The sequence below is a fragment of the Ambystoma mexicanum genome, chromosome 3p (genome assembly GCF_040938575.1).
Source record: "Ambystoma mexicanum isolate Mex_15411 chromosome 3p, UKY_AmexF1_1, whole genome shotgun sequence".
Classification (NCBI taxonomy): domain Eukaryota; kingdom Metazoa; phylum Chordata; class Amphibia; order Caudata; family Ambystomatidae; genus Ambystoma; species Ambystoma mexicanum.
Genome location: NC_090925.1, coordinates 1,240,140,666 through 1,240,284,844, shown reverse-complemented (window position 1 = coordinate 1,240,284,844; position 144,179 = coordinate 1,240,140,666).

Below are 144,179 nucleotides of genomic sequence, written 5' to 3'. Positions count from 1 at the left end.
AGGGCCAGGGCAGAAACAAGCAATTCAGGTGAGTGTGAGGACCATGGAAAGAGGAGGGGCACGTTTGTTGAGTGCCTTTGAGGACAGGGAAGAGTTCGGAATTTTCGAGCATTATAAAAGGGAATACTGGGGAAATCCTGCAGGCATGGGTAATTCAATGCTGTTGTATGTGTAGTTCATTGCCATTATCAGGGGAAAATCAGGGAAATCCTGTGGGAACGGGGATAGAGTGAAAAAAAAATATTTTACACCTGCAGTGATCACATCTCCTAGGCAGGGGATAATGGATCTCTGTGCCCACAGCCATGGCTAGTGGGCTACAAAGAAACCTAATGGTGCAAGATGTAGAGTTCCACAGCCTCCAGTCCATGTACATAGTAATACAACCTTTGAAATTTAGTGAAAAATACCTTGGTTAAGAGAGAGGTAAGAGAGAGTTAAGGTGGTCAGATTTAACACAACAAAACCTCTGAAATTCAGCAATCGCAATTCGAACAAATACACCTAAACTATGCATCCCCTGTTGCACAATGTATGACCACAATGATGACATCACAGAGGACATTACTGATGACATCACTGGTGACATCCCTAATTACGTCATACATGACATCAGTGATGAGATCAAAAATCACATCAAATGTGACATTACTGATTAAATAAGTTAGAATATTTTTCTTGACCTCTTTTGATACATATTTTATGTTAATACTATTGGGATGCACATATTGCGCCCCAACCAGGCAAAAAGGTTTATGCTGAGAAAGACCCTTTAGAAAGTGCCACAGTGTGAGCAGTTTGAGCTTTGCGCAGCAGAATCACTTATACTCAGTGTTGACACACATTAGATGCATTATATAGCAACAGAGAAAGAGCAACAAATATATTAATGTTGTGGTAGCTGAGGTTATTATAGGCCCAATGTTTAGAAGTAGTATATAATGTTATGTCTTGCTTAAAGTGCGAGAAGGGAGTTGAAGTAGGTGGAGAGAGAGAACCTCGAGTCAGAAAGGTGATGCCGAATATGCAATGTCAGCGGGTCGACATGGCAAGAGTGCCGTCATATTGGATGTCTAGTCCTAGTACATAATGAGCGGAGTGAAGGCCCTGATGTGGAGCTGCGGCTCTGTTTAGCTCAGTCCCAAGAAAAATCCCCTTTCCATCCCCCAAGAGAGAAGCCAACGTCAGATGCCCCCATGCTGCGCAGATAAACGCTAATTGTATCCAGCTGCAGAGTTCGAAGGCACTGGGAAAGGATGTTAGATGTGGGGAGGGAGGTAAGGATGCACCCTTTGAAGGACAAATGCATGAGAATAGGGCACAAGAGTTTATGATACCAACAGGACAAATTAAGATTTAGAGCACTAACGTCCTCATACAAAGTGTGGTTATCCTATTTGAATTACAAGTAGACACATACCCAAAGCAAATAAATCGCATAATTTCAGACTCAAGAGTGTTCCCTTGGTCACATCATTACTGGGAACCTGGGGTTTAAGGGCAATGAGGGAGAGCTGTGTTTGGAACGCACTGTGATATGGGATAGGAGGAGCTGAGGTAATGCCAATAATTTAGTACAAGGTTGAGGGTGCAGCTTGTGTCTGCCGCGGCATCTTGTATAAAAATGGCCATTGTCTTATCAAAGCAGAGTTGGTCTTGCCATTCTTATTATGAGCATGCCTTGGTCGGAGGGTTGCACATCATGTGACAGTTAAGACATATTATTATGGCGGTGTACCTGCACACCAATCATGTATTAGTATTCAAAATGGACGATGTAGTGGACCACTTGTATAGGGGATTGGGCTTAGATAAGGTGTGGCCAATCAGTCCAGGGACTATAGGGGGGGTATAAGCATGTCATACAGGTGGTATCCAATGAGGTTAGTGGGATGATCTTGTAACCTATTATGGAAATGTGTGGTTTTCTGCTATATAACCTGTATCTTCTTGGGGCCTGATGAGCTCTGTGTCAGGTTTGTTCTAAGGGACCATCAGAGACCTTTCTGCATGCAATAAACCTTGTTTTCCCTGGAAAAGCAGTGCAGTGGTTATTTGTCCTTTGGATTATTTTGTTCGTACAGGTTTTGAGTCACATCTTTCTTTATAAATTTGGTGACCCCAACGTGATCCCACACTCTCTTTGAGTTTGGGGGTGTCCCAACCATGCCTCTTTGCAGTGACAGTCCCCCGTGCATGACTTGAAGAGATTCACAGGTGCTGTGTTGCCAAAATGCCTGCCTGTTCTTTGGAAGGGGAGCTGTGCCCAGTTGTGAAGGCAATTGGTGGGGACCCCATACCGGAAGCGGTCCGGAGAACACATTAGATGTAAGTGCACCTTTGTAGGAGAAAACAATCTGCGGAGGATGTATGTGGAATGAGTTGATTGTTAGTGTGTGGAGTGTAAAAGACCATGTGGCAATATATATTGTTTTTTTATATTGAGGTGTCCAGAGGGATCTCCTCTGTTGAAAGGAAATGTGTTGTCATGGTAGTATAGCATGAGAAAAAGAGAAGAGAGAGAAAACAGAATCTCCTCCATAGCTGGAAGAGAGTAGAGGTCCAGTATATGCAGGACCTGGGATCCCTCCTCTTAGCAAAAGGGAATGTGAGGAGGGGACATTCCCTCATTCCGTGAAAAAGGGACAGAAGCAAGGTCTACACCATAGTGTAAATAAGTGTGATTTTGTTGTGTACGTTCATTATATGGAGGACCTGGGATCCTTTCACCCTCAACAGTGAATGTAATATGTGACCCATTAGTTATGGAGACAGGCACAGAGAGACTTAGAAACATTGCTTCAAAGTGTGGTGGTCAGTAACCCCTTCCTATTTCTAGGGTGGAATACCTATCCAGATTAGAACAGCCCACAGAGAGCACTGAAATGTCCAGTCTTATCAGTCACTGCCAACCTGGAAGAGGAACCACTGGTAGATATGAAGATAGGTAGCAAATCATTTGTTTTTATGGTTGATGCTGGTGCAACAAAATAACACATAAAAGAAGGGAGTTTCCTCTTATCGGGAAAGTTAATGGACACGCAGTGGATCTCTGGGTTAATAAAATCGGTTTAATTCACAGAAAAGCAGTAGCATGTTCCATGCCAGGAATTTTATATTCTAGGGAACTGGCAGTAACACAAACATTGTATAGCGACAGAGCTACTGAAAATACCCTGAACACACATATTTATTTATGTATGGAGCATGACATCATAGACAAACCATGGAGAGTGTCATCTGAATTTTTGTTCAGGCCAGCAGTTCCCAAGACCATGCTCCGGGTACCATTGTTAATCTAGACTTGGAAGCAATGATGATTGCAAACTTTAAGGTAGTGTTAATAGGAACCGATGAGCAGGGCAATGAGTGGCATACAATTTTGCCTATTGAGCCAGCTCTGCCACTGATGGGGTGTCAGATGGACAGCTGTTGAAAGATGTTAACACCGATGACGAGATGATATTTGAGATTTGCATTCTCTATCAAAAATAATTCAGCATGCAAATGTACCTTATCCTATATTTTTTTTAAACTTTTATTTTTATTGGCAGAGGTTCACAGGGTACAAACATCGGGACAACAAGCATATGAATCGAGTGGCTCGTAGAGCTGCTAGCGGGCCACTTTAACATCTTTACAACAATGATTACAATATTTTACAAACAAAGGAGGAGACAAGAGAAGATCACAATGCATGGGTGGATGCCGGGGATGGACAAGACCCCGATGCGTCATCGGACTGATTGTTGAGGTATGTGGTGAATTCACTCCAAATGTTCTTGGGACGAGAACGGGCAGGCAGCGTAGCCAAATAGTCCTCCTCGCAGTTCCGTGACCATGTGAGCAGGCCCAACCATCTCTGAGGGGTCGGGGGAGAGCAACATCTCCAGTTCTGGAGTATACACTTCTTGGCAATCATGCAACTTATATCTAAAAACTTTTTCAGGCGTTTAGTTTCCTCGGTGCTCCAAACACCAAACAAAACTGCCAGAGGATCGGGATCAATAGTGGTCTCAGTTACTGCACTAAGTGTGTTCATGACCCCTTCCCAGAAATCGGACAGCTTATGACAGGACCAGAACATATGAAGATGATCAGCATCTGTGGCCCTGCAGCGCGGGCAGAGGCGCACCTCGGAGCGAGCAAACCCAGAAGTCCTGTGAGGTGTGTAGTATAGCCTGTTGAGGAGTTTATACTGCATGGCCCGAAAGCGGAAGTTGAAGGAGACTCTTTTGGTGTGGAGACACATGCTTTCCCACAACCCATCAGGCATCTCTAGACCCAACTCATCAGCCCATTTGTTGCGCGCCCCAAGAACCGGAGCAGGGGAGGCATCCTGCAGGATGTGATACAGGGATGAGACAACGCCCCGTGCCCCGCCCGAGTTGGCAATGTACGCTAAAGCCGGGTCGTCTGGGGGTTCATCTGGGAAGGAGGGCCACATAGTGCGGAACGCAGCGCGAAGCCTGTAGTATTGAAGGGTCTCTAAGGGAGATCTAGTGTGACCCGGCCTCCAAGTCTGGGGATCTATAAATTTGCCCTCTGGATAGAAGTCAGACAATGCTCTATAACCCAAGGCCTCCCAGTGGCGGGTCAAGGCCACGTCGAGCGTGGGTTCCAGCCCCGGGAAGGCCCACACGGGCAACCACTTGTAATACGGGGAAGTCCCAGCTGATGGGCTAAGTATGTGTGACCAAGCGAACAAGGTCGCGGCTATGGGGTCAATGGGGGAGTCCGGTGCATAGTGTCGGTGCAGCACTAGGGTCATCAGATTAATACCCGAGTATGCCAGCCGTTCCAGCTTGACGTGAGGGCGCCCTGGGGCGCCAGGGTACCAGTGGGTGGCGTACTGGGCTTGGGACGCGATCCAATATGTAGCAAGGTCAGGAGCAGCCATACCCCCCCGTCTGTACGAGAGTGCCATGTCAGTCCACTTCTTGCGCACCGCACCAGAGTGCCAGAGGAACTGTGCGCAGAGCGTGTGAAGCTTAGTGAAGTATGCCTTCCCAGGCCATAGGGGCACGTTACTAAAGGTGTACAAGAGCTTGGGGAGGAGGATCATTTTGATCAGGGACAGTCGACCCGCGATGGACAACGGGAGGGTGCGCCATCGTGAAATTTTAGTCTCAACTGTCCGCGCTACCGCAGAGTAATTATCGGTGAGTAGGGTGGGTTTAGTGAGGGATACATGTACTCCCAGGTATTTAATACCGTTAGGGCCCCAGCGCAGAGGATATTCAGAAGTGGGGTGTGTGGTAGTTTTAGTGAGCGGGAAGATCTCCGACTTGGAGTAATTGATCGTAAAGCCGGAATGTGTACCAATGCGAGTGATGTCTCTCAATATGGGATTGAGGTGAGTTGTGGGATCTCTGATGTAAAGTAGGACATCGTCTGCATATAGGGATATGATTTCAGGCTCCTCTATCAATCTTATTCCCTTGCGAGAATGTCTTGAACGTACATAGTCCGCCATCGGTTCAATCGCCAGTGCGAAGAGAATCGGAGAGAAGGGGCAGCCCTGCCGGGTGCCTCTGAATAGCGTGAAGATCTCAGATGTAAGAGAGTTAACACGAACATGCGCCACAGGGGATGTGTACAAAAGTCTAATGAACCCTATCATGTTGGGGCCAACACCCATTGTCTCAAGGACCAACCACATGTATTTCCAAGAGACCATGTCAAAGGCTTTCTGGGCGTCCAACGTAACCGCTACAGCCTGGGCGTCTTGATCTATGCGGGACATGAATGTCTCTAGTATTTTCGGGTCCGCCCACTGAGCGTCACCATTTCGATCTTTGATGGAGGAGATCTGTGTACGGCCCAATTCCCCCCTAACCAGGGTCGCGAGCGTTTTCCCAGGTCTGTCACCCTCCCCATATCTCCTGGCGGCCTGGGGGCGGCTGAAATAACGGACTTCGGAGGTGGCCAGTGTATTTCCTTATCCTATATTTATCGCTAAGGTTATGCCCGCATATTTGTCAGGGAGATATGGCACGGGTACCCAGTACTTTATGGACTGACAAATCCCATGATGTAGGGCTCTTGAAGAGCATAGGAGCAGTCCATATTAAGTTAAAGGAGGGTGCAGTATTAACCCGAGTATGACAGTATCCATTATCTAGAGAAACAGACGAGACATTTGTGGTATTATGGCAGCAGGGCATCATAGTACCTTAAGAGTTCAATTATAAAACTGTAATTTATCCTGTCAAAAGAACAAAAGGGTCAAGTTGGGGGATGATACAGGACTTATGCCCATTGAATAATTTTGTAGAAGCTGAGTTTCCAGTAGTACTGAATCCTGCCCTGATCCTTTGCAATGTACCCACTGAGGCCACACAATTCACTGTCATTGACTTGAAAAATGTGTTCGTCTACATTTCATTGGACCCTGATTCCTAATACCTCCCTGCATTCATGTACTGCAAGAAAAGATTCCAACATACCAGACTACCACAGAGGTACTGTGAGTCCCCCCAGCATTTTCAACAGAGTACTCAATATGGATTTGGGTAACATACATGTACAGAGCATTGTCATTCAGTATGTAGATGACTACCTAGTTTGGAGCACAACAGAACACCTGTGTAGAGTAGATTCAGTGACACTGCTAACTCTACTTGTGGACAAAGGATACACAGTGGACAGGAAAAAAATGCAATATTGTCAGAAGGAGGTTGTATATTTGAGATAGATTTTATCATCTGCAGGAAAATGAAATGCAACAATTTGTTGGGTTTGTGTAACTATTGCAGGGCATGGATTTTTGACTGTTCTAGCTACACAAAGCCTCTGCTTGAAGAAAGCACAGAAAACAAAAAAACACTTACGTGGACAGGAGAAATTATTACGTTTTCAGGAACTTAAGAATGCCATAAGCAATGCACCAGTACTAGCAACCCCCTATTATGTGAAATAATTTTATTGGTTCTCACATTCCAATGGTCAGGTCGTGACTGCAGTGTTGACTCAGCAAACATCCATGGGTGGGACACAAGCCGTTGGCATACTACAGTGGCATATTAGACTCAGTTATGCAGGTTGTAAGGGGTGCAGAAGTACGAGTCGGACACAGTATTGGTAAATTGGTTGGCATAGAGTTTTATTTATAACGGCAAAAGAAAAGAAAAGCCTATCTTGCCCTTTAATTATGAGGGGTTACCCTACCTCAACAAATATACTAAGGAACCAGTCAGGATGTCCATAAGGTAAAAATATCCACTGTCGTGTGTCTAAACCTATTTCCGTAACCTTACACTTATTATGTTATGTTAGTACATTTATCACGTGCCAAAGCCCAAGGGCATCCAGGCGCCATAACAGAAGGAGGAGGTGGTGGCAGTATACACTTGTTACACGAACAAGGCGGTCTTCAGCTGTTTTCTGAAGGCCAGGTGGTTCTCTACTTTATGAAGATGTTATGATAGAGCATTCTATGCCCGTGCTGCCTCCACATGAAAGGCACAACCATATCCGCGGGCTCTCTTAACGCAATCTACTTCTAGTGGGTATGCCTCTGCAGATCGGAGATTTCTTATTGGCTGGTAAGCGTTCAGCCTGTCTTTAAGGTAGACTGGTGCATTACCAAAGACACATTTGTGGCAGATGGTCAGCAGCTTAAACTGGATCCGTACCGAGACAGGCAGCCAGTGGAGCTTCATCCGTGCTGCCAATGTCAGTTCGGTAAGTTTCATCGGATGTATGATGCAAACTGCTGAATTTTTTGCAGTTTTTGAATATCTGCCTTATTTGCTCTCCCTAAAAGGGCATTACAATAATCTACTGGTGGGAGTGTCACAGCTCTAACTAGTTTTGCATGGTTTTCTTGAGAAACTAGTAGGGCAACTTGCCGTAGCACCTTAACATGATAGTTGGTGCTTTTTGTGATTGCTTCCACATGAGCACCGCTATCCAAACTAGCTTCCAAATAGGTGCCTAAGGTTTTCACCCTATGCACCACGCACCACCGCAATCTGGCTGCCATCAGTTTTGAAACTAGCGTAGGGATGGCCCAACTTGTCTCTGGCTTGCCAGGGGCCATACAGCATGAGCATGGTCTTAGTTGCGTCCAAGCATAACCAGTTTGTGGTTATCCAGTTCTTGTTTGTCTGATAAACCGAGTCCAGCTCAGTTAATCTTTTTCATAGTCCCCACAGATTTCTAGTGTTAACTGGAAATCATCTGCATAGTTGCAGAAAAATAAGTCCAGGTTCTCCAGATCCATGCACAATGGGATAATATAAATGCCCCCTGGGGGACACCACAGTTGGTAATTTCAGCGTTGGATGCACTTTCCCCCTAATGAACTCGTGAACAGCGTCCCTCAAGGAAGGACTTGAGCCAATTTATTGCCTCCACTGAAAGACCCCCAATGGTGGCCATCCGGTCCAGCAGGATCCCATGATCTAGCAGGTTAAAGGCTGCTGATAAATCCAACAATATCAGCAGCCCAGACCTGCTTTGTTTCAGCTTAGAGAGCATATGAGTCTGCAAGTCCAGCAGTGCACTCTCAGTGCCATGGAAGCTCCGAAACCCAGATTGCTTCTTATGTAGAATGACAGCTCCTAAGGCATAGGTCTTAAGTTGTAGTGTAGCAACCTTGTCAGTACGTTTCAGAAAAAAAAAGAGTATGTTTGTGATAGGCTTGAGACTGGCTGCATCATTGGGTTCAAGACCCACATTTTTCAGTAGTGGGGTAACCGCTACGTCTTTTATAGACTGTGGGATAAGTCCTGTTCGAAACAAAGAGTTTACGAACCTGCGAAGAAACGGGACAAAAATGTCCTTATGTTCTAATATAATGGAAGATGAAAGGAGTTGTCCCGGGCAGCTGGTAGGGTACATGGTTTTGAGGACATTATGAATCTCTGCCGTAGTCAGCTGCGTAAACCTGAAACCAGTGTGAGATATCTGCTGGGATTGGTTTCCATGTTCCGAATTTTGGGAGCTCATTTTAACATTGGCAATGCCCTCCTCCTTCCCCACCTTACCTTATTGCAATTCTCAGTAGTAACTAGAGGGTGGGAAGCCTTCCTAGTTAGTTCTTCCATAATCCTTTTTTGGGCACTTTTCAGTTTGTCAGAAAAGCCTTCTGGACACTTTACAATCTTCATTAGTTGGTTTAATAGTGGAGCTAGTGGCTGTGGGTTTCTCCCAAGACCTGGGAAGCCGAAAAAGTACCTTTGTTTGATTACCAGCATGGTTGATTTGATCGGTGTATAAGCTACATTTGGCTTCTAAAATCTTGGCCTTGTATTGTTTTTCCTTGTACTTCCAAACTGCCCGATTTTCCGGGGAGTTTTCTCTCAACCAGGCATGTTCTGCCTGTCTTTTATTGTCCTTGAGTTCCACTAGGGCAGGAGAGAACCATTCCTGATGGTTTGGGGTATCTCTGACGGTCCTAGTTTTTAGGGGTGAAGTCCGTTCTAGCATGCTTAAGATTTCCTCATTGTAGGTGCTGATTCGGGTCTCAGGACATCTGATTCATTTATGTTTGTCATTAAGCCCATTAGGCATTCAGAAAGAATAGGACTGGTGAGTAGCAGTAATAATATTGTCAAGAATAATATTTCCACTACCTACCCAATTAAGGGAATGCCCTTTTATATGTGTTGGTTCATTGCTATACATTTTTATTTGTTTTTTTTTAGGGCTTTCTCGAGCTCCAGATTAACTAAAGAAAACTGGGTGTCTCATTAATCCAGAAGGAGGCCCCTTGGATCTTCTGCGCAGATGGCCAGGGAAAGGCCATCACTTTTGGTTCCCCACCTTAGAGGTGGAGAAGTGAGGGAGGATCACTTGGATGAATTGATGACCAACCCACCCACTCCAAGGCTCAGTTCCTGTGAAAGAATATTCAGTTTCAATGTCCACTTCTTAAATGTTCAATGCAACTTAACAACTTAACAAAAACACAATTCTACAGTCCTCTGGAGAGTACATCTTCCTTGGGTCTTGATTCAACTCATAGACAAAACACAGTTCCCCCAGCATTTTAGAGGAATCCTCGTTATCTGTCTGTATAACAAACATGTAGTTCCCCAATCTTCTGGCGAGAACCTTTTTCTTAAACCATCTCTGTCCATTAAACACAAACCACCGTTCCCCAATCTTTTATCAGGCCTGGTTCACTAACCTGCCAGACCTGACTGTAAACTTTACCAAATGTCTCAATACTGTAGACACCAATGGGGTATCAAGTTTGGTTTACTAAACTGCCAGATTTGATTGCATAAGTTTACGTTCCACAATGTTTGCTCGGTCGTTGGTTTCTCTTTGAATCCTTTTAGAGTTTCTCAGGTTCTCCCTGACTTCTTCTGGCCCGTAGCTCACTGGTTATAGGCATCTTTGTAATGATGTGGGTCCCAGAACCTTATGTACATTGGCAAGGATTCCCTGCTATCATATGGGTCCAGGACCTTGTTCTTCTGCTTTAGTGGGATCACTGTCCCTGCTTCACCTATTGTCCCCTTGGACCAACCTCGAGAACTCTCCTGCTAGGAATAAATGTGTACAATTCCTCTGTTGTTTTCTTTTGCTTATCATGCTGTCTTTGTGTACTTTAAAAAGTTTGTATCAACTTCTATGCTTTCTCAGTTATCCCCTTTTGCTTTTCGGTATGCATTAATCTGATTTGCAAGTTATTATTAACTTGTATTATTCCTCTGGTATCCCTGTTGCTTCACAGGATATTCTTATGGGATTTACAAAGTTTGTATCAAATTGTATAATTCCTCTTTTATCCCCTTTTTCTCTTTGGGATGTATTTACATGTCCTTTTAACTCAATCAGCTCCCTCAGTGCCCCAAGAACCAGTCCGATCCTTTCCCCACCTTTGGAAAGTCTCCGGGCATTCTCCTGTCTCTTCTGCAGGTAGAGTGGACCTTCTCTGTTGCTGCCATGCTCAGCTTGCTTTCTCTCGAGCCTCCACAGCTGCAGTCTCTCCTTCATTTCACCAAATGTTTGCGTCCTCGTTCTCGGTCTGCTTTCACCAGTCGGGCTTCTCTTCACTCCACCCCGGCCAGGTCCATCTTGCTTGGACTGCTAGGAAAATCACGTCTCTCTGCTGCCGCGGCTCCAGCCTTTGGGTCCCCTGCCACGCAGTAGGCTTCTCGTTCCTTGCTCCTGCCGGGCTGGCTTGACACTTCATTCAGTCCTTCTTTCATTTTTTTTACTGAGGCTGCTTCCTGAACTATAACACACGTGTTAGGTCTGCGGTGTACTTTTGCCTCCTTCTTCCATCTACTTTGTCTCAGTGGTATTTTGTAGTAAGCCGGGGTAGGTCTCCCTCTTCCTCATCCCAGTATGGTTAATGAGACCCTCTACTCTATTATAACGCATAGAGACCTGATTGGGGAATAAGGAGAGTGGGTGCACCAAATGAGTAGGTGAATACTGTGTTCTCCCAGGGTGATCGTCACTTGTCCCATGAAGGGTTTCTATCCCCATGAGATCCACCCATGGAGTACTACCCTCAGGGGCACGATCGGCTAGCTGCCTCACCACCCTAAACCCATGAAATCAGTGACGATACCCTGGTATTTGTCACAATGGTCAATTTCCCTTGTGAACAGGCATAAATTGTTGTGGCCTTTGCAATTGAAAAGTCCTCCAAAATCACTATGGTTTTCTCAGTGACGTTATATGTAGAGTATGCAGTCTTTGCAATTCTGAGCGATCCAAATCCACTCTGACCACAAAAAGGGATTCTGGATATGAAGTTATATTGTCAAGCCCATCCATTTACATTGTAAGATGTTGTGCAGTAAACTCTGCCACATTCATTGCAATCCTTGTTGAGCAAGGAGAAGAAGTGCATGATAGTGTTACATATGAAGGTCCCGAGGATGATTTACTACATGCAAGGGAGGATGCACTTGAACAAGGGGAAGTCCTCTTTGTTGATGGGTCATTGACGATTGATCAGGAGACAGGACAGAGACATACGGGTGCAGCAGTGGTGTGCCTTGTAGATGGGTAGTATGAGGTTGTAGTTAAAAAAGAGGTTATCAACACCCTACTCAACACAGGCAGCAGAACCAATTGCATTAATTGAAGCATTAGATGCGTCCCAAGGATGTTTAGTGACCATATACTCTGACTCCGCGTATGTGACCACCACCATACATTCAGGGTTGCCCAGAGGAAAAAGGAAAGGATTTAGGAGGTCTGATGGCATGCCTGTTCAGCATGCAGCCTTGTTAATGAGATTGAATATTGCCTTGTCCCGCCCCAACACTAGTAGCAGTGCCACACACACCCAAGACACAGACACTGTTTCACTCAGCAATGACGCAGCAGATAAGGGCGCCAAAGATGCAGCATACGTGTGGGAACCAGATGTCACTGCATATCCAGAAGTGGCAATTCAACAGATGCAGTTAGCAATACCATATACAGCAGTACCACTTACACATATATTTGAACTACACAGCCAGGCATCCCAGGATGAGAAGTACATATGGGTTAAAAGGGGATGCTCGCTTTCACGGGCTGAGTTGGTATGGGGACAAAACATTACAGGTAAAGTAGTAATGCCGCAGGAACTACTTATGGTTGCTCTTGAGCAACTGCATTACCCAGCACACACTTCTAAGTAGCATATTGCAGCAGATGTTCAGGAGGACTGGTTTGTCCCCAACTTGCATGAATATGTCAATGAGTTTGAGGGAAATTGTAATACTGGTTACCTTTACAGTAGAGGGCACATCCTCAGGACATTGTGTAGCACTTTGCCCCGTCCAACTGGACCCTTCCGGGAACTCCACATTGATTACGTGGAAATGTTAAACAGGTGCAGTAATTTCCATTATATTATTGTTGTGGTTTGCCCGTTTTCCCATTGGATTGAAGCTGGACCTTGCGCACAACCATATGCTAAATCAGCAGCCACATTTCTAATACGCAGGGTCTTTCCTGCTGGGGGATATATGATGTTCTGAAGTCTGATCATGGGACTCACTTTTTTACCGATTTGTTTACAAAAGTTGCATTCCTATTAGCGATATGTGAAGGCATCATAAAGCAAGACACAGACAACAGATTCAGAATTCAAAACAAAACACTTTATTAACTTAAATGTCAGGATGGAAAAAGGCCCAACTTGCCCTATACTAAGGTGGGATTTCCCTACCTAAATGAAGCTAAGGAAAGTCAAAAAGTTCAACTGAAGAAACTGTCTCTGTCCAAAACCTATACTTGCCCTCACAATTTTATACAATGTGAAGGGATATTAGCAACCAAAAGGAACAGTGTCTAACATAAAGTTCTGAGCTTCTTCCAGCTCGTAGCTTTCTTTCAGCTCCATTCCCCAAGTATAAAACTGTTGCAACAAACAGTCTCAAAATTACCTTTCTTAAGTTCAGGATGATACAGTTCCAAGCACACAGTTCCAAACACAAAAGCACCTTAAGAATCTGTTCTCAAATCAGTAAATGTTTCAAGTCTCAGGGTTCCCTTCCCCAAGAATTAGTTTCAGTATCACAAAAAATATCCTTTGTCATCTTAGGGTTCTTGGCCACACTTGTGCCCTCTTTTTATTGTTCGTTTTCCAGTAAATATCTTGGATGTGTTAGAATAAACTTCAGGGTTCCAGTTAATTCTGCTTTCAATGTGTATTTCTGTCATATGTAGTTTTCACACAATTTGGTTTTCAAAATGCCTCTCTTCGGTTGAACGTTAAAGTTCCATTCACTTTATTTAGAGTTCAGCATACAATAGTTTTACTTGGATTTAAAGTTTCAATTTGGTTCAATGGTAAAGTTGTTTTTACTTTAGGATTCCACATACTGTGGGGTTTAATGGTTCATTCAATTTAAAATTCAGCATTCAGTAGTTTTATTGCATTTAAAGTTCTGTTCACTTTTGAACTCAGGATGTAACAGTTCTGCTCATTTGTAAAGTTTATATACAGTTCGATATTCAATAATGATGGGTTGTATTAATTAAACACTTTCAATTTACCATGCTGTGTAATAATCATTTTAGTTTGCTTGAAATGTAATGCTGGCACTCAGAGACTTTCGAAAAATGTGTTTCCTTAATCACGTGACGACTCTCATACAAACTGTTCCTGGTAATTCATTAGATGACAACAGTTTGACTGGATACCTTTGAAAACGTGTTTCCTTAAACACACAACCACTCTGATACAAAGTTTTCCTTTTAGAATGTGAAAAGTTCAAACGCTCAGGCACCAGGTTTCTTACTTGTTGGAAACTCACCGGTCACGTTCACAGCTTTCCCAGTAGCGTGGATCAAACAGCCTTCTGCTTTTGAGGTCGGGGTTCCAACTCCTGCCCTGCAGGCACTCCTGTGGTGACCTCCTAACGCAAGGGAACAAGCATCTTGACCACAAGGGAAAGGGACAGCCTCGCCACATGGCTCCCTTCACAATCTTCAGTCTGCTGCACGTACCCCAAGCTCCAACGCCACGCTTCCAGAATCCGCCACTCTCTGCAGACCTCAGCGCCTCAGCTTGTCTCTTGAATAAAGTCCCCTGCTGCTTGCACTGGACTCTCTGCTGTTTCTTCTGTCGCTCTCCTTGCTGGTGGGCTGGTATTCTTTTATACACCTGCAACCTCTTGACAGGCTGCAGGTGTGGATGTCCAATCAGCCCTGCTTGACCATAATTAAAGGGACATGCCTTACCTTCACTGCTCTTAGCAGGCATCTTCCTCGTCCCCATACAAAAGTGGCAAAAGAGTCTAGTCTTCATTGTTCTTAGTTGCCTCTTCCTTGTCCCAGTACTGTCAGGTGTTAAATGTGGGAAAACAAGGAGAGCTGACTTACAATAACCCATAAAGGTTGGGGAAGGGGTGGGTTGGCCATCAATAGGGAAAGCGGGATACCATGGCTCACCCAAGGGCACCTCGCTCTCAGTCCCCAAGGACCCTCCACCCAGGTGATCCTCCCTCGCTTCTCCACCCACAGGGTTAGGATCCAAAAGCGATGGCCTTTCCCTGACCACCTACACAGAATATCCAAGGGGTTTAGCAGTGAGAATACCCTCAGGTTTCTCACAGATACAACAGAAACTATGCTCGATTTGCCACCCTAAGGCCAACAGGATTGTGGAAAAATTGAACAGGCTGCTAAAAGGAAGACTGTCTAAATTGTATACTACGTTAGGGAGGAATTGGCTGCATTGTCTCTCTCTGGCTTTTTTTAACTTGAGAATGCAGCCAAGCAAGGACCACCACTTGTGCCCGCATGAAATAGTGATGGGGAGAAGAATGCACACACCTCTCACACCTGCACGCACAACATCAGATGCTCACATGGCAGCAGACGTGTTGAGGAAGGGGTTTCCAGGATATTTGAGGGACCTAACACAAAATATAAAGTTCTTGTCTCAAATTATTGCGTGTAGATGAGAAGAGACTGCTGCAACACCATCAAGACATCCAGTGAGTATACCAGCACCACAATTGAACCTCAGAGATAAAGTTTATGTGCAGAACCTTGTGAGGCGGTGGAACAGCAGGTGGTTTCAGGGCACTAATACCAAAATACTGGAGTAACAGGGGATGCCAGGAATATCCAATTACTGTGACCTGGCCTGGGAAGGATCAGCACAAAAATAACGTAAAAGGTCAGAGTAATAAAGTGTTACGGTGGCTACTGTTGGTGTAGTTCCAAAAACCTACAAACTAATACTAAATTATGAGTACATATAACAATCATCAGGTACAAGCGTCTGTCATATAACAATTCTTGTGAGGTGAAACAATTCAATTCAACACACTAGACGCTCAATCACTTAAGTATTTGTTCTTTATTAATCATTTATTAAAGGAATCACTAGAAAAAGACACAATTTAATAAAAACAAACTCCTACATAAGTATCAACAATATTTCATGTGGAACAGTCCCTACAATTCATTACGGGACTGATCTGATACATAATTCTCATCCATAAATCACATCCAACCACACTACAACCATACCGCATACATACACTAAGCATCCAAAACAACCAATCACTAACCATACTATGATAAAACAATTTATCCTCAGTAAAATCTCAAATATAAAACATCATTATACCACATCTAATCGCATATTAGTATGAACCATTAGTATAACAAAAAAGAGAGAAAGAGCCTGTTTCCATGTTATTATGGACTTTCTTGGCTCAGGTGAATTTGATTTATTGGTTTTGCTAACAAATAACAAAACATCCCCGCCCCGACATGTTTCTTTCTGTATATCATCCAGTAGACAGAAATTCTTCAGGGGTACTATGGTCCAGCGGAGTCAGATGGATTGTACATAGAAAAGGAGGGTTTTTGTAGAATACACCAACAGAGTACACCTAAATGTGAACAAAAGAACACTAAGTCAATCAAGCTAAAAATGCTCAAAGTGAATGATTGACCATTACTGCCATCATAATTTCAATAAACATGGCGTAGATAAGGTAATTAATACCTCTTCAACTCTCTTCAACAATGGAAACAGAAAACGGACGAAAGTCCACAGATCGATAGAAGACACCATACTAAATTGGGACCTCTAAAATCTGTCCACCATCACCAACACCTCGTGGCACCTCTCGGACATTCAGACTCAACCAAGCAATACCTCACTGAAAAATAACACCTCGAGTTACAGAAAGAATCTGAAGAGCCCAAACAACCAGGGATAAAAGAGATGAAAAAGATCCCACAGTGAAAGTCATCGTTATAAAAACACTTACATTTCGTGTTCTGTAGTTTTGTGATGGGAGTGCCCGACGTGGGTGATTCACAACATCACTCCGATGGGAACACCACGTCACAACGGGATAACTCAGCGTCCAGTAACTAATTTCTTAGAAGGAAAAGCCTCAACCTGTACTCATAACATGAGTGACGGCAACTTGATACCTGTCTATAAAACGAGAAGCGAAAGATACAAACCACGACAGAATGAGAAGCCGTGCACCATGTAAATCCGTAAAAGTTAACAAATACAATCGCATGTGTTGGCGTAATGTCTGACGGGCAGCTAAGTTAAACTGTACCACATCAGGGATGCCAGAACATACAATACATTTCTTTTATACATACGTATCTCAGCGGAAAACTAGCTCACCTCTGTAAGGTGGTCAGCCTCTTTTCAGCCTCTGTATGAATCTTGACCGTGTCATGAAAAAATTCTTATAATTCAATAGTGTAAATCACGGTAGCAAGGTTAGTCGTAACTATAAAGATATAGAATTCTGGAACAAAGAAGAGAAACAAAGAAAAAGGAGAAAATCACAAAGAGAAATGGACCAGAGAATCAAGGTTGATCTGTCACGTGTCCCTAAAGTTACGGATGCCAAAGACACATATCTACTTGAAACGCCCAATACATACAAAGTAACAAGAATATGCACACGTACAGAAGCACCCTCTGTCCCGTATATACGCTCATCATTAAAAGGTCTAGAACGAGGGATAGATCACACAAGAGTAAACTATGAACATATGTTGAGAGTCCAGTATTTACAAATCTGTACGGCTGACAAAGTAGGAAACAAGATATAACATGATATCCGCTCGTGAGCGGAAACAACTAATACATGGAGAGGGGAAACCAAGGGAACTGTCCCTGAAACTCCTCTGTCCTCGATAGCTGTTAGATGGCAACAAATCAAATGAGACCATAACTTCCGCATTCGAGCCAGAGTCTCATACTCGTACAGCGGATTTATAAAAGGGAATAATCCCTACGATCACTCGTACCTCTATGACTAACTTCCAACGGAAAATCAGGGTGGCCGCATCGGTCCAATCGGCTGGTGTAAACACCAATACAGCCCAAAGGATCCGATTTAAAAAGGCCTCTCCGTTTAGTCATGTGACGCACGCGTGACTAGCACGCAACGTGAGTCTTACCGGCTAGAAAACCCCCGGCACGTTCAAAAAGAGGCGTGACCTAGGGAATCGGCCAATAAGTTGCTGATGGTCAAAAAATGACCAGGAACCTTAATTGTAAAAAACAGACCCGTGAGTGTCAACAAGAGGAAACAAGAGAAAGCAGAGGCAGATTAGTACATGGATGACCGAGAGGAATAGCATCAACCCGTATTAGGTACCATTGTGTGCATGAAAAAAGCTCCTGTAATACATTGTAGGATGTAGTCATGACCCGTCCTGTCAAACCCGGAAGACTATAACCGGTGTCACAAAGTCATAACTGTCAATGGGGGCAGCCGGGCAACCATCATGACTACCGGGCTGTAACGCGATCGGAGTTAGTGTTCTGGATTAAAAATTCCAGTCTATCGCGTCGTTCAAGCCCACCATATGGCTTAGTCTCAGGGCACTTACACAGTTGTGTTTTCGATGCTGTTCGAAGTTCGTGTGAAGGAGCTGCAGTACTGCGTTCACTTATCTGATGTCAGGAGGGCACCCGGTACCGCTCCAACTTCTCAGAAAAATGCAGATACGAGTTGATAAAGTAACATTATATTTAGCTTCCTTTCTGATTACAATACTGCAAATGATCAATCCCTATGATTTGATGAAAGGTGTTGATTTGTCTACGTGTTCTCTTTATATTTCTCTCCCACTGCATGGTCAAGACTGCAAGCATTGTGTAATATATATGTTATTTGGATTATGTTGTCTTATTTGTCTTTTTTGTATATATTATCTCTTTGGTTATTTTATATGGTTGGTTCATATAAAGGGGAATGGTACAGATGCAAAAGATTTGGTGAGAACACGTACTAGAAGAGAAACTGCAGTATAGGGGAGTGATTTTAGAAACTGTGGCATATGTGCATCACGTCGAGTTGGACAACATATGGTATAATCACATGCGCAAGATGGACAAGTGGAGGTCAAACAAGAGCTGCTATGATGCCTCATGCGACGAGTACACCCAAGCTGTACCTTTCTCAAGAAATGCCACCTCTCATAGCTCAATGTTTAGTACACCTGGCCCTGTGCAGAGTATGATGTCTTTTCCAAGGGCACATAGTCCAAGCAGGAGAGTGAACTGGAAATTTGCCATTACCTTGTTTAGAATATGAAGCATTTTGAATACCAAACCAAATGAAAGTGATAATGAGTGAATGTCACCTCCATGAAAAGCTGAGGAAAACGTTCCTTGATACAATGGAACTGTTAATCAGAAAGAAAGCATTTCTTAGGAATATAATGAACTGTGAAGTGTTGAAGTTGAGAAAAAGCAAGCATTGGCTAGAACCACAAGTAAAGAAAGAATTGTACACGTTGTGGCAACACTATGAAAAGGTTGTGATACTTCAACAAGTGAATAGTGGCAAAGACAAGTGTTGGAAAAGACTGCCATTATATAAGTCTGATATCACTGTTGAGCTGAAGCAGTGGTGACCCTCTGTGAAAAATAAGCGAATTAGGTGTGTCGGTTGCGTGACCTATAATAGGTGGACCGTGTGGACCAACAACTGAGCCTAGAATGAAAACACCCCACTCAGGAAAAGTGATTTGAAGCATTTATAAGTTTATGGTTGAAAATACAGAAAAGCCTGTGCTCTGTGAACTTAAAGAGTTAAACTTTATGATTTTGATGAAAGAGACAAGAGCCTGAAAGCTGGGAAGAATGGTGGTGTTGTGAAAACAGTGAGAGACTTGAAGGCTTGGGGAAGGGAACCTCTTTGGGTTGACATTTAACTATTTGGAATCCTGGGGAAGGGAGAATCCCTTTGCAACCAAGAGCTGGAAGAAGCTCTGAACTTTTGTTTGGACATGTATTCATTTGAAGCTGTCATCCAAACACAGTTTAAACAAATATGTGTGAGGGCAATATGAGTTTTGGACGCAGACAGATACTTACTTTGGGCTTCCTGACAGAGACTATCCTTAGTTTTATTTAGGTAGGGAAATCCCACCTTAGCATAAAGCAAGGTAGGCCTTATCACCTTAGCAAAAGGCAAGGTAGGCCTTATCCCTACCTCATCGTGATTTTAATAAAGGTTTATAGCCCACACTTTACCCTGTTGTCTGTATCTACTTCCTGATGCCTTCACAACACATGCTCAGAATCAAAGTACAACTTCTATACAAAATGTTCATGTACATGTAGAATTTGTACCATTTGTACCTTGCTCATGCTTAGAATCATTGTATTGCTTCTTTACCAAATGCACATGTAAATGATTTACACATGCTCAGAACAAATGTACAGCTTCTATAAAATAAATGTACATTTACATGCTGATAAGCCTTAGACCACAGTCTTATGACACACACTCTTTGGACAAATGCTCTTACAATGCACCTACAACACTCACACACACTTATGGCACATGCTCTTACAACACACGTCCCTATGGCACATGCTTCTGTGACATGCTCCTTCAATACATGCTTTATGACACACACACATACACAACATTTATGATTACCTTGTGTGCTGTTATGGTATCACGGCACACTCTCAGAATCAGTCTACATCTGTTATACAAAATGTACATGTGCATGAAGAAAATGTACTGCCCCATGTCATTGTACAGCTTCTATACAAAATGCATGTGTACACGTAATATATGGACATCACGCACATGTACACTACTATACGTATGAAAACTCACATCAAAGTCATGACTGACTTTGATAGCAGTTTCAGGAGATGTAAATTATGTATAGGTACAAACTGTAAAACTCATACTCCTCTTGTACGCATTGAAAACTCACATCAAAGTTAGAGTTCACTTTAATGTGAGCTTTCATACATATAGGAGGCGTGCAATATGTGACAAGAATGAATGGACATTTAATCTCTACACGTACCTGTCAGAGATGTACATTTTGTACATGTAGGCTAATACACGCCTGAAAACTCACATGAAACTCAGAACTGACTTTGATGTCAGTTTCCAGAAGATACAACTGTGGGGCTCATCACGAGTCGGGCGGTATCCTGCTATAATACCGGCTCACTGTAATAGCGTTAGCGCACGCCACATCGCAGGTTGGGCGTTAACGGTAAATTTTCCATTTCCCATTGGTTCATTGGATCCAAAGGGCCTTTTTCAGTGCTAATACCGTGCGCTAATACAGCCGGCGGTAATACCGCAGAAAACAGGGCGCTAAATGGGATTTTCACCTCCAGAAAAAAGCTGGAGGTAAAACAGCCCATTTAGTGTCCAACTTGTGATAGGGCCAGCCCTTAAATGCAGCAGTAATACCATTACCGCCGCATTTAAGTGCTGCAGCCCAATTTGTGATGAAGCCCTGTGTATTTATACAAACTGTAAAACCTTATATATGCTTCTTATACATATTGAAACCTCACATCAAAGTCAAACATTATCCCAATATGAGTTCTCAAATGCATAGGAATGGTTTGGGAGATGTGCATTTTATGACTTCATACCAAATTAAACGTATGAGGTCAGGCATTTTAGTAGGCATCCACAGAGTTCTAAAAACCAATGTGCAAGAATAATACATGACTCCCAATATATGGAGAAATCATTCATGAAAGTTGAATATATGAAAATAATGTAGATTTTAATCAATACATATTAAAATCAATCCATAATTGACACAGTTGACACACAAAAATATTTATACACAATCATAAAGACAATATACATTCAATAATGGTGGTAGAGAATGTCAGTTCTTTCGTGACTCCTGTCTAGCTAATTCTAGACTAACTAATGAGATAGAGAGGGCCTGTAAACAAATTTCAGAATGCTTGGAGATTACTCCAATTCTAATGCCCAAAGGTCTATACATACGCCGTTGTAGTGATACAATGGCTGGTACTCGAAATGTTTCAGTACTTGAGTAATATTAAATGGAGAACCTTCCTCAGGAGCTGGTGAAATAGGGTCACATTTATGTTCCACTGGGTCTCAAATGACCACCTCCTTCTTTGTTCATAAAATCGAAACTTATGTCTTTTCAAACCTTTAATTTTATTGCGCTATGGGATACTAACCAAAAAACAAACTAAAAAGTAGACATTAGTGCCACTGGTCTTAAAGACGGAGGGTTAACCTAGCCCTCTATGATTTCGCCAAAGGTAGTAACTATAAATGGTCAGATGACCTATGGGTAAACACAGTGGAGTTCTTCTCAACTGGACACAATTCATTATCCTGATCCAGTTAATGGATGTACATCTGTGAAACCACCAACAAAGGTTGTATTTAAGAACTCTGAAGAAAAATCCTAGATAGTTAATGCACTAGAAACCAAGTGCGAACCCCGATTGTATCGACTACTGCTTGTAGTTAGCATAACAGAAATGCTTCTTTGCATGGTGTCCTCTGGATGGAGACACCGGAGGCCCCTGGGACCTATATCTGGTTCTGATTGAAATGGCTGCGAATGGAAACTTCGCTGGGACCTAAATTGAATAAAATTAAACTAAGGAATCATTGTTTTATATAGGCCCTCTGTGCCCTTACAGATTAGAATGGTGGCCAAACTCAAATTGCCATTGTTCACAATGGATGAAATGTCCAAATTCTCAACGTAACTGTCGGTCAGCGGGCGGATCACCAAAGTTTTAAAGTATCTGATAATAAATACACAAATATAATGAAGCTTGTGTGATAACTCCTATCAAAAAAATATAAATCAAGCACTCAGAGTAGATAGAACCATAAGTGAGCGGCACCACAAAATAAAAAAAGAATGTGAAGCTTGTCCACGTTAGTAATGCCAAGCGTTAGTGTGGCTTGGTGTGCTACTAGTTAAGAATCTATCACGCAGAGCAATATGGAGAATGGCCGATCTAGTCAGGATTAAAAAACAACAATGACCCTCATCTAAGTTGGATATTTAGAAATGTGGCAACAACTTTGCAATCTTAATACCAAAGGACAACCAGCAGAGTCCAATGACACACACTCTTTGGACACATGCTCTTACAATGCAATTACAACACTCAGGCACACTTATGGCACATGCTCTTACGACAAACGCCCCTATGGCACATGCTCCTGGGACATGCTCCTTCAACACATTCTTTATGACACACACACACATACACAACATTTACGCTTACCTCATGTGCTGTTATGCTATTATGGCACACTCTCAGAATCAGTCCACATCCGCTATACAAAATGTACATGTGCATGAAAAATATGTACTGCTCCGTGTCATTGTAGAGTTTCTATACAAAATGCTTGTATACATGTAGAATATGTACATCATGCACATGTACACTACTATACGTATGAAAACTCTCATCAAAGTCATGACTGATTTTGATGGTAGTTTCAGGAGAAGCAAAAAATGTATAGGTACAAACTCTAAAACTCATACTCCTCTTGTAGGGATTGAAAACTCACATCAAAGGTAGAGGTCACTTTAATGTGAGCTTTCATACGTATAGGAGGCATGTAATATGTGACAAGAATGAATGGACATTTAATCTCTACGCGTACCTGTGGGAGATGTATAGTTTGTACATGTAGGTTTATACACATCTGAAAACTCACATGAAACTCAGGACTGACTTTGATGTCAGTTTCCAGGAGATACAAACTTTGGGCCTCATCACAGGTTGGGCAGTATCTCAGGTGTAAAACCGCCTGTCTGTAGTAGCTTTAGTGCCCGCTGGATCACGGGTTGAGCATTAACGGTAAATCCCCATCCCCCATTGGGTCCATTGGATCCAATGGGGAATTTTCTGTGCTAATTCCAAGCGCTAATACAGCTGGTGGTAATACCGCCAAAAACAAGGCGCTAAGGGCCTCATCACGAGTTGGGCAGTATCCCGGCTGGGATGTTGCCCAACTTTATTTGTGTTAGTGCCTACCCGTCTGGCGGTATTACCCCTGGGTCATGGGTTGAGCACTAACTGTTACTCCCCATTCCCCATTGTGGGGGGATTTTCAGGGCAATTACCAGGCGATAATACGGCCGTTGGTAATTGCACCAAAAATTGGCATTTTTCTTGCGTGTTTACCCAGGCTCTGAGCTGCAAATGCAGCAGTTATGTTATGTTAATACGGTTTCTAAAGTGCAAACGTTCGCCCATGGTCATCTTGGCGCTGAGGGGGAGGCAGCAGAATGAGACAGCGAGATAAAGAGAACTAAAGGGGGTCCTATCAGAAGAGGTAGGTTTTCATCGCCTTCCTGAAGGCAAGGTGATTAGGTAGTTGTTTTATATAAGATGGAAGTTCATTCCATGCAATTGCTGCGGCTACAGAAAAAGCTCTGCCTCCTATGCCTACTCAACGGTAGAATGGTACAACGAGTAGGTCAGCAGTGGCAAAACGCAGCTGGCGGGTCGGGACATAACGTGTAAACTTTGCTTGCAGAAACTCTACTCCCAAATTAGGCACAGCCCAGTGAACAATACACATGGCCTTAAACCTTATCCGTTGCATCACCGGCAACCAGTGAAGGGAGCGTAGAACAGGAAAAATATGGGCTCCACACAGGGTACCTGTAGTCATCCTAGCAGCCAGATTTTCTAGTCGCTGTAGTCTCTGAATTTGCCCTTTTGGTTGAGCCAAGTAGAGAGTTACAGTGATCCAAATGTGATAATGTAAGAGCTACAACCACTGGAGGGCGGAGAGGCTCAGGAATCAGAGGGAGTACTTATTTCAGGACTCTGAGCTGAAAGTGGCCCGCTTGACATACAGAAGTGATCTGGCTCTCCATAGAGAGAGATGCCGACAGAGTTACACCTAGGTTTTTCACCTTCCCAGTAGGGATGGGAAGATTACCAAAAGAGACAGGCCAGAAGGAAGACAACCAAAGTGAAGGATCAGGGGGACACACTACCACCAACACCTCTGTCTTGTCACCATCAGGGCCGTCACGAGAGGGATATAGGGGGGGCAAACTGCCCAAGGCCTGGAGCTCAGGGGGTGTCTCACAGCCACCTGGGGCTGGGTGAGATTTGAAGTGCGAGGTCAGATGCTATTTGAACAGTTGCTTTTGCAGCAACAGCCGAACAAATAGAAGTTTAAATATGTTTACATGCAAGTGCAACACACACAGCATGGGGTGGGGGCAGGGGTGGGGTCATGGCACACAGGGATAGAGTGGGCACTGGGCAGGTGTCGCCGGCATCACTGTACAATGTAACAGTCTCCCGGTGGCCCGCTATGATTTCATGTGATGTTACCAACCAATGGCCCACGGCGCCATAAGAAAGGCGAAAGCCAACCAAGCCAGTTACTTCTCACTCTCATTGGACCTTGCTGCTAGCAGCCCAGCAGACACGCAGGCGGTGGAGACTGACAGAGTTAAGTGACTTCGGAGCGGTGAGGACCAGGACTCTGGTACGGACACCCTCTGGAGTGGACTAGCGCCATGTTGTATCTGTGTGCCGGAGTTGTGGCCTGGTCCTCGTGGACGAGCACAGCAGCACCTACAGACAGTGCTGAGGACGTCAAGTACATCAGCAGGTAAGGTGCCCCTACCTATTCGTCTCAGAAGAACTCAGCTACTTAGTACTAGGGCACATCAAACATATTTGCAATCTTGCAGCTTTAATGAACCCATTTGGGAGGTCGGCAGGGTCAGCCAATGCAATAGAAATATTCTTCCCTTTTCAATTCACCTCAATTAATAATGCAAGCAGTCTTTAGAGAAAATGCTAAATTAACATTATCCAGAGCTGCAGACGTGACCGAAGGGAGACAGTGCAAGGAGGATATGGGATTGTGTTCAGGAGGAGCGTAGAATTGAGCCTGAAAGGCAAGCAGCTCTTTCAGTGCATGCAGTAGCCTCTTCTGTCTTCTAGAGTGAAACGGTGGGACCAGAGGTGGTGGTACAGTGCGTTGTGCGCCTGCTGCCCAGATATGCACGCAACTTCCAGCTAACTGGTTGGAATTTTGATGTTGTCGGGTGAAGGACGGCTGGTGTGCACGCTCTTTAATTAATTGAAGTCTAGAATTATTGTAGAGTTTTAACTTGTGGTTGAATTGGCTTTGTATAAGGGGAATTTGTTATTTGGGCACAATATTCTTGCTTTCATGTTGGCATTTTCAGTTTTCGTAGACTTCACCTTTTATAGGTAGTAAACTTAATTCCCTGTTTAAAAAAAGGGGTTGTTTTTAGTGTGAGGTCTCTATGCCCGTTTGTGTCTCAGGATTTAAACTTGTTAGGGGGTATATGTTTCCTGAATAGGGTGTGAAAGGTCAGTTTCTACATGCATGTTTCATTTTCGCATGTATTCGGCTGTTTCCAGCTACTTTACGCCTCTGCCTCAGGGGACACGAGACATGGCCAGTGGGTGTGAAGATTGGCCTGGACACCAACTAGAGGTTGGGGGAAAGATAAGTAGAAGTGTGGCGCTGGCAAAGGTCACATAGTTGCGTTTAGCCACTGTTTTATAAATGTCAGCCCCACCCGAAGTGGCCCGCAAGTGGGCTGTTTGGCTGTGGGAGACTTTGCCACTGCCTCGGACTGTGTTTGTGGAACGCTGACCTGCCTGCCTGTGTGCCGACCAGCGCTAAATTGTACGTCTGGAGCACTGTTTTCTGAAAGTTGTCTGTCCTTTGTTACTATCATATGGACTCCGCCCCCCAGCCCAGTGCTCACACGCGTATTTAGCTTCACGTGTACACGCACCTGTGCACGCACCCGAAGTGGCCCACAAGTGGGCTGTTTGGTTGTGGGAGACTTTGCCACTGCCTCGGACTGTGTTTGTGGAACGCTGACCTGCCTGCCTGTGTGCCGACCAGCGCAGGATTGTACGTCTGGAACACTGTTTTCTGAAGTGAGTCGGCAAGAGGAAGTTCTATGGGTCCACTCGCTGCGTAACACGCAGCTATTTAAATAACTTTAAGTAGCACCTCTTTTTAGTGCTGGGACTTGGAACTCGGATTTGGACTTGGAACTAACTTTGGGACTCGTGGGGGTGATTGTGATATGTTTCCTGGATAGGGTCCACTATTGAATTCCTTTATTTCTGTTCTCTAGCAGAGTTGTCTGTCCTTTGTTACTATCATATGGACTCTGCCCCCCAGCCCGGTGCTCACACGCATATTTAGCTTCACGTGTACGTGCACCCGCGCGCTACCCCAAAGTGACCCGCAAGTGGGCTGTTTGGCTGTTCGGGTGGTGGAGAGGTGGGGAGGCATGGTGCGTATGCTGTCCTGTACGTAGGTACTGGTTCCACCTCAGTTAGGTATCTGAGAGCTACTGGTGGTGGAGCACTAACCCTAAGGGAGTGGTTTTAAAGGAGTGTTTGCTAACTGGTATTACCCGGAAGTGCACCGAAGGTGCGGTTGGGCTGTTTGGCTTGGTGGCGGGGTGCGGGTTGGCAGAGTGAAAGGTGTGGCGGTAAGATTGTTGTGGTTATTTTTTGTTTTTATTTTGTTGGATTTGACTTACTCATGCAGAAGGCACGAGGAAAAACAAAAGAGACATGTACACCTACAAGAGGACTGTCCCACTTACCAGGAGAGAATCCAAGGGAGTGGCAGGTCCTTTTGACGATATTCTAACTGCACCTTTAGTATTTACCCCTGTCAAAGGCACAATGAGTATGGCCTGTAAACTCCCTCTGCCTCCGTCGCCACCATCCCCCATGGGAAATGCTGTTATGAATGTGGAGGAGGGTGGGGGGGTGACGGAAGAATCTATTCTAATGAGTAAAAGCCTAGAGGGTCTTACTGAGCAGGAAGACTCTATGCATCAGAAGGATAGCGAACAAATCCCAGAAATGATCGACAGTTCACTCATGGCACTGTTTCAGTATCCATTGGGGAGGGAGGCAGACTGGGAGCTTTCATCAGCACACCCGATGAACAGGGAGCCCGAGTTGGGGCCAGCACAAGGGGACACCCTAAATGGCTTGATATTCAATGAACTCTCATTACATACCATACTATTAATGCAGCTAATAGCTGCAGTAGAGAGACAAAATTGTTTCGCAGTTAGTAGTGGTATGGCTAATCTGAATTTATTGGAGTCTAGGGTGCCTGCATTGACATATAATGAATCCCGGTGGGGGGCGAGGTCATCACACCAAGTGCATCATCACTAGGTGGGTCGCCCACCACCGCTGGACCATGTGAAGAACCTGATTTGTTAATGAATGAGGACCACAAAAGTGTTGGCTCGAGTAATGAGCTTAATAAAAAAAATAATAACAACAAAAATGAAGATTGGTCGCAGAAGCAGAAGCAAATGACTCATAACACTAACAAAAATAAAAGCATTACAAAGAAGATCAACATAACACGCAAAAAGAACACATTAGGTTATAGACGGAAGAATGATAAAGTTGCCAAAAAATAACTGGAGATGGCTGTTAAGAGGGGAGGCAGATGACCTTGAATCTGATATTATTGAAGTAGAGGAAGGCCCAGATGTGTTACTATGCTAAGGAACGAGGGGCATGGCTGCACCCGATCAGCTATCTGAAAATCTAAAAAATAAGGGCGTTAAGCGCCCGTTGAGGACTACTAACACTGAGAGCCTTAGGCCGTTAGATCAAAACATCCAGGGAAGCCCATTTAATTTTTTCCCCAAACAAATAAAGCAGCTAGAACCCATCATACCTTCCTGAGCTTCAATTCCGGTTTTACCCCCAGATAAAGGTGCCTTACCTCCAAGGTCAACAATGACCCCTATTGGTCTGATGAGGTCAACATTGGGAGAGAACTGGGACCAAAAGGAGTGGGGTACTGATCTGGATGTGGCAAAGGTGTTAGAGTCTGGTAATTAAGGAGCAAATGAAGTAAAAATGCATTTTATGATTGTCACCAACAATCCTGAGACATCGGCATTATGTTTCCAATCCAATGGCCCCGGGCGTAATAGATGTCTGCAACCCAACAATAAAGAGGGAAATAACGACTGTTCAATGGGATCTAAATCCCTTAGGGGCACAGAAACCACAGATGATATGGCAGAAGTTAATTCATTTGAAGGGATCCCCATGATGGAACGAGTGATCAGAAGGGTCATAAAACTGATGTTGGAAGGTCATGATGACAGTATACTAGGCGAACCTGCTGTTAAAGTAACTTTGTGTCTGACACAGGTATCTAGTATCCAAAATGATACTGTCAATAACATTTTTGTGCCGCCGATAGCGGCAAATGTTCCGGTCAATGAGGAGGACTGCCAAAATGTGAATCTTAAGGCCTCAAATACACCTCGGGGCCTATTGAATGAAGGTATACAAAGGGAAGGGGAAGGGCTCAGGAAAACACCATATACGTCCAGGGATGGCAGAAGTGATCAGGAATGTCATGAGAACATCCGGTCTACCGTCCCTCCTTGGGGCCATACGGATATACCACCAATGGGAGCACAACCAGTGGCCATTAATTTTCGTCCCTTTAAATGCGCGGAATCTCCGAGCATTTTCCTATACTACCTATTTGATAAGGGGGGTCCATGATCCCTGAACAGATCTACGGATTTGGCCCTGTTTAAGGAAATACCAAATCTCTCTCTTATTACATCAGGAGACATCAGGTTGGTGGATTTTGTCCACCCAGTAAGATATGATTATGTAAGGGTTGTGTTCCATTCCAATCTTACTGTCGAGACAGTCTTGAAAGAATGCAGTATGTTACACAAAATGGGATACGATCTAGAGGGTGAATCCGGAGAGAGGACCTGATGTCCAGGTGGAGAGGGAGCAGCTCAGGGAGGAAATTCGGCCTACCAAGGTAATCGAAAGCACTTATGATGAGCCTAACCTTAGATGGTTAGCCCTTACATTAAGAGACTCCATATCACAACTCAAGGGCCTGAAACCCAACAGTTAGCAGTCATGCAATTTTCCTCCTGATTAGCTGGAATTCGAGAGGGAACTGGTCACTGAGGAACTCCTTGGAAATATGTGATCTACTCAAAGAATGTTTTATTTCCTGTATACAGGAAACCTGGTTTACTTCTGAATATGTATTAGATGGTTTTATTATTAAATCCTCCTTGGCCAAACAAGGCACAGTAGGTAGACCTGCGGGTGGTCTACTAATTGGAGTAGCTATTTCCTTGTTGCCTAAAGTCATAAAATTGGACAGGATTACAGATTGGTGCTTATTATTGTTATTACGCTTTGAACACAGCACACCCATTGGGGACAGTGATCTCTTGGTTATCAATGTCCACTGGAATACGAAACTAGATATTGAGATCGAACTAAAAAAATTAGGGACTTTGATGATTAAATGTCATGAAATCTCGCAAAATTTTATAACAATAATTGCAGGGGATTTTAATGTTGGAATTGAAAATGAATCTTCCTTAAATAAAATTGAGGCTTTGGGAAAACTAAACTGGCCACAGGGCAATAAAAACATGCAGGGGTGTCCCTGGAGGTTTTTTCTGAAGTCTTGGGGTCTGTCAAATACATTTGGCCTCTGGAAAGATAAAAACCCATATACTACTTTGTATAGAGGCACGCAAATCAGTGCTATAGACTATATTTTTCTTTCGGACACAATCATAGACAAGGTAGAGGAGTTTAAGTTGTTGAAGATGAACTGCAGTGACCATAAGATTCTGTATGTAAATGTTGAGGGGAAAAGGGTCCAGAGTTGTGTACATCCGAATCTGGTGAATTTGGAAATAAACCAAGCAAAAAACAGAATACTGTGGCACAAGACCAATGTAGAAAAAATAAATGCAGTATTTCTTGGAGACTTCAACTCCTCTACCTTGGATAGAAAGTACATAATGTATTCGAAGGGCTATTTTTCTAGCTACGTGGGTAATGTAATAGCACATACGGCAGTCCCAATAAATGTAGAACGGGTCCGGATCAACCATACACATGTCTATCTTTCAGTGATAAGAGACTATAAAAGTCGGCGACAAAAGGCCTTGAGGCAGGTGGCCAAACTAACTCTTCCGCCTGAAAAAAAAGTGGCACTAAAACAACAAGTTGCTAATTGTTGGAAACAGAAGATTGAGGAGCGTAGAGCAATGTTATATCAATTAGATGGGGAAAGAATGTTGAGTGCACTAAAGGATAATTCTTCTAGATCATTTTGGGCACTGGTCAACGACAAGGCATCTCAGAATTGCCTGGCACTAGCGAATGCAATCACCGATCATCAGTGGGGTGGCCATTTCGGTAGCCTTTACCAAATAAAACATAGTACCCTGAAAAATCCTATTGAAATATTGAATGTGGAATTGAATATTGATATCACCCAGAGCCTCAGCATCGAGGGCATCGGGCCCCAATGGCCTCGCTAATGTCGTTTTTAAGCAAAACAAGCAGCTTTGGACAAAAATACTACTTGTATTGTTTCATGATATTCTCCGGACTCGCATTATTCCGGCTTCTTGGCATATTTCCTTTGTGATTCCAGTATACAAAAAGGGTGACCGCTCCAATCCCCTTAACTATTGGCCAATAGCCCTACTGGATGCAGACTCAAAGATCTTCTCTGGTATCATATTAAATCGTATACCTACATGGATTAACAAAAACAATATACTACACAAATTACAATTCGGTTTCAGAACAAATGTGGGGACGGACGCGGGAGGACTCATGTTAACTGTTATGCAAGATAAGGCATGGAAAAAAGACGCTGCGCCTATTTTCATCGCGTCCATTGATTTTTCTATGGTATTTGACAAAATAGATTGAACGGTGTTGTGGGCCAAGTTAAAACATCTGGGAATGCCTCTAATCTTGCTTTCCATCCTAATCAAGTGACATGAGGGTTCCCAACTGCAGGTTTGACTGAATAATGAGGGTAGTCTATCTAGCTTAATCGATGCACCAAGTGGATTACGACAGGGGTGCGTTTTCGCCCCCACGATTTTCAATCTTTATGTCTCAGACGTAGGGGAAGGGATGGAAGATGTGGCGTTTGTATCCCCGCGGGTTGAGGGGATAAAAATCTGGTGGTCAGCATATGCAGATGACTTCATGCTTTTCGACCACACCCCCATAGGGCAGCAGCGATTACTATGTAGATTCAGAGATTACACTGTAGCAAATCATCTACAGATTAATGAGAACAAGACAGTGGTTATTCGACTACATGCGCGTCCCTACTTAAAACAACATTCTTGGTTTCTGAACCACATAAAATTGGTGGTAAAGCCTAACATACGATATCTGGGGTACCCAATTTTTGGTAACAAACAGAAATCACATTATAGACAACATATGGATGCAAAAATCATACCTCTATTGATACAATTAAAAAAAATTGACATCACATATGGAAAATTCTCGGCTCTACATGCGGTGTGCTTTTATAAGCAAAAGATATTACCACAGTTTTGCTATGGGGTGGAATTTTTCCCATGCTGGTTTACGGCAGAACTGAAAAAATATGAAGGAAGATTCTTGAGAACAATCTTGTCATGTTTACTGAAGTGTACGCCGGTGGCAGTTCTACGGTACGAATTAGGTCTAAATTTATGTACATCTATGATAATGTGGAAAAAACTCTGTTTAATCAGGAAAATGGTGACAACAATGAGGGGCACATTATATGATCTCCTGGGCTCGGGCATACGCAGCAATAACATCATTTCTGCTTACATACTCGACCTCAGGGATGAATGTACAGCATATCTCGAGCACTGGGGCCTATCCCTAGAACTTCTAATGTTTAATCCAAATAAGGTAAAAAAAAGTATAGAATGGGGGGACTGGGATACTACAATGTGCTCTGTAGGAGCCACTAGGTACCAAAAACACATTGTCTGCCACTACAAAAAACTGGGGACGATGGAAACACTGCACTGTTCCCCGATAAATCAGCTAGGCATATATTTACGCGCTTCAGCTGCAATGCCCTACCGACTAGAGAAATTGAAACTCCCCGCAGCAAATACCCTGTAAGGGAATTTAGCTGCCGGTTTTTGTGAGGTATTGGGAGTGGAAGAGACTCTGGAGCACTTGATGATATACTGTATTGCATTAAGACCTTATCGGATTAAATATTTTAGTAAATTTGTGGCTACCTCAGGTCCAATCAACCTGCAATTATTATGGATAAAAATGTTACATGGAGCAGATAAATCGTTACAAATATCCATTGTGAAGTTTTTGAGACATGTATGTAAATTGGAAAGACAAATTGATTTGCATGTGGGTAATGCTGACTAAATAATTGTACGAGCAGAATGCTAGAAGTCTTCTATTGTAGGTCCCTGTTCGCTTTGACCTGAATATGAAGACATTAAGTATTTAGTGCATTTTTACTTGTTTCCTTAAGTAATTATTGTAGATTGCTCATATCTTCTGAGTTATTTTCTTTTAAGTGTGATTGTTCTGGTTTTGCTTATTTTCTGTAATTATTTACTATTTATTATCTAATATCTTTTATGTACAAGCTTTTCAAATTGTATGTCTTCATCTGGAAATTTTGTAAAGGTTATCTTTAACCATGTACAAATAATAAAATTAAAAAACATGTCAGCCCTTTCAGTTAAAGAAAGACCACGGCCTTACCAACCTGACAACTGTGGCCCCAAAAGGACAGGTTTTAGTCCCTGCTTGCTGGTGTAAATAAAATGCCATGCATATGCATATTGCTTGGATGTTGTCGACCTTTGTCTTCACAGTTTAGGCCATTCTGTGTTGGTATGTGTGACTTTTGGTAGGACGGTGCCGGCTGTTGTAAGGCTTGCAGGGTCCTTAATGTCTTTTGCTGCGGCGAACTTCAAAGAGTATGGTGGTTGGCTCTCTCTGATGCAATTGGCGGGGGGCTAGGGTAGGGGGGTTGATCTCCATTGGTGGGGGGTTAGGGTAGGGGGGTTGATCTCCATGAGAGATGTCCTGGTGCAGTGTGGTGCTGGCAAACGTGAGTGAAGCTGACTTGGGTACTTGATGACAAGTAAGTTTATCTGAAAAGCAATAGCCCTTTGTCTCTGCTCTTGGCAAAATGTGGTTTTGGGAGCCTTTACAAAAAATACTTGGGGCTTTGCTCACTTGCAACATTGGCTCGCAAAGTTTAATTGTATTGTATTGCTGCACATTTAAAAGACTATAGTGTCTGCTCTATAAAAAATGGTTGCTATATGTTGCGCTTCCTCCCATGCCCATCACCCAATGCCACACCTTTTCTTTCAACTTCTGTGTAAATGTTTGCACGGGAAAATCAGTACCACAAAGCCCTAGTTTTGGTGAGCATTTTTAAGAGATCCTCCAGGTACAGAGGTCCCCATTCTAAGTTTTAGCACTCTCCCTCCACATCCGGACACATATGTAATTGTGCTAATCACAATGTGTGATGTCAGAGGTCTTCAACAATCGACTGTGGCCTGTGGAGGGATTTTCAGTCACAACCCTCTATGACTTGTTGCTGAGAGGTGTGGAAAATTAACTCTCATCAGTTAATGATATATGACAGGAGGCGCCTTCCAGTTTAGTTGTCATTTAACGTTGGCATGGCATTATAAGGCTGTGCAATGTCATGTGGAAAAGGGGCTAGCCAAGGGGCCAGGGGCTGGTACCACCTGCAGTTTAAATCTGGACCCAGAGTTGGTATGGGGAGAGTCCCTTTGTGCCCCGCCTTCCCCTATGGGCAGGAGTCTGGGGAACACAATGTGATTCCGAATCTCAAAACAGTCAGTAGGTTCCAGCGCCTTGTGAAGATCTACCTCAGAACAACATACAGGAAGAACGGCTCTTCATTGTCAAGAACATGCAGGCACAAAGGCCCCCAGTGATTTCCCTTACCGGGGAAGACTCGGCAAGACAGGAGAAAAGGAGAACCAATTTAATGCTACAGAACCTATCAATTTGGAAGTGTTGACAAGCTTAACTCGGAAGCCCCCTTGATGTCATACATTATGTCAGCTATGATGTCATTGCTGATGCCATCTTTGTGCTCATGGGCTGATCAACCCGACAGTCACTGCCTTTAATTAGCAAGGAGAGCGCAAAGCCTGATAGCCAGCATAACACTTGCCACTGGCCAAGTGCAAAAAATGAAGAAGCCTCACCAAATTTTTTGCCCCGGGCCTCACCTCACCCTGTGACAGCCCTGGCCTCCGTTCAGTTTCAGCCAATTGTCGTTCATCCACTTACCAATAGCTGACAGGCATTTTCGTAGGCACGACGGCACCTCAGCCTGTTCCAGATCTAAACATATCAGGATCTGAGTGTCGTAGGCATACGAATAACACCTGACGCTGAAGCAGCAGATGAAACAGACAAGTGCCCAAATATAAATGTTAAAAAGGATCGGGGACAAGGTTAAGCCATGTGGAACTCTGCAATTAGGAGGCCAGGGGGTGGAAAAGAACGGTGGCATAGAGAGGGTCTGAGTATGATTCGACATGAACAATGTGAACCATGCTAGAACATGGCCAGAAATACCCATCTGGGCAAGATGGGACAACTGGATGGGGTGGTCGACAGTGTCAAAAGCTGCAGATAGATCTAACAATATCAGGGCACCTACCCCACCTGAGTCCACCAGCCTGGCCATATCGTCCTGAATGTAGACCAGTACACTCTCAGTGCCTCTGCCAGGTCTAAAGTCAGACTGAGCAGGGTCAAGGAGGGATGAGGATTTCAGAAAGGAGGAGACTAGAAGTTTAGCAAGAAAAGGGAGAAGAGAGATACACCAGAAATTGGCAAGGATAGTAGGGTCAAGTGATGGCTTCTTTAGGAGATGGATCACTCTGGCCGCATTCAGCTCAGATGGAATAAGTCCAGATTGGCAGGAATGATTAATGGCCGCTGTGATTGCCCCCACAAGATTTTTTTCATTATAGGCTATAGGAATGGCATCCGATGGAGAGCAGGATTTGATCTTGTGAATGGCTGCTAACACATTATCTTCAGAGAAGATAGGGAAGACCGACCATTTGGGGAGCTAACTATGTTCTACCATGGGATTGGGAAGGTTAGAGATATCATCATTACTATTAGCCATAATGGAAGCAGCATTTGCAATAATTTGTCGGATGCTGCTAATACCGTTAGCGTAATACCGTTAGCACCACATTTAAGGGCTACAGCCCAACTCGTAATGAGGCCCTGTATATTTATACAAACTGTAAAACCTACATACGCTTCTTATACATATTGAAAACTCACATCAAAGCCAAACATGACTCCAATATGAGTTTTCACATGTATGGTAAGGGTTTAGGAGTTGTGCATTTTTTTACTTTATACCAAATAAACATATGAGGGCAGGAGTTTTAGTAGGCATCCAGAGAGTTCTAAAAACCAATGTGCAAGAATAATGTATGACATGCGATATATGGAGAAATCATTAATGAAAGTCGAACATATGAAAAAATTGCAGATTTTAATCAATACATATTTTTTTAAATCCATGATTGACACAGTTGACACACACACATATGTATACACAACCATGTATACACAACCATAAAGACAACAGGCTGAGATGGCGTCATGACTACGAAGATACCTGTCAGCTACATTCAATAATGGTGGTAGGGAATCTCAAATATCAAAGGCAAATGTAAATAAAGTGCTTTCGTGACTCCTGTTTAGCTAATTCTGGACTAACTAATATGGGATGCGTTCTGTAAACAAATTTCAGATCACTTGGAGATTACTCCAATTGTAATGCCCAAAGGTCTATACATATGCCGGGGAGGGGGATGAAAGGGAGGGAATGGTCAAATACTTGATTACATATTTTATGTGTTGACTGAAACTGCTTTAATGCATTTTGAACATTTTCAAGAAAAATCTGATTGTCAACATCAGTCAGATGCACTCCATTTCTTTGAAAAATGATGACCCTTTCAAATTTGAAATTTGCATTATCAAAAAAGATGTCATGCCATCATCCCGCAAAAAAGCACATGCAGCTTTGTTAACATTGTGCCTTGCTTTCTCAATTTGTGGGCAATGTACATTCAAACGCTTACATATTTGTCTTTGCGCGATCAGTGAAAAAACTATTTTAGAATGTCGAATCAGTTCCATCAACTTCTCAAGTGTATTCTTTATTTCAAACTGAAATGAAATTCCAGTGACATAGCCCAAACTATGGCCACCACACTCAACAACAATAATGTCCAGATGCTTCAAATCAACCATGCTATCACAAAATGGGAGCAATTCCGCCTACTTCATTTCATGAACGCCATACCATGAAGCTTCTAATTGTTCGAATCCAAGATACTCAGAAAAACCACAGTGCTCAGAATACACCTTCAGCCAATGGATCAAAGAGTCTCCCAGAATCCATACACTCTGCTTCCTCAAAGACATAGCCATAGCCATCATCGGTGCACTCAACAAACAAAACTCCTGTTACCCTGTCTTCCTGTACACCACAGCCAAGAAACCTGATTGGCTAAACCCCTGATGTTCGCGTACATCACAACTGTCTGTGGTTCCCGCAGCCCCCTTTCCATGCCATGCATCCTCAAAGGACCCGGATGGCACGTGCAGTGTCCGTGGAATACTGACCTGTCCACAGACAGCATGTCCAATTAAAAGGGGTGGGGAGGTTTATACTCAGATTAAAAAATGTATTCTACAATGATAGCTCTTAAAAGATGTATTTTTTATTTTCTCATTTTTATATCATACACATACTAACAAATGCTTTACTATACACTCCACATTTTCCCATTTAAGTTGTTCATAGGAAATTTGTGAAAGCATTTTTTTTTAAATTCGTCTTTTTATTAGTTTTTGAAATAAAAGTTTGACAATCATATACAGGCATTTGCAACTGAACAGTCAGGTACAAAAAAAATAATATCACATCGATAGCAAAACAGTGTATAAAACGTTTGGGATCTGATGCACATCGCATAAACTTTGAGTAAGTACATCAAACCCAACTACCCCTACCCTCCCCCCTCACACCCTTGCACATAGTACCGTCTGAAGGGCTGGAAGAAACCAGTATCTATCTCCAAACCAATATTAACTACCTGGCATCGGGTTCATAGACATATTAGAACTTGCAAGTTTAGCCTAGCAGCGAGACTCAGCCATCAACCAAAATGCCTCCAAACATTATAACGCTTTGCACACATTTTTTATATCACATATTTAGCCCGAAATTCCGACCATGCATTCTCCACTGAGGTGCGATCTCCATGTAGGACCGCCGTGAGGTTGTCCATTCTATATATATTCAAGGCAACACTCAGCCATTCGGTCTTGTTAGGGAGCCTTGCTCTTTTCCACACCATGGTGAGGCACGCTCGAGCGGCCAGCAATAAACCCATAATCATTTTAGGTGCTTTCTTAATTGTGTCTTCTGTTTCAACCAAGCCAAACAAGATCAGAAGTGGGTGTACCTCTCTGTCCTCATCATCCAGCTCCTTGATCCAACTGAGGACCTCCGTCCAGTAGGCTTGGACCGCCTCACACCCCCACCACAAATGCCAGTTATCGGCCCGTTTTCCACAGCTCCTCCAGCAATGTGGGCTTATTCCTTGGTACATTTTGGCCAACCGGACCGGGTCATATTGCGTTCTGTATAGCAACTTAATGGCATGCAATTTATATTGGCATGATATGGAAGATTTTGCTGTCCTTCTGCAAATTTGGAGCCATAGCTTTTGCGAAATCTGCCTTCCCATGTCTGATTCCCACCTGTTCCTCAGTGTGTGTGATGGTGTGATATCAACCTCAATCAGCGCTGGGTACATTGCACTTATCAAGCCCTTTGAACTCGTACATGTGTTGAGAATGTTTTCCAATGGGGTGAGATCCCTTTGTAGTTGTTCCTTCCATACCGCCCTTGTCATCACCCCCTTGAGTCTGAGATATAGGAAAACCGAGAGTGGGCCTATGTTGAGTGCCTCCTGTAAGTCCTGAATTGTAATAAAGGCACCATCTCTCCAGAGATGACCAGCCCTCTCTACTCCCGCATCATACCATGTCTCGAAGCTCCCTGGTTCTGGGATAGCGTCCAGAATCCCCAGTGACCATAGGTGTCCAAGGGGAGATGGCCAAGTTGTTAGTCCCACCATTTTCCTGCCTGGTGTCCAGATTGCCCATATTGTTCCAATAATAAGGTGGTTTTTAACACTATTTTGCAATTGGGGCCCCGGAACCCATAGCCATTCACTTAGAATGAATGGCCGGAAATGGTAGTTGTCTAGTGCTATCCACTGTGGCTCTGACTTTTGCCTGATGTGCGGGACAAGAACTCGTAGTTGGGCTGCCCTGTAATACGCTTCTATAGCCGGGAGGCCCACTTCCGCGTTGTCCTTCCGGAGCTGTAGCAAGGATCTGGGGACTCTCGGCTTCTGGCCCTGCCACAGGAAGGCTGAGAGGGTTTTCCTCATGCTCGTAAAGTATTCTTTGGGCATTTTAATGGGGAGCATTTGGAACAGATACAGTATTTTAGGGAGAATCACCATTTTTATTGCATTTAATCGGCCCAGCCAGGAGATGGTGAGTCTGGACCACCTTTGGATGCCCTTTTGGAGGGAGAGCGATAGTGGGGGGAAGTTAGCCTCATAAAGGGAGTCAAGGTCTCGGGTCACATAAATACCCAGATATCGAAGAGTGGTGAGGCTGACCTTTACTCCTAAGGGAGCGAATCGATCTGCCTCAGAGTCTCCACTTTTGTCAAGTGAAAGAGGATCGACTTTCCGGTGTTGATTTTAAGGCCAGCCAGTTCCCCATATTCTTCGATGATGCTGATCGCGGCCGGGACAGAACTTAGGGGGTCTGTTAGGTGCAGTAGTATATCATCCGGATAGAGGCCTAGTTTGTATTCGCAATCTCCTACCATAATGCCTTTTACTTTAGCATCCTGCCTCAATCTCTGCGCCAACGGCTCAAGAGAGAGCACGAATAGTATTGCTGACAGTGGACAACCATGCCTCGTTCCCCTTTCCAAAGGGAACCATCGCGAATAGCCCCCGTTTACTGTCACTGACATTGTGGGAGATGTGTACAGGGCCGTAATGGCATGGCGTAACTTCGGCCCCAACCCGTTCCAGACTAGTACTCTTTCTAAGAAGTCCCAGGCAACCCTGTCGAAGGCCTTCTCAGCATGTAGTGAAAGAAGAGATGGGTCCCCTCCCATTCCCTGCGCCTCGTAAATAAGATGTAAGGTTTTCCTCATGATGTCTGCACCCTGTCTCCCGATGACAAAGCCAACCTGATCGGAGTGAATTAATCGTGGTAAGTATGTTTCGAGTCGGGCTGCATTGACTCTCGCGTATATTTTAGCATTTATATTCAGAAGAGAGATGGGGCGGTAGGAACTACAACGCGTGGGATCTCTCCCTTCCTTTGGAATGACAGCGAGAAGGGCTTGTGAGAAGGACGGGGCGCCTGGCCTGTTTCGAAAATGTGATTAAATAAGGATGCAAGGAAGGGGGCGATAAGTGTAGAGAAAGCCTTGTAGAATCCGGGTGTGAAACCATCGTCTCCCAGGGCCTTTCCAGTCTTTAGACGTTTTGTGGCCTCTGTGACTTCTTCTTCAGTAACTGGCGTGTCTAAGGATTTGGCTTCTGTGGGTGTGAGTGTGGGGATCCTAACTTCTCTAAGGTAAGTGTCAATGCTTCCTAGGGGAGGGGGGGGTCGCATGTGTATAAATCCTCATAAAAGTAGGCGAATGCCTCCTGTATCCCCTCAGGAGACGTGGCAATCGTGTCTGTGAGGGTGCCATCAGCCCTTTCAATACGATCTACCCATCTTTAAGCTTTCTGTGCCCGAAGACGAGCCGCCAGAAGAGCATCTGCTTCATCGCCCTTTTTGTAGTATTTTTGTTTTAAATATTGTAGGGTTCGGGCTGTCTTACCAACAATGAGTAGTCGGAGCTCTTCCCTGAGCCGTCTGGCTTCGGCCATGTGTTTGGGTCTGTCACACGGGGAGGATTATACTCATTTCTGGGCTATGTGGAGCTTTTCCCTGATGTTTTTTTCTAACAATGCACGTTCTCTCTTTTTTTGGGCTCCTTCCCTAATGAGTACCCCCCTCCAGGTGGCCTTAGCAGCTTCCCATACTTGTACCTTCCCGATCTCCCTGTGTCATTGGTAAGAAAAAATTGCTCAATCTCAGTTTCAAGGGTTTCCTTTAAGACCGAGTCAGTCCATAGGGAACCGTTGCACCTCCATTTGGAGTTTCAAGGGGCCAAGTCGTCCCAGCACATATCGACCACGACCATGTCATGATCTGACCACGCGGTGGGATGAATACTTGCCGCACGAAATATTCGCAGGAGGCCGTCATTAAGGAAGATATAATCAATACGCAAGTGATGCCAACTGTCAGTGAGACCATATAGGTCAAGGGTAAGTTTAATTTCGGCTACATCTTTAGAGGTGGGTGGGTCATGCGCATCTGCCTTGGTTTGTCTATCCATCAAATTGTCCATCCAGGTGTTAAAGTCACCCCCAAGAGCTATGTGTCCCTGTGCCATGGTGAAGACTTTCTCTGTAATCTTATGGAGGAACCTATTCTGCCCCTGGTTGGGTGCATAAAGTGTAGCCAGTGTGAAAATTGTGCCGCGAATGATCCCCACCACCACGAGAGCCCTTCCCTCGTTATCCGTCCACGTGTCAAGAGTCGCCATCCGGAGACTTTTGCGAATAAGAATCCCCACTCCCCCTTTTTTTGTGATATTGGAGCACCAGAAAGAAGGGCCCACCTCACGAGATGGAATAAGTATCTCCTCCCCTCTGCGGTATCTTGTCTCTTGGAGAAACAGGATGTCTATGTTTGACCGCCTAAATTCCCTGGCCACCATGGAGCGTTTTGTGGGGGAGTTCAGTCCCTTTACATTCAGTGTGCATATGCGTAGCGTGTTGTTAATGGATGCGAATGAGGGAGACATCACAGAGTTTATGTGAATATTTCAATGGTTGAATCGTCTGCTTCATGGCCCTTGAGTTGATTGATAGGACGGGGCGTGAACCGTCTTTCTCGGATTGGGACCCAACATGTCCTAAGGAGGCCAGTGAGTGACCCGCCCAGTACGCCTTCGGTTCCTTCATCAACTTTCATCGTGTTCTTCCGCCCCCCGGGTTTGCCTTCCAGTGTACTACGTGTCGAATCATAACATCCACCCACCCCTTCCATCCTCCCCGTGCAGTCGGCGTCCGGTCCTTCCAGGTTAACATCACCCAGTCGGCCTCGGACCACCAATGGGAACCGCAAAACAAGCGGTCCTATCAACGTATAAACCAATATAACAGTGAGCCCCCAACTTTGCACTCATAACATTCATCAAAACCAACTTGTAAATACGACTTCCAGCCTCGATCTTGGGCATCTGTCCAGTGGCTGACAGTAAGACAAGTGTTCGACCTTTATGCTGGGCATATCAGTGGCGCGCACCGGGAGTCAGATCGACATCAAGTGAGCTGAGTTACTCCACCCATTGTTAGGCGACGCTCATGCTCCCGGGCCTCACCTTGTTATCACCTCAGTGTTTCTTTTGCGTTATGCGGCATGATGTGAGAATCCATGCCTCCGATTAATGTTCCATATCCTGGGAATTGTTAATCCTACGGAATTTTCTGGATCCTTGGATTCTTCTCCGCCTTGGGCCCTTGGTGTGCCACTCACCCTCCTCCTTTTTGGACTCCGCAAGGGAGGAACTCTCCCCCTGGGGACCTAATAGGTCCACTATACAGTCAGTGATGTCCCTCTCCGAGCCGAGTCTCATCGCCAAGCCTTCCCATTCAAAGGTGAGGGAGAGCGGGTAACCCCATCTGTATCTAACGCCTTTGTCCTTTAGCATCTTCGTGATCGGGGAACACTTCTTCCTCAGTGCCAACGTGAGTGATGATAAATCCTGGTAGAGTGAAATATTGGAGTCTTCAAGTGAAAGTTGTGTGGTATTCCTGGCATTCTCCAGGATTCTTACTCTGTCAGCATAATTGTGAAATCGGGCCAGTACCGACCTCGGGCCTCCCGGCCTACCCCCAGCTCTGTGAATACGGTCTATTCGGTCTATTCGGTTCTCCACCGAATCATCCTTGAAGAGGAGCTTTATAATCTTGTTTAGGGTCTGCTTTAGATCGAGTTCAGTTTCACCTTCTCTCTCGGGAACACCAAAGACCCTTATGTTGTTGCGGCATTCCCTATTTTCAAGATCATCAACCTTGAGGCGTATTTCTTCCTCTTTATGTTCTGTTCGGCGATGCAGTGATCCATTTGCGCCTCCAATTTGCTCAGAGAGGTTTGATTATGCTCAACCTGTTCCAGCCTGTCATCCATTTTGTCCATCCTTTGTGTAATTTTGTCTATTTTGCTGCCAATGTCCGCTCTCATGCCTCTCATCTCGGTGAGCAGATCAGTGACATCCGCTTTGGTAGCCACTGCGTCAGACCCCGCTGTCGACATCTTGGACTCAGTAGAAGATTTCGAAGGTTCGATGTCTGCGTGAATCTGTATTTTGCGAGTTTACCGTTAGGGTTCATGGAGGACGGGTCTCAGATGGATTTCTGAGGGCTACGCAGCCGGTGAAGTCATTCGAATGTAATACGCTTGTACTTGTGGGCTGTTATACCACGTTGGCCAGGGGAGGCATCGAGGCAAAGAGCTTTTGTAAAGTTCGCCACCGACGAGTAGCGTTCCTCATAAGATTAGGCACCACTTGACTCCTTCTTGCATCTTGTTTCGTTATATTCTGGTGGGGTTTGTCCTTGGCGTAGCGTAACAGAAAGCTCCGAAGATATGTCCCCAGGAAGAGGGGCAGCTAGGCACGGGCAGGGTACAGCCCTCCTGGATTCGCCACGTGCGCTAAGACCACTCCAGGTGGAAGGCCGGGAACGTGTTCCCAAGCCCGGTGAGCTTGGAAGCGTGTATGTGTGGTCAGAGGAGGGCACATGCCCTGACAAGCAGGGGCCCAACCCTCAATCCTTCGTCGCCCGAGGAGGTTCCGTAAGCGTCCCTTACTGCAAGGCGACCGTAGTTTGTTCTTCCGAATATTCAGGCCGGAATTCCCATCCTCCAGAACCCCACCCCAGCTGTGAGCGGCCAGTGCGCCTTGCCGATTTCTCCTTCTCAGCGGGGGGAGTGGAAGGTGGCCCCTCAATATCGGATCACTTTATGTTCAAGGCTACTCGAGGAGGCACACGCCCCAGGTATGGGGGCCCAACCCTCATTCCTGGTGACCTTCCGATATGCCAGTGAATTTGGTGCAAGATCTGTTAGTGTGGCAGAGTTGAGGCACTTACTGTGCGGTGCCCCACTAATGTTGATCCGAATGCGCGGTGGGGGGGTATCCTCAGGTGCCTTTAGACTCCTACTTCTCGTTCTGAACGGGGAGAGGGAGAGGAGGAAGTTCCGTTGCATCGGCAGACCGGCCGCCGAGGTGCGTGCCGCAGCGCGGGACAGTCCCTTGCCTTCAGACAGGGGGTGAGGGGCGACCGCCTACCTTATCTCTTTGGGTGGGGCCCTTCTGGGTTCCGCACGGGGACAGGGCTCAGTACGCAGCACCCAACCCACACAGACGGGCCACAACATGAGCGGGGCCGAGCGAGGCTCCCTCAGCCGTGTAGGGGCCGTCGCGCAGGTCTGCTCTCCCCTCAAGCGTGTGTTCAGGCGCGGGGGTGTGCTTTCCGTTTGTTGCTGTGCACGTCGTGGCCAGGGCCTCAGAACGTATATCTCGTTTTCTCAGGGAAGACTCCTCCGATTTTCTTCGGGTTTTTCCCCAGATGGGGGGGTCGCCTTCAGATGTGTCCTGCTCCGTAACCAGCTCTGGGTGGGTCGTAAAAGTGGGGGCTCAGAGCCACTTTTGGGACCTCAGGTGCAGAGCTCACACGAAGAGCAGGCTCATCCGTGCGCCCCCTGGTGGCCGATGTGAAAGCATTTTTAACATTGAAAAGAAAAATGTGATTTCCAACATCATTTAAATGCGCTCCATCATTCCGAAAAGTATTCACACCATCCAAAATGGTTTTCTCCTTCTCAAAAGAGGCCATCCTTGAAGCATATAAAAAACACATGCATCTTTAATAACAAGCTTCCTACCTTTTACCTTGTCTGGACCTAATCCATTCGGACATCTCCATATTTGCCTTGGATTAATTGCAGAAAAAATAATCCGCACAGTTGGAAACAGTTCCATTAGGCTTTTCATGAATACTGTAATGGCAAACTGCAATGATACTGCAGTCACACAGCTCAAACTGGTCCCTCCACAATGCACAATAATAATGTTTGGATGTTTAAAGTAAACCATACTCTCACATGATAATAAAGTTGCCTAATTTACCCCACAAACGGCATACCAGGAAATGTCCACTTCTTGCAATCCAATACTAACAGAGATGTCATAATATTCCCTATAAACCTTCAATGAATGCATCCAACAATCTCCCACCATCCACACACTCTGCTTCTTAATAGCAATAGACATACCCAGAACAAACAAAACACCTGCTACCCTGTCTTCCTATAAACCACAACCACAAAATGTGATTGGATAATCCCCACAGTCATCTTTCCATGACAGGCATCCTTAAAGAACCCGGATGGCATATCCAAAGTTTGAGGACTACCGTGGTGTCCGCAGACTCCGTAGCACAAGGCAGCCCTTTCACCCTGCCTACTTCCATGTTGTAACACTCCCTCATTGGCTGCTTTCAAACAACATACAACTCAACATACAGTGACATTTTCCTTTCCAATCTCTACATCGTGCTGCCCTTTTCTCACTCTACTATAACTTCCACTACTCTATTTTCAAAACAAATAGTGCAGAAACCTCTCACACACTTCAGAAATTCAGCCCCATAGGCCACAGTTATCACTGCAGCACTGGCCCCCATACCAACAATGCTAATACTCCCAAGTCCCCACACAATAAAGTGTACTACTACTGCTATTAGTGCACGATTAACATACATACTCACTAACTTTCTTCTTTTGCAATTCCAGTGAATACCCACCTGCTGAAATCCAATGACATCTCTGCTAGAAGATAAAATCCAGAAAAACCTACTCTTCACATCCAAATAAGTAAGTGCAGTACTGTTTTAGTGTTCTGCCTGTCACTCAGACAGTGCAGTTTGTAGTATTGCAGCGTAGACAATGTTATGTAAGGCCACAACAGTCATTACACCCTTACTCATTACACCTTGCCAGGTGCACAGTTTCTATTGTCATCTGTCATGACCGCTACCCCTCACCCTGGCAGTTATGCCCCCGGGCCGCGCCACAGTATCTCATCATGGCCCCCAGGGCCTACTCATGTCCCCCAAGACTCTCTTGGAGTCAGTGCTGGCGCCTTTGGCGCCAGCCTCATATGGCAGAAGGGGGAACTGGAGCTCACAATGGCAGTGTCACAACATGGATGCCCCCACAAGGTTCAGTTCCAGAACTGAACCATGCTGTCTAGCATTTAGGGTGTGGTCTAGCCTGAAGGCACCTGTGATACCTGCAGGCTATATAAGCCACGCCCAAACTGGAGAAAACGCTTCACGTTGCTCTGCTCTCGCAGTGTGACGTTCACCACGATCTGTCGGATCTTCTTCAGCATTCAAGGCCGTCACCTGCAAGAAGAAGCAGAAGAACACCATTAGCACTCTTACCGTTAACGAGTCCAGCTCCTGTCATCCGCTCCAGTGTCCAGAACATCCAGCATCTTGGCGAACGCTTGCTCTCTCTCTTGGAAGCCGCAACCTGGGGGAGGAAAATAGAAAGACAGCATTAGTAAGCTTTTATTCTCCACATTCAAACAACGATTGGCTGTCTCACGCTTACCTGAGTTGAACTTGCTTCTGGTTCAAGGCCATTCCGGTCTTCCGACAACCTACAAGAGAAAAAGCAAGACTGATTAACTTGCATAATTACTCGGAGGCAATTCAAACAACACCTACTCACCGCTCTGCATCCTCTCAGCAACTTATCATCTGGAACATCATGGCGGCATGCAAGAGAGGGACAACACAGGTTAGAACACCACAAGAAAAGCACATAGCGCTGCGCTCACGCTTTCACTTACCATCTCGAGCGCAGCCCCAGCCAGCACAGCATCTTCAGAACTCCTTCCGCACCTAAGAGAGAAGGAAAGACATTAAGAGGGGCAATTGCAATTAAGGACAAGCTGTCAAAACAGCAGACTTACCTGAGGAAATGAGTCGCAGCAGGACTGGACTCAAGGGCCCGCACCAGTGAAGCAACTCGGCTGCGACGCGCCCATCCACGACGCACCACTGCACAGAACAGCAGGACGGAGAGCGCACCATATCGAAAACCAAGGTGAGGAAAACACTAAAGGGTTGTTTGGTCCACAAGGGAGGTGGGCTCAGGGAAAAAGAGACTATAAGCTAAAATCAGAACTCTTGTATTCCAGACTGGGTCATCAGCAGAACAAGAACCAAAGGGAGAGGGTCCAGGTCGGAAGCAGTCCAGCCAGATTGGGTGGCGTCCCTGTGGATACCAGGTGAGCGTTACATCATCAAAACACCATTCACACTAAAGCAGACCTTTCCTGCAAGCAGACACACACATAGCACTACAACCTTCCGAGCCAAAATGAACAACCTTATGCACAATTACACTCCTCTATATATACCTATACTCATATTCAAACACTCATCCACAGTATACACAAACACATAGCACAATTTCCATACCCACACTTTCCTTTTTTCTCCAACAGACACAAGACAATGTCTACCAAAAAGTAACTCCGTAGAGAACAACTCAGAAACAGACTAGAGAAAACTCAAGCCAAGCAAAATGCCCATCCACCTCTAGCAGACTTTGTACAAAACGTTCAAACAAAACAGCTAATACAGTCACTAAACAAAGCAGAAGCAGGTGGCAAGAAAAAAGTGTGACTTCTCTTTCAAAATTCATCTACCAACAGTAATCTAGCCACAAGTAAACAGTGCAAAAAATTTATTTTACAAAAAATGTTCCATCAGAACCTTTTACAAACAGGGGAGAAATCACGCTCCACCCTTAAAACTTACCACAGAAAACTGATCCTGGAAGCTCTCATAGACAGTGTAATGCTCCTCAAAAGGAAATTATTTATATTCGTTTTCTACAGAATGAAACAACTAACAACATTAATTAGTAAACTACAAAAAGTACTTCCCAACCGACGCATATCAGTATAGATACCTTTGCAAACATCTGTTCAGGTGAGTGGATTCACACCACCAGCACTGAGCCATATTTCAATGAAGAGGCATACAAACAAGAGCAAACAAACCCAATTGCTATACATAGAGGTGAGCGAGGGCATGAAAAGGTAGACAATACCATTATTGAAGAAGGAACACTGATTGCAAGAATATCCCCAACAAACTTTGAATCAACTCTCCATTCGACCAAACCAATACGTCCCATCTACAAATGACTGTGCACATCAATGCGCAAGCAATCTTTCACATCTTTGCAGCAGTTCCTCAAACAGTATGTAAAAGCCAAAAACAAATTAAAAATGAAAATATTACAAACTATCGACTCCTGTCCAGTGTGCAAATATACAGGGCTACGAGGACATTCGTTAGCCTGCATTTCTGGAACTGCTTGCAAAAGCACCTTCCACCACATCAAAATGTTAGCAACACACCATTCTACTGCATGAATCCTCGCTGTGAGACTATACTATGCAAAAAGTCCTGCTTTAGCACTGGAGCATTTAAATAACAAACTCCTATATGGTCCAGCCAAAGGAAATATTTTGGAACTGAAGAGCAATTACAAAATGCAGTAACTTTAGAAAAGAGTACCATCAACCTTGCAGATGTCAACCTTCTAGTACACACGTACAAAAAAGAAATAGCAAAATTTAAAAGCACATCTGCAGAAGTACCACACCAAGTATGTGTATGTTGCCGCAGAACTTTTTATACAAAGATCACCAAAACTATAGATATAACATACAAAATAGAATACAATGAGGAATCCCAGTGGTTCCAATTAGCTCTCTTTCTTATAGCAGAAAACAAATATGAAATGACTAACCCCTCAATACTTTGCACATACTGCACTGCAAAACTTGACAATAACCAAATGCCTTCACGTGCTATCACTAATAACTTGGAAATATTCCCACTGCCAAAACCACTCCAACAACTTAACTTGTATGAGAGCATTATAATCCAAATAGTGCACCCATTTCGTGTGATAATACACCTTCAACCGAAAAGAGCAAAACTGCCTCCCTCTGAATTACTGAAAGGCATTGGTGGCAAAGTAGTTTATTTGCCATTAGATCTCAAAGAAAATGTAGATGCTCTAGGAGTGCAATGGGCAATAGATCCATCTTAGATTATCCTAGTGAATGGTGTACCTAGAAAAGACAAAAACATTTGGCAGTAACTAGTGAACTTAAATAAAGTTAGAGAAGCCCTGCAATATCTTAAAGACAACAATGAATACTACAAAGAAATAAACATTGAAGAAAACCTAAGGGAAACCACCAAAATAATTCAGGCCAATTTGAACTTCTAGATCCTACCACAGCCTCCAATATTTTAGACCACTTTACAATTCACCCACTGCACTCCAAAGACACCATAGACGATGCACTAGAAACATATCAAATGTGGAAAGACAAAGGATCTCCAATCAGTATATGGGAAAAAAGTGTAGAAGCACAAGCCTTCCCTCTACTTTTCCTACTGGAAAAGGTGAAAGGTACGATGAAACATGCACCCAAATAACAGCATCAGAATACCGCTCTTTACAAATGTATTCTGAAAACGCTAGATTCAGACAAAACATTAAATACATATTCCACCTGCTCTTTGAAAGTGAACTGTGTTATGGAGTTGCACTCACAGGTTCCAATTTTCAAAACATTTCTGCTACGCAGCTACTTCAAAAGGTGCAAGAGAACAGTGAAGTTTTACAGTGAAGTATTACAAATCTCTTGGCAAACATCTGTGGTACGAAAGATTACTGGTTCCAACGTCACACAGAGATATGGTGTATGCTATGCAACCTTAGCCCGCTGATATGGTTTGTCAAGTTGTCTAGAGTATGCATGGGAAGACTTGCACAATTTCCTACGCATAGCAATAGCAAACAAAGCAAATGAAAACAAAGCAGCTATAGACATGAAAACACCAGGAGAACTCTGCTCTCTTGATCATGTAAATGTATCAAGGGGCTTCCATCATCACTTTATTGCCATGCTGCACTTCATTTGTAATAAAACACTTCCTCCCCTCGCAGAAGTGGAACACTTCTTTTGGAGAAAAGAATATCAAGCCAGAGGAGCACCAAACATCCTTTCGTGGATTAAACATGCTCCTAAATTTGGTCAGGACAGTGATGCAACTGTTTTGTAGTTCATTCACAAATGTGTCACTTGGGAAATCCCTTCAGAAAGTACACATAGCGACCTATATGAACACATTTTGCAGTTTCAAAGACACAAGTGTGGCATGTATTGTTGGTGCAAATATAAAAACAAAGGTAAATACTGCACCAAATGCCGCTTTGGTTTCCATAGACCAGTTTCAGCAACAGGACAAGAAAACAGCTCATGTCTTCGGATAGACACAGTGTGAAAGGCAAATCACCTAAGAACACATACTACATAAAAGGAACCGAAGCATCAAAGTACATCAATGATTACAATACAATAATTTCCTTCCCATGGAATGCAAATATAGATGTGCCGTACATTGCAGACAATTCCACTGCAGTTTCACGATATGCCACAGCCTACTTCACCAAAGTAGAGAAAACAGAGCTGAAGGACCCCTGGGATGACATATCATCTGCCAAAACACTGTCACAGAAGTTGTACAGCTTTGGCATAAAAATGCTCTCCCATAGAGAATGTGGCTACAACGAAGCCACAGACCATTTAAACAGCACTGCCATGTATGGGAAATCTGAAAACATAGTGTGGCTAAGCCTTGGTCCTGCTGCCTCCAGAAAAAGAGTTCTCAAATCATACCAAGACATAGGAACAATAGCCAAAAAAGATCCCAACAGCCAGGATATTTTGAAAAACAACTTATTGGACGCATACTACCCAAACAGGAGCACTGGTTTGGAAACATTGTGCCTATACCACATAGCCCAAACCTTCTCTTACAAAAATAATATTAAACCAGATGAGAAAAAAAGGTAAATACATAGTCAAAGTTTGTGAGGGCAGGCTGGTTAAACTTACCAAACGCAGCCTGATCAATCATATGAAACTATCATTAACAATTCCTCAACATAAAGAATTGTACTACATGGCCCTACTGCAACTTTTTAAACCATGCAGAAAAGAAGAATATTTATTAGACACCCATGCCTCCTATGAAGATGCTTTCAATGCAAGTGAAAACACTATAACAGATATGAACTCTGCAAAGACAAAAACATGTTGGACAATGAATGCCAACAAGAAGAAGAACTGCAAGCACAACTGAATATAGAGACTCCTGAGAGCAGTCAACCTTCTCTGACAGGAAACCAAGAACCACGTGGATAGCCACTCATAGCAAATAAGGCAGAATTAGCCATGAGTGAAGTAGAAAACACCATGTATCAGTATGAGTAATCTGCAGAAGACTTTGCTCTACTGAAATTAGAACTAAACAATGAGCAGCGTAGCATTTTCCTAGAAGTTACTAAAGAAATTGAACATGGCGTACAGCACGAAACTAAAACTTGTACCTGTAAACCTGCACTGCTGTATGCAAGTGGTCAAGCTTGTTCAGGTAAAACATTCTTAATACAAATCATCAGCAAGTTTCTCCAAAAATTAACAAACAACAAGCTTTCATCTGTTGTAACTGCCCTCACAGGTTTAGCTGCCTCCAACATAGGTGGCGTCACTTTACACTGATTGCTACTCCTTCCAGCAGAACACCAAAACAAATTAGACTACTTCAAACTTTCAACAGAAGCTGTTATGGTGCTACGCAGAGTTTTGACACAAATAAAAATGCTCCTAAGAGATGAGGTGAGCAGGGTCTCCAACCTAATGTTGGCGTTGATTTACCTCAGATTGCAAGAAGTCCTTAAAACAGACTACGAAGAACTCTTTGGAGGAAAACACATTATTGTTTTCAGAGATCTTCTTCAATTAACACCAGTAAAAAGTTAACCTATTTTTGAAACCTTAGGACACAAACTGTGCCATAAAACTCTTGGCAGCATAGGAAATGTAAAACTCGGGCAACATTTCCAATACAGAGAACTAACTGAAAACATGCGTCAGTCTGCAGACCTCACCTATGCCAACATTTTGAAAAGCATTCAGATTGGTGTACTTTCTAGGGAAGCAAAGTCTATCTTAAATAGCAGACGCATATATGAGCCATACGGGCATACCACATGTGCTACTGATGTCATGGAACAATTAGCACACACAAATGTAAACTGTATGTCCTTGATGCCAACTCTAGCAAGCTGTGCACAATTCAATGAAACAATGTGGAAAAAAGAAATTCAACCACTTGTGCAAATTTACCCCACAGACAAACTAGACATGCTCAGTATGACAGTAGATATGTGTCAAGAAGCCGCAGCACGACTAAATACCTTAGAGAACTCTACCTCTAACATGGCTGCTTTCAAGAACATTTTGACATTGGCCCTCATTACGACCCTGGCGGAATTCGGAAAACGATGGCGGAAATGCAATACCGCCATCGAATAGCGCTCGGTGCGACTATGACCCGTCACCGCAAAGTACGAAGCCATTAGCGACACCGTAGTGAACGCCAACGCTAACTGCACCAAGCACGCGCGCGCGCGCCATGCCAAACCGCAAACACCACCATGGCGCAAGGGTACGCCAATTCCGACCCTAGCGGACATGTACCTAACGCCATGAAGCATGGCGGAATGTACCATTCCGCCATGGTGAGAAGTACGGCATCGCGAATCAACCGTAAACAGCCCCACTGAGTGCCTGTACACCGCTCCCTGCCCACAAAGTACAACTCCCCGTAGGTGCAATGAAGTCACAATGCAACCATTGAAATGTACAAGTCACCCATGCATGCCAACGAACAAAAGAAATACAACAGGGGCCAATGGGAGCTGCAGGGCACAGATGGCACGAATACAGAAGCCATCCCAATGGACATGACCACAGTCCCCCACCAAGAAACGCACGCAAACACAGGCACCTGTGACCAGCAATATTCCGAGAATCACATCATTCCACCAGTCCACCTGGCTGACCGGCATCTGTCACACAAAACCCAATCCCCCGCCCCTGAGCATGACAACATTCAAACTGTCATATTGGCAGCCCCCATCCCTGACCTCACGGGCTTCGTAGGCAAACGCGCCCAGTACAGTACCACGCAACTAAACTCCGAAGCTGGAACCCAATGCAGATCTCCCCACAATACATCGCCCCCCAAATAGGCATATGCCACATCACTTGCAAAGAAAAACGCTACACGGGCCAAATCAGAATAGAAATTTAATGCACATCAAAATCACCAAGCCCATACAGCCATCAGGCCATGAACTCCAAAACACTTTTCACCATTGTGGGCTGCATCCGCAAGAAATGACCAGCCACTACTTGTGTGACGCCCTGTTCCCTCATGGTACACAGAGCCACATTCACGTACGAAAAGGCAACATGGAAGCGCACACAACCGCAGGGCCGTCCCAATGGGGAGGCACTAGTCCAGCTGAAAGGCCGAAATGTTGCTCCGAGCCACCAGTACTGCGTAAGGGCATGTGGGCCATTGGCGATCGTCCCATAAGATCGTAATGCTGCTCCACTGATTAACACGAAGCAGCAGGTGTCGGGAGTAAAATCCATCTGCAGGAGTGGCATACAGATGGCAGTGGCAAAAGGGGAGGAGATACCTGTCAACCAAAAGAAAAGAAAAAGAACTGAATGGCCATCAGAACTACATTCCAACAACTCACTTCAATGATCACACTAAATCCACAGCCATATGCATGCTAGCCCACTCCAAAGGATCATCACCACCCCAAAACCACTTGCGACTCATAACCATCTATATCGAGGTGCAAACACCATCACAAACGAGTGTACCTGTGCATGCGTCTGTCAAAACAGAATCCATCAGATGGGAATGTTAACGTGCATGGACACAAGTGTCTGAGGGCGCGTCGAGACAGGGAGGGCTCAACAAGGCCAGATAGACGATGGTCCCACTATGGCAGCCCTGCATCACATAGCGTAGGGGAGGCGGATAGATCCCAAGAAGCCCTGTACATGGCAAACTCTGTATCAAATCACCTGCCCATGCATCCATCCATCATTCCCTCATCCCGGGATCAAAACGCCGGAATAATTACTCACATGACATTAGAAACATCCATTGAGTCTGTGCGTTATGCAGCCTGCAAAATCCACAGTGCCCCAGCCCGTAATTCCAGTGTCGTGAAGTAACATGTATTTGGGAATGGCCGGCCTCATCGGCCACGTAGCTATTGCGCATCCCAAACTATTCATATCAATCATTGCTTCCTCGCCATGGCCCCTGTCTCAAGGACATTGAACAATAGAACGTTATATTTGCAGTCAGACCTGTGGGCATCTCCTCGCCGCTAGCTGGAAACCGAAAGCGCCGCCCTTCGAATTCCTTATTTGCAATATCACGTCGAAAAGGCATCTGTGGCCGTTTGAAATCACTAATTATTCCATCGAGTGCGGCTGTGTGTGAAAATGGCAACTGCCTTCACCCACAAATGGGACGCCCCGCCCGTCGTTGCAACTCGGTACAGTGATGCATGAGGGCCCATCGTTACTCGAGTACTACGTTCCACTGACCCTTCACAAGTCTGTTCGCGACTGCACAGATAGTATGTGAAACAATGGGACCACAGCAGAATGAACATATCAACCAATCTCACACGGCCATCGGGTACAAATACATGATTGCAATAGCAAGATGCCATTCCCCGAATTGCAGCGTTGTGCGCGGGACGTGCCCGGCCAAAGGGGAGAGCAGTTTGCACAGGTGGAATTAATCACCACAGGTGGAGGCCATACAGCCTGAAAACACATAAATTGCACAGCCAGTCTCCTCCCACAACCACACCGAAATGCTACCGGCAGGACTCGCGATGTTGGCCCTGGGGGACCTGATAGCACTGCAAGTACTCCAACACCAAGAAGAAGAGGAACACCAACTACAACCGGCCGCACGGAGGAGACGCAGGAGGAGGAGGAGGCCAAGGCAGGGCCAGCATGGGCCGCCAGCACAGCCACTACCACCACGCAGGCAGCCCGCAATCCCACGCCTCCGAGCACATCCGTTCAACCTCACTGATGAGCAGATCCACACCCTCTACCGTCTGGACCGGGACACCATAGCCGCCATTGTGGACATGACACAGGCTGACCTTGTCAGCATGATAGATAGCCCGACCGCCATCCCACCCCTACTGAAGGTGGTGTCTGTACTACACTTCCTGGCCACAGGCACCTACCAGCACACAGTCGGACAGTTGCATGGCATTTCTCAGCCACTGTTCTCACGGACACTATTGCAAGTGCTCGATGCCCTCCTGCAGCACGCAGACGACTACATCTCTCTACCACGCTCGGAGCAGGAAATTACCAACACAAAAGTGGGATTCCATGCACTTGCCGGCATACCGGGTTGCATTGGTGCCATCGACTGCACCCATGTTGAATTGGTCGTCCCACATGCCATGGAGGCCCAGTACCGCAACCGAAAACAATTTCATTCCCTGAATGTACAAATGGTGTGTGACTCCAACAGGATCATTACACATTGTTGTGCCCGATTCCCTGGATCAACCCATGATTCTATGGTCTTGAGGAACTCTACAATACCACGCTACATGGAGCGACACGCAGGGAACAGATCCTGGCTACTCGGTGAGTCTCATTACATGCATGAATATGTGGGGTATGTGATTTGGCAATGACCTGGCAGGAAGGGGGGGGGTGTGCGTACGTAGCAATGGCATTCCACATCATGCGTTTCTCGTCCACATACAGGTGATGCTGGGTATCCACTGAAGAGATGGCTCCTCACACCAGTCCGGAACCCACGGGACCAGCATGAGGAGGACTACAACCATGCCCACTCACGTACCCGTGTAGTCATTGAACAGGCATTCGGCCTACTGAAGGGTCGTTTCCGCTGCCTCAGCAGGTCTGGCGGGGCACTCCTGTACCGCCATGAGAAGGTTGCAAAGATGGTGATGGCATGTGTCATGCTCCACAACATGTGCGTACGTAGAAATGTGCCCATGCCCCCTGACGCAGAACTGCAAGCACCTGATGATGGTCATGATGAGGGTGGGGATGTGGCAGCACCTCATGGAGTCTGCGAGGCACCGGAGGCCCGTGACATTCGTCAGCATCTCATTGATGCATGCTTCTAGCAGTCACGCCTGGTGGCTGATACATGGACACGGGACTCGTGGCACTGTGTGTGTCTGGGACATGCACAATATGGACTGTACGCCTATGATGGCCTAGTACACAAAGATCAATGTCCACACATCTCATTGGTTGATCGTGCACTGTTTATGGCATATGTGATATCATGTTGAACACCCTATCGACCCGCCACCCAAGTGAGCCCAACACACCCCCTCCACCCTCCTACCTCCCCCCCGAACACCAGTGTCCAAAGATGCTCATTGTCAGTGGGCAGTCGCTATTGCAAGCCCCCTCTGCGGGTGTCAGGGGCACCCCTGCCTGTGGAGCGCAGGTTCCTCCCAGATCTACGTTGGGGGCTGCCCTGGACGGAACTTGCAACGGATGATGTCTCTGCCTGCTCACATCCATGCATGTCCCTAAGGGTTTGCGAGAGCTCAGTGAGCACACGGCGCACTGCGGCAAGTTCGGCACATACGTCTTTGGACGTCGCATGCAGTTCCCCCCTCAGGCTCTCGGTGCTTCTCTCCATTTGTGCCCTTAGCGTCTCTGTACCTCTCTCCATTTCTGCCCTAAGTGTCTCAGTTGATGTTTCTATGTCTGCCTTAGTGCCCCCACATTCATCGGCATGGTCCTTGAGGAGCGTGGCCATTTGCTGCTGTTGCACGATTAACTGGTCGAGGGACTGTTGCCTCTGCTGGGCCATGGCCATTTGCGGGGGTGTCACAGAGGGGCTGTTGTCCTCATGTTGCCTTGCCACAGGGCTTGTGGGGGATGGCCAGTCGTCGTCTTGTGGGTGCCCCTGCGTGGTATCCTCATGTTGTACGGGATGGGACAGACAGGGGGATTGGGACAGGTCATGGATGGATCTGACTTCGACATCCCCGTCTTCGGTGTCCGAGCATGCTGCCATCAATGGGGTGTCACCTATGGTGCTGCTGCCACCAGAGGCAGTGCCTTCTGTGGCATCCATTGGGGGGACCTGTGGTGGTGGTGGTGTGGCCATGCTGGCTGCTGGGGGGCCTGTTGATGTTCCCTCCTCTGTGCTGCCACCTGATTTGTGCTGCTGCCGTGTCTTGATGCGTGCAGCTGAGGTGGAGGGTCTCTGGCCGTTGGTCTTGGCCCTCTTTGCAGGTGTGCTGGTAGGGGTGTCCTGAAGCTCGTCGTTTGGATCGGACCCTGTGGTGGAGTAAAGGAGGGCGAGGGTTATTGATGGGTCTGTGGGAATTGGAATGGCATTGTATCACATGCATTGGAGTGGTACCTGAGGGTGATTTGGGTCGGGGCCTTGGAGGTGCTTTCATTTGTGTGTGGAGTGAGGGTGCAGTTGTTTGGCAGCCTGCAGTTAGGGTGTGCCTGCTGCACGTGTAGTGCGTGTTTTAGGGGTTTTTAATTATTTATGTATTTATTGTGGGTTTTAACGTGCGCTATCAGGCCTATGTGTGTGGACGTTCTCCTGGACATGTGTTTCTGTAGCACTATGTGGACGCATGGTACTTCACATGGATGGACTTTGTGGATTTGGCATTGTTTTATTTGGCCCACCTACCTGAATCTTCCGATGTCTGCACTCCTTTCTCCATCCCTCCGACTCCCTCTATGCTCTCCATTCCGATGGTGGACGCACAGATTTCTTCCCAGGGGGTCAACTTGATGGGTGATTCAGGACCTCCCCCGGTGGCTGTGGCAATGTTGCGGTTGGCAGAGAGTATGCTGCGGACGCGTATCCGCAGGTCGTCCCATCGCTTGCGGCATTGCTGTGGGGTGCGGGGTGCGGTCCCCACCGCACTTACCCGCTGTGCCACCAGAGCCCATATGGCCTTCTTGTTTGCAAGTGCCGTTCTGGTCATTTGCGTGGAGAAGACGACGGCAGCATTCTCCTGGAGGGTCTCTGTTAGCACGGTGAGTTCCTCACGGGAGAAGTGGACCTGCCGCTTGCGGTCGCACGCTTTCTTCGCTACTTTTCCCATTTTTCTTGGTTTCGCTAGGGTGGATGACGGGTTGGGGTGTGTTTCAGGGTAGTGATTTTAGTGGTTGTGTGGTTTTAGTGGTTTTATAGGTGTACGGCGGGATGTTTCCCGTTCCGGGGCCATGTTTTAACTTCCGTTTCCGTATATTTCCGGTCACCGTACTTTCCGGTAGGCGCACACTGCGGTGACCGCTAAGAGGGGTGGCGGTATTGCACCTAGGGCGCCGTACGGCGGCGGTGTGGGCCGTTTTGGGGTCATTTCCGCCATCGCGGACTTTGCACTTCCGCCATGGCGTGGTGCTCGTGCCCGATGGGTCGGAATGGGCCGCACTTTGCTCCTTCGTGCAATGGCGGAAACGCTATTTACGCTGTGGCGGTCCGGTCAGTCACTTTCCACCAGGGTCGTAATGAGGGCCATTGTGTTTAACAGCATTCAGTTTGTCAATATTCACTTTGATAAACTTTCAGAAGTTAAAAGGATAGAACGCTCAACAGCCTGATTCCTTCTTTTCAAGGACATGTATGTACGCAGAGAACAGTTTTATCTGTCTCTAGCATACGCAGTCACCATCCATAAATCACAAGGTCTAACCCTATATCAAGCATTGATTGATGTTGGCAGCACAGTCTTTAAAGAAGGCATGAGTTAAGTAGCACTGTGAAGCCTACGCACATTTGAAGGGTTATTTCTAGTCAATTTTGATACAAGTAAAGTCACTGCTGACATTCCTTGCATTGTAGAGTACAATACACTACGTGCACTCTACACACCACATCTCAAAATGTACCCTGTTCCATAAAAACGCAAACTTTGTAAAGGAAAACTAGTGCAAACTCAACTTATACACGATCACACTACACTACCAAAGAAATTGAAAACAGCTGGTACTTCATCAATTACCACAACCAAAGAAGGATGTACTGAAAAGACAACTGCATACCCAACTGCACAAACAAAGACAACTACCTCTTCAAAGAAACTACTTGCACTTCCATCAAATGAGTCAGACACAGAACTGTCTGGTCCATTTAAATTGTCCAATACAACTGGTGTAAATTGCTATGCAAATGTAGCACTCAATGTTCTATTCCAATTGCCACCAATTGTTGAACACATTTACTTAAACGGCGAAGACCAATTGTGTTTGCAAATGTTACTCCTTCACAGAAATGCAACAAGCAATCCTGACAACACTTATAGTGTTTCTGGAATAAGGCAGGTATTGGAATACTCTGCAGGAATGGTGAGATCCACTATAAAAACACAAGAAGATCCACAAGAATTTCTAATATACTGACTATAAGTACTGGAAAACAAAAGCATACCTATAAAAGAAATCTTCCAGATTTCATACATGTGCAGACATACATGCACTCTCTGCAGCCATGTCATGCACGACCAAATCCCTAACGAACGCTTTGTGTATGTATCTATACCTAACTGTCAAACATTCCATTTCAGCAGCTCATACAAAATGCAAACCATGGCATATTATGTACTGCTTGCAATTTCGATAAGCGCTCCACCTTACAGATACAATCACATAGCCATGACATAATAGTAATGCTTTTATGATACAATGCAGATGGTACCAAAAACAACTGCAAGCTTACTGGCTTCACACATGGACAGTAGGCATAATCCACCACATGGGTTCCACAACCAGTGCAGGTCACTATACTGCACACATTAAATAGAAATGTGGGCGGTTTGAATGTAATGATACATCCAGTACTCTGAAGCAGAGATTACCAGCAAATCTTGCAAATGCCTCCTTAATATTCTTGAAACCAAAATGTACTCACTGATCTGAATATGAGCATCTACAAACTGTCCTCAATTACCTTTGAAACCACCAACTGTTAGAATAAGGCAACAGCTATCTAACAATGCCAATACCAATGCAAAACATACACATCTACTGTAACTACACCCATACTGCTGCAAAGGCACTTCACAAGAGTGAAAAATGTAAATCCACGAACAAAAAACGTGCTTGAAAACATACCCTGCAAAAGTGAGAAACTGTAAACAGTTAGAATATGCCAACTGCTATCTGACTGCAACCATAATACTACAATATAACTTCCTGTTACTACACAATATGAGATCCTCCAGCAAAAATGAAAGTTCTTCTGAGGAAACCCTTCAACACTTATTACGTATAAACATACCCTCAACAACTTTGCATCTAGCAACAGTTATAATACGCCAACAGGTATCTAACTGCCCACAATTCTGCAATATTACTGTGCAATACCACATCAACAACAACCAAACGCATAAAGAAATACTGCTAAAAGCAGTAAACAAATAAACAGTTAGAATACGCCAACTTGTATCGAACTGCAACCATAGTACCACCACTTCCAAAATGAAAATCATACACCATTTCAATTCCTCCTTTTACAACAGACCACCTTGAACATTGCTATAATTAGTGCACACATCACTAAAACACAATGGGCCTCATTACACGGTAGGCGGTAGGGGGTTAACAGGGCCGGTAGAGCTGCCGGCCCATTAACCCCCTACCGCCTCATTACGAGATCTACTAGAGGGTCCCGCGAGCAGACCAGGATGCTAACAACGGGCCCGTCATTAACAGCCCGTTGTTAGCATCATCCCCATTCCCATTTAGCCCTATGGGGCTGAAATGGGAATGAGGATGTACCGGGTCCGGGTTCCCTGAATGGGAAATACTGGGCCCTCAAAGGTCAGAATGGCCCGGTATTTCCCCATTCAGGGAACCCGGACCCGGTACCCGCAATAGGGGTAGCCATGCCGCAAAAAGCAAATGGTTACCTCCATTGTCGTAATGAGGCCCACTGTGCCACATGACAACAAATAAATGTAGAAAGGTTTTTTTTTAATCCTGCATGGATTTTATTTCCCCACAGACCCAATGATTATGCGAACAAACACAGGAACTGAGCACATTGCACAGTACACTTGTTTGAAACATAGTACTTGTGAAGTGCTAATTATGAGGGTCCACAAAGTGCACAAATGTCTGCAATGCAATGCAATAACACAATACGAAGTACCAACCCTAACATGTTATTCTTTCTTTTATCACAGAGAATGAAAGAACAATTTCTGCTGCATTTCCATACACCATGCAAAGAACTGCATAGAGCCTGAACAATACAAACAGTATGTATACAATGATTGGTGTCATACTACTTTGTAATGTACAAATTTCATTCTGTTCACATATTTGTACAAACCATACACCAGTATCACAGTATTCGATGCATACCTGTTTTATGCTGCGGTAGTTGTAGCCAGGCTCTACACTCTTGGGCCTCTAGCCATGCACCCAATAGTCTAGGGCCTGGCCACAACCACTGCAGCATAATACAGTCTTGCATGCAAACATTTACCCACTGACCACAATTCACACACATAACACAGCCACCTGAGACCCTATCCACTTCAGTTCACATACTATAACATTACATCCACCCACTCCACAGTCTATGATACACCCAATAAATGCATGGCACTCCAACAAACCGCTTGCAACAAAACCTATCCACTTCAGTACACATAATATTACACTACTTGCAGCCACTGAAAAGACTCTTGGATGCATGGCCAGAGGCCATGCACGCAAGAGTCTATTAGCTGGCACAACCATCACACCATAACACAACCATGCACCCAACAATCTGTACACTGGCCACAACCCACACAAGTATTGCAACTGCCTGAGGCCCTATCCACTTCTATACACATATTATTACAATACATGCAACCAGTCACCACACTACTAGCTGGCACAATCATCACACCATAACACAACCATGCACCCAACAATCTGTATGCTGGCCACAACCCACACACATAAGGCAACTGCCTGAGGCCCTATCCACTTCTATACACATAGTATTACAAGACAGTCACCACACTATTGGGTGCAGTAAGCAAGCCACCCGAGGCCCTCTCCACTTTTCAACACATACCATTACAGTACTTCAACCAGTGGGTACACTCTTGAACTCTTGAGTGCATCACCTCTACCCATGCACCCAAGTAGCTGTCCACAATTACCTCACACTACATACTATATCATACACCCAAGGATCTTGAGACAGTTCAACAAACCACCTGACACACATCCTGTCCACTTTTTTACACACACTATTACAGTACTTACAACCAGTGTGCAGACTCTTGGGTGCATGCCCTCCAACCAGACACCCAAGAGTCTAGTAGCTGGTCAAAATCACCACAGCATAAAACAGCCATGCACCCAACAATCTATACACTGTCACAACCCACACACAGAAGCCAACCACCTGAGGCCCTGTCCACTTCTGTACACATAGTATTCAATGACATACAAGCCCTCAACAAACTCTTGCAACCAATAAGCCAGCCACCTAAGGCCCTGTTCACTTTTCTAGACATACCATTACAGTACATCAATCAGTGGCCAGACTCTACGACTCTTGGCTGCATACACCAAACACTATAGTAACTGACCACAATTACTTCCCACTGCATAGAATATCATAAACCCAACAATCTCAAGACAGTCCAACAAACCATCTGCCACACACCCTGTCCACTTGTGTACACATACAATTACACTACTTGCAGCCGGTGGACAGACTCTTGGGTACATGGCCTCCTATGCAATCCATATGCCACTGTCAAATTGTTTACATGGATGGCTGTATTATGCTGCAGTGTTTGTGGCCAGGGCCTAGAGTCTTGGGTGCATGACTCTAGGCCCTGGACCCAAGACTATAGGCCTTGGCCACAACCACTGCAGCATAATACAGCCATGCATGCAAACATCTGCCCACTTACAACAACCCACAAACATAGCACAGCCCCCTCACGCCCTGTCCACTTCACTTGACATACTATTACAGTACCTGCAGCCAATGGACACACTCTTGAATGCATGGCATCTCCACCCAATACTCTACTAATTGCCTGCAACCAATACATCATAATATAGTAAAATACTCAACAATCTCCCAGTGGCCACAACCCAAACACATAAGACATCCACTTGAAGCCCTGTCTACTACTGTACACATAGCATTCCAGTATGTGCAACTAGTTAGAACACTCTTCAGTCCAATAAGCCACCCGACTAAGGCCCTCCCCACTTTTCTACACATACCATTACAGTACTTTAACAAGTGGCCACACTACTGGACTCTTCAGTGCATCAATTCCAGCCATGCACCCAAGACTCTAGTAGCTGATTACAATGAACACAGGATAACACACCTTTGCACCCAACAATCTGTACACTGGCCACAACCCACACACATAATCCAGCCACCTGAAGCCCTGTCCACTTCTATACACTTCGTCATATCATCTACATTCCACTCCCCCACCCTAATGAATCGTAGCTGCAGTCACCACATAAGCTGCTCGCTCGAGGATCTATCTGCGACCTGTTGCGGTGTCTGCGGGCAACACGAACACAGCACGGTCTTCTTCTACCTAAACAAATACATCATATGACCCATCTTTCACTCCCCGACCCTTTCCAGCCCCTCTTCCCCCCAGCAGATGGCTAACAAAAATGTTCAGCCCTGTTTGCCGCCGTGCTATCCGCGGATATCCGTGGACACAATATGGCAGGTGTTTCAGTAAAATTTGACGCACATCACGCTTCCCTCTAGCCAATCAGCGGGTGCGTCATATGTCCGCGCACATCACGTTGTCCTCCGGGTCAATCAGAGTCGTGTCCATGGAGTGAACAGGTAAATGGGTCTGCAGAGCGGACATAGATATCACAAATGTTTGGGGACCTACATTTTGGCTGTTTTAAAAAAAACGAATGAATAGATTTTCACCAAATTTACAAAAGCACGCTTTCGGGACCAAGCCAACACTCCTGCCACAAATTTGGTGAAAATCCATCCAGCGGTTTGAGCTGTAGGTGTGAGCAAAGTTTTTTCCCATTCAGTCTATGGAAAAAATATATAATTTCGACCCCCCTATAACTTTGGCCCACCTTGACGAAACCTCAATAAACTTACCAAAATAATTCCGAGTGCACCATATACTTTTTTTTACAAAGTTTGGTAAACATTTATCCAGGGAGACCACAGTTATAAGCCAACCAAAAAGTGCTCTTCCCATGAGATAAGCAACTTAACTGTAACTAACTACACAGCCGCTACCGCAGGCCGTGTTTATATATATATATCTATATATATATATATATTACAGGCTGCGGCAGCCCAAAAGCGTGCTTTTGTAAATTTTGTGATAATTAGTCCTGTACTTTTTTAAAATTAGGTGAAATGTACCACTCCGCGGTCCCAAGTCTGATTGGGCTGGAGTGTGGCATGATGTTGGCGGACCTCAGACCTGCCTGGTGGTTTGCTCGAGGGAAGCGTGATGTGTATCATAAGTTTGGGTAACGCCACCATGCTGTAGCCGAGGATAATGCAGCACCGAAAGAGGCTGGAAGACATGCGTTCCGGCATATGGTGGTGGGAAGATGCAATGGAAAGGGAGGGGGAATGTATCCGTGCATACTGGGCCAATTTGCAGGGACCTCCTCAGGCGACTAGCTTGTAAGGTGACTGCAGGCAGTCTTCGTTAAGGCAAACTATGTCCTGAGATGACCTGTTTGTGTGGTGAGGGCTGGCTGCCTCAATTGAAGATAAGGAGTGGATTGCACATGACATGAGCATTTTGGCATAGGGTGTACTCGGTTGCGTGTTTAGCACCTAGTACCTGCGATGTATGGCTGGACATGTAATTGTGCATTTCCAATATTGTGGCCATTGCGCATATTACTGATTACTGCATTGTACTATGATGTATTTGTTCTGTGTACTTAATAGACTGCTGGGAGCAGGGGCAATGTTCTGAGGATTTTGTGGTTTGGTTGGCAGTAGAAAAATACTATGTGAGTGGAAGTGGGTAGAGGTGCTGAAGGCTGTGTTATGTTTGTGGATTTTGCTAACTACCTACATGTTTTGATGCATGGCAGTATTATGGTGTGGGGGTTGGGTAGTGTCAGCACCGACTTCTAATACAGTTGTAGAACCCTTTTTTATCTCTTCAACCTCCTCACCTGTGGAGTCGAAATCCTCCTCAACTGGGCTGAGCGCTCGATGTGCCGTGTAGTCCTTTTCTTTTTTCCGAGGCTGAGCGTGTCTCCCACAAGAGGAAGCCACAGTGAGAGCGTGTAATTGCGCCCTGACCGTGTCCCCCTCCCGGGAGGGACAAGAAAGGGGGAAAAAAGCCAGAATAGGCAAAAAACCCCTGGAACCGGCAGGTATCCTGATGGTAGCTGGGCGTGTAAGCAGATGATCAACGGGAGAAGGCAGCAACAGGACCGAGTAGGAAATGTACACTCCAGCATACACCGGAAGCGAAAGTAAACAAAGCCAAAGGCAGAAAGCCGGGCACGAAGGAGGGAAAGTAGGAAGGAGGGAGAGAACAGAAGGCGGAGACCTGAGAAGGACCGGGAAGAGTAAGAGAGGTGAAAGAGGAAAGTCTCGAGGAGCAAGAGGAAAACAGCGTGTAGCAAGACCGCGGCCGCGAGGAAAAGCAGCTGACCATGGAAGGTTGCAACGCGCTGGACCCAGGGAGAGGAGTGGTTAAATACCGCTACGGTCATCCTAGCGGAGAAAGACTAGACCGCTTATTGAACGTAGCTTCAACGTGACGGAAATCAGGAGGTCCGTAAGCGGCAGCGGGGCCAAAGACGCCATGTGAGAAAGCGGCGCATGACAGCATGCCCCCCCCCAAAGGGCCAGGCCACCTGGTTTACCGGGATGTAAACGGTGAAACTTCCGGAGAAGGACAGGAGCATTGATGTGTGCATTTGGTTCCCAAGAGTCCTCAGCATGGGAAAAACCCTTCCAATGCACCAGGTATTCCAGGCGCCCTTTGCGGTACCTGGAGTCCAGCAACCTGGATACTTCATACTCAGGTGTATCAGGTGAGTGAGAGAGAATGGGAAAAGGGCGAGCCCTTAGTGACTGTTCGGCACTCTTCAAAAGAGATGCGTGAAACACTGGGTGAATTCGCCTAAGAGAATGTGGCAGCTTTAGGCGGAAGGCCACTGGATTAATCTTGGCAGTAATGGGATAGGGACCAATAAACCTGGGGGACAGCTTAGACGGGCGAGACCATCTAGGAAGGTATTTGGTGGATAACCACACCTTGGAGCCAACGTCCAAACCAGGTACTACCTGCCGGTGCCGGTCGGCTTGCCTCTTATATGCCTGGAGGCTATCTCTGAGGTTCACCTTAGCTTTGTCTTGGATGTCCCTTATACGGAGTAGTACCTCCTCTACCGCCGGAAGTGCAGGTTTGCAGGAAAAATGGGGAATGATGGCTCGGGGGTGAAATCCATATGAGCAATAGAAAGGAGACATCTTGCTTGCGGAATGACTGGCATTGTTATATGCGAACTCTGCCGTCGGCAGCATATCCACCCAGTTGTCTTGTTCCAGATTGGTGTAGCTGCGCAAATATTGTTCCAAGGTAGCGTTTAACCGCTCTGTCTGTCCATTGGTATGGGGATGATATCCTGATGATAATGCGCGGTGAATATTAAGAGCGGCACATAAGGACTTCCAAAATTTGGAGACGTATTGGCTCCCTCGGTCTGATACTATCTTGTCTGGGAGACCATGGAGTCGAAACACATCTTTAATGAAAACCAATGCCATATCATCGGCAGTTGGTATACCAGGGAGTGGAGAGAAATGAGCCATCTTGGTGAGGGAGTCGATGGACACCATTATGCATGAACATCCTTGAGACAAAGGTAAGTCCACAATGAAATCAGTAGATACATGACTCCACGGACGCTCCGGGATGGAATCTTGCTGCAGCAAACCTATGGGTTTTTTTGTGTTGTTTTTACTTTGACAGCAGACTCTGCAGGACCTGACGTAACGCTTAACATCTCCCGACAAACTTGGCCAGTAAAAGGCTCTACTGATCAAGTCCAAGGTACTCGCCTGTCCCCTATGGCCTGCAGTGTGATGATCATGGCACCAGGACAATATGTCTTTCTGAAGAGGTTTAGATGGTACCCAGATCCTCTGATTCTTCAGGAACAAACCATCCTTTTGAATCATGCCGCGGGGTTCTGGATGTAAAGAGACGGCTTCTTTTATCCGTTGAAACAAGGAGGAGATAGTGGCAACAATGCGGTTTCTGGGAAACAACTTCTCCGGGCAGGATGGGGCAACCTGGGAGGAGAAAGACTTCCTGGACAGGGCATCTGCCAAAGCATTTTGGCTTCCAGGAATATAAGTGATGGTAAAGTCATATTGTGAGAAAAAATGCGCCCATCGTGCTTGTCTGGAATTGATGCACTCCATAGACTGTAGAACTTGTAAATTCTTATGGTCAGTCCGGATTACAGAAGGGTGGCTGCACCCCTGTAGGAGGTGTCTCCAAACTTCACATGCTTTTTTCATGGCCAGAAGTTCACGTTCAATTACGGAATAATTTCGTTGACTAGTAGTGAGAGTCTTAGACAGATACGCTATTGGGTGTTCCGCGTTGTCATGCTCTTGCAGTAGAACAGCTCCTATAGCTGCGGCAGAGGCATCTGTCTCAACGATAAAAGGCTTGTTTTGGTCCGGCTGGCATAGGATGGGAGCGCTGCAGAAGCTCTTCTTCAAGAGTTGAAAGCTCTCTTCAGCCTGAGGGCTCCAGATGAAAGGCACAGATGTCTTCTTCAACAAGTTTGTAATTGGTAGAACAGTGTTGGAAAAACCTGGCACGAAACGCCTGTAAAAATTAGCCAGGCCCAGGAATCTCTAAACCTCTTTGACTGAGGAAGGAGCCTGCCAATGGAGAATAGCCTCGACCTTCTTTTGATCCATTTGCAGTCCTTGTGGTGAGAGGATAAACCCCAAGTAAGGGACCGAAGATGCCCCAAATACACATTTTTCACGTTTGGCCAATAAATGATGTTTCTTAAGGCGCTCCAGGACCTCTGTGAGATGCAGTAGATGCTCCGACATAGACTGTGAAAAAACAAGTATGTCGTCAAGGTAAACTACTACTGAAATAAACAATAAATCTGAGAATATTCGGTCTATGAACCTTTGAAATATTGCTGGAGCATTGACCAGTCCGAAGGGCATAACGTAGTATTCGTACAGACCAAATGGTGTCCTGAAGGCCGTCTTCCATTCATCTCCTGGACTTACTCTGAGTAAGTGATAAGCATTGCGCAGATCCAATTTGGAGAAAACTGTCGCTCCCTGTACTTATTCCAATATGTCAGGAATGAGGGGCATGGGATATCTGTCCTTGCAAGTTACCTTATTGAGTCCCCTGTAATCGATGCATGGCCTGAGGTCCTTGGAATCCCTCTTTGGAATAAAAAATAAGGGAGCACCCGCCGGGGATTTAGAGGGTCTGATGAGACCGTTGCACAAGTTGTCATCCAAATACTTTCGTAAAGCGTCCTTTTCAGTCTTGGATAAGGCAAACATTCGGCCAAATGGCACTAGGGCATTGGGTATCAGCTCAATGGAGCAGTCCTCCGGTCTGTGAGGTGGTAATGCCATGGGGGCGGATTCAGCAAACACCATAGGGTATTCTTCCAATATTTTGTCAATGGAATGCACCCCTATACTCGTGGGGAGAACAGTGGGAGATATTTTTACCTCCTGGTAATGTGCCTCTTGAAAGCAGTGTGTCTGGCAATAACTGGAATTAAAATGCAAACTATTGGACTTCCAGTCGACATGGGGATTATGTTGTCGCAGCCAGGTAATCCCCAAGATTAAGGGAAAATGGGCTGCTCGAATGATGTCAAAAGTAATGACTTCTGAATGCTGAAATATAGTTAGAGGAAGGGGTTCGGTAGTCTGAACAATGAGTCCTGAGCTCAAAGGTGTGCCGTCTACTCCTTCTACTTTCTGGCCGTGTCCGCGATCTATCCGTGAAGCCCCTACTTTGTCAACCCAAAGGGTGTCAGCGAAGTTCCCTGCGGCACCGCAATCCAAGAGAGCCAGCGTCTCTACCGGGCTGCCATTGATAGTAACCTTAACCGTTATAACCATCAGGCGGGAATCTTCTGAAGGGTTCGAGGAATCAATAGACATAGTAACGTAGGGACTGGAAGACTGCCCTCGATAACCCGTCCCAACTAGGTTCGAGGGTTTGCGTTTTCCGCCGGTTTCTTGGTAAGTTCAGTACAGGTATGCACCGTGTGGCGATCAGAGGCACAATAGGCACATAGGCCCTGTTCCCTTCTCCTCCTTCTTTCATCAGGCGTAAGAGAACGGCGAGTAGTGCCGATTTGCATGGGCTCCTCGTGAGGTTTGAGCGCTGTTGAAGGTGGTGAGGAGGTCCTTGAAAAGGAGGTACGCGTCTTTCCACTTTCTAGGCGTCTTTCTTGCATCCTGAACTCCATCTGAAGGGCGGCCGTCATCAGATCCTGCAGGGAAGTAGGCCGAGGAAAATGAGCCATTTCATCTTTTAATTCTTCCCTAAGACCTCGGCGGAACAGAATAAATTGGGACTGCTCAGACCAACCCGTCTCCATGGCCAATCTCTTAAAGGAGGAGATATAGGACAGCACATCAACTTGTCCTTGACGAATGTCCATCAAGTCTTCACCAGCTGCCATTGAGATTTCGGGTCTTTCAAAGGTTTGTTTGACATAATCGATAAAGGCATCGAAATTCTGTAGAACAGGGTCATTTCCGGTTACTAGAGGGGTGGCCCAAGCAAGAGCGTTCCCTGTCATATTAGACACCAGGAATCCAACCTTGGCATGATCAGAGGCGTAGGTGCGGGTTCTGAAAGAAAAATACACCTTGCAAGCGTCAAGAAATTCTTTCAGGGTCTTGGGGGAACCATCGTACTTCCCTGAAGACAAAGGCATAGGAGGCAGATCTGTGTTGGGGGGCTCCCTCACTGCTACCATTTGTTTTAGCAGGTTGTTTTCGGTTTTTATATTTTGCATTTCTAGAGAGAGGCTTTGTACTGCAGCAATTAGTTCCTTCACTTGCTCAGGAGTTGCCATGGTTGTTGTTTGTGGGCGTTGCAAACTGTCAGCACCGACTTCTAATACAGTTGTAGAACCCTTTTTTATCTCTTCAACCCCCTCACCTGTGGAGTCGAAATCCTCCTCAACTGGGCTGAGCGCTCGATGTGCCGTGTAGTCCTTTTCTTTTTTCCGAGGCTGAGCGTGTCTCCCACAAGAGGAAGCCACAGTGAGAGCGTGTAATTGCGCCCTGACCGTGTCCCCCTCCCGGGAGGGACAAGAAAGGGGGAAAAAAGCCAGAATAGGCAAAAAATCCCTGGAACCGGCAGGTATCCTGATGGTAGCTGGGCGTGTAAGCAGATGATCAACGGGAGAAGGCAGCAACAGGACCCAGTAGGAAATGTACACTCCAGCATACACCGGAAGCGAAAGTAAACAAAGCCAAAGGCAGAAAGCCGGGCACGAAGGAGGGAAAGTAGGAAGGAGGGAGAGAACAGAAGGCGGAGACCTGAGAAGGACCGGGAAGAGTAAGAGAGGTGAAAGAGGAAAGTCTCGAGGAGCAAGAGGAAAACAGCGTGTAGCAAGACCGCGGCCGCGAGGAAAAGCAGCTGACCGTGGAAGGTTGCAACGCGCTGGACCCAGGGAGAGGAATGGTTAAATACCGCTACGGTCATCCTAGCGGAGAAAGACTAGACCGCTTAGTGAACGTAGCATCAACGTGACGGAAATCAGGAAGTCCGTAAGCGGCAGCGGGGCCAAAGACGCCAGGTGAGAAAGCGGCGCATGACAGGTAGCAGTGCCGGTGGCTGTGTTACATTTGTGGCTTGTGGTACCTGGCCACATGTTCACATGCATGGCTGCATGACGTTGCTGTGGGTGTGGCCAAGGCATAGGCACGTGGATGCATGGCCAAAGGCCGTAGGCCGTAGCAGTGCTGGTGGTTGCATAACGTTTGTGGGTGCTGGTACCTGGCCACATGTTGACATGCATGACTGCATATCATTGCGGTGGATGTGGCCAAGGCCTAGGCTCTTGGGTGCATGGCCAAAGGCCATAGGCCATGAACCCAAGAGCCTAGGCCTTGGCCACACCCACCACAATGTTATGCAGCCATGCATGACAACCGTCTGATATTGCTATAGGGATTTTCTTTTCAAATTGACTAGAAGGTCTTCATTTGGTGCAAACCATGCATTCCACTGAAGCCTATTTTACAATGAGCTGTACCCCTGTTGATAGAGAAGTATGGCAGGGTTGCATTTCCTGCCACCATGCGGCTACAAAAACAAAGTCAGGCGGCAACGTGTTACCATGTCATTGTGCATTTTGGCTGCAAAGTACGTCAGTTATGTACACCTTCCTCGTGCACTAGTTGCAAGTAGGTTTCGCATTGTTGCCTCGTATGTGTGGTGTGTCACCATTGTACATATTGTTGGTTGAATGGGTGTGGTCATTTTTGTTCCATCCTACAGTTTTGCATACAAGGCTGGAAATGATGGAGTCCACAGTGCTGCAGTGTGCCCACTGGGTGATGTGTTGGAATATTGTGTTTATAAAAGTGTGTAGGGTTCCAGTGCATGTTTTATGTGGTTGGGTTGTGGCTATTGCACAGATTACAGATTACTGCACGGTACTATGCTGTATTGGGTGTGTGTACTTAATAGACTGCTGTACGCAGGGCCAATGGTCTGAAGATTTGGTGGTTTGGTTGGCAGTACAAACATACTATGTCAGTGGAAGTGGGTAGAGGTGCCGGATGCTGTGTTATGTTTGTGGATTTTCCTACCTACCTGCATGTTTGTATGCATGGCTGTTTTATGGTGCACGGGTTGGGTAGGAGTGCCAGTGGCTGCATTAAGTATGTGGGGTCTGGTACCTGGCCACATGTTTGCATGCATGGCTGCATTACATTGCGGTGGTTGTGCCCAAGGCCTAGGATCTTGGGTGCATGGGCAAAGGCCATAGGCCATGCACCGAAGTCGGTAGGCCTTGGCCACACCCACCGCAACGTTATGCAGCTATGCATGCCAACAATGTCATACTGGTATATGGATTTTTTTTTTAAATTGTATAGAGCCTGTACATTTGGCACAATTCATGCTTAGCACTGAAGCCTATTTTACACTGAGCTTTTCCCCTGTTGATAGAGAGGTATGGCATGTTTCCATTTCTGGCTAACATGCAGTTATAAAGACTTAATTAAGGCGGCAACGTGTTACTATTTGATTGTGTATTACGTAAAACTTCTCTTTATGTACATGGAGACATGTTGGTACATTGTACATGGTGCACTGGAAGTACAGCTGACACAATATGTACACGTACATTCATGGCCCCTATCTACTATTTATATGTGCAGTGAGTTAGGAATCAACAGTGTATGTTGGCAGACTCTGTGTGCTATGGGTACACATACTTGAGTGTCTGGGCCATCCTATGGACTTGAGTGCCTTTGGGGATGGATATCATGAAAGGAAACACATTTCTTTAGAACTGTTTCAAAGATTGTACATGCTTTCTAATGTACAAAGTGTAGTGACCTGACCTGGTTTTGTCGCCTTTGTGGTACATTACAGCGATTGCTATGAACTTTTTGATGCCACACGACACGTGTACGAGTGTAAAGGTAGTAAGCTTGCACTTACTTTTTTTTCTCCATCCGCATTGTAAGTGGAAAGCATTCATGTTATGTGTTGCCTAGGGTATTGTACATCTTAGGTGGAATGATTATCGGAATTGGAAGGCCTATACAATATGCTATGGTTTGCATTTTGTACCACCTGTTGAAATGGAATAGAATTACAGTTAGGTACATATACAGAGAAAAAGCGTTCATTAGGGACTTCTTCCAGAATTACATGCTTGCAGAGAGTGCATGTTTGTTTCCACATGTATGAAATTGAAAAGATTTCATTTGTGGGTATGTTTTTGCTTTCCAATATCTGCAGTAAGTACATTACTACTTCCTGTGGATTTACTTGTCTATTTAATGTGCATTTTCTATTGCAGCACACTACTCATATTCCTGCCTTATTTCTGAGCCCCTATAACTGTAGAATTGTGTGCAGTGTTTTTGTCCAGCCTTAATATTTGTAAAGACAACTAGTGTGAGCCGTTTCAATACATGCTTTAAACACTTAGTGCCATTTACAGTACGCCATTGCTGGGTGTCGATGTGGATGAATCTGGATACACAAATCCTGGATAGTTTCACAGAACTGTGTACTGGGATCACCCGAGACTTGCACTCTGAATGTGTAACGCCATATTTGGAGTGTTGTACAAAACGCATAGTGTTACATGGAGAGGTGCCTTTGTGGTAGATCTGAACAGGTATGCCCAGGAAAGAGAATTTGATGGTGATTTTGGTTTGGAAGGAGTGGAGGCATTGTGGTGCACTGTTGATGTCCCAGTTTCGGCTCTATGCTTGCACTTTGCAGAGAAGTGGCCAGTTTCACTACCGTTCATGTTGTCGTCATGCACTATGGCTGCATGCATTTGGGTTATGTGGCTTGTTCACGTCTGTTCCATCAACTGAAGAGGTTGATGAATGCAGTGAAGAGGCTTTTTCCCACTGCCCAGGTGGTTTTCTCAGCCATACCACCATGAAGAGTATGGGACTATCCTAAAGTATGTTGTTCCCAGCCAGAGGTTGGAAGGTGTCTCATCAACAGAAACATGTCTGATTTTTGTGCGCCTGTGCGATGTTCTTCTGTAACAATTACATAATTAATTCTCGAAATGCTGAGTTTTTCCATGCAAATGGCATTTCTTTGTTGAGCATTGGTGATGCTCTTTTGTTTGCCCATCTACAGGATGCAATTCAAGAGTATACTGAAAGAATGTGAGGAAGAAAAGAAAACACAAAACTGTATAAAAAAACAAAAATGTATTCCCCCATACCCGCACACAGCACGAAAGCCACATCCGGGGCTTTTGAGGATGGCGGGCATGGAAATGGGACTGTGGATGCTAAGGGATTGAGCAATAACGTTTTTGGGTGTGTTGTTTACACAGAAGAATGTTATACAGTATTGATAGTGTTACATGGAGAGCTCTGTAATGTGATTGGTGGATGCGTGTGTGACTATTTAACAGTACCTAATGAGGGAGTGCTGGAAAGAAGATAGTGGAAAGGGATGAAGGACTGTTCCTGGTTTACTGGGGCATGGCCCTCGCAGTACTTGGTGAAGCGCACATGCCACATACCACTGTTTTCAGCATGCTGCCCATGGCAATCGGACAGTGGGGATTATCGGTACTGAGGGTGTGGTTCAAAGGAAGGGGCGTTAATACTTTTCTCCATTACTGTGCGTAGTGAACCGGGATGACATGGTTGCCATTACTTGCAAAGGTAATGTAGCATAGCAGAATTGGTCCGAAACCAATTACAGCTCAAAGCTATGTGGCCCGCTACTCTGTTCTGAAAAGATATAAACAGAATGTGGAGCATCTCTGGGGTGTGGCCTTTTGTAGGGCTGCTGTGGAGACCTTGCAACAGGAAAAGAGGCCTACATCATTCAAACAAATACATACATGTGCAATGGCACATTGTGGGTGTTTGTAAGCGTGCAATTTCCCAATAACGCTCCATAGATTGCAGAACATTGTACCTTTCCGCTGTCCGAGGGTCCGAATCGTGTCTGCGAAATAATGCGCGTGGGTGCAGTCACATGGTGATGTCGGGAATGGGCGATTGTGATGGCAGTCCGCAGGACGCATTTTGAGAAGAATACTTTGTGCGCATGTGCATAGGTGTCCTATGTACATTGTTGGGATCTCTGGACTGATTAATAGTGTGACACACATGCACCGACCATTTTGGGACAAGCTGGGTGTTTGTAAGGTATAGCTGGTGGGATGTTTATTTGTACAGCCAATTGTAGGACGTAGGTGGGTGCCTCAAACTACTTAAAGCTTGTCACAAGTTTCTTCCCATATGCTGGACAGGGGTGTTGTTACCAGGAACCAGAGGAAGAGATACACATGCGCGTACTTGTGCAACGGACAAACGTCTGCTCCCACAACTAATTAGAGATGGTTCACAAGATGCAGATATGCGGTTCATACTGGCATTGTACAGATGCCTCCATTGTGATTGCGGGAAGGCCGGGCAGGTGCAGTGTCCATAGGACACCTCCCTTTCGCTTAATTGCGGTCATTCCTACCAGTACTGTGTGCCGCTGAGTCATAACAGGATTTTAAAAACAAAGGAAAAGCCACATATACACTCAGCAACAATTTACATATCACCTTTATTTCCACACATTCATAGATACTATTAGGAAAGGGAAGGGGTAGCAGAAGTGGATAAATATTGGGGGGAATTGGAGATTTGTCCAAGTTGGTCGTGAGGGGAGGAAGGGATTAAGGTATCTTTGTAACGTCTTTGATCACACAGATTTTCAGGGGATGGCGGGCTGTGAAATGGGGAAGGGGTTAACGTGCAGGTCGGGCAGTGGTATTTAATATTGTCCATAATATGTCCTTGTACGTAATCTTTGAAGGTGGCAAAATTGTTCACCAATTCTTCCATTTTGGCTTCTAGGCTGTCCAGTTTTCTATTTACAGAGTTTCTATCCTTTCCTGTGCCTGCATGCTGTTGTGGAAGGGGTGCCACATGTGCTGCATTGTGTTCCTTTCCAAAATGTTCTCTTAAAGAAAAAACAGGGGGTAATTCATAGATTTCAGCGCAGAGGCAGTGCAGGCTAGCATGGCAGAGAGGGAGCGTGCGCCAGCCGTGTGCACTAAACAGCATTCTGGTGCACCGCGTATTCATGGAATTTCCAAGCCATTTTGAGCGGTGGCGCAGCGAACATCCCGCAGCACCAGTTATGCCCCCAAGAACACCAGTTGTGCAAGGAAAAGCCATTGAAATCCCCAATGCAGCGCAAAGGGCTGTGTTAACCCTGGACCAGCTTACAGGGCCGCTGCACTGTAATCGTGTGAAAATACTATGCGTACCCTGCTCACGGCAGCCACAACGCGTGAAAATGTACTCGCACACCCCTCGGAATACGTGTACCCCGCTTGCGTCGGGTAAATTGTGTTGAAAAATGTGCCCTCTGTGGTATGGGCTGCCTGTGGGGTATGCCCAGGGTGGATGGCTTGCCTGCAGGGCATGGGGAGGGTGAGTGGGCTGCCTGTGGGGGCATGCCCAGGGTGGATGGGGTGCCTGTGTGTATTTTGGGGGTGCGCATCGAGTTTCACACGTGATAGGCCTTGGGCGAGTGGGGTTCGTGTATTTGGATGGTACGTGGGAAGTTTCACATGCGATAGTCCTGGCGAGAGCGGGGTACGTGTATTTTGGGGGTGCAAGGGAAGTTTCACATGCGATAGGCCTTGGTCGAGCGGGGTACATGTATTTCGGGGTGCGCGTGAAGTTTCACACGCGATAGGCCTTGGGCGAGCGGGGAACGTGTATTACAGGGGTGCGCGGGAAGTTTCACACGCGATATTCCTGGCGAGAGCGGCTTACGTGTATTTGGGGGGTGCATGGGAAGTTTTACACTCAATTTGGCATTGTGGCCCCTCCCGGGTGTGCCCTTTCCCCCTTTCCCATTCCCTACAGGCAGCCCACACCACAGGGGACTACCCTACAACCCTCACCATGCCCTGCAGGCAGCCCACATGGCACCATGCCCTTGTGAGTGCACTTGTGAGCCCCGACTCATGTCCCCCAATTGATGGGCACCTGCCAACAGGCCGTCAAATCATGTCCCCCATCGACCGTTGACTGGGAACCTGCCTGCAGGAACGGACCCTTGTCCCCCACCCACCCAATTGACGGGCACCTGCCAGCAGGCCCCGACTCATGTCCCCCACCCACCCACCTACCCACCATTGACGGGCACCTGCCAGCAGGCCCCGACTCATGTACCCCACTAGCCCACCGACCCACCCACCCACCAGTGACGGGCACCTGCCAACAGGCCCGACTCATGTCCCCAAAACATGACTGTGAAAAACCACATTGTGACATGCACAAAACAAATGAGAGATGACCACACAAGTAAAGTATTGAAAAAAAGTGTAGAAGAAGAAGAATAAAGCAAATCAATAAATCAAAAGCACACAATAAAAAAAAAAGAATATTCCAAGTCCGGAAGTCCAAAAATGAAAAAAAAAAAATGAATACTGTAACCAAAAAAATCCAAACGAAAATGGCTCCAATGGGTGCGCCCATCAAACATAAATCAGAGTTTTAAAAAAGAAAGTGTTCCATCATGGGTCCAAGAAAATGTAATCCAGGTCCAAAACTGTGTACAAATGAACATCCAAAGATCCATGAGCCCAACAATCCAAAGGAAACCTAACATAAATCCTACCTAATAAATAACTATATACAATAAGGCGGCGCATAGTCCATGCACCCCAAAGGAAAAAAAAATTGAAAGGAAACTTACACCTACAGAACTATTTACAAAGGCAGCGGGCAAGTCCAACAGCTCACGTGTTGAAGTTCAGGGCCAGGGCATCATTAAACTCCTCTTCAACGTCCTGGAGGCGGGCCTCTTCCCTGGCCCAAGGTCTCGCAGGGATGCAGCCATGGCCTCCTCCAACTCCCTGTGAGTTGCCTCGAGGCACTCAACCTGCCTCAACACCCTGCGCATGGAGTTCTCCGCCCTGACCATAGTGAGCCGTGCCTCTTCTGCACGCCGCCGCTCCGCATCTATTTGCCGGCCCAACCGCTGCCACACGGAAGACACTCCCAATCCAGGGTCCTCCTGCCCTCCGGCCGATGCCTGCCCCTCTGATGTTCATGGCCCCGAGCCATCATCGCTCCCACCTTGAGTCTGCTGCTGCCGTGCATGTGCCCTGCCTGTTGATGCCTGCACGTCCTCCTCCTGCTGGGGTTCAATTGATGTGGTGGCCACCCCTGCTGGACCTCCGACTCCCGACTGTGGCAGGGATGTGTCCTCCACCAGCCTGGCCGCTGGGTCAGGGGCAGCTCCACAGGGTGACCAGGTGATACTTGGCTAGGAAGATGGCACGGAGGACGACTGGCACATAGGGGGTTCAGTTGAGGAGGGGGTCGGTAGAAGGTCCAGCGCACGGAAGCACCCAGAACTGGTGACCCGTCCTAGTAGGTCGATGGGGTCAACGAGGCATCCAAAACAACGTGTAGTGTCCTCACGAGAACCCTGCACGTCATCCCAAATGCCACGTTGATGCAACGCCACCTCAGCCAGGACAGGCTCAACATGGTCCCGGATTGCCACGTCCGCAGGGAGAGGAAGGCCAGTTGTTGTTTGCGCATCCCCACCCTGAAAACAGGTCTGGACGAAGGCATCCCTGCTGGGGCGGGATGATGCAGTCACTGGATCGGGGACAGGATTACACACAGGCACCCCCATGGCCGCCTGTGCTGCCACCACTAGCACCAGTGGAATCCCCCCTCCAGACCCTGTGCATGGGCCTTCCACGGCCTCCTCCTCAACCAAACCCCCCCACCAACCTGGATGACTCTGTGCCATCTTCCTTCATAGGCCCCTGTGGGGTCTCAGCTGCCCCTTCTGCTGTCAAGGAGTCCACCTCGGACCTCCGCCTCTTGGACTTACCCTCGGCAGCTGCGGCCGCGGACGCGGCACCAGACTCCTCACTCCCCAACGAGATTACAACATGGGAGGGGAGCTGGGCCTTGCGTCTGCGGCTGGCGGTGGGATCCCTGCCGCTGTGCTCCACAGCACCGTCTCTGGCCTCTTCATCAGTTGACACTGCAGACACGGAGAGATAGAACACAGGCATCAGGGCACTGTACAATGGTCTGATACACACATAACAGTTGCACATGAGTGGCAGTGTCAAACTTCACACATGGCATCACACTCCCCAAAACACATATCATTTGAACCCACACACATGCGCAAATTAACAGGAATGTTTCAGCAAGCACCACCATCCATACACATACAACAGCATGAGCATCGGAAGGTTAGCCTGACGTCACTTGCAACACGTGGAGTGCCGAACACATGCACACACGCCACCAGACATGCATACATCTGTACATCTCCACCACCTGTCGCAGTGAAATCATCGGCATCCATGTCACATCTGCCAATCACCGCTTTGAGTACTTTCTCATTTGTGAGCTGCCCTTAGTACAACTTGCTGTTTCTCTATTTGTGTATAGTCGGGCTCCCGTGCCTTTATTAATTTTTGAATTTTTAAATTTCTTGGCCCCCAATAGTCTTATCGTGGCGGGTGCCTTTCCCGTGATCAATTGTCTCAACTTAGGTCCCGCTTGTCCGGGTTGTCTTTCCAATTATCACTGCAACTTGTGTGATTCAGGATTGCCTTACAAGGCCATCTTTGTGTCTTTCCCCCACCCCTCTCTTTTATTTACATAGAGATCGTGAGAGCTGTGGTGGCTTTTTCGACTCCCAAAAGACCATCATGCTAATGAACAGAACCATTGGAGGACTGACATCTTCCTTCAAAATTCTCTCTATTCTGCAGCGAATCAGTCACTGATTAGGGTAAGACAGTTTAGGATAAATCAGTACCTACATGTGATAGAGACCAAAAAATTGTTTTGGGGTTTCTAATGATGCATTCACTTGTTACAGATTGGACAATCACCATAATTTGGCTGACAGCCATGCAGCCCAGATTTTTCTGGGCACTGCATATTGGTGCAGCAGTTTTTCCTGTTACTTATATCAGGAACTTCCATCTGTTTTTCTTCGCTTTGAAGGTTAGTGATCTAAATTAGGCCCACGGTTTGCTCACTTTATATAGCATACTGCTCTAACCCGGACCAATTTCTCCTGGTTCAAAGACATAGGTTGTGTCTTCCACCTTGTTTACGGGACCTTAATGCCCTGGCACTTTAAGCTAAATAGGCCTTCACGTCGACTATGATTGGTGGGTTCTCTCTTGCACTATGGGGATCCAATTATAATGGTAGCAATTTTTTAAGCATGCAAAGACCCCCCTTGTAGTTACGGCACAAGGTTGGGGGCAGGCTGTTTTTCTTGTTTTAAATTATTTTTAGTAAATATCAATTGGTTGACATTTGGGAGTTCTCCCCAATTGGTGACTCTATGATGGGGTCTCATGCATGTATGTCTCCCTGTCTTTTCAGAGTGTTATTGCTTATCTCCTGATGAAGACGTAACTCAATTAAAGTTAAATACGTCGAAACTGGTTGAGAAACCAGAGATGAGGTCGATTTTGGACACCGACGTGACCCATCCCAACCCATGACCACCTGGGCAATTTGTTGTGGTCTCTTGTATATTGATTATATATTTCTTTTCTTTTTAATGAAGACAATAAGTAATCGATTGTTATGACTTTTTTAGGATAAAGTTTTAGCTTATATTTGTCATTGTTGTGTATGTATGAATTGCTAATGGACGCATGTGTATGAATGATATGAATTGTATGTAAAATCATGTGTTCTTAAATTCTTTCCTGCGATGTAAAATTGTTATGAGTGCTATGATTAAATCATGATTAAAATTCTGATATTTAAATAATGAATCAGGTCTAATTAAATTCCTTGATTCCCTTGTTTTCAAAATTGTATCCTCTGGATCCATTTTTTCAGAGATTAGTAGTATACTAATACCCTGCCCCAGAGTGTGGGGTCCCCTGTGACTTTCAGATAAATACATCTGCCAATCAGCCTCCTACATGTCACATGCATTCATGATGTTTCACAGTGGCACACATGTCAAATACACACACGCACATGTACATTGTGCAGATACATGAAGGTGGAACCAGCATCCATGTGTCACACCACAACCATGCCACAGTACATACACTGAAATCTAAACATGTGTGCACCCACACATGCATTTGGGCACCATGCATTTGAACACATACACCATTGATGTGCCTCACACATGACTGGACTCATATGCGGCAGGCTCATGTCCCTGTACATACACATCCATTCATGGGCCTTCCAAGACATATGTCCAACCTGCACACTCCTGCCACATCTCAACATGCACAGTGTCCAATCAGTACGCATGGACACTTATCGCTCGACTCCGGACGGGTCTGCCTCTGAAGGCTCTGTAGGTAGAGCGCTGGGCGTATGCATTCCAGTACCCTCATCTGGATGTAGGTAGGGCGGACCCGGCACCCCTCTGCATGCGCTGCCTTCAAGAGGCGCCAGGCCTTGCCCAGCGCTTCCAGACGTGTTGCATGCCGTAGGCTGCCACCCCCTCCACGTTGATGGCAGCCACAATGTCCTTCCAGATCCTTGTTGTGTGAACTTCCAAAGAGGGCATCATAATGCCCTAGGACTTGCTCCACCAGGATGCCAACTTCATTGGCAGTGAAGCTGGCAGCCCTCTGCCTCTCTGCTGGGGGGTTGCCACTGGTGCCAGATGGTGTTGTGTCGGACATGGTAACTCCCGAGGCAGGTGTGGGTGGTCAACTGGGTCCTGGGGCTAGGCTATGGAGCGATGGAATACCCGTCGGGAGTCTTCTGATCCAGCAGGGGTGGTCACAGCAACTGAACCCCTGCAGATGACTGACGTGCAGCCACCAAATAGCAGGGCACGTGGCCAGCAGGAAGGCAGGCAGCAGCAGGTGGCAGGTGGGAGTGTGCTCGGGGATCTGGGGGGCAGGAAAATGGCCTTCTTGGCAGGAGCGTGGTCTTCTGTGTGTTGTCGCGTGGCCAGCTTGATATGGAGTGATTTGGCATGTGAAAAAACTGCACGTCAACGTGTAATTCGAGGAAAGGCCCTTAGTGCGTAAGCGTGTCTGTGACATAACGTGAGCAGGCGTTTCCCACCACACGGGTGCATGTTGATTGTACACATGCAAAAACTGCACGTCCGGGTGTCACTCTGTGTAATTAGAGGAAAGGCGTACGCGCGTAAGTGACGTCTCACGTGTGGGCTGGGTTACAAGGAACGCATAGGATGCCATTTTCTTGTACATGCTTTTTGTGGAGAGTGAGCAGGTGATTCTTGTACTTCTTGTCGGTTCACACGCGATTACTTCACAATGGTTCCAGTTCGTACTCCTTGTATACTCAGACAGCGTTCAATTCTTCTTTTGGCAGGGGTGTTGCCAACGCACACATGCGCATCTTTTTCACATTCTTTTTCCAGACAGACGGTGAGTCTCGCACGTATTTTTCAACTGTGATTGCCCCACTGTGTCGCGTTCCCATTCAGAGGTCATTGTAGCCTGCGTATACCATGCGTACACTCATTTTTGTGTTTCTGGGTGCCACAGCATAGTGCGGGTTCTTTATTCCATGCATGTGTGCTACCAGGGGTCGCGTGCACATTAAATTTTGTTTTTGGTGTGCCTGAGCATTGCGTGACCTGTCATCTTCCTCCAGGAGTCACAGACAGCCTTGCTAGAGTACTAGGGTACGTATTCCATCTAGAACCCTGCCACCTTCACCACAATTGCCCAGGACAATTGTTTACTGCACCTCCCATTCGCACAAGAACATCAGTGCCATGGTTGGGAGGCAACCAAGTGGTTAGGGAGGCAAAGGTGGCCGACCTACAAGAGGTGTCCGCGGTAGGGGACGTGGCCAGGATGTGCAGGGTGGCCCAAGAGGCCAGTGTGTGGAAGACCAATCAGGAACACCTATGCCCCCTCCAAAGGGTCGGGGGGATGCAGCTGAAACCATCCCAGATCAGGCCTTCTTAACACGGCCCATATTGTCGACCGAACCAGCACAGGATGACTCCCAGGCCGACTTCTGTGTCACCAAGTCAAAGCCACGTGTGGCTGGGGAAAGTTGCTGTCACCAGGCCACATGGATCTGGGGCAGCAATGTCATCTGCTGCCCCAAGTAGCCAGGCTGAGGAGGCTGCAGTGTTACCTTTGATCATCGTGCGTTTGGCTACTTCCATTGCCCAGTCCACCTGCGCTTCAGCCCCTACCAACCAGAGCCGCGTAAGCCACTCCGGGGCTGCACCAACTCTCAAGAGGAAGAAGGTTGCTCTTGCGGTACAGGCTGGGACCCCAGACACGGCTCCTCCTTCCGGCATGTCAAGGAAGCGTAGTTTCAATGATGTGGAACTAGACGCACTTGTTGGCTATGTGTCGGCCCATGGCCACGGAATGCTGGTGACTGCAGGGTGCAAGACTACGACTGCTCAACGTAGGGCCCACTGGCAGTGCATCGCGGACCAGATTAGTTCCCTTGGATTTGTGAGGCGCACAGCTGATGATTGCTCTAAGCGGTGGAATGACCTCAAACGCAGAACAAAGAACAAGCTGGCTTCCAATCATGCCTCTACTCTGGTGACTGGCAGTGGGTCTCCACCAGAGGAGGAAGTACTCACAGAACATGAGTCTATCGCTGGAGGCTTCATCACAGAGGATCAGATCCAAGGCGTGGGACACCTACCACATCTTGAGGCAATGTCCGGTGAGTGGCCATGCATGTGTGTGCAAACCTTGTGTATGTTGCTTGGGTGATGTGTTCTGATTGAGTGGCAGGTGAGGCTGTGTAGTCATGACTGCTATGGGTCACCCATGTGGTACCTCCAAAACATCCCCTGGCCTTGAGTTTGGGTTTTACAGTATCCCTTCTGACCGCAGTTAACAATTTCCACCTGATTACTGCACATGCCCTTCAACTGCCATCATGCCACAACATTGTTCATACTGTTTTCCTGTTCATTCTGCCTGATTGATGGAATCCTTTGCATGTTTAACACACATTTTTGTGCCGTTGTGCTCCAAATTTAACAGACTTCAAACATAGATTACACCCCACAATGCCCCACATTTCTTTACTTATTATGCGAATGATTTCATCAATCAGGCTGATTGAGTATGTGCACCTACACATGCCCTGCACACAATCCTTCGGGGCCCTGTTTGAATGTTCAACATGACAATTGGCTTCTGTCATGTCCAAGTGACCAACCATTGAGGTATCCATGTGCCTCCCATCACTGCATTAGTGAACACTGGCTTTGTTGCAGTGTGTGGCGCAAGCATGTTTTGTCACACTCTTTTGCATGTTCTATTTAATGATGTCCATCTCACATGGATGGGTGACAGTACTGATTTGCTACCATCTGGGTGTCCTTGTCAAATCTCCCATGGCAATGCTACGTACCATCTGTGTGCTTGCATGTGTCATGTATGTGGATTGTCCATGCCACTCACAGGATGATGTGTGATGCAGGTGCCATGCAGCATGAAGCACATGTGTTGCTTTTCCATCTTGGAGTCCTGAGTGTCTGCTTTTTGGCTCCCCTTCCACTTCATTGCCAGTGCATGCATGCCATGTGTGACATCTGTCATTTATGTATTCGATGTCTACCTCGTCATGCCTATGTATGTGGGCTATGCTGCTCATGCCTGTTTTCATTACTTTTCTTTATGTTTTTGCAGGTGATGAGGCACTAGATCCTGTTGAGGAGGAGGAGATGGCGCAGAGGCAGGAGTACTCACAGCCACAACCAGGCACCAGTGGAGGACGTGGGGTGGTGGTGGGTGAAAATCCATTACTCCTACAGACCATCCTGTCCACGGGTGTCTCTGGGTACACCTCCAGAGACCTCTATGAATCAGGTGCTGAATCTGACATTGAGAAATATGTCCCGTCGCAGGTGAGTGTTTCTGGCAGGGATGCTGTTCTGTCCAACCCACCTGCACTGGGGGTAGACCCATCTATGGAGCATTCAGTGTTGGAAAGTCCACCTGCGGCAGTTACTGATGCAGGGTCACACTCCACAATCTTTGCTCCTGTTCCTGGGCCACAGATCAAAGGAGGAATGCAGTACTGCAGCCTCAGGCAGTGCCAGCACAGCATGGTGCACATCACTTTGCCCCAAACAGGTGTAGTGCCTGACAACGTGGTGACCGTGCACCACCAGGCAATACTGTGTGGGAGAACTCCATGTACACTATTGCAGCACAACAGGGGGCATCGTGTTAGATGATGGCTCTGGCCGTGGATAGGGTGGCCACTTCTATTCTCCCACCTGAAAGGCAGGTGGAGCTCTAGCAGCAGGCAACAGAGTCCATGTGTAGCTTACAGAGGGAGGACATGTTGGCGTCCAACAGGGACCGACGGGCTGGACTGGAGACTCTGCGCACAGACATATCTGCAGAGTCACAGGCCCACAGGGATGCCCTGAGGTTAGAACACAGGTCCCTCAGAGATACTCTGGGTGCACTTGAGGTGTCCCAGAGGACAAGGTCAGAAAAGCAGCTGGAGCAGTTAACATGCACACTCTCAGCTGAGCTCCAGGCAACCCGTGAGGAGATCCGGGCATCACGGATGCCTTGCAGTCAGAAATGCGTGCTACCTGTGAGGTGCTGCATGGGGATCTCCGTACCATCATCCTGCAGAACCAAACCTTTCAGACCTGCATGCTTGCTGTCATGCAGGAGCATGCCAGGGCTTTGCGTGGTCTGCCTCCCATATCATGCGCACCTTCTGATGTACCATCAGAGGGTGATGACAGCGATGGCAGTTCTCCCACTGTAGCCGTGCAGGCCATGAGCCCATGGAGGGGTTTTTTGTTTTTTTTCTCAACATCCCCGCATGTGGGTGTTGGGGTGCACCCTGTACCTCCTCCCTACTGGGTGCCCCCCCGGTCCACACATGGCCATTTTCTATTTTTATTTTTATTTTTGTTTTAGTTTTTTCATATTTCATTCTGAATTGCAAAATTGAATTGGTATTTAATTCATTTGTTATCTTTATTTCATCTCCTTTTTTCTATTTATCTATTTATTATTTTCATTTGATTTAAATTTTTAATTTGTTATTTTAATTTTCATACATTATTTTTATTTCATTTGGATTCTGATTTTTACTTTATTATTTAATTTATTTGGTTAACTTTGCATTTACTTTTTCTTTTTCTTTATTTAATTTGCATTTACTTTTTTGTTCATAACCATTTTCTTTCATATTGTGAATGCATGTTACAGTGTGTTGCTTAGTGTGGCTCCCGTAGGCATCCACTGTGTATTCCAGCTGGGCACATGCAGGCTTGTCCTGTCTTTGGGTTAGCAACTTAGGTTCCTGACACACAAACCCTTCCTGCTTACACTTTCCATGGGCTCACAAAGGGTGTGACCAAGTGACAGTAACTTACACAGAGGCATTGGGCTCCCATAAGTTGTGTGGGCAGTCTGTAGTCCAAACTGTGTATACATCCCTAGTGGGGATTGTTGTTAATTTCTCCACTGCATGGTGGATTTGTATATGGTTTTACATACATGACTTTTTGCATGTAAACATGTAGCTTCTTCATGTCTGAATGAGCCTATCTCTATTGCAGATGCAGTTCATGTTGTATGCAGTAGACTGCCACATTTGCCTACCTGCAACACACTGCAGTTGGAAGGGGTCGATGTGCTGCCTTTGTCAGGTTGTGACACTTGCACTACTTTCATTTTTTACTGTCATATGTTGCCACTGTTGGATCCTATACTGATGTTTTGTCTTGCTGGTAAGTATTTGTTCATGTGTGCTGTTTTCTTTTCATTAGTGAGAGGCAATTGTCTGTGGCCTGTTTCCATTTGGGACAGTGCACTTTGTGACACTTGAGTCATGTGATGTGCATTCATTTGGTTGCTTTCACATTGCATGCCATGCCATGGTATGTTGGGTAGCTGAGATGGGATTAGGGAGGGGTTGGGTGACATGCCACTATTTGGTTGTAGTGTTTAGCAATGGGGTAGTCCTTCATGCTGCATGAATGTGTGCCTTTTACTGACACAGCATTGGGTGTGTTTAAGTAGCTAGGGATGCACACAATGTAGCACTTCCAGGTAAAGAATCTCAGGGTGGTATAGTTGTGACAGTTGACTGTCCCTTTTGTCATCATCATAAATTGTCACCTGGTATGTGCCAGGCCTGTGTGCACTCCGCAGGGGTGGGATTTTAGGTGAAGAAATTTGCCACAAGCTGGGTACGGGCTGCCTCACCACGTGCCCTTTCACCTCCCATGCACAGCGGGCGTGCATGTGGTTGGGGATGTGGGGGCACCACCATGTGCACCAGCACGCACCGCCGGGTTGCAACTTTGTGCAGGACACAGGCTGCCACTATGATCCTGCACACTATGAGGCTCCTGTCAAGGGAGCAAAAGCGTGTCTTCAGCACTCCAATTGTGCGCTCCACTATGCCCCAGGTTGCAATATGGGCTGTGTTGTATCTTACCTCGGGTGGTGTGGTGGGGTTCTGTATTGGCGTCATCATGTAGGTGCTCAGAGGGTAGGCACTGTCCCCTGGGGAGGTGATAATGGTTGTCATTAGTGGGGTTTTCCCATTTCTCAGAGTCTGACATGCATGCATGTGCAGAGGCATTTATACTCACCAATTAGCCATGTGTCACCATGGCTCCCAGCTTCCAGGTCCCACTTTAGGGGTGACATTCGGAATATTAAACTATCATGGCTGGACCCCGGATAGTTGGCATATACTGAGGTGATGATTCCCTTGGCATCACAACCTGCACGTTGATGGAATACCAGTGCTTGTGGTTTCGATAGATGTGCTCAGTGGCCCTGGGAGGATATAGAGCCACATGGGTGCAATCAATGGTACCTAGCACTTTGGGGAAGTGTGCCACCCCGTAAAAGTCCTGGACGACGGCCTGCAGGTGTTCTGGGCATGTATATGTGCCTGCGGACTGAGGGGCGTGCAGTCATGATCGCCAACACCTGGTGTAGGCAGCGTGACTGCATGGCTTGTGAGAAACCCCCAACTATAGCACTTTTCCGCTGAAATGACCCAGTTGCCAAGAAGTGCAGTACATTGAGCACCTTTTCCAAGGGGCTCAGTGCTTGGGAGCACAGGTTGGGTGATGTGAGGTCCCTGACCAGTTCTAGGATTATTAGTGGTGGAAACCTGTACCTCCCATAGACCTGGTCATCAGGCATCCCAAAAAGGCTGGTCCTGGGTAAACAAATGTGGGGCCTGGCTATCCTACTCCTCCTGCGTTATCCCACGACCACGGGTGCGAGGAACGGTATATTCATCGTAGCGTATGTGCTTGTTTGTTGTTTGCGTGCACTTTTACACTGCGCGGGGCTGCTTACACCTGTTTCCTGCTGGCATACGTGTTTCCGGATTAACGTGTCTTTTTCCGCGCACAGGTTTTCCCTGTCCCATTCCATGAATATGTATTGTTAGCGCGTGTGTGGGCGTTGCGAGCATTTACCTCCTGTACTTCCCCCGTAATGCCCACATTTTCACACGTTGTTCCCCATTCCGCGTGTTATGCCCTGTGTTACGTCCACTTTTCTTGTTTGTGCTAGACATTGTGTGCTTTCCCTCTGCGCGTCGCGCACAGTGTTTGGTGACGTGTGCACCCGCGTGCACCACCCACGGATTTGGCGCACATCCAGGGTTTACACGTGCAGCGCATTCCCATGAATCGACGAACGGCTGCTTGAGTGGCTTTAGCACGCATGCGCTGCAATTTTCACACTTGCGCTCCCCTTTTCGGCGCACATTTATTTCATGAATTACCCTGACAATCTGTTAGGTGTACATGAAGCAATAGATATTGAATATTTTACGTTTCAGACAGCGGGACGTACCAATGGGGTTACTATCGTAAGTCATTTGATCATGAGGGAAATTCTCTTCCAGCCACTCTAAGGTGCTTGCCATTGCTGCGTAAAAAATATATATGTATTGCTTATCTACCATTGTATACTGCACCGCCTGTGCAATTATCAGATAAACTTTAGTGTGCTTACTATGTTGTAGTGACGTTCTGGTCTTAGTACATTCCAGTACTTACTCTGGCCGTTTGTTCTTTGTTCCTATGTAAAGCAGCAGTGCAGTAAGTTTGTTGAAGGCAGACGTCACTTCTCTTGTTGGTGCATTCCATTATGGTGTACTCCCTATGCCTTTGTTCTGTTTCTTTTGCAGATTACTCTATTTTCCCTTCCAATTCACGCACATGGTGCTGTTTGTATATGTTCCTTGGGTTTGCTAAATGGTGCCACTATGTAAGAGAACCTCTGCCTTTCTGAGCAGGTTGGATGCCACCCGATGTCCGTGACCAGACGCATACTCTGCGACTGCTATGCGCATTAACATGGTGCCAACGGGTTCAGTATGTTGTACGGTACATCTTTACAAACTAAAGGTATCCTGGTAAAAACATATGAAATTCAGTGAAAAAACGTTGTTAAAGGGACGTTATGGTTATGTTTCGCTACTAAAGACCTATCAAATTCAGTGAAAAAACATTGTAAAAGGAACGTTATGGTTTAGTTTCCCTACTAAAAAGCTATCAAAATCAGTTCAAAATCTTTTACAACGGGACATTATACTTACTTTGCACTAATAACAACCTATTCATATTATGGTTAGTAGTAAAACCGAAAAACCCCAGAAATTCTCCAGTTATGGTAAGCTAAGCAACAATAACTCGCACCACCACCGTTCACTGCAAGGACTAACATCCATGACATCAAAGATGACATCGCAAACTGATGACATCACATGTCTAGATCCATTATTTGTTTATTTCCTGACATATCTAGAGCAGTTGCTTTCCTTCACTGACAGTCAGGAACTAAAATTCAAAACTATATTTGGAGATGTTACTCTTCTGATATGTTCTTGCAGTACTTTACTTACAGTTCAGTCACATCATATGATTCATATACATAGGAGAAGAAGCAGCCTTGTGTGCATGAAGATAATCAGTTAGGTATGAACACTTTCTGGTAGTTTCCAACCACTACTATAATACACCAAACACTGCTCCAAATACAATGTGTCATTGCATTACCACAAGGCCACGGTTTACCTATTCTTTAAAACCACTGCAACACATTACAAATACATTGCACCACAAACACAGCCCTTCTCTCATAAAAATCAACAGCACAAACATAACCCAGATATGCATCTTTTTTACATACCCCTTTTCGCCCTACACCATATAATGTCCCAAACAACACTACTCGTAGGGCCTCATTACGGGATTGCCGGTAAAACCCACTAGTAGACAGCGTGTTACCATCAACCCCATAATACTGTTACCACTGCCTAACATCCCGATGCTACCGAAATATCAAAATTAGCGTCAGTACAGTTCCTATTCCCATACAGTCCTATAGGACTCCATGGGATTGGGAACCATGAAGCACTGGTACCATTAGTAGCAATGCTTTTGCTTCAGTGTAAAGCCTGCCGGCCGGTAGCAGCCTCCACTCCCAGAAGGTAAGATCCGCCGGGAGTACAGTGCACCTACCACTAAACAAAGATTGAGCCGGTCCAGAAGAGCTGCCAGTCACTTTTTAGCGGTACCTTTAATTACAGAGTAGCTCATTCATAATAAGAGCCATAGTCCAACTTTTCCAACAACATACTTAACATACTTTAATACACCACTCATAATCCACCTCCATTAACTCTTTTCCCCAACAACTTCTACTACTTTAACTACTTTAATAAAAAACAAACTATTTTACTTAAAGTACTTCTCCATTTCCCCATATGCCCACTAACTTTCATTTACAATTTCAGGAAAAAAGAAGTTTAAAGAAAAAAGAACACTTCACATCCTACAAGGTAGTACATGAGTACAGCATGTTCACTGCTCTAATTGTAACAATGTAATTTCACTATATATTAGCGTAGAACATTCTGTTCTAACCATCAACATTGTATTTCACTGTTACTCATTATATTGCAACATTCACACTCTTTCGATTCCCATCTAAACACTGTTCTTTGTTCTCTCATTCCTTACTGCCAAATAACACAGCCATCTCTCAACAACTTCTATACCAAAATCTACTCCCTTAATATTCTATACCCCAATGCACATAAGGTCCTAATTCCAACACAACAACTTTGAAACTCACTGCACTCCAAAACACGAACTCACTTTAGCACACAAAGACACACTTCTTCACCTCTTTTCCATTACGTCCACACAACCCTCATACCTTTGCAGTAAATCAAGCCATTATAGCAACCACTGTTTTCCTCAAAACATCATAATGTCCGTACTAATTCCATCACACCACCACTGCCTTACTCACTAACCCGCGCCTATCATACCTGTAAAGCCTCTTACTCTTACAACCTTCCCAACCACACCTATCAACCCACTGCACAATCACACACACCCATGCATAATACATGCATAAACATTCCACAATTTTCAAGCACAAACATTCTTTTTTTCCCCACAGACAAAACACAATGACTACTAAAAAGCAAATCCATAGAAAACAGAGAAAAAATAGAGCGGATAAGAATAAGAAGACATATAGTCACCCTCCTCTTTTACAATTTATAGAAAACATTCAAGCAAAACTGTTAGAAACCTCACTCAACAAAAGTAAATCAGCCACCACTAAGACAACTAACGCCTGTCTTGCAAAATCTAAAGGTAAAAATAAATGTGCAAACAAAACCAAAGCAAATAATGTACCTAACATTATATCTACCAATATTAGCGTAGCAACAGTAAAGCAATCCAAAACATGAATTTTTCCAAAACATGTTCCACTAGAGAGTTCTTAACAACCTTATAAAGACGGCGACAAAGTCACGATCTACCCATAAAAACTCCAGAAGGAAACTAATCCCCTAAGCTCTAATTAACAGTGCATTTCTACTAAAGAAAATGTTTTTCATATTAATATTAAACAGAATGAAACCACTAAATAAATTAATCAATAAATTACAAAAAGTGCTTGTAAACATACGCAATGTAAACAGAGATACCTTTTCAAATGTCTGCGACGGTGAATGGATTCACACAAGCAGCACAGAAGCATATTTCAATGAAGACGCTTATAAACAAGAACAATGAAACCAAATTGCCATAGACAATAATGGCAGAGGCTATGCAATGGTAGAAGACACCATTATGGAAAAAGAAACCCTTATAGAGAAAACTTCCCCAAAAAACTTTCAACTCAATATTCATTTTGCCCAAATAAACCATCCAGTATATAAATGGATGTGCAGCTCAATATGCAATGTACGACAACAATCCTTCAAATCTTTTACGATAATTCCTAAATCACTATGTCAAACTAAAAGAAAAAAGTAGAATAAAAACTTTACAAATCATGGACTCCTGCCCAGTGCACATCCACACAGGACTGCAAGGCGATGTATTAGCCTGCTATTTGGAACTGTTTGCAAAAGCATGTTCCATCACATCAAAATGTTAGCAACACACTATTCAGCTATATGAAATCTTGTGCATAGACTATGCTATGCAAAAAGTCCTACTCCAGAATTGCAACATTTAAATAGCATTCTCCTACATGGCACTGCTAGAGAACTCCTTCAGGAAACAGAACAAATATAAAGTAAATATTTTGGAACTGAAGTTGACTTATATGAAAATACAGTAACTTTTGAAAACTTTATCAAAAACCTCACAAACAGCACCCACCTTACAAACACATATAAAAAAGCAACAGCTACATTTCAAAACACATCCACTGAAATAGCAGACAAAGTATGTGTCTGTTGTTGCAGATCTTTTTATAAAAAGAGCACCAAAACTGTAGATATGGCCTACAAAATAGAGGACAATGAGGAATCCCAATGGTTCCAATTAACTTTATATCTAACAGCAGAAAATAAATACAAAATAACTAACCCCTCAATAATTTGCACATACTACAATACAAAGCTGAACAATAACCAAATGCCATCATGTGCTATTACTAATAACTTAGAAATCTTCCAATTTTCCAAACCTCTCCAACAACTTAACTTGTTTGAGAGCATTATAATCTAAACAGTACACCCATTTCAAGCTATAATATGCCTTCAACCAAAAAACAACCAAATTGCCTCCATCTAAAAGGCATTTGTGGCTTAGTAGAATATTTGCCATTAGATCTTAAAGGCAATGTAGAACCTCTTGGAGTACAACAGCCAATAGATCAATCATTGATTGTACTAGTTAATGGTGTACCAACAAAAGACAAAAATATTTGGCAACAACTAGTGGACTTAAACAAAGTTAGACAAATCCTACAATAGCTTCAAGAAAACAATGAATGCTACAAAGATATAAACATAGAGGAAGACTTAAAATAAACCACTCAAACTGCACAGGTACATGAGCGAAGTAACATCCTCCATCATGACTAGTCACACTTGACTGTCAATACTTACCGTTGTTTCACACAGAAAATTATTTTCAGACAAACAACACAATATGAGCGTGCAGCAAAAGTCGCAGCCCCAAACCTCTGTGTCTCACTTTACTTCAGTCAACCTGTTCAATCAATACTTTTGACAACTAAATAAATAAATAATCTACTCTCAGATTTTTACCACAATCTATTGGTTGTCGCTCTTGGACATTTTCCTCATATCCTTAACACATATAATACATACAATATACAGACAGACAAACTGGCCGGCCCACATATACTTCTGCCAACACTCCTCGTGGCTACTCTCGCCCCTATAACGACTCTAATCGGAGTTGTCACCTAAACATCCACTTGGATTTTAAAACAACTATTTCTAGACGTCCCTCGACATGGGATTCTGGGCTTATGTTATGGATGGCTCCTCGCCATATATCTTCACCTGAAATTCTTCGTCATTACCGCAAATACCCCACCCAACTTCTGTTACTTTCTCTCCCTTATCACTTTCCCCATTTTAACACACAATTATTTTTGCCACCTCATCCAATCTACTCAACATTTGCTTTTCAGCTCCTGACCCTCGGAATTGTCTCCTCCTCAACCGGCCACCTTAGCCTTCGGTCCGCTCAGCTAGAAACCAGGCGGGGGATTCTGTTAAAGAGGGACCCGCCCCACCTGCTTCGTTTGTCTTGCAAGATTTTGTTGTGGCCGCTATCCACAGGGAACCTCTCAGTCCTCCAGCTAAATGGAAGAGGACATCTGATATTTCTGAGACTATTAAAAGCCTTCTGGGTCGATGGATTCTGAACCATCATCTCTCTGCTACCATGTGAACCCATAGAACTAGGGCCCTTTAATACGAGGTAGCAATACTTAGAGATAGCTGGGAATGCAGAATTTACTCAAACATCAATAATCAAAATGACTCAGGAAGTTGGCAAAACTTGGTCTGTTTTATTTGCAATTGTCTAAAACTGGGAGTAACAAAGGACATCAACGGATGTTCGCTCGATTTCTCTCAGTGCATATTATGGAAAACTAAATTTCTATTGTCAAAACTCATCATCAGTGATGTCACACTACGTGGCAAACTACCAAAACCTACTTGGGGATGTGATAGGTTTACAGGGAACATCTAAGTATACGTTCCATACTAACAGGGGTTGTGATGGGGTTTCTACTGTCAGGTGGGCAACTAAGCCCATCTCAAGTGCAAGTCATCTTCCATGTGTCACTCTAATACTCAACACTTCATTGGTTATGCAAACTATAGTGCACTCTTGTACCCTTCTGGAATATTCCACACTCTAGCAGCACGCAGGCTACCATACCAGGTGCAGGGAGGGTCGGCGTGATCATGCCTCCCCACCCAATTACCCCACCATCTATCATCACTCTTGCAGTCAATTAAGGCTTTGAACTTGGCCTTGCAGAAGCTCTCTGTGCCTGAGAAATAAAGGGAGTATCTTCTTGGTTTCGGTTTAGCTCGACCCAATGTCTATTTTGATCTGACCATGTGACTTGGAGACCGCGTTTTCAAGCTCTTTGCAGCATTTCATTCTATTAAATTATGAGCTCTTGACACATTCAGTGCTTTTCCATTTCACCTCAAACAGAAGTTTGTTTCTTTCTCACTTTTATGTAACTGTTGGATGGACAACCAGGCTCACAGTGGCCTCGACTTCTTGGTGCTGGGCCAGTCAAGCCTTTCTTGTATTCCTCCATCACCTTTAGTTATTTTCCAATTGAGCCACACTGAAAAACCCTTTCCAGTCACGGGGTTCAAGCCTTGCTTAAAGTGCATTGTGGAATAACCAGATTCTATACTTTCCTATGGAATATTTCATTGGCGCATCGCCGCACCTATTCACTACATAGCCAGCCTTAGGATCACTTTGTCTACTTGCGTTACTAAGTCTGTACAAGTGTAAACTAATTTGCATTTTTCTTCAGTGTTTCTGTAGCATGAGCATCTTCATCTCGAGCCTGAAATGTTGCTCATCTTTACCACCTTCTATTCAGATCTTACTGAATGTCTATGTTCTTTTACCTTGTGCATCTTCTCTGGGTGCGTCAGCTCAACTCTGCATGACGTCACCAGCCTCCTTTTTTCACTTGTTTTCATACTTCCTTTGGGACTTGCCCAACAGGCCATTGTTTCTCCATGAATGCATATAAGGTTTTCTCAATGGATACCTTGTTTCCAGGATTCTCTGTGGTACAGGCATTCTCACTGGTACTGCACGTGTATCAATATCCGGTTCCCAACATATAGGCAACATGGGGGCAGAGTTTTTGGTGGGGGTACTTGACTCCTCGTCTACACAAATATGCAGATGAGCATACAAATACATTCAAACCTCATATGAAAGTGTTATTTTCCATGTTCCCAAAAATTGTATATACCCACTGATGTACTATCATATCCAAATCATCTATTTGTTCATAATTCACAATACTTTATACTGTTAGGTGTATCATAGATCCAAATCATCTAGAGAGTTCACAATACTTCATATTGTTAGGTGTATCATAGATAACACATGTAGATCACTTCCTCATTTATCCCTCCTGGTGCAAGGGAGTCAAAATGGTCGATCCAGTATGTTTCTTTCTGGTCCATCCTTTTGCTCAAGTTCTCATGTGTGTTGTGTTGTGTGATTACTTCCACTATCTGAAACCGTATCTGGTTAATATTGTGTCTCTTCTCTTTCCAGTGTCTCGCCACTGCAGAGTTCACATTGTCTGTCTGTATGCACGATCTGTGCTCATTCCATCGTAATCTCCCTTGTTGTTTCGATTGTCCGACATAGTAGATTCCCCAATGGGCACTGTATGGTGTAAATTATATTTGAAGTGTCACAGGTGGCATAACTGTAAATCTTTATCTTGTCTCCTGTTTGAGGGTGACTGATAATGTCTCCTTTAATGATGAAGCTGCAGTTCCTGCAGTGGAGGCATGGGAATGTCATCATCTGGCTGAATGGTACGTTTTTGATTAAACTTGGTTGGTGGAAACTAAGATGATGTAAGAGGTTGTTCCAGTCTGTTTCTCATAGTGTCCTTGGTGGACTGTGCTTTAATGATTACATCTAAAAAGTGTATCTCTTTACTTGAATGTTCATGGGTAAATTGGATCCTTTGATCGATGGAGTGGAGGTATTCAAAAAAAGCTCAGATAACACCTCAAGCACAGACTCTGAAAATACTACAGATAAGGGACCTACGCCTCACAAGAACACACAAGGGGACAGCGATACGAGCTCCATACTGACAACATCAAGTGGAGCATCGTTTTTAGGTCGCACCCAAGGAGAAAAAGTACCAGGAGGGGGAAGAGGAAACGTAAGGACTGAAGGAAGGTTTACGAGACAACAGCAGAAGAAAACTCCCTGAACAAAGCAGAAATAGATATGCTGCAGAAAGGACTAAACTTTGTTTCAACACACAGTACGTCTCTGTTTGAGGTAGATCTCTTCAAATTTGTCAGAAAGTTTAAACTAAAAGTGTTTTTCAGTGAACTGGAGATGTCAAACAGCCAACAGACAAGCGATGAGAAAAATAACACACTTCGGGTGTTTAGAACCAAGAGCAGTTTCATGCCACCAATCAGCATACCATCAGTGGAGATCTTCCACAAACAGACAAACAGACTCTGAATTACCTAAAGAAAAGTTCATATAAACGTCCAAGATTCAGTAACCTGAAGCCATCTGAATGTTCTCTTTTGTAAACCCTTTATTGGGATGAAAGTATAATGATACAACCAGCTGATAAAGGGGGAGCACTTGTGACCATGGATAGTTTGGATTATGAAAGAGAATGCGAAAGGCAACTCAATGATGTCTTGACTTATGCAAAACTTGAATCAGACCTCATGACAGAGATAATACAGAACCTTGAAACCCTCCTTAACAAAGCGGAAGAACTTGAATGAATAGATGACCACGCTAAAGCATTTCTTCTAAACAAACACCCGAGGATATCCAATTTTTACACATTACGTAAAATACTCAAACATCCAACACAACCACCAGGCCAAAGCATAGTTTCAGGGATGGACAGTTTACTCAACCACTTGTCAAATACATACACTATTTTCTTCACCCCCTGATACAGAAGACCAACACGTACATTAAGGATACCACACATTTTATGTAACGACTCAAGAAGACCGAATACAGAGGTAATTCCATAATGTTCACCATCGATGTCAAGAGTCTGTACACTTCCATACCTCACGATCTTGGCCTAGAAGCCATAGAATGCATTCTCCTTAATGAGGGCAGAATTGAAGCAATCAAGGAGTTTATACTGGTCCTTCTTCAGTTCATATCTGAAAATTCATATTTTCAATACAAAAACACCTTCTTCTTTCAAACATTGGGAACATCCATGGGAGCCATCATGGCACCAACGTACGCCAACTGCTTTATGCGCAAGTTCGAGAAGGAACATATCTTAGATCACGCAGTATGGCGCAATTATATCTCTCTATGGGTCAGGTATATCGATGACATTTTCGGGATCTAGACTGGCTCTCAAGAAAACGTGCAATATTTTTTTGAATACCTCAACTCCATCGATCAAAGAATCCAATTTATCGATGAACATTCAAGTACAGAGATACACTTTTTAGATGTAACCATTAAAGCACAGTCCACCAAGTACACTGCAAATATATTCAGAAAGGAAACAGACCGGAACAACCTCTTACATCGTCTTAGTTTACACCAACCACGTTTAATCAAAAAAGTACCATTCAGCCAGATGATGTGAGTTAAAAGAATAGTGAATAACCCAACAGAATATACCAAAGAGATTGAGAACATGGGCAACAAGTTTTTGGCAAGAGACTACAAGACAGAAGAGATACAAACAGCCAAGGAACGGGTCATGATGCCAATACAGTCAAACAGGAGACAAGACAAAAGGAGCACACTGATAGTCTAGCTATCTTGCTATTCAACCCAAAGTAATTGCATAAAAGCAACAATAAATATAAATTGGCAAACCCTGACAAATTATTCTAGAGTGCAACATTTATTCTAAGACACACCTATTTTTTCCTACAAAAGCAGTGCCAAATTCAGGGACCGTTTAGTCAAGACAAGACCCAAATTGAAACAACCAATTACGTCAGGAAAAGGGACATTACCATGCCTCCACTGCAGAAACTGCAGCTTCATCATTAAAGGAGACGTTATCAATCACCCTCGAACAGGAGAAAAGTAAAGATGAACAGTTATGCCACCCGTGACACTTCAAATATAATTTACATCATAAAGTGCTCATGTGGCATCTACTATGTCGGACAATCGAAACGACAAGGGAGATTACGATGGAATGAGCACAGATCATGCACATGGACAGACAATGTGAACTCTGCAGTGGTGAGACACTGGAAGGAGAAGAGACACATTATTAACCAGGTAGGGTTTCTGATAGTGGAAGTAATCACACGACACAACGCACATGAGAACTTGAGCAAAAAGATGGACCAGAAAGAAACATACTGGATCAACCATCTTGACTCCCTTGCACCAGGGGGGATACATGAGGAAGTGAACTACATGTGTTATCTATGATAAACCTAACAATATGAAGTATTGTGAACTCTGTAGATGATTTGGACATAATAGTACATCAGTGGGGATATACAATTTTTGGGAACATGGAAAATTAGACTTTCTTATGACGTTTGAATATATTTGTATGCTCATCTGTATATTTGTATTTCCCGACGAGTTTTGTATGGCGTCACAAGTGACTCAGAGTGACACATGATAATCACGGTACACATCACTCTTCTAAGATGTACTATGATCGAGAGTTGCAGCACAGCACAACTCAGTAGCACTTGTGTCTGTCAAACTTATAGGGAGTAGGGATCTCGATCCCCTCCTCCAAACCACAGAAGCCAAATAGATTGACCCCTCCCAACGTGGTTGCCACGGGCGCCTGAACGTATATCACAGGGAGCCACGTGGCAGCCAATGGGGGGAAGATGGAGTTAGGGAAAGGGGATGGAGTGACAAAGGAAAGGAGGGGAACATAACAAACCAATACATACAACAGCAAATCCTCCTGTACCTGAAACCGTAATTCTAAATCACCTAGCCTAATCTCTTATTCCTGAAGTAAACCTGCTAAATTATAACCATGGTGGCTTTACAAGTCTTCACTTTGCATATCACAAACATAACCTAGAACACAGACCTTGAACGTAACATGTTACTGGGGACAGTAATGTATGAAAACACATAAGATGGTTTAGACGCAAATGGCACAAACAAGGGTTGTCCCTTTCATGAAGATACAAGACACCTGGCCCGTTGGGCACAATGAAACCACAAACGGAGTCTTGGGACCAAACATAACACATAACAGGCCCTTGTGATAAGTGGACTCCAAAGACTTATTCCAATTACATACACATTAGGATAATCTGCCCCTAGGGCACTGTTTTATCAGTCCTGAGTTCTTATAACATGTTTCCTCTCACATGGCGTGTATCAAGCGGGACGTGTATCCTAGAGCGTGTTACCTCACACACTCACTGCATAATGGATAATAAATCAATACATGAACATCAACGTATTATAACCCCAGTATGTAAGCACCAAGGTCCAAAAACACTTAACTGATGGCCCGGATGCCTCACGAGGACATCCGGACCCTGAAGAGCGATGCCCAACACCGGGTAGTAAGAACCGCTTCACCGCCGCAGCCCGCGACAGACTTTCTTGTGTTCTTCAGCGTTACCGTCGAGGCCCGGGGAGAAGGGAAGCTCAATAAGTCCTTCGGCGTCGGATATGCTCCCACATGCCTGCTCCAACACTGCTGCCGCCCATGCTGATAATCAGTAATTACCTGCCCCGAGGCACGGGCGGCAGCGGGTTTTAACAGTTGCTGCTAATGAGCAGCTGGTGCCGCGCGCGATAGAGGAGAACTACACTCTTCCTAAAGCCTAATGGGAAATGTAGTTTATCTCCTCCTGCCAAGCACCAAGTGCCGTCCTCGGCCTTTCCACAGATTCCTGACAGTGTCCGCCCCAGCAAGTAGTGCCTTATATGGCCTCTACAAAAAGTAGCGCTTAATAATGCCACAGGGGATAACAAGATAAAACAAGCAAGTCCACTGAACCCTTGTGCACACATTTGATAGACAGCACTTGCGTGCCGCATACATTAAGAACCTGTACAATTGTGCAATCAGTAAGTGGATCATGAACACTACTGGTATAACTAACCTTTCCCCATAAGGATCTATTAAAATGCAACACACAAATAAACAGCCTGAACTGTACTAGGCAGGTTGATTACCAAGTAAACAAACAGGTATCCAATGGTTACAGCGGTCTACGTAAGTAACATGGCTCCATTGTGCTCCAACACATGTTGCCATGTTACCTAGTTACAGACAGTAGCTCAGTGGTCAAAGTGAGCAGGAGCGGTCAGGAGCGGTGCTCCTCTACTTTTTTAAATTACCTTTTACAGCTCCTATACTTTTATTTTAAAAAGAAACCTTTCTGGACCGCTTTTGTTTTAAAATAAAAGTGTAGGAAGAAGTTGAAACTTGCCATTTCATTGCACTGCACTGAACATTCCCTTAAACAGCAGATGCAAGTGTTTGGTGGTGTGTATTGTGTGTGGGAGGGGCATGATGATGGGGTTTGTGAGGAGTGGGTGCAGGTCAGCAGGGAACATAGTTCCACTACTTCTTTTCGTACACTTCGACCACTGCAGTAGCTTCATTGTCTTTTTTCATAATGACACCGGGGACACCGAGTTTACACTTTAATTTTAATTACACATCAATCTGGTATCAATTCAACAAGCCCTGCCCCCGCAGCCCCTGACAACAGGAAGCTGTGGAGCGCGAGGCGATCGCTACTTCCAATGCGTTTTACAGCACATGGTGTCACATCGCCTAGCAACGGGCATGAGGAATCTTTTTTCACGACCTAACAAGCAGAACCCGGCTTTCGTGGTTGGTAGTCGCTCGGACAGACCCATCAGAGCAGGTAAGAACATACTCCAATGCAATACAGTATACTAGGAATCATACACATGTATATTGTAGTGACGTATGTACACATTAACATGTAGATCCAGCGTCCAGTGACATAGAAACACACCGCGAGGCACATTTGAAAATTTGGCTAAATAGCCACTGAAAGCAGATAATGATGATTCAATTATCAAACAGTAGGCAGTTGATAATTATTAACTTAGTTTCTAATTCAAACTTTCCTTTCATTCTCATATTCATCTGCACATTCTACCTGATGTGAACCTAACAAAGTATGGCTAAATGATTTTCTTTAACTGTAATTTTTAATCCATAACTCATTGATGGCTTGATCAAATTGATGTCATGCTATTGAAATGGATTTGCATTGTAACTTTAAACTTCACTTCATACATTTTCTTTGAATCTTGATTTGGGTACACATGCTGGTTCTGTAAATTGGTAACCTGTACTGTATGTTTCGGATTATGACCTTTACTTATCTGATTTTTGACTATTAAATTGGCAAACGCTTGATACCAATACTAGCAATAATATGAACAGTGCCTTAGCCCTGAGGATGGACTTGCTCGGAAATGCATTGGCATACCACACCAGTGTCACTAGCTTATTGGATGCGATCTTTCAGCCGCAAAGCAAATAAATAATCACAATTGATAACATCACACAGGGGAAGTTTTGGCCTTTAGTGTGAATCTCTGAATGGATTATGAATGACAATCCGACTGAATGCAATTTTTACTTAAATTCTCTTGCAACTCTAATGGAGAGCCGAGCATGAGCACATCTTGAACTGTATTGAATTCTAGTTCTTCTTCCAGCGTATATATTTGTAGTAGTCATTGTTTTCTTATAGATAGTGTAGGGCTTTCCTAACTTTGTTTAAGTGTACTCGTTGTTGACACTTTTTTTGTCTTTCGTTGGTACACCATTAACTAGAATTATCAAAGAGTGATCTATTGGCCGTTGCACTCCTAGAGTTTCTACATTTTTGTTAAGATCTAATGTTGAAAAAATACTTTGCCACAAATGCCTTTTAGTAGTTCAGAATGAGGCAATTTGGTTGTTTTGTGTTGAAGGCGCATTATAGCTTGAAATGGGTTTACTGTTTGGATTATAATGCTCTCATACAAATTAAGCTGCTGGAAGGGTTTGGTAAGTGGAAATATTTCCAAGTTATTAGTGATAGCCCGTGAAGGCATTTGGTTATTAACAAGCTTTGTATTGCAATATGTGCAAAGTACTGATGGGTCAGTTATTTTGTATTTGTTTTCTGTTATGAGATATAGAGCTCATTGGAACCATTGGGATTCCTCATTATCTTCTATTTTGTAAGTCATATCTACAGTTTTTGTGCTCTTTTTATAAAAAGTTCTGTGACAACACACACTTACTTGGTTTGGTAGTTCAGCAGATGTTCTTTTAAACTTTGCTATTTCTTTTTTGTGCATGTTTATTAGAAGATTGCCATTTGGAAGATGCTCACCAATGTTCTCTACAGTTTGAATTTTCTAAGCAATCTTCACTTCTAAAATATTTACTTTGGATGTGGTCTATTTGCTGAAGGAGTTCTTCAGCTGTCCCATGTAGGAGAATGTTATTAAAATGTTGCAGTTATAAAGCAGGACCATTTGCATAATACAGTCTCTGGAGAAGATTCCGTACAGTGGAATGGTGTGTTGCTAACATTTTGATGTGGTGGAAGGTGCTTTTGCATGCAGGTACTGAAATTCAGGCTAATGAATGTCCTCGCAGTCCAGTGCATTTGCGCACTGAACAGGACTCCATGGTTTGTAAAGGTTTTATTCCAATTTTGTCTTTTACTTTCACATAGTGATTGAGGAATTGCCGTAATGATTTGAAGGATTGTTTCTGTATGTTACACATTGAGGTACATGGCCATTTGTAGACTGGACGGATTGGTTGGATGGAAGGAATAGTTGATTGCAAGTTTGTTGGGGACATTTTTTCAATAAGGGTTTCTTGTGCCATAATGGTGTTGGCTAGCATTTCATAGCCTCGGCCACTACTATGATGGCAATTGGGTTTTTCTGTTCTTTGTTCATTAAAATATGGTTCTGTGCTGCTTGTGTGAATCCATTCACCTGCACAGAAGTTTGCAACAGTATCTATGTTGACATTGCACATGTTTAGAAGTACATTTTGTAAGTTACTGATTAATTTTGTTAGTGGTTTCATTCTGGTTAAAATGAATATAAACAATGTTCTTTTGAGGAGCATTGCACTGTCAATGAGAGCTTCCAGGATTAGTCATATGCAGTCATTTTTAAGGGTCGAGCATAACTTTTCTGCTTTTTTTTATAAGATTGTGAAGTACTTTACGGTGGAACATTTATTGTAAAATAAAATGTTTGGATTGCTTAGCTGTGGCTACGTTAACATTGCTAGATATAGTGACAGCATTATTAGCAGTTTCATTCTTCTTTATACATTTGTTTTTATTTTTACTTTTTGGGAGAGGGGCTCTTGTTTTTTTAGTGCTAGCTGGTTCAGTTTTGTTGACTGACTTTGTTTTGTTTGAACATTTGCTATAATTCTGCTAGAGGTGGATGAGTATTTTGCATGCTTTTATTTTTTCTTTGTTTTCTACAGAGTTGCTTTTTAGTAGGCATTCTATTCTGTCTATTGGAGGAAAAGGGAAAGTGTGGGTTTGAAAGTTTTGTAATATATTTGCCTGCATTGTGAATGAGTGTGTGAATTTGAGGGCAGACATAAATAGAGGGCTGTGTGATTGTGCAATGGGTTGCTAGTTCTGGTTGGGAAGTTTGTAAACATAGTTGTGTGTGTAGATGAGTGAAGAGCTTGGGTTAGTGTGTAAGAGAGTGCTAGTGTGCATGAATAAGTAAGTACATTACATGGTTTTCTCGATAATAGTAGGTGGCATGCTAATGGTGTTCAGATGAGACTACAAAGAGTGTACCTGCTGAGGTGCAATGAATAAAAGTTAAGTTAATGTTGTTGGTTTAGGAATATTATAGGCTAGTACGTGGCTACACTGTACTGCATGAGTAACAGAAATAAAACTACTACACTAGTACACTTACTTTGTAGGATGTGAAGGTTATTTTTCTTCAGGTTGTTGTCTTCTATGAGGTAGGTTGTTGTCTTCGAGGAGGTTGTTCTTCACCACATTTGGGAAAGAAGAAAATTAATCGGTATGTATGGTAATGGTGAACTAATTTTAGTACAAGAAGACATTAGTTTGCAATGTAGGAGGAGTTGTTAGGAAGAAGAGTTAGTAACATTGGACGTGATTACGAGTATGGTGGTAACCCTGCTGTTGCTGCAGACGGGTTGCCACCAGATTCCTAATAATTGTTCACCAGCTAGCTTCCCAGTGGCACCAGAACATTGCAGGTCATGTTGGCCTGGAATGTCAGGTGGTGGAAAATGTTAGTGCCTATTTCTGTGGAGTTGCATAGCACTGTATGGGAATGGGAACATGGGAGCACCGGCAGAGTTGCCGATGGGGCCAGTGGTTCTGTGATAAGTATGCCCCAAGGAAGTGTAGGAAGAAAGTGTAACATATTTATACAATTGAACATGGAAAATGCTGAGTGTTTAAAAAGCTGTCATTTTTCGAAGGCTGGACATGAAAGGTAAAAACTGGTTTTGTGGCTTTACAGCAGCACTGTGCATAACTTTTTTCTACAACAAAAAGAAATGGATATTGAAAGTGGCACTCGTGTGAAGATTTGTTATGTTGTTAGAACATACATACTTGCCTATTGGGATGGACTGTAATGTGTACTTGCTTATTAAGTGATGTTTCTTTTGGTTGTACTGTGGGAGTTGTGGTTGCAGTATTTTCATTAAAAATGGTACACTGCAAGTCCCGGAATGCATAGAAAACTCGAGAAGCCAATTAGAAACGAGAATGTTAGCTAGCAAGTATGCATGTGTGGGAAAGTTAATGAATTTGTACACACTGAGTGTTATTGCAATATGTTGGAGAAATCGTTTCCATTTTGCTTCATTTATTTATAAAAAATGACACACAGCACTGTTGTAAATGCATACATGCATTTCTTTGTTTTATTTGAAATGGTGGTGAAATGAATAGTTTTAAACGCATCACATTTTGCCATTTTTCATTACATGTATATGCCATGATTTAGTAACACACATGCAGTTTTTGTTTTGAGTTTGCATTGTGGGAGTTTTACTGCAACTTTGTTAGTGGGAGAAGTGGTTTTAAAAGTGACAGAATGAAAGAGGAAATTAACAATTTTTACATTAGAATGGAAGATATGGGCAAGCATGCATGTCTTGGTAATATATTGAACTTTCACACAGGATCTGACACTTCAATATGCTGTGGAAATGTTTCAAATGTGGTTTTCTTTTCTTTCACAAAAAAGACACAGAGAGTGCTGCTGAAGTTGCAAATACGTGTTTGGAAATTGTTAAGAAAATCTTCTTTAAAAGAAAACTTTGCAACTACACAGCATTGTGAGTGCCATTTGATGTCAGGATTTGGGACAATCGAGAGTATGATTATTGAGTACAGGTTAATGAAGGCTAAGTGGTAGGAACCCTGTTCACATGCATTTGTAAAAGAGTTGAACATGTAATTTAAAAAATATATGCATACCTGTACTTTGTGTTGAGAGATTCAGATGTGGATATATCTGCATGTAGAAGTCTTGGAGAGTTTTACAGTAGTTTTCGATGCAGGTGCTTGTGAATAACAGGAGCCCTGTGCTCTGAGTGTTGAACAGTGTTGAACTGAGATGACAGAGTTAGATGTAGTTTTCTTGGATGTGATTGTTGGATGGGTGTGTGACTGCTTAACAGTAGCCAATGAGGGAGTGCTGCAAAGATTGAAGTTGAAAGGGAAGAAGGGCTGCCTGTGTTACAGGGTCCGTGGACACTGCGGTAGTCCACGGACAGCACATGCCACATCAGGGTCTTTTCAGGATGTCTGCCATGGAAAGACGACTGTGGGGATCAGCTAATCAGGTCTTGTGGTTGTGCTTTATAGGAAGAGAGGATCATAGTTGATTTCATTGCTGTGTGTAGTGAAGATGGCTGTGGTTGCAGAGATGATGAGGCTCACTGTGTGGATGGTGGGAGATTATTTCATGATTAATTTGCAGAGGTACACAGAAATATGTGTAATTTCTGCCAACCTTGGATTGGACGGAGTGGAGTCTTTGTGGTGTGGTGTGCCTGGGCGAAACCTGAAAGATGTATTTGTACTTTGCAAAAATATGTCTGTTTTCAACAGATATCATGGTGGTGCATTGTGGAGGACTGTGTTTGGGGTGCATTAGTGCAATAAGTTTTCAGAGTGCAGTGAAAAAAATTGCTGAAGGCACTAATGGAGCTCTTTCCATGTGGAAAGGTGATATTTTCCCATGTAACACCTAGGGCGCTATTGACCTGCCCCAATGTCTTTTGTCCTCAACAAGACGCAGGATGGAATCTTGTCAACAAAGTTATATCTTCATTTTTGTACAGTTTCGGGATGTCATTGTTCCCAAATGACAACGTTCTGAAGGATGGTGGAAGTAATTTGTTTGGTGATGGCATCACTTTACCAGGTTATGGAAATGCAATTTTTCTTGATAATATTCAGAATGCACGTAGAAAGTTTTTTTTAAATGATGTAGAGTGCATGTCAGTAGGTATAGAAAAATAAATCTGAAAATCCCCCAAAAAAATAAAAATAAAAAAAGGGTTATTTTCAGAGCCACCACTAAAGAGTAAATACATTACCTTGTGCTTAATTTTTCTCCCCACCCACTTTGATTGTACGATCTGTCCGCGGACAAGTCCAGGGTTTTTGAGGATCCCAGTCTGGGGGATTAGCCAATCAGGTTTCTTGGGTGTGGTATGCAAGGAGAGAGTTTGGAAGAAGGTCTGTTTGCTGAGAGGAGTGCAGATGGTTATAGCTATGGCTGTGTCTTTCAGGAGGCAGAGTGTGTGGATTTTGGGGGACTTGTGGATCCAATGGTTGCAGGTGTATGCAGAGCAGTGTGGAGTGGCTGAACGTCTTGGATTTCATCATGTTGATTTGAAGTGGTATGGAGTGAGCGGCATGAAGTGGGTGGACTTGCTCCCATTTTGTGTCAATTTGGTCACACTACAACATCCGGACATTATCATTGTTCATTGTGGAGGGAACAGTTTAGGGTATGTAACTGGAATTTCATTGCAGTTTGCAATGAAGGAGATATTTTGCAAAATTAAGGAAATGTTCCAGAACTCTCTGCAAATTATTTCTTGCATTGCCCAGAAACAGAGGTGGATGCGCTCCAGTTCATTTGGTCCGCAAATGGAGAAAGCGAGACGCAATGTCAAGAAGGCTGTGTGTGCATGTTTTGGAGATGTTGGCATGACAACTTTCCATAATGAAAATATAAAATTTGCACTGCCAATATTTTCCACAGAGACGGAATACATCTGACTGATGCTGGTAATCAGTCTTTTTTGGAAAATATTTGAAATGCTTTGAAGCACTTTTGTAAATATAGAAAGCATTTTTGCAGTAGTTGAAAATAAATGCATCGAAGCACAGCAAAAACAGAATGCCTACTGTTTTGAAGTTAAAAGAAAAAGTTTAGTTCAGTAAAATGTTGCTTAGTTCACTTCAAAACTTGAAGAAAAACTTTTAAAGACAAAGCCACCACTTTCCCATACAAAAGAGTTCAATGTTTTTGATGCCACCACCTACATTTCTTTATATGTCAGTGGCTAACACGCTGTCCGTGGACATCGCAGGCTGCATAGGGGCCTGTAACTTTTTTGGGTACTTCTCTTTTTGAACTCTGAAAGGCGGCTCTGAAAAAAACCTTTATTTTTTTATTTTTTGTGTTTTATATTTGTTGGGGCTTTTTTCACAGGAGACACAAGGGAGGGCAGGGGAACCAATCACAGGGACGAAGGGGCAGGTGGAGAGAGGAGTATGTTGGGTGGTCCTCAATTAGGTAGGGGACAGTGTTTCTCATGCTCCCTGACTGTAGCCTCAAAAGCACTTGGAAACTGCTCCCCCTACAGAGCAGCAGTGTGTCACAGTACATACAGAGCACTGTTACCCTCGAAAGATAAGGGTCATCTATGTCATGTATTGCCTGTGAGGCTTCCGCAGGGATCCTTCACACAGCTCCCCTGTGATTCGACCTGAGGTGGTGCCAGATGGAGGTGGTCCCATAACTATACAGACCCGGTTTTCCGTGACGAGTACAACATTGCACTCTGTGCATCAAACCTTGTCCATATGCACCTTAGGTACCCCCCAACTGTGGTTAAAAGCTTACACGCCCAAGATTAACTCTGGGAGCCAGTAAGAAGGATTTCCACTACCTCATCCTCTTCCTCCTCTTGATCCACCTCTGTATCACAACACCTGTTCCCCTCTCCAGGCCCTCCAGATGGTGGATGTGTTGATGGTGGGGCAGCTGCAGTGGCCATGGATGCCATTATCTCCAACCACAAAGTAGAGATCAAGAATATCCCAAATCTGCATCAGGTGCTCTCTCCTGTACAGCCAGAAACACAATGAGGAGCACTAGTGGGTGAGTACCTTTAGAGGAACTGTCCACAGACTGTGGGTACAGACAGTGTCCGCGGATGCTTCCTATGCTCAGTGCAGGTGCGGTCACATGATGACGTCCCAGGACGACTGTGGATAGGACGCCCATCCTGCAGACACCTATTGCATGGGATATGGTGTGCGCGAATGCGTGCCAGTGTCTGTAGGACAGAGGTGGAGCCCCTGAACTAATTAAAGGTGTGACACATGTGAGCGGACATGTCCGGACAGGCGTGGTGTTTGACGGCACAAGGGATCAGGTGTGCATGCGTGCCAGTGTCCGTAGGACAGGGGTGCAGCTCCCAAACTAATTAAAAGTGCGACACGACCTTGCGGACAACTCCGGACAGATGCAATTTTGGGGGCACAGCGAGATCAGCTAAGCATGCAACCAGGTGTCCACAGGACATGGGTAGGGTCCCCAAACTACTTAAAGGTGTGACACAACCTGGTGGACATCTCTGGACAGGCACGATGTTCGGGGGCACCTACATTTTATTTACGGATAGCCCTCCAAATTGGGCTTTTAAAAAAAAACACACACCACCAATAGACACACACATATTTATTAAAAGAAAAACATACAATGAATTAGGAAAGAGACTGGGAATCAGAATGGGAAACAAATATGGGAGAATTGGGGTTTTCTACACATTATTCATGAGGGGAGGAAGGGATTGAGGTCTCATTATGATGTCTTTCATTTACGGAATTTGATGAGGATGATTGTTTGGGGCAGGGTGAATGGGCACAGGTGCAAATCGGGCAGTGCTATCAGATATTTTCTTTCACATGATTTTTTACAAATGTCATCAACTGTACACAATTATTATTTAATTCATCCATTTTTGCAGATATGTTTCGCAGTTCAATTTGTGCATTTCCACTTAGGGGGTGTCTGTGGTCATCTTCTGGTTCATTGAATTGTAATTCTGGCCCACTTTATTCATTCTCACTATGTACTGTTAAAAAGAAAACCATGTTTCAGTGACATCTGAACAAATTAGATCACTTTTTCTGCTTGAAAAAATGTATTCTGTACCATTAGAGTTGTTTCCTTCACTCATTTCACTAATTTCGTCACTGGGGAAATGTTCCTCCACCCACTCCAGCGTGCTTGCCAGTTCTGTATAAAGGAAACAATACTGCTATTTCTTACATGTTATTTATACATAACAAATTGAAGTGGTACAGAAAGAAATATGGTGCACTTACTATTCTTCAAAGGGTTTCTTATGGAATGACTGCCAGCTGCTTCTCAGTGTGTAAGGAAGGCTGCACTGAGGTGATACTGCAAGGTGTACAGTTGACTGTTGTGCTTGGTGCATTCCATTATGTTGCGCAACCTATGCAACATACTTTTGGTTTCTCAAGCACAGAATGTATATATATATATACTTATTTTTGGATGTAGTACATACATCTGTTATTGTTTCATGTACATGTCTTTGCCGGTTGCAGGAAAGAACAATGTAAGGTAACCCCTGTGCTTTTGGGCAGTGTGAATGCTGTCCGTGGTCCGCGGACAGTCGTGCAGTCTGCAGACTCTATGGCTATTATGGTGAGGCAAGGGGGTTAGTATGATGTTCGGGATGATCCACATGTAAATAATTAAGGGTATCCTGGTAAAAACCCATGACATTCAGTGAAGAAACACGGTTAAAGGGACATTATGGTTAAGTTGCATTAATAAAAAAGCTATCAAATTCAGTGAAACAACTTTGTTAAAGGGACGTCATGGTTAAGTTGCACTAATAAAAACCGAACAAAACCAGTGAAAAAACTTTCTTAAAGGGTTATTAAGGTTACAAGTAACATCGAAAAACCCCAGAAATTTGCCAGTTAAGGTAAGCTAAGGAACCATAACTGGCGCCACCACTGTGCACTGCAAAAACTAACAACCTAGAAAATGTAAAAGTCCTCACAGGTGCTCCCCTGTTCATTCCTCCTTTTCCCTAGTTCCCCCACCCACCTCAGTTGATTTCTACCTCCCTGGTACCCTCCTATTACTCCCTTTCTCTCTTTGCTTCATGTGACGCATTTTTGTTTCCAAGGATTTTGCCTAATTACAACAGTAATCTAGCGGGATTCCCTTGGTAGTCCTCCAATAATATGAACATGTCTGAACTGTAACTGGCTCCGCAGACCACCCCGAAATCCCCAACTTCACATGATGTTCTCTTTCCCCCTTCCTACCTCTAGCCTGATGAGATTACAACCTTTTTCCTCCTCCAAATAGCTTTTTTGCACTTTTCCTTTTCACATTCCGCCGATATTAATAAGGTAATTGGCCTCATCAAGCAAAGAAATTGACAGTTTTTCATTTCTGAAAAGGGCACCCCTCTCCCCATCAAATATTTTAAAAACGACTGAATAGAATAACACCAAACCTGTCCCGCAAATAAACGAAATGCTTCATGCCCCAGTTATTTCTTATTTGGTCCAATTCCCCCCAACGGTTTTTGCGCTTCGACTTGATGAAATGCTGACTTTTTCTCTATGGGAAAATTAATGGGAGAAGGCCGAAAACAGCCTTGTTTCGCTTTCTTAATATATTTTCCATTTTGAACAAAACGTTCCCATAATTTCAAGTCTGGGGGTGGGCATAGGTGGTGGGCGTGACAAACCTTTTGTTTGGGAAATATCAGTCAAAAGTTACTGGCAATATAATTTTCAATTTTCCTGTGGCACATGTCACTAACCTTAACTATAGTGCTGCAACTATAATACAGTCACCAGCTGTAACTGGAAGGGAACCACTTCTAATTGCAACCAATGTCAAGTAACAGAAAAGCAAAACTTATTAACCAACTTCAAGTATTTAGTAATTTTTGGTGTGTGTTGTTTGTGTCCCAAAGGCCAAGTGATCTGTTTGAACGCATGAAGTCTCTTTGTTTTCGTCACTGCTAAACGGTAATGTATCTGTTCCCGAATAAACAAAAGAAGGGTTTTGGGATGTGACCAGTTTAATTTAAAAACGGAAAGAAACGTTGAAACCATGACTTCATAGCTTGTAGTTACTGTCAATGGATTATCAATGTAAACCAACGAGAACACCAGATTAATCCGAGGTGAGATAGGTTCAGGGCACAAGCTGAGCGTACACACCGGTGGACCGAGTCTGAACGCTATTTTTGGAGGCGGACTCGGCCCTCATTGGGCTGGCTGATGGAGGAAGGGCCATGTAAGTGAGCCAGAGTAGTGGGGGGGGGCAATCCAGAATAGTCCCTGAGCTGCAATTACTTCTCATCTCTCTGCTCGTTTTGAGCAGCGTGTGTTATTTTCACAATTGCTCCTTGAAGGCAAAACATCAGACTGCCCATAATAGGCTTCTTAATGCTTAATGTTTACCCTCATTTAAAAAATGTCAAATTAAAAGAAATTAATAAGATGCTTCAAGCTGTCTATTGTATTTCCTTGATGATTGCTTGCATGGCACATTTAAACAAATATGTATTCTGTTGAACTGCAGACTTAATCCTTCATCTCATCGTGCATAACTGCAAGCTGCTTTCCTGTGCCAAAAATGACTCCATACAGGAACCATCAAACACGCTTCCCTGGAGTGTCTTTAAGCCTTTAGTGTAATATTTGAGTGTACAGAGAGCTCAGCGTGTGCCTTGTCAGGTGTTAGTAGTTTGACTAGTCATGGCTATAAAGCTCATACCCTACTGCACTTTGCATTGTGCTACTTGCAGTCCTACATTAATAAAGGGGACCTCACACTACACTTGCATTGCAGGAATGCGAGACGACATGAGTTCAAAGCCAGGCCTGGCAGAATACTACTTGCGGGCTCGTGTATTTTTATTAAATAAGTGCGATCGAACAAGGAGGGAAAAGTGGGCAGTAATTTGTCACACTAATAGGTCTATTGGAATTCAACATTCGCTCCTCAGCATTTACTTTCTATGCAGGATAATACTGAGTGGCAGAAGAGAACACTTGTTCTGATGCCAATCTGACTTCTTTATCAAAGTTGGAGGTGTCTTTGTGGCTTCAAGCCAGCTTGCAGCACTGGGCTAAGCCACAGGCTTATTTTCACTGGTTACAGGTTGTTATCTGTGAGAAAGGGTGATGTGTCTGATGGACCTCTCCTGCTTCCTCCCTTAGGGCACAAACAAGCGCATTGCCTTGTGGGATTATGGGAAATGGAGTGCTCGTCTATGTGAGATACATTACATGTTGGATCACTTATAAAGTGCAGACTAGTGCGAGTAGCTTCTAGCAAGATCTTCCTAATGCTCAATAGCTGGACATTGATCAGATATATTTTTTCTGCAATGATTATAACACACAAGTGTTGAAATTTTCATTTATTGATGTTTTGATGAAAAGACCATTATCAAAAATACACAGACATTGTGACATAGTCTAACGAGGTTTTCTCAGTGCAAGGGCGAGAATCCCCTCCACAAACAAAATCTCAAAACACGGAACACAACCCTGACAATCTCATCTCTGCAACCATCACATTTCATACGCACCTTTCTTTCCTGTCCTCGCTGTTGAAATATGCAACTCATCGCCTAACCCCATTAGGGTCGGGCCTTCTTTCCACTCTTTTAAGCCCAAAGCCAAGACATGGCTGATGTCCCAAGATGTCTGAAGCCGTCATACTGTACATTGACTCTTTTTGTAAAATGGTGTAACTGTTCCTTGCTGCTCATCTGTAACTGTAACTTAAGATCTGCGTTCATGCTGTTTGTAAATACGTGAAACTGACTATATGTAACTGTAACATAAGATATGCGCCCAGATGCCTTTGGGCCAGGTGCGCTCTACAAATAAAACAAATGCAAATGCATACATCCAAAAATGAATATAGAACAAACATCAATGAATCTGGTGAAACTATTGGTTTCAATCACTACCCATGTGTGCCATTCCTATATGAAACCTCTTTGGCTTATTTCCAGGAGCCTAAGCAAGTTAACAATTTCAAAGTACTGTACAAGACTTGCTGGTGTGGTGAATAAATGAAATTGATAGGGTTCATCTCTCCATTACTGAAAAATAACCTGTAAAAAGAACAAACACATGTGTCTTAACACTGTGACCATGTGGTGTTCTTCTCCCGCTAGTAATCATTAAAACACTCATTCTAAGTATCTGCCAGTCATGCTGTGGTGTGCTGTGCTCCCCTATATCTCCACAGTCTGCATGGCAGTGCCATCTTCACCTGCACTGTGCAAGCCAAACCAATACAGAAAAGCTTACGTGCAGATCTGTCAAGCGTTGTACGACATGCTGGCAGCGGGGACCTGCCACCTGCGTTTACACGTAGAAACAGCCAGTTGCGGTGAGCACCATTTGCTCCGGAGGGTGGGAGGGGGGGGGTTGGTCATCACCACATGTCAGATAAAGTGTATTGCAAAAATGAACAACATAACTACATAACTTAAAAAAAAGTTGTTCTCCACCCCCGATGTGACGCCGCAGCATAGGGTTTGACTAACGCCCGATGTGATCCAACGCTGCTCTTCAAACAAAATGCTGGTTACTGAGCGCTGGCTGGATTGAAGCCTGCGCACTTTGGACAAGTGGGTGAGCCGTGCTGTCTGCTAAATACGTGTGGCAATGCGTTCAGCCATCAAGGAAGACTGGCAGCCTATGTGCAAACCTCAAAGAGCAAATGGGGGCTTGTAGATCCATGAATGTAAGAGGAAATATGCTGCTTCTTCTGGTGAATCTCAGTTTCTACATACAATACAATGTGTACATAGAGTGCATTCCCGACAGAGGCCACAGTAATTAATGTATCCAATACTCTGCATGAATGAGCTTTGTCAGAAAATTGGAAATGCACACTCACGAAAAGTAACGCATTGTTGTATATCACCACTACCCAAAACACCATGAAGTAATGTGGTATTCTGCTAGCTAACTTCTAACGCACTCCTGACTCCAAAAAGTCACCATACCACCCATATAATTAACCTAAAGTTAAGGAAATACAATCCCAAATGTAGGAAATATTGGGAATTTGGAGTGTAAAATACTCGGATGGAAGCATCAGAATTGCGGGAGACTTTAATGCCCCTAATTTAATCGATTACAATCTGCAGGACATGGATGAGGCTAATGGGGTTTTTATTGAACAGGGTAATAAAAATGTGCATGGTAAAGACCAAGCGTGGTATTTATTTATGTCTAGATTTGATCTGACCTGCCTGAACTGTGAATTAGGGGTCACAGGGTTGTCATTGTATACTTTACTAACTTGGACTTTGTATTCATGTATAAGCTCATGAGGTTGTGTGGGAGTAAGGGTTCGTTTAGGCCCCCCTCATGGATTCAGTACAAATGTGCATCACTTGCTCGACCAACAGTGGGGGACGCCTCCATTGCCCTTACGCAAATAACCAGCCCTTATGCTGACGAAGGCATAGGTGGGACTGTTGCAGAGACACTTGGCATCCACTTTGTGCACCCTCGACTCCATTTTGGACTAGGCCTCACTGCGATAATACGAAAAGGCTTCTCTCCCCTCTGCAGTGCTGCACACACCGCGCTTATGACCCCCACCTTTTCTCACTGTGCCTGAAAGCTTTGCAGCTCCATTCTCACGCTCGAGCCGGAGGTAATTGCAACAAAAACAATTGTAACTTCTCACTCTTCCTCTGAGATCATTGTCCCATGTGTGAACCGGCCTGAGCCAGGCCCTGTAGCTCATCCATCTCCACAAACCTGCCCGTGCCCCCTCGCCCTCGCTGTTGGAAAATTACTGCCAGTTTAACCCTCTGTCCCTGCAAGGTATTCTCTTGCTGTACCAGATATGTGACCCTGCCATGAAGCCCACCCCAGCATGCCCTTAGCTAAACTCAGACCTCTGTCACAGTATATTGTCTCCCACAACTAACAACGTCAACTTTTCCCCCCAGCCTCTTTGATAAGTCCAGACCCACCCCGCAATCAATGTTAGCATACTGGTCAAGACCCTTAACCTGGTACCCCATGTAAGTCCCAAACAAATGGCGAGATTACACAAATACAATTTATAGGTTTATAATGATTTGCTCAAAGAAGTTGTAATGACTATTATTTAGTGCATGTTTCATTGTAGTGTATTATGTTAGCTTAGTTAGCGGCCACCCTGCCTCACTGCGACCTGACCCTCATCCCGCCCAGACACAGGCAGATGGACCTCATGACATTCGCCCTCCCGCCAACTGGACATCCAATCCGGATGGAGCAACGCCCAGTGGACTATATGTATCTATAATGCATATCCAATCCTGCACTGGACTAGTACCCTATGTTAGTTGCGTAATCTATGGCGATGTTTCACTTTATATAGTCATGTAATTGTAATGTTTGCCAGAGTGCTCTCGGGCAGCAGAGTTCTCTGGATGCCAAATTTACATAAAAAACAACTAACTCTCGCAACCGGTTCTCTTAGTCTCATTCCCCGTTGGAGTGTGTCTATTTATTCCTATTGCATGTGCTAAAACGGGGATGGGCCTTTACATTTGGTGACCCCCCGCGATGTGATTGGGACAGGTGCCTCGAGGCCCCGTGCAGTGTGGCGAGATCTGGGACACCCCCAAGCAAGAACATTGCCTCCGCGGTTGGCCAGCCCGTGCGCACAAACGAGAGGTCCAAGGGTTCCCACTACCAAATACCCAACTAAAAACTCCTCGCCGAGGCGGGTCACAGCTTGCTAGGGGTGCGGACCAGATTGTGGATAGACCGTGACCGGTGGTTCTCCGTAGACCGTGAACGGTGGCTCTCAGACCACCCGTCTGAACACGTGAGTACCGGCTCGCGAGACTTTGAAAAGGATAAAAGAGGGGTTGGGAGAAGGGGTACAGCTAACAAAGAGGGTAAGATAAAATATTGGGGCAAAGTAAGGGTCTGTGTGAATGTTACTGAGACTTTTTCTTATCTATCCTTTATATGGCCATGAGGTTTTTGTGAAGAAAAAATATGTAAAAGAGGTACAAGGGATCCTAGCCTGAACGGGGTAGGAGGTGGCACCGCATAGCATTGTCTCATCCAGTGCAGGTAAATAAGTGAAGATAAAGAGAAAATAGTAGGAGTCTCATACATTTAGAGGGGGCTTAGAGGTGGGGAGTGCATGGGAAAGCAAGGTTGAGGGATATAAAGTGAAACAATTTAAAGGGGGAACAAAACGGAGGTAGTTCATGTTTTGTGTTTTGTGTTTTGTGTTTTTATGTTCCTGTACGACAGTGTTAATTGTTGGTTTGTTAAGTAAGTACCTATGCATCTGTGAATCGAAAAAGAATTAAGGTTGATCAGGAAATTTGGTGATGAAGTGTGTGAATAATATGATAAACAGGTTGAATAGTGACAAATAGTGAATGAATTTTGAAATATTTTGTGGTTCGAGCGAGGTGGTGTAAGTAAAAAGGTTTTCGAAATATGGTTGGCACCAAAGGTTAAACAAGGTTGAATAAGAATTGTCACAAGATAGAGATTGCTGGCTGATTGATTGTGTATTTACCCCCGGAAAGTGAAGTGATCAAAAGTAAGAGTACAAATATGCTATCATGGGAGGGACAACACCATTAGCACACATCTGTCAATATCTCCCTTTCTATAGTGAGAAAATACAAAAGTATCACGATCAGTGGGTGGTGGAAATAAAAGGAAACAGCGTAACGCATATATGGCTGGAGGGAAGGTCCTTTGACAAGAGGATATTGGATCTAGTATCCACGCACTTGCTCACGAAATACAGGGGAAAGCAAACAGAACAGAAGGGAAGTGCTAGATTTGTGGCGAATGTTCGAGGAAGTAGCACCTACAGGCGAGGTAAGTAAGGATGCAATCGTTGAGAAAGAGAAGGTGCCGGAAGGAGGAGATGGGGATACAGGGGGAGCATGCACGACAGCCACAACAGAGAATGACCCTACTAGAATATATCCGTTAATGACCAGGCCTGCAGTGGGATACAGTGAGCCCCTATATGTGCCAGCGTGCACCCCACCAACCACCCCACAACGGCATCGGCCACCGCCCTGCCCCGTATGAGAGGGGAGGGCTGTACGGCCCAACCTGTGCCTCACCTGTGAATTTGGCACGGTTAACAGGAGATCTAGATAGACAGCTTGCGCATGCCCAATTGGAGATAACACGGTTACGAGCCCTGTGCGACAGGGGCCAGATGCTGTCAGGGGAGGGGAAGCGCCACCACTGACAGCAGTTAATCTCACACCTCCACCAAGTGTAGCAGGGGAATCCACACCATTCCCTCCAAGACCAAAAGGGCAGGAACAAGAGTGGCAATCAGGTGAGTTCCTGTTCCATTTAAATGGCAAACCTGTAAGAATAATACGACATGCAACACAAGACAGCCAGAAAGGGGAGGGGCCAGAAGGAGGGGAACAAGAGGAGGAGGTAGAGGAAATATGGAGTGATCTAGATGAATATGAAGAGGGAGCAGCAGCAGCGGGATCTCTGCTGCCATTTCCCTTTGACCAAGAGGATGACAGGGCGGCACCAAGGTGGCAAGGGAGGTTAAGACAAAGAGTAGGGAACATGCTGGTGAGTAAAACAAAGAAGGGAACGGTGAGTAAGAGAGGAGGGAAAACAAAACTACAAATGCCTCTGAAAAATAAAGGAGCAGGGAGGCCGCACTACATAAGGTGGGCACAAATGGATAAGAATAACTTGTTGAAACTTCTTCCTCCACTTTCGGGTGGAGCGGGGAAATGGGTACATGCATTCGAAAAGAACACAACTGGAGTACCATTAGCTATAGGAGATGTGAAAAGTTTGCTGGTGTCCGCTGTTGGTGATCAAGCAGACGCAGTGTGGGTGAAGACGGGGTTCCCGAGAGTGACAATGAGCTGTGACCGCCATGATGGATCACCATTTAACAGCGTTAGAGCACAAGTATGGGATGCGTTGCGGAGAACGTTTCCAGACATTCCAGACTTACACCTTGTGATGCAGTGCACTATGGGAGAGGAGGAGGAGCCTACGCATTTCATCCTTCGGATGCAAGACCTGTGGAAAAGTGCAACGGGTATGGCATGGGATCAATCTACTGCCTTGTTCTACTTTATAATCAAAAAAGGGCTTCCAAAGGAGGTGCAGAAGGCCTTGGATAAAATAGCTGGGATAGAAGCCAAAGGTTGGCCCGAGATTCAGAGCATAATTGTGCACCATTGTAGGAGGATCAAAGAAAGAAAAAGGGAGATAGCACAGCGAAGGTTGGCGGACGAGGCAAAGCTAGTGCAAAACAAATTAGTGAAGGTCGCAGTGCTGAATGCCACAATATCAACTGACAGGCAAGGCGAAGGAGAAGAGGGAGTGGGAAACACGGCAGCCATGCAACATGGGCTGCAAATGGACAAGAGCAGTGGGACTGAGAGGAACAGTACAGAGGGCCCCAATGGCAAGGGAGGCCAGCAAGAGGACGAGGTGGGTACAGAGGACAAAGAGGAGGACTTGGAGGAATGGGAAATAGAGGAATCAGAGGGCCTGGGATGAGGGGAGGACCGCAAGGGTCGTGCTAGAACTGCGGCAGGTGGGGGCATTATTCAAGAGAATGCAGAATGTGACCTGTGGGTTACTACCAAGCACAGCCCTCCATGGGGAATGAACAGCAGTATGGTCACCCCCACCAATGCAGCCCCTATGGGTTTCCTATGGGAGGAAATGGGCAGAACGAGCAATATTATAATGAGCCCCAAATGCAACAGAGACAGCAGCCGCAACAACAACCACAGCAGAGAGGTATGCTGCAACAAATGGCAAGACAGAGTACTATGGCCAATGCGAATAATAATACATTTGCAACGTCAGCTAATGGCTCACCGCCACCTTTTCGCGGTGTAGCAGTGGTGGGAGATAACATATTCTCTGTTCCGGGAACAGAGACATATGCAGATTAGGACAGCCCACAGAGAGCACTTGCATGTCCAGTCCTATCCACCACTCTATGTGCAGAAGAGGACCCACTAGTGGGGGCGGAGATAGGGAACAAACAGTTCATCTTTATGGTGGACTCAGGAGCCGAAAATCATGCCTCATAGAAGGCCGGTTTCCTCTCTCGGGAAGAAATTTGGAAACACAGGGGTTCTCTGGGGCTATTTTAAAAATTCCTTACACGAAAGATCTTGACATAACAGTGGGGGGGGGACAGTGCGAGCGCCTCTACTGTACCATGAATATTCACCAATAAATTTGTTGGGAAGAGACCTCCTAAGTAAATTAAACATGACCATCTCCTTTACTGAGCGGGGAATAGTTTGCTCCACCCCAGGAGTGTGCCCAGTGCGGGCAATATTGATGATTAGTACAATGACAAACAAAGTTGCAGTAAGGGGGGTGCCTATTGACATGGATATGTTCATTTATGGTATCAGAATGTTAGCACGGGTGGTGCCAGAGATAACAAGGAAAGGATGGAAGGTGCCTTCAGATTTTGTCTTCCACCCAATTGTGAACACTGATATTGTACCTGGGACAATTTTATCAATTGATCTAGAAGGGGTACAGGTTTCAAGCAAATGTATTGCGGTAATAGGACTGGACATGCATGGATGCGAGTGGAGAACAGTGCTGTGTATAAATCCATACATAATGTTGCGCGACTTGACTGATGAGGAACTGTTCACTGACAATGAGAGTGATGGGGAGATAATAATGGAAATGAGTGTACCATGTGATATCATGATTCAGCACAGGGAGATACACAATCCACTCATGGCTAGTGTTAGTGTGCCACCTACAATATTTGAGGAGGACATGGAAAAGGTCCTGCCAGAAATATGGACCACAGTCCCCATGATGTAGGGCTATTGCGAGAAGTTACACCCATCAAAATAAAATTGAAACCAGGTGCCATACTCCCCAGAGTAAAACAATATCCACTATCAAGAGAGGCAGAGGAAAGGATACGAGAAACATTAAAGCACTACTACAACAAGGGACTCCCTTGTTCACCCCCCTCCTACACCCTTCTCTCCGCTGTAATATTGTAAGCTGTTCTTCATGCTGTTATCAGGTTGTGGTTTCAATTGTCATCTTATGCTTGCTGTATGTTTACTTGTTCTAATGTAAAGCACTTTGGAGTAAAGAGCTACATCAATTCAATAAAATACAAATACAAAATAATAGTGCCATCAAATTCACTGTGTAACACAGCGATTTTTCCGATCAAAAAAACAAAGGGTGGGGCTTGGAGGATGATCCAGGACTTAAGCCCACTTAATGATGTCATCCAGAAAGAATTCCCATTAGTACCTAATCCAATATCAATATTGTATAGCATACCTAAAGATGCCACATTTTTCACAGTAGTGGATCTGAAGAATGCTTTCTTCTCCGTTCCAATTGAGCCAAGCTCTCAGTACCTCACAGCGTTCACGCTAGGGGGGGGGCAGATATGAACATTTCAGACTACCGCAGGGATATTGTAAAAGCCCCAGCATTTTTAATAGAATTTTGCATGAAGATCTCAGAAACATTGATGTAGAAAGCACAATAATACAATACGTAGACAATTTATTTGTCTGCAGCAAGAGTGAAGAACAGTGCAGGGACAATTCAACAACATTGTTGAATTAGTTAGCCACGAAAGGGTACAAGGTGGACAAAGGCAAACTGCAATATTGCCTAGCTGAAGTACTGTACTTAGGACAGCTAATTTCAAAGGATGGTAAAATGATATTACCCGACAGGGCAGCGGACATACGTCATATGATCATTCCAAAACCAGTAAAAAACATGCAGAAGTTTCTCGGCATCTGTAATTACTGCCGTGCATGGATACTTGATTACGCAGCATACACACGCCCATTGCTACAAGCACTAAAGGAAGGTCAAAAAAACAACATCCCAATAAAATGGACAAATGAGATGATGACACAGTATTTCAAATTGCAAGATCTCATTGCTCACGCACCAGTTCTCGTGAACCCAGACTATGACAGGGAATTTTACTTTTTTTCACACTGCAATGGTACTTTAATGACTGCAGTGCTGACACAGAAAAAATCACTGGTTCACAAGCCATTGGCCTATTACAGCGGTACATTGGACTCAGTAATGCAGGGCCACTTCACATGCGAACAAGCTCTCGCTGCAGCGGCCTTCGTAATAGAAAAAAGTGCCACCATCGTAATGGGATGCTCAGTGACCCTATACGCAGAACACTCACTCTTTGCGATTCTAGAAAGGTCCAAATCAACACTGACAACACAAAGGGCAAAGGGCAAGGTCTCTTGCTACGAGATGATAATCTTGAGCCCAAACGTTCATGTGGTTAGGTGCAAGGCAGTGAACCCAGCAACATTCATCACAGAACCATGCAGAGTAGAGGATATCCAGACACATGACTGCGCTACATATGAGGGGGGAGAAGAAGATGATATTCCCAAAGAAAGTGAAAATGCACTACAGGAGGGAGAAATATACTTAGTGGACGGGTCAGCATCAATAGATAGTGAAACAGGAGAAAAGCACGTGGGGCAGCAGTTGTAAGAATGGAAGAGGAAGAATATGAGATCATTGTACAGAAACGTCTGCCCTCTCATTACTCAGCTCAAGCAGCAGAATCGACAGCGCTAATTGAAGCGCTGCACACTGCTAAAGGATGTGCGGTCACAATATACTCTGACTCGGCATATGCTACAACAACAGTACAGTCAGGGCTCTCACAATGGCGAAGAAGAGGGTTCCAAAGGGCAGATGGTTCACCAATACAACATGCCGCATTACTGAATGAACTGATAGAAGCATTAGCAGAACCATCAGTACTAGCATTGGTGAAGTGCCAAGCACATACCAATAACACGGATGCAATCTCATTGGGAAACGTGGCAGCCGACGCAGCAGCCAATGACGCCGCATATTTCAATATACCACAAGCAATAAAATGCGTTGTCAAAACACCAAGCACAGATACATCAGAGGAGGGATACATCCATACACCAATTTCCCAAGTAATAGAGCTCCAAAGACGTGCACCTGTAAAGGAACAAGAATTGTGGGCCAAGAGAGGTTGCAAACAATCATCAACAGACTTAATATGGAGACAGGAGCTAACAGGGAAAGTGGTAATGCCAGTGGAGTTACTAGAAATAGCATTCCAACAACTAAACTTTCCAACACATGTAACTAAGCAACATAAAACAGCAGACATACAGGAGCATTGATTTGTTCCGAACCTACAGGAACATCTGTCAAAATTTACTCTAGAGTGCACCACATGCCAAACATACAGTTCAGGAATGATGCTAAGAACATTGCCAGGAACATTGCCGCGCTCAGTGGGCCCGTTCAGAGAGCTCTACATTGACTATGCGGACATGGGGGAGAGGTGTAATGGGGCAAGATACTTGATTGTGGTAGTGTGCCCCTTCTCCAAGTGGGTGGAAGCTGGACTATGCCCCCACCCAGACGCAAAATGTGCAGCGAAGTTTTGGGTACGGGAAGTTTTCTCAAGGTTGGGCATTTGTGATGTGATAGATCAGACAATGGCACACACTTTGTGAATGACCTCTTTAAGGAAGTAACATCGTTGCTAGGGGTTAAGCAAAAACTGTGTTCGATTTATCACCCGATTGCTAAAGGTGTGGTGGAAAAAATCAACGGCCTGCTCAAAAGTAAATTGTCAAAGTTGTGCAACACACTCACAAAGAATTGGGTGTATTGCCTGCCCCTAGCACTCACTGTTCCAACTCAGAATACATCCAAGCAAGGACCATCATTTGAGCCCGCACGAAATAGTGACGGGCAGGCGTATCCATACGCCACTATCCCCAGTAAGAAAAGCATCGGATGAACACAGGGCTGCCACAGTGCTGGGGGAAGAATTTAAGGAATACCTTACACAGTTGACACGAGTAGTGCGTAGAATAGCACAACAAGTTGCACCACCCTTTACTGAAAATGCTGCGACAGACTGCAGTACCGGCCCAAGACAGTCCAAAGGGCCAGTTAATGCCAGGGGAAAATGTGTATGTGCGAAGTTTTGTTCGGAGGTGTAACTCTCCAAGATTTCATGGCCCATGTGAGGTCATTTACTGCATACCTACCGCGGTGAAGTTTAAGGGATTGAAATATTGGGTGCATCTGTCAGATGTGAGAAGTGCACGTGAAAGTGCAATCCCTCAATGTGAGCAAGCAAGCAGCAATGAAGTTGCTAGTGGGTAGGGAAATAACTATGACAACAGTACAAAATTAAGAAGAGAAAGAATTGAAATGCATTAAGTAACAAAGAAGTTATCTCTCTCTCTCTCTCTTTTCTGTTTATCAAATTTCATGAAATAGTAATGAACAGCCTGTATATAGAAATTATGATCATTATTGAAAGAAAACGATGTTGATTACAAACAAATATAATAAGAAATTGAATGAACAAAAATATAGAAAAATGGCAATAAGTTGGGCACACCATAAAAAGTATTATCTAGCAACAAGCAGATATTAATGATAAAATAAAAACGTGATGAAATGAATAATGAAATGTGTGCCTGTCACTTAACCATTTTATATTGCCCCTCCAGGGTAACACAATGGCCGAAAGGAGTGCGCTCACAGATAATGACACAATTTTAGTTAGTGATAGGCTAGCGAATAGAGCTAATAAATATTATAATTTAGAGTGCAGTGTGAAGTATTCTGCAATATTGTTTTCAGTTATGATATTTTTTATGGCCTGGTACTACACTGTGTTTTTCATTGTGGAGGACATGAAAAAGGGGGGGGGAAAGGGGACACAGCTAATACGAGAAGGGTCAGTACTTATATGGGCAGGCATGAAAACAATGTGGAGACATAATTATTCTGTTAATGATCACTCTGCCAATACAAACCTCACTACGTTGTACATTAATCGCACATCAACAGCCCCACTCCTCCCACTTGCTGCTATAAACCCGAATAATGACAATGAAACAAATGAGTATGATGGTGATTACTTTTGGGAAAATGAACCTAGCTTGATAAATATTGATGCACGGACAACCATAGAACCTACCTCAGAAGGAACTATAATGCACTCTTATGTTGCTGCTACCCAAGAGACCCCAGAACTACAGGCTGGGTACAGAGTGAATGACCTCAATGACACAGCATGGGCGGGAGTCTTTCCTATACATTATCATTAAGTAAAAACAGTGAATAACCAGGAAGGGGTGAGGAGGAGACAGAGAAGCGGGGCAGGAGGGAAAGATATGATAACTACCATGGCCTGGGATTAGACAAAATTGAAGACCCCCACCCCGACCACTCAAACAAAATGGTACTCAGACATGAGTGCTACAGCAGAACAAGCCAAGAACAAGAGCTGCTACGTCTGCTCCCTCATGCCGCACGCATCAGGCACACCCAAAATACTTGTACCACAAGAAGTACCCTTGTCAGACGCCCAATGTTTAATTAATCTCGTATTATGTAGAATTCGGAGCCCCTTCCAGGCACACACAGTTACAATAGAAATGCTGTAAAACGAGAAAACATACACGAGTAAGCGCCAAGGAGTAATTTGTATCAAGGAGCCATTTTTCATCATCAGAGGAACAAGATTTACTGAGAATAAATGGCATGACGAAACAATCGAGTGCAAAGCTGAAGCACTCAGAGGACTAACAGAAGAAAACTTTCATTGGGTCAAAGAAACGTGTGCTCCCGTCTGGTCGCAGCATATTGCAAAACTCACATGGGTTACTTCTCTTGAAAAACCTATCAAAACCCAAAAAGAAATAGCACATGAACTTTGTTTTCACAGAGAAGGAAAGGTGCCGATGGGTGCCTGTCATGATGCCTACCCCCGGGGACCCAGACCAAGTCCAGCAACCCCGGAAGCAGGCATCATATTACCCCAAGCAAGCCCAACAACCCCGCTAGGGGCTATTTGGGTGCAGTCCTGGCGTCAATGGCGCCAGGCTCATATGGAGAGTCAGTCCTGGTGCCATGGGGCCAGGCTCATAGATTAATACTTACCTGATGCAGACCATGCTGCAAACTTACCTGATGCAGACCATGCTGCAAGAGCTCCAAGCCAAACGAGGCTTGGAAGGGACTATTTTACCTAGGGACTATTTTTATACTCGGGTGGGGCTGGGGAGGAATACTTACCTGGGACTACTTTGGAGGCTATTTAAACCACGCCCGAAGAGCAGCACATGCTTCGCGTTATTCTGCCTCCAGCAGCGAAACTCTCACCGTGCTTGCAAGTCTGCATCCAGTCTTATGCCACGCCCGCCTCGAGTTTGGAGCTCCTAGAAAAAGGGAGAAAGAAGGAGAAAAGGTTAGAACAAAAGCAATACCTTTGATCCTTACCTGAATTCCTGATCCATCGCGCCTTCGAGCTGGAAGAAAGAAATTATTTTATGCACGTCGCCTCGCCTGCTGCAGCGCCGCGCTGAACTCACCGGCCTTCGCAGCATCTTCACATTTCACCGCATCCTCCTGCATGTTACCGCCGCACTCCGGCACCTAAGGAGAAGACAAGAACAACAAGGTGAGCCAAGGGAATACACAGAGGAATACCCCCATAGACTTACCTGATTTTACCACCGGGGGTACTATTCTTCTTCGCGGGTCGGAGCACCTTCCACTGCATCCTAGCCGAACCCCGGCCCCTAAGGGGAAACAAAAGGACAGCAAGGTGAAACAAGGGACTAACAAGGGGAACCCTCCTCACCACAAAAGACTTACCTGATTTTACCACCGGAGGCATTATTCCCCGAGACTTCATACTTTCTCTCAGCACCTGAATAAGGGAGAAAGCAACAGGTTACATATGGACATTATTTTATCGAACTGTTTTGGATACTACAAATCCTTACCAGAACATTACCGGTTGCCACGAGGAACTCTTCAGTAGGGTCAAGCTGCAACCTGCAAGGAATCGGACAAGAGTGAAAGTCAGGCATTTGAACTCTTATGAACCACATACTTACGGCGTCTTGCCGAGAATATCGGAGTCAATATTGTCCTGGAACGCACCAATTCCTTTCGAGCCAGTGAAGCAACTGGTCATCTACGCGCCCCTGCGCTCAATGCCGGATGGAGAGCTCATCTTTTCAAATCATCAGGTGAGACTATAAGAGGGAACATCCAAGGTGATCAGTGGGGAGAACAGCGGGGTGGGGGGATTTACGCTCAACTCCCCGGGTGGTTAATTCCCTTTCTCCACTTGCAGAAGAATATTCCTACGGGCCAAGCAAACGAAGCTAGGTGGGCCAGTCCAGTCCGTCATCTCGGCCCTACGCGTCACATTGGTGGAGACCGCAGCAGTCCAGTCCAGATCGACGCCTCTGTGGGAGCCAGGTGAGCGTAACAGAATGCAAAGCCTACCCACAAATTCCCACCTGGGCGTTATGGATACCTCAGAGACTGACCAATTGGCCCAATTACTAGGGGAACTGAGGGCTGAAGTGCATTCCGCCCATCAAGAAACCAATGCTCTTAGGAGAGAACTGATTTTGTCAGAGGAGCAAACTGATGATTTTGCTAGGCAACTATTGCAAAGCCAGGCTGGACAAGCACCCCGACCTGGTTCCGGGGGAAATCCAGCTCCTGTGTTATCGAGTAACCCTGTGCAAATAAACCTACCAGGACATATTCCATTAGCCCCACCCGAACGCTTTGCCGGAGATCCCAAAAGGTTCACCGTGTTTACGAACCAATGCCGCTTGCACTTTTTATGCAGACCTGGAGCCTTCCCAAATGATCAAGCCAAGGTAGCCTTTGTATTGTCATATCTCAGCGGCAGTGCAGCTGATTGTCAATTCCACTAGTTACTCAGGATGACCCAATTCTTCGGGATTTTCAGGGCTTTCAAACTAGCATGGAAAGACTATTTGCCCGGCACTCCCAAGGACAGGCCCTGGATAACGAACTTTTGTCCCTACGACAGGGTAACCAGTACCTTCTATCCTACATCGCAACCTTTAATAGGTTAATAGTGGAAACTGGATGGCCTGAGGTAAAACGAATCACGTTATTTCATCGAGGGCTTCGAGGAGAACTCAAAGATTTCTTGGCTCAAGTCGTGAACCCACCTCAAGACTGCGCTGAATATATAGACTTAGTGGTCCAGTTAGATCAGAGACTTCAGAACAGAAAGGCTCATCGAGCCAAATTTGAGAATCGAGTGTTGGTCAAAACCCACGCTAACCCCAAAGGAGCAGATGCTTCAAAACCCATGCAAATCGGAGGGGTTAAAGGACCCTTAACCCAGAAGCAAAGAGAAAGGAGACGGCAAATGCAATTGTGTCTATATTGTGGAACTTCTGGACATTTTCTATGGGATTGCCCTGTAAAACCACCCAAGAAGGTGGTAGGAGCTGCTGGAGTCAGACTGCCATATGGAGTCAGACTCGGGAAACGACCACGCCCGACAAGCATAGAGGTCCACTTGCCGAGCTTGAAGAAGGATACTCAGACCTCGCATTTCGTCATACCAATGGTCCTCGTATATCCAGGGCAGCCATCGCGTATGCATGCAGTAAGGGCATACATTGATAGCGGGGCCATAGGAAACTATGTGGACTATGAATTGGCTTCCAGGATGAATCTACCTCTCTGCCGAAAAACCACCTCAGATGTCATCACTACAGTCGATGGAACTGAAATTGCCTCTGGGCCTGTAACTCATTCCACCGCAGAGATGACACAATTGGGTCAGGATGGGCATCGAGAGACTATTGTGTTTGATCTAATCAAAGCCCCACAGTTCCAAATAATACTGTGGATACCTTGGTTGGAAACACATAATCCTTGTATTGATTGGCGAGCGAAGAGAAAAACCTTTCCGTATTGTGCACAAACCTGTTACCCAAAGAAAAATCAGAACGCAGGCCTGGCCACAGTAACCACAGCAGTCATGCAACTACCTCCAGAATACCAAGAATTCCAGGATGTCTTCCAAACCTTACCTTCTCACAGATCGTACGATTGTCAAATCAATCTCAGACACGGTGCACAACCCCCTTGTAGCAGGATCTATGCCCTTATGGAACCCAAGAACCTTCACCTACGACAATACTTAGACCAGTACCTTACCAATGGCTTTATTCGCCCATCCAAGTCCCCTGCATCTTGAGCTTTGTTCTTCGTACCCAAAAAGGAAGGTGACCTCAGAACATGCATAGACTACCGCGCATTGAACCAGATAACTGTTAAGAACCGATACCCGTTGCCTCTGATCCCTGAACTACTAGACCAAGTGAAGGACGCTTGTATATACACTAAATTAGATCTCCGGGGGGCATACCATCTGGTACGTGTAAAAGAGGGCGACGAATGGAAGACTACTTTCCGCACTAAGTATAGGTTATTCGAATACCAGGTGATGCCTTTCGGGTTGTGCAATGCACCAGCAGCCTTCCAATACTTCATGAACTCATTGACGTTTGTGTTGTTGTGTATATCGATGATATTGTAGTATACTCCTCTTCAGTATCTGACCATGTGAAGCACGTCCGAACAGTCCTTGAGAAATTGTGCCAGCACAAACTGTTTGCAAAACTAGAAAAATGCGTTTTTCCTGCCATAGAAGTTGAATTCCTTGGGTTTATCCTGAACCCAAAGGGAGTCCGAATGGACTCACGGAAGGTGGACGCAATCCTTAAGTGGCCATCACCAAGGTCAGTTAAAGGAGTACAAAGCATGCTCGGCTTTGCCAATTTCTACTGCAGATACATCCCAGATTTTTCACATGTCGTACATCCCATCACAGCACTCTTGTGAAAAAATAAACGCTTTATGTGGAGACTGAAGAAGCTGAAAATGCCTTCCAAGAGCTGAAAGCGAAATTCACGTCTGCACCTGTGTTAAAGCACCCGCGCCCTGAACTTCCATACATAGTGGAAACTGATCCATCCAGTCTAGCCATGGGAGCTGTCCTGTCTCAAAAGGACCCTGAAACTGGCCAGCTTCACCCAGTAGCATTTTGGTCCAGAAAGTTCTCGGCACCCGAGTTAAACTATGTGGTTACCGATAAGGAGTTATTAGCCATTAAATCCGCCTTCAAGGCTTGGCGGCACTATCTTCTCGGTGCCAGGCATACCATTACTGTGATCACCGATCACCAGAACTTACAGTATTTAAAAACAGCCAAGGCCCAATCGTCACGTCAACTCCGATGGCCATTGTTCTTTGCCGAGTTCGATTTCGTGATAACCTATCGACCAGGTTGTAAGAATGGTAAAGCAGACGCCTTATCCCGAATAGGGATGGGAGAGGCAGAAGTGAACCCAGAACCAGTACCTATAATTTCCAAACAAAGGATTCTTGTCATGACTACTCTACAGACACTAGAGGACATTCAGGTAAAGATCCAGCAACTCTTTAATCCTACAGCCTTGCAGGAATGGGTAAAGAAAGACCCGGACTACTCTGTCACCAATGATCTGCCTTATTACCAAGGGCGGCTATATCTGCCACACAAGGAACTACAAGAGCTAGTTATTTCCCGTTATCATGATACCCTAATGGAGGGGCACCCAGGTATTGCAAAAACTGAAGCTAAAATTAAAAGACAATTCTGGTGGCCCACTTGGCGAAAGGATATTAAATCATTTGTGATGTCTTGTGGCATTTGCGCTCAAAACAAAAGTCAAAAGAAAAAACCAGCTGGACTCTTACAACCTTTAGACATTCCGCCTACACCATGGCACACCTTATCATTAGACTTTATTACCGATCTACCTCCTTGTAATGGGTTTAACACCATTCTAGTTATTGTGGATCTTTTTTCCAAGATGGCCCACTTTATTCCTTTAAAAGGACTACCTTCAGCCTCAATCCTGGCCAAAGAATTCCTCGAAAACATTGTTCGCATACATGGATTTCCGTCCGTGTTGGTCTCTGACCGGGGCAGTCAATTCATTTCACATTTTTGGAAAAAATGCTGTCAGTTGGCGCAAATCGATGTGAGGTTATCGACCAGTCACCACCCCCAGACCAATGGTCAAACGGAGAGGACCAACCAGACTCTCGAACAATACCTGCGTTGTATGTTACATCAGACGGAGAGTAATTGGAAAGACATTCTTTGGATCGCCGAATATGCATACAATAATTCAGTACACTCTGGAACTGGACAAAGCCCCTTTTATACCTTATATGGGCACCATCCTCGAACCTCAGACCTTGACTCACCCCAAGACTTAGAAATGCCCGCAGTGGACCATCTGCACGCTACGATTACACAAGCCTTTAAGGAAGAAACTACACATTTAAAACAGGCGAAAGAAAAATACAAGAAAGATGCTGATCGGCATAGAAGTGATTCTCCACAATACCAAATAGGGGACCAAGTATGGTTAGCCACAAAACATATACCTCTAAAGGGAACACAGACCTTTAACCCCCGATATTGTGGACCTTACTCTATTAAGGCCATTATCAACCCGGTGGCTATCAAGTTGGACTTACCTGCTAATATGCAAATTCATCCCGTCTTTCATGTGTCACTTTTGAAGCCAGTGCAACCAGGGACAAGACTAACCAAGCCACCAGACCCCATCCTTGTAGACGGAGAACCTGAATTTGAAGTTAAGAACATCCTGGACTCCAAGCTGATGAAGTCAAAACTTTTTTATTTAATTGACTGGAAAGGTTACGGACCACAGGAAAGGTCATGGGAAACTAGTGACCATGTTCATGCACCCCGATTGGTGAAAAAATTCCACCAAAATTTCCCCGACAAACCGAAACCACAGGGAAGAATGACTTTAGGAGAGGCCTTGGGGGGGGAGTGCTGTCATGATGCCTACCCCTGGGGACCCAGACCAAGTCCAGCAACTCCGGAAGCAGGCATCAAGTTACCCCAATCAAGCCCAACAACCTCTGCTAGGGGCTATTTGGGTGCAGTCCTGGCACCTATGGCGCCAGGCTCATATGGAGAGTCAGTCCTGGTGCCATAGGCACCAGGCTCATAGATTAAAACTTACCTGATGCAGACCATGCTGCAAACTTACCTGATGTAGACCATGCTGCAAGAGCTCCAAGCTAAACGAGGCTCGGAAGGGACTATTTTACCTAGGGACTATTTTTTTACTCAGGTGGGGCTGGGGAGGAATACTTACCTGGGACTACTTTGGAGGCTATTTAAACTACGCCCGAAGAACAGCACAGCAGCGAAACGCTCTCCGTGCCTGCAAGTCTGCATCCAGTCTTCTGCCACGCCCGCCTCGAGTTTGGAGCTCCTAGAAAAAGGGAGAAAGAAGGAGAAAAGGTTAGAACAAAAGCAATGCCTTTGACCGCAGCAGTCCAGTCCAGATCGACACCTCTGTAGGAGCCAGGTGAGCATAACAGTGCTAACAAGAAATGCAACAAAACAATCATTATTCCAGACATGAAAAAAGGTACAGCAGCACTTATGGACACGTACTGGGTCCGTGGAAAACAAGCCTACCTGTATCTACCGGCATCGCGGAGAGGTACTTGTGCCCTGACCACTCTGCACTCAGCACTAATGGTAATTCCAGAAAGCAATATCCAAGGGGGGAGAGGTTCGGCTGGTATATCGGCAGCAGGGAAATCGGCTGGCATATCGGAAGCAGGGCAATTGGCTGACGCATCGGCAGCGCCCTAAGTAGCAATAACAGAACCTCCTTCGTACGATCTGTTGTCTGAAAGTGACCTAAAGGACAGATTGTCTCGCAAAAAGTGGTCATCAAACTAAATATCCAACAAATCCTCTGCTCTTTTCGCTGAGATCCCAGCAAAGTACAAACTCATTAACTCTGCAGAGACATTCTTTGCCTACATCCTAACACCAGGACTCCAGGCTCGAACTAACGCCAAATGGTTACAGATTGTCTGCTGGGAGCTGATCCAACTGGCCAACGACACTGAAGAGGGATTCAATGTGATCAAGGTGGAACTTCGCACCTTGCCCCTAATGACAATGCAGAACCGGTACACTCTAGACCTCCGCACCGCGATGGACGGCGGTGTTTGCCAAAAAATCGGGAGTGCATGCTGTACATTTGTACCTTCTGAAGCTGCAGATAATGGGGCCCTCTCCCACGTGATCTCAGCAGTACACAGCCTGGGGGAGAGGATGTCGAAAGAAGGAGGAATAGAGCCAAGCAACTGGTTTAACAATATGTTCAGCTGGATACCGTCCTGGTTCAACACTATGATGAACATTTTTGTCCCTGTCATCGTTTTCATTTTATTATTTTTCTGTGTGTGCCAATTAGGTATCCGATGCTGTGCAAAATCTATGCCTAATTCGACAATGATGATGGTAACGGTGGGCCGACAGAAAATGGTAGCCACTATGATAGATGCACAAATGCAAACTGGAGAACCAGACCCACCAAAGTACCGCATGATAGCTGTATACCGCCGAAATGGGGATAGGGTGGATAATTTGTATCACGCAATCATAAAAGAGCCAAGGCAGCTGCAATGATACAGAGAGGTGTGGGTGGACCTAAATGGAGGAATATATATGACATGCACACCTGATGAGTATGCTAGGAATGGGCATAGCCTGGAAAGTGTATGTCAGGCTTGGATGCCAATAAAAGGTACACCTGCTTGGGATGAAGCGATTGCTGAAGCAGAGTATTATCGGAATGAGAATAATAGTAAGAAGTAGTTTGTTACTTTAGATGTAACGAAAGGGAGGAATGTGTGGGAGTAAGGGGTCGTTTAGGCCCCCCTTATGCATTCAGTACACATGTGCATCACTTGCTCGACCAACAGTGTGGGAGGCCTCCATTGCGCTTACGGAAATAACCAGCCCTTGTGCTGACGATGGCATAGGTGAGACTGTTCCAGAGATACTTGGCAACCACTTTGTGCACCCTCGACTCCATTTTGGACTAAACCTTTTCTCACTGTGCCTGAAAGCTTTGCAGCTCCATTCTCACGCTCGAGCCGGAGTTAATTGCAACAAAAACAAATGTAACATCTCACTCTTCCTCTGAGATCATTGTCCTGTGTGTGAACCGGCCTGAGCCAGGCCTTGTAGCTCATCCATCTCCACAAACCTGCCCGTGCCCTCTCGCTCTCTCTGTTGGAAAATTACTGCCAGTGTAACCCTGTGTCCCTGCAAGGTATTCTCTTGATGTACCAGACATGTGACCCTGCCATGAAGCCCACCCAGCATGCCCTTAGCTAAACTCAGACCTCTGTCACAGTACATTGTCTCCCACAACTAACAAATGTCAACTTTGCCCCCAGCCTCTTTGATAAGTCCAGACCCACCCTGCAATCAATGTTATCATACTGGTCAAGAACCTTAACCTGGTACCCCATATAAGTCCCAATAAGTAATGGCGAGATTACACAAATATAATTTATAGGTTTATAATGATTTGCTCAAAGAAGTTGTAATGACAATTATTTAGTTCCTTTGTTTTGAGGAACCTATTCAGAGGTACCTTGTGGTAGAGCTCAGCGCCCTTTTTTGTTGTTGTGAAAGAGTATTTGAATGAAGGTCGTATTAGCATAGGTAACAACGGAGTCCTTGGTTCCTCTACTCCGTTCGGTTACTCTAGAATTTGCTCATGCGCCCATACTGCCCATAAAGAAAAACAGTACACCTTTTGCTTGATAATGCAATGTTTTTATATAAACAGTTGCCCTTTTATGATGACACGTGTTTATGTTTACCAAAAGAAATTATGTTGCCAATATATAGTTATTTCAAAGTAAATTAACAGAAAAATGATATGCAAAACATATTGGTGCAATTCAAACATTCATTGCAAAAGAATTATTCATTTTCAAGACATCATACAATGTAATAATATGATAAAAAAGAAAATTAAAAAAATAAAAATGGCCATTTTAGGAGGGTTATAGGGTAGGAGGTTTGTAGAGATTCACAAATAGAAAAGAGAAGAAAAATATATTAGAGAAATGAAGAGAAAATAAGGTACATTGTTAATTTTCAACCCATGTTGGTCAGAATTATCATAACTGCAATATTGTGAAAGACAATTGCCATTCGATTCTTATGTCCGCTTACCCATTCTCATGCGATGCACTATATATTCTTATCAGCTTCTGTGTCTTGTCATGGGATAATCCCAGTTTCTCCTATAAATCAGATTTGGACCAATTTGTAATGAGCTATTTTATGAATTAGATTCTCCCGTGGTTGTTCTATGTGTGGGTCTTTGTATATTTATTGCGACATCATGAATGATGTGGCGAGGTTGAACTTCCATTTGGGTAACACTGAGGGGGTAATTCATAGAATTCAGCACACAAGTGGCGCACGCAGCTGGCGCACAGTGTGCGCGTGCGACAGTCAGCGCCAGCCGCGTGCGCCAAAATCAATTTCCGCGCACAGCGTATTCATGGATTTTAACATCCAAAACCAGCCGTGGCGCAGAGTGGCGCAGCGACCCAGCGCACAAATCCCGTACATGGCGCACAAGCCATTGGACCAGCATACAGCCCCCCAACCATGAAAACGCCTGTCAAACTCCTCGCGTGCCACTCCAAATACATGTACACCCCTGCGCGGGGAGTTTCACACGCGATTGGGCCTGTGCGAGCGTGGTACGTGTATTACTGGGGTTTGCGGGGAGTTTCACACGCGATTGGGCCTGTGCGAGCGCGGTACGTGTATTACTGGGGTTCACGGGGAGTTTCACACGCGATTGGGCCTGTGCGAGCGGGGTACGTGTATTTCAGGGGTTCGTGGGAAGTTTCACATGCGATTGGGCCTGTGCGAGCGGGGTAAGTGTATTTCGGGGATGCGCGGGAAGTTTCACACGCGATTGGCCCTCTGTGAGCGGGGTACATGTATTACTGGGGTTTGTGGGGAGTTTCACATGCGATTGGCCCGGTGCGAGCGGGGTACGTGTATTTCGGGGGTGCACGGGAAGTTTCACACGCGATTGGCCCTGTGCGAGTGGGGTACGTGTATTACTGGGGTTCGCGGGGAGTTTCACACGCGAATGGCCCTGTGCGAGCAGGGTACGTGTATTACTGGGGTTCGCCGGGAGTTTCACACGCAATTTTGCTGTCAGAGCGGGGTACGTGTATCCAGAGGGGTGCGCGGGGAGTCCCACACGTGAATTGGCAGTGTGGGTCCTCCCAGGTGTGCCCTCTACCCCCTCCACAGACCCTGCAGGCAGCCCACACCACAGGGAACTACCCAGCACCCCATGTCATGTCCCGCACCATGGGCATGCCAGCCAGCCCACATGTCACCTTGCACTAGTGATCACCAACTCATGTCCCCCAGCACCCCCACCCCCCACCAGTGAGGCTCAGGCCCCGACTCATGTCCTCCAGCACCCCCACCCACCCAGCATTGACGGGCACCTGCCAGCAGGCCCCGACTCATGTCCCCATCACCCCTGCCCCCCAGCAGTGAGGCTCAGGCCCCGACTCATGTCCCCCAGCACCCCCACCCCCCAGCATTGACGGGCACCTGCCAGCAGGCCTGACTCATGTCCCCCAGCACCCCCACCCACCCAGCATTGACGGGCAGCTGCCAGCAGGCCCCGACTCATGTCCCCCAGCACCCCCACCCCCATCAGTGAGGCTCAGGCCCCGACTCATGTCCCCCAGCACCCCCACCCACCCAGCATTGACGGGCACCTGCCAGCAGGCCCCAACTCATGTCCCCCAGCACGTCATCATGATCCACAATCATGGGCCTCATGGCCTCCCAAATCCCACCGCACGCCACCCCTTTGCAAAGACCCAACCAAGTATCCCATCCACCCCACATTGAAATGCCCATTACATGATACTACCCAAATGGCAAGAATGTACATCAACACATGTCTGTCACACACACACAATGGGTGCTGGTGATTGTGAAAACCTACACCGTGAGATGCATGAAACCAATGAGAGAATAGCACACATCAAAGTAATAAACCAAAATGTATTGAACTCAAAAAGAATGTAATCAAATGAAAACATGAAAAAAATGTTTGAAAAAAAGATGAAATGCAGCATGTCCAAAACACAAAAAGAAAAACATGAAGTCTGAATCCAAATAAATCGAAATGAAAATGTGTCCAAAGTCTCCGGCCACCAAATCAAATCCAAAGGAAACCGAAACAGTAAAATCCATTGCTCCATGGTGAGAAATAAAATAATAGATAAATCCACTGTTCAACTATGTAAAAAGAAGTAATCCAGGGTCCATGAGCCCAACGAATGAAATGAAACCTAGCAAAAAAACGACCTAATAAAGAACTATATACAAAAAGGCGGGGCATAGTCCAAGCGCCCCAAATGAATGAAAAAGATAAAGGAAACCTAAAACTACAAACTATATACAATGGCGGCGGGCTAGTCCGACGGCTCACTTCCTGATTTCCCGGGACAGGGCATCATCGAACTCCTGCCACTTTGCTCCACAGCACCCTCTCCGCCCTCTTCATCTTTTGACGCTGCAGACAGGGGGAGATAGAACACAGGCATCAGGGCACTGTACAATGGACTGATACACACATGACAGTTGCACATGAGTGGCAATGTAAAACTACAGACATGGCATCACACTCCCCAACACACATGTCATTTCAACTCACACAGCAAATCCACAGGAATATTGCACCAGGCAGCACCGTCCATACAAAGACAACAGCACGAGCAGCCAAAAGTGAGCCTGACGTCACATGAAACACAGGGAGTGCACAACACATGCACACATGCCACCAGACTGACATGCATCTGTACATCTCCACCACTGCAGTGATAATGTCACCATCCATGTCACCTCTGGCAATCAGCCTCCTACATGTCAGTGTCACATGTATCCATGTTGTATCACAGTTGCACACTTGTCAAATACACACACATGCACATGTACACAGTGCAGATACATGCAGCAGGAACCACCATCCATGTGTGACACCACAACCATGCCAACGTACATACACAGAAATTCAAACATGTGTGCTCCCACACCTGCATTTGGCCAGCATGCTTAGCAACACATACACCATTGATGTGTCTCACACATGAGAGGACTCACATGTGGCAGCCTCACGCCCCTGTACATACACATCAATACATGGCCCTACAAAAACACATGTGCTCTACTGGCACACCACAACACGCACAGCGTCCAATCAGCATGCATGTACACTTACCGCTCGACTCCAGACGGGTCTGCCTCTCAAGGACCTGGACGTGGAGCGCTGGGCGTATGCGTTCCAGGACCCTCATTTGGTGGTCGGACAGGTGGCCCCGGTGCCCCTCCGCATCCGCTGCCTCAAGAGGCGCCGGGCCTTGTCGAGGGTCCTGGACCTGAAGTCCTCCCAGCGCTTCTGGACATGTTTGATGTCGCGGACTGCCACCCCCTCCGCGTTGATGGCAGTCACGATGTCCATCCAGATCCTGGTCCGTCCTTCATTGTCGGCGCGCAAACTTCCAAAGAGGGCATCATACTGCCCCAGGACTTCCTCCACCAGGACACCAACTTCCCTGGCACTGAAGCTGGTGGCCCTCTGCCTCTCTGGCTGGGGGTTGCCAGTGGTGCCAGATGGTGTTGTGCCCGACATGGCAACCCCAGAGGCAGGTGTGGGTGGGCAACTGGGTCCTGGGGCTGGGCTGTGGAGCAATGGTATCCCAGTCGGGAGTCTTCAGTTCCAGCAGGGGTGGTCACAGCAACTGCACCCCTGGCTGACATGCAGGCACCAAATAGCAGGGCATGTGGGCAGCAGGCAGGCAGGCAGCAGCAGATGGCAGGTGGGAGCGTGCTCGGGGCTCTGGGGGGCAGTAATTCGGCCTTCTGGGCAAGAGCGTGGTCTTCTGTGTGTTGTTGCGTGGCCAGTTTGATATGGAGTGATTTGGCACGTGAAAAAATTTCACGTCAGCATGTAATTCGAGGAAAGGCCCTTAGCGCGTAAGCGCGTCTGTGACACGACACGCGCAGGCATTTCCCTTGTAACGTGGGCATAGTGGTTCAGCGCGCACGTGAAAAAACTGCACGTCCGCGTGTGAATGCGTGTAATCTAAGGAAAGGGCCTACTCACGTAAGTGACGCGACGCGCGCAGGCATTTCCCTCAGCACGGGTTAAAGGTGAGCAGGGCCAGCATTTCGCTGTACGTGCCTTTCGTGGAGACCGACGTGTGTTGCTACTTCGTGTTGTTTTGCACACCATCACAACTTCACAGCGGATCAAGGACGTATCTCTTCTTTTGGCGGGGGTATTGGCTACGTGTGTTTTTCATTATCACGCTAGTCAGACGGTGAGTCGCGCACGCTATTTTTCCCACTGCGGGTGCCCCTGTGTATCGCACCCGTTTTCGAAGTCATAGTAGCCTGCGTGTCCCACGCGTACATGTTTTTCATGTTACTGTGTGCCACTGCGTACTGCGGGAGGTTGATTCCACACACGTAGGCTGCAGGGTTGCGTGCACGGTTTTACTGCAGTTTTGGGGTGCCTGAGTGTTGCATGACCCGTCACTACATCACCGGGGTCACATACAGCCTTGCAGGTGCAGGGGGCTGTTAACATCTTGCATCCCACCCCCTTCACCCCAATTGCCCAGGACAATTGTGGTGTACACCTCCCATTGGCACTCCTCCATCTGTGCCGGCACTACTCCATCTGTGCCATGGTTGGGAGGCCACCAAAGGTGGGGGGCGCCTCAGCTGGGCATCCTCCTCGTGGCGGGTGTGGTCAGGGACGTGGCCGCGGTGACCAGGGAGTAGGGGGACTCCAGGGTGTCCAGGGTGGCCGCAGAGGGGGAAGAGGCAGGGGTGCACCACTTGAGCACGATGTTGTGCCATGTGTCGGTGCAGTCATGACACCACCCCCTGTGGTTCCGGGAGATGCAGCTTCTGCATCTGGCACTGGCACTGTGTGACCCGGCAGTCTGTTTCATCGACTGCCACGGGCCCAAGGGTATTGGTAGCTGCAGGTGCAGCTGTGGACACCACCACCCAGGGTCAGGGTCTGCCAGCGCAGGCTGCGTTGGCACTTGAAGAGCTCTTGGAAGATTTCCAACAGGCCAGGAGGGATACCGTAGGTGCACACAGGGCTGCCCTGACCAAGATATGTGTCCCTGGGGCAGTAATGTCATCTGTTGCCCCTAACAGCCGGGTGTTGGCAAGTGCAGGGGCAGATGCAGCCAACAACACCCCGGTTGTGAGTCTGCCAACCAGGACAGTCACTGTCAATGACCCTGCCACAGCGGAAGTTGCTGCGCAGGGTCCATTAGAGGGCACGCAGCTGCCACTGACGCAAGTCAGGCCTTTGGTCGTCCCTCCACCTGCCACTCCATTGGTTCAATCCACCGGTGCTACTGGCCATAGTGATCAGGGCAGCATTTGCCAGCCAGGGTCTGCGCCACAATCCAAGAGGAGGAAGGTTGCACCTGCAGCACAGGCTGGGACCCCACACACAGCCACGACCTCCTGCACGTCGAGGAAGAAGCCTTTCTGCAACCAGGAACTGGACTACCTCGTGGACTCTGTGCTGGAGCACAGCCGTGTCTTGCTAGTGGATCCTAATTGTCAGACTACGGCTGCCCACCGTGAAACCCACTGTAAGCAAGTTGCGGAACATGTGAGTGCATTTGGCCATGAGGTGGGCACGGCGCAAGAGTGCAAAAAGCGTTGGAATGACCTCAAACACAGTGCTAAGGCTAAGCGTGCCTCAGATTACAACTTGACTCTGATGACTGGCAGTGGGCCTGCACCTGAGGAGGAAGACCTCACTCCGCATGAGTCACTCGTTGCAGAGTTCATACCATCTGAATCGGTCAAAGGAGTGGGAGAGATGCCGGACTTTGATGCCCAGTCCAGTGAGTATTGCTGCGTGTCTGTTGTGGACATGTGTGTTTCACTTGTGTGATGTGTTGTGCATGACTGCCACTACATGTCACGTGTACATGGTTCTGATGTGCAAGTAATGCAATGCTTCCCTGATGCATGTCTGCTCTGCTGGATGGTGGACATGTGGAGCGGACGGGAAATGTCCACATCACCACTATTGCACCCTACTCACATGCTGGTCACCAGGATGCCCCTCGAGTCCATGTTCCAGCTCACTGGCCCTTCAGCATGTAGCGTGGGGTGACCTTCCTCTCAGCCCAGGGACTATGTCATAGCATGACTGACGTGCATGTGTCCTGTGCCTGCATGCGGGTACTCCATGTAGGCATGCTCCCTTGCCCCTTCACCACCCCTCTGTATCCCAGTACCACCTTAACACTGGTATGCTTCAATGTTGCTGTTGAGTACTTCCCTGTTCATGCGTCCTGTGTACATGCTGACTTCCAGCAGCCAATCTGCCAGACATATGCTGTGTGGTACATCCTTTGTACTTGATGAAGGGTGTCTCACTTGGACTGTGCAGAGGTCAGATGCCCAGCAGGGACATGAGTGCCCATTCATGCTCCATGTGTATTCCACTCATGCCCCTATGTGTCCTTGACTGGATGATCATTGTGGTAGCAGTCCAGGAGGACCTACATTGCATGGCATTTCATCAGCCTTCCCATTTCCACTGTGGCTCAGTCCTGCGTCACACACATGTTTAGGGTGTGACGGTCTGTGTGGGTCACAGGCCTCAGCCTGTTTTATGGCCAATGACTCTGTCCAACTGGTGTAGTGTCTTCTTCACACGTGGGTGTGCTCCAAAGGTTTCATCATGTGTCCTGCTTACTGTCCCATCATCATTTGCTGTGTTGTCACTTGACTCACATGATGCAGTTGATGCTAGTCAACACTGTATGTCAATACACAGGTGTATGTTCAGCCTTTTGATACCATGCTAGGCATCCCTACATTTGCACTTGGGGGGAGGGGTGGTTTACTTGTAGACAGGCTACCCAATGAATGCACATTGCACGTGATGCCTGAAGTTGACCTTGCACCGCCTTCACATTTTCTGACACAAATTATGAAGTTCTTGCACATGTAGATAGTGAGCAACGTACATATTTGCTGCACTGCATCGACCCACTTCAGTGCAAACTGACACCTTTTGACATGCCTAATCACAGAAGCAATTTCAAGTTGACCCAGCATGCATGGCAGGTTCTATTTCGTTTGTGACATGTCTGCTTGATGTGTTTGGTGTCTGTGTGTGTGTTGTGTGCTTCTAACATGTGTAGTGACCTGTTTTCTCTCTACTTTTCAGATGATGACGCAATGGAGCCAGAGGATGGTGTTGTCATGCCAGGCACAGGGTTGTAATCACTACAGCAACCCGGCACAAGTGGGGGTCGTGGGGTGGTAGGCCACGAAAACCCACATGTGCTACAGTCCATCTTGTCTCTGGCTGGCAATGAGTCCAGCCCTGATGACCACTCTGACGTCCATGTCGAGTTGGATGAGCATCAGGTCCATTTGCCAGGGGTGAGTCATTCTGATGTGGACACTCCTCTGTCCGCGACACCTGCACTGAGCGGTCAGACAGTCTTGGAACCTCCGCCTGTTGTGGATCGGGACGCAGGGTCACCCTCCACACCAGTCACTGATGTGCCTGGGCCATCATGTCGACAGGGGCATGTAGTCGTGCAGCCGTGGGCGGTGCCAACACAACAAGGACACCCAGTCCTTGGGTCCTGCAGGGGTCAAGCCCAGCAACGCGGTCGCCGCGCACAACCGCAGTATACTGAGTGGGAGCAAGACATGACTGCCAATTCTGAACGGCAGGGGGCAGCAATTGAGAACATCGCTGAGAGTATGGAGCGTGTGGCCCAATCCGTGCTCCCCCCTGCTAGGCAGGTGCTTCTCCAGCAGCAGGCGGCACGGTCCACGGCCCGCTCACTCAGGCTGGGCATGGCGGCCTCAGACAGGGCACGCCAGGCTGAAATGTCGTCTCTGTGTAAAGCAATTGCTGCTCACGCAGAGGCACACAAGGAGGCCCTGAGGCAAGAGTATGCTTCCCTCAGATCCACTCTGGGTGTCCTTCTGATGTCCCAGAGGGAGCGGGCAGAGGAGAGATTTGCGCAGCTTGAGCGTACCATCTCGGCTGAGCTACATGCTTGCCGGGAGGTACAGCAGCTGTCCAGCCAGGCCTTGCAGGATGAACTCTGTGTTACACGTGCTACCTTGCAAGAGGAAGCACGTGTATCACTGGAGGTTCTGCATGCAGACCTACGTGTGATCGCCACACAGAACCAGGCTCACCCGTCCGGCAGACTTGCTGCCGACGAGGGGCAAGCTGCGGCTAGGCATGGTCAGGCTCCTGTGCCACGTCCTCCTTTCCAGGAAGAGCCAGATTTGGACGACAATCTATCTCCCACATAGGTCGGGCTGTGCAGGCGTTGAGCCCATGGAGGTTTTTTTTTTCCTCAACATCATCGCATGTGGGTGTTGAGCAGCACCCTGTACCTCCGCCCTCCTGGGTGCCTCCCCGCCACCGGGTCGTATGTGGCCATTTTTGCATTTTCTTTTAGTTTAGTTAGTTTAGTTTCATTTTGATAGTTAGTTTAAATAGGTAATGTAGGTTTTTCATAGTTAGTGTAATTAGTTAATATAGTTTGAAATTGTTTGTCTATTGTGCTTTCATGTGACGGTGTGGTGCTTTGTGGCTTTTGAGAGCATCCACTGTCTGTTCCAGCTGGGCCCTTCAAGCTTGTATTGTGTATGTGTTTGCAGCTTGGGGTCCTTGACTCACATATGCCACTCCTGCTTCCCTTATCCATGGGCTCGCAAGGATGGTTCGGTGTAACAGCCTATTACACAAGGGCTCTGGACTGTCATATCTGTGGCATGTCTGCTGCTGTGAAACTTGTGTTTACACCCCTAGTGGGGATCATAGGGGTGTTATTGACCACTGTTCTTCATTCGCTAGATGGGGGGTTTCATGATTGATGTGTACATTCATTGATATTCATTGTGTAGTATGTTTATTATCTATACTGTACATGTGCTTGTTGCAATTCATGGCGTAGATGGTGTGTTCAACAGTTATGCCTGTGAAAGACGGACTGATGCTGTGATTTGTGTTGTATGTCTCTGACATGGTCCAGTCATGTAATGCCTGAAGAGACACACACAGATGATTTTAAGGCATTAATCATGTATTTCATACCCTTTCTGCAGGGGGATGAGCCTCCAGACCACCTTTGCCAGCATACATGGGCCATTGGACGTCTGGAAGCTGGACACATTTGGTGGTGCCGACATGCGCATGTGTGCGCAAGCAGAGGCACAGGGATTGCGCTCATACATCCGAAAACAGCTGGCGTATTTCAAGGGACTCCAGGCAAGGTGAGCAGGACAGGGGGCCACAACGCAGCAGACCTTCCACCTGGTCAGTTGCACATGCATGCTTATAGCAGCACTGACGGTGAGCTTGGACAAATATTGGTGTTTAAGCACACAATACAGCTGAGATGCGTTGGTGGACTAATGGCTAGTTGATGGGAAAGTTGTCTGGGGCACCTGCAGGGCCAGTGGCACATACCCTACTGTCCACCATGGTCCATTGAGGCACTTGTATTAGCCATGTAGCATTCCGAGACATGGAAAGAAGCAGCTCACAGGGACAGACAGCAAGGGACAGACTCGTGTGCAGTGCATTTCATTACCATGTAGAATTTGACACATGCACTACCTACTTTTTTTGGGTCATGGTGGAACACAACTTGTTCTGAAG